The 137,807-nt window shown below is 39.1% G+C and overlaps 2 protein-coding genes across 4 annotated transcripts; both read left to right on the top strand.

Annotated features, from left to right (window-relative positions):
* The first annotated feature begins 7,762 nt into the window (after positions 1–7,762).
* ZNF367 (zinc finger protein 367) lies at positions 7,763–32,754 on the top strand. Its single transcript, XM_059924455.1, has 5 exons — positions 7,763–8,238; positions 23,344–23,494; positions 26,073–26,192; positions 27,524–27,662; positions 30,184–32,754. Exons 1-5 carry the CDS (start codon positions 7,828–7,830, stop codon positions 30,404–30,406), a joined length of 1,044 nt encoding a protein of 347 aa, XP_059780438.1. The 5' UTR covers positions 7,763–7,827; the 3' UTR covers positions 30,407–32,754.
* Positions 32,755–34,921: 2,167 nt separating this feature from the next.
* Positions 34,922–101,016, top strand: SLC35D2 (solute carrier family 35 member D2). 3 transcript variants are annotated; one of them, XM_059926308.1, is made up of 12 exons: positions 34,922–35,153; positions 51,635–51,668; positions 53,589–53,675; positions 59,819–59,886; positions 78,204–78,275; positions 79,235–79,303; positions 83,681–83,783; positions 85,081–85,173; positions 90,884–90,951; positions 98,483–98,561; positions 99,546–99,628; positions 100,359–101,016. In XM_059926308.1, exons 1-12 carry the CDS (start codon positions 35,002–35,004, stop codon positions 100,459–100,461), a joined length of 1,011 nt encoding a protein of 336 aa, XP_059782291.1. In that variant the 5' UTR covers positions 34,922–35,001; the 3' UTR covers positions 100,462–101,016. The 3 variants fall into 3 exon arrangements, with proteins under 3 accessions (XP_059782291.1, XP_059782292.1, XP_059782293.1); XM_059926309.1 differs by lacking the exon at positions 79,235–79,303; XM_059926310.1 differs by lacking the exons at positions 78,204–78,275; positions 79,235–79,303.
* Positions 101,017–137,807: the final 36,791 nt, after the last annotated feature.

A 137,807-nucleotide genomic window follows, 5' to 3' on the forward strand; every position in this document is an offset into this window, starting at 1 on the left:
CACACGACCCCTACCTAGATAACAGGGGGCTAGGAAATGTATTCCTTGGACTAAAAAGGAATCTTTGTAGAAAATGAACTTTTAGCGGTATTAAGTAACAAAAATTCAACCGAGTACATTTTAAAGATCTATTTGGCTTTATTGGATGATTCATGAATAAGGAAGCATTCCATCTAGCAGGTAGAAAGAAGCTCCAAAGGGCTATAAAAAAAGAGAAAGTTCTTTAAAGGCAACACAAAGAAGTCATAAACAGAAAAGATTATTTCAGGTTTAGGTAACCTCCCTATGGGGACAGAAGGGGTCTGTGTGGTGGACACCTCATCTTCCTTTGTAGGATGAAGAGGGCCCATGTGACAGATCACCTCATAGGTGCTGAGCAGAAAACTCCTGGGGGATGTTGAAGCTCCAGTTAGGTTAGGTATGAAGCCCTGGTTTGATGGCATGGCTTAACATAAGGGAGCCCATTTTGGGCCCATGATTTTCTTTTTAACAGTGGACAGCTATCCATCTCCCCCAGGCCTCTAACCACCAAATTTCCAAGAGCACCCTTCTTCTCATACATAGAACATAATTCCTCCAAAGATCCATCCAATTTACTACATCCAGGTAATACACAGTCCTCTTTGCAAAGCACAAAGTGGCTCCTCATGGTTTACCACCTATAAACCATAAAGTTGTCTGCTCTACAATATAATGGTGGAGCAGGGACAGGATAAAACACCCATTCGGACAAGAAAAAAATGGAGACACACAGCAGTCCTTAGTCCACAGAAATGACAAAATCCTGAAGGGCAGCCATTGAAATGGGGTGGTGGGTGGGGTTTCATTGAGTGGATTCTGGTTATGCCTCTGGAAGAAACTCCCTTTGGTTCCCTGTGACCCGTGTGGTCAAGAATTCTTTGTGACACTTGGTAGGCTTCTGATCTATTTGCATCCAGGCTGTTCAGTGTGACTATAACCACAACCTAGGCAGAATTCTGAGGCTTAATCTGTTTCTCTGCTTCTTTGCCCCCTATTGCTCTCTTAACTACATTGAAGCCCTATGAAACAATAGGTGAGAATCCTGCACTCTTGGTCTGATTGTTGCCTTAGCCATAAGTTTTGGTACCTAAACCTCTTTGGGTATTATCTCTTACTGTTTGGGGCCTGCAAACAGCTTTTGCAACACCTAGAGACCCAGTGTTTGTTTTTTCTGTATTGCATTCCATTTCTGCTCTCAGGCTGGCCAATTTTTTCCCTGAATTCCACCTCTTGCTTGTAATAACTTGCTAAAAGCCGAAAGTAAACATCAGCATATGCTATCACACCAACTCTTACCAACTACTTCCTCTGAAGCTACTCAGTAGACCTCTGGTCTTCCTTCCTACCTACCAGTTAGACAGTTTTGTCAAATGTCCTGTGGCTGCATGACATGGATCACTCTCTCTTCAGCTTTTGATATTAGTTTCTTTGCTACTTCCACCTGATAATTAACCCAGCTTTGCATATTGTTAGATTTCTGTAACATCAACATCCTACTTCTGATACTAATTTCTGTATTAATTAAGGTAATTCTGGATGCTGTAACAAATGTTCCATGATGCTCTTAATGGCTGGTAGCTTCTCTCTTTGTGGTGACAGAGGGACACCTCCTCCTTTCAGATTGTGGCTCTGCTATCTCCTAAGGACTCAAAGTCTTTGGTTTGATTCTCTGCATCCAGCTGACAGACAGGAGAAGAGACTGTGGGTTAGGCACATCTTCCTCTTAACATTGCTGGTCTGCAAATAACACATCACTTTTGCTCATATTACATTGCTGAGAACAAGTCACATGGTGACACCTAGGTGTAAGGAGTGACAAAACAGTAGTCTCTACCTGTACTGTCCTTTTATAGGAAAACTCTACACTGTGAAATGGAAGCTCATGTCTTTGGTGGATATCTAGTTGTGTGACACACCGGACCACCCTATCATTAGAGCCATTCTGTTGAAATCCAGCTTGGATATAGGTACTCTACCAGTTAGGAATGGCTTTGGGCCATTAGTGACAGATTCCAGAAATAAGAGTGACTTAAGACCAAAGTTTATTTCTCTGTCACATAAAAGATATCCAGAACTGGGCCGTCTTGGCAGGTATGGCTGTTGCATCAAGTCATCAAGGACTCAGATTCCTTCTGTTTTTCTGCTTTACCATTCTTAACACTAAGCTTCAGTTTTTCAAAATGGCTGCTAAATCTCTAGACATCACATTCACAACTCAGGCTGGAAGAGAGAAGAAGGGTGAAAAGACTAAAGAAGCTTCCTGAGATACCACCTAGTAACATTGCTTAATAGCTAATTGACAATGAACACATCTAGTTTCAAGGGAGGATGGTAGATGTAGAATTTTAGCTAGGTACAATGATGCATCAAAAATATAGGGATTTTATTATGAAGAAAGAAGGGGGGCTTCCCTGGTGGCGCAGTGGTTGAGAGTCTGCCTGCCGATGCAGGGGACACGGGTTCGAGCCCTGGTCTGGGAAGATCCCACATGCCGCGGAGCGACTGGGCCCGTGAGCCACAATTGCTGAGCCTGCGCGTCTGGAGCCTGTGCTCCGCAACAAGAGAGGCCGCGACAGTGAGAGGCCCGTGCACCGCGATGAAGAGTGGCCCCCGCTCGCCTCAATTAGAGAAAGCCCTCGCACAGAAACAAGACCCAACACAGCCATAAATAATAAAAAAATAAATAAAAAAAAAAAAAAAAAAAGAAAGAAGGGGACCATACGTAGTCAGCTAGTGCCATAGGGTCATTCTGAATACAGAAAGGAGGAACATATAGCTTCCTGCTATGTTTCAGGGTAATAATGATTCAGTGTGGCACACTGGGTACTTTATTCCCTTAACAACCATATGAACTGGGTAAATGCAAAACTAAAAATATTGTATTTTTAGAGTCTGTCCTTTTTCTGAGAATCAAATTCCAACTTATAGTCAGTCTAAATAATCACCAATTGTCATCACTATATGTGTGTTAAACTAATTTCATATACTTCAATGTGGTGTTTCCTAACCACATCACACATATTCACTTATGAAGTTGGTCAGTCAATTAACAAATATTAATTTAACCTCTGTGATATGCGCTGCAATTTGAAGGCTACTGGTGAAGATGAAAAAGAGACAAGACATAAGTGCATTGAATTCAGGGCCCATCAAATGGGATATATAAGATCAAATAATATCCTAATACATATCAAAAGACTTAAAAGTTTTGCAAACTTTTGGACCTATCAATTCTACTTAGAAAAATATAACCTGAGAAAATTATCATGAATGCAGGCAAAGATTTAACTATATGCATGGTCATTAAAGCATTAATTTTAAAAACAGAAAACTAAGAAAACTACAATTTGAAAAATAGAGGATAGTTCAAGAAGCTATGGTGCTCCCATGCAACTAAATACAATGTCACTTAGATCACTGAGAAAGAATACGTAATGACATAATACACGTTCATGATTTACTGTTAAATGGAAAACACACATCTCATTGGAAAAGATGTACTTTTTGCATTTTTAGTACTACCTACAAGCCATCTCCCTCTTCTCTGAGAACTGTTCTTCAGATCATAAAGATCCCAGCCCACTTCTTTACTACTGGATTGTGCCTGCTGATTGCACTACCTGATCCAAGCTGGACAATCAAATTCTACCTCTTAGTAATTTGAAGTTGAGCTTTGAAAATGCCAATCTGTTTCTTCTGGTGGCTTGAATACAGCATAAACAACTCAGAGGCTGGTGTATGGTTGTGTATATTTAGCCATTTACTCGGAAAAGCAAAGAAACGTGTCTACAGAGAGGAAAGAATGAAGCACACCTACAGATAGAGGAACTGAGGCCAGAAACCATGTGTCCCCAGAAGGTTCTGAAGACCAGTTTCAGGTTCTAATCCTGACTTTGAAGTCCATTTGACACCCTTGTTTCCTTTTAATAATTTTGTCTTCGTTTTCTAAACTGGTCTGAGAGGCTTACTTTTACTTACAACCGAAGTTAGATTGCCTATTTGAAAGCAAAAGAGCTATTTCTAAGAAAATTAGCAATAACATCATAATGAGATATTTGGGCATTTGTGATGGTAGATAGGCAAATCAATGTTAAAAATGTTTCCTTATACTCTTAACTTGATGAAACTCTCATTGCACAAAGTTTTTGGAAAATATTTTGGGGAAAGCTCTTTTGAATGAAAAACATACCTGGTCTATGTAGATATTTTCCTGTTGTTAGAGCTTAAAAATCCCACTGAAATACTATGGGGAACCATTTCCTCCTAGATTTCTTTCATCGTAAGAGGACTTTTTGGAACTCAAGTTTGAGTCTGCTGCTGAACAGAACATTGAGAAAATTATTTTGGAGAATTTTTATGGTAAAATATTTCCCTGTTAATCATCTCAAAACAAGTGATCAGGCATTTTAATCCCATTTCATCTACATTTATTTGCAAAGCTGTTTTATCTGCACTTTTAGCTATGAAGACAAATCACTTAAAAGGAGTTATGTTATGCTCAGTCTCCCACATTAACCAGAAGATTTTATAGCAATCAAGCAGCTTCAAATGCTCTTGTTGATATTGTTTTCAAAGTGAAAAAAATCTTGCTTTCTTTTACTCAGATTGTATCTTGAAACTTTAAAATATATTTTAAAAAGAGGGTTTGAGGTATATATCTTTATCAGAAGAGGCCTACATTTTTAACAACTGGAAAGACTACTGTAATAATATAGTAAGTATCCTTAGATGGGTTTTAGTATTCTGGGATGTTGACTCTGCCTAGGGCAGAACAAAGATATCAGAAATATGATCCACACACTTCAGACAGTTTCCTATTTGCATGGAAATGGAGCCAAACAAGCAGATCTTGCATGACCTCAGCTCTGCTCCTAGAATCACCCTCTGCCCACTTCATACATTCCTGGCATGTCTTTCATTCTCTTGTGGCAGAGAGCAAGTGGAGTTGCCAGGTTACTGTTGATGAAGAGTAATTTTTAGAAGCAGAAAGTCAGTGTCTTGGTTCTGAATGATTCATCTTGAACTCTGGGGCATGTTAAACAGTAACTATTGGTGCTTAATCTGTTGGATCTTACTCAACCCATAATTTGAAAGTCCAAGATGGGTATATCACTTTTTTCTTTTCAGTGTTTTTCAAGTATAAAATAGATGGATTATAGTTTCCTTCTAATGGACTCAGAAGTATGTGGTGCAGTCATTTGACATAAAATTATGAAAACAAAATGAGTGTTTATTAATTAAATAAAATGAGAGATGAACTTTCAACTTTCCACATCAGCTATTTATTAAAATATCAAATTGGTTTTAACCTCTAAAACCTTAAAGTTCTAGAACATGAGAAAGAGGTCTCAGAAATGTGGGGTGCCCAGTTTTCAGCCACTTCCTCCTTTTGTTCAGCAGACTCTAAGGGGTATACTCCATAGGCAGTTTTCAGAGCCATCCTTACAAAAGATTTTTACCAAGTTAGGTGACCTTGGACAAGCCTCAAATTTCCTCATCTATAAAGTAGGAATAGTAATAACTACCTCAGAATTGTTGAGAGCAGTAGAATGTAAGTGAAGCATCCAACCATATTATTGTATATCAGTAGATATATGCTCTTATTATACTAGGCCTCCAGGAGATGATAGCTACATACTATTTTGTTTGTTTATTGCAAAGATATTTTCACTTGTTTCAAGGTTCAAAAGATACAAAGAGTTATATGTTGTATCTTTTGAAATCTTTCAATTTCTGTTTCCCAGCCATATAATTCCCCTCCTTGGGGTCAACTTACGTATCAGTTTCTTGTGTATCTTGCTAGAAGTATTTTGTATATCTAAAAGCAAAAAGGTATGTTTATTTCCCCCCACCTTTTTAAAAAGGTGAATAAAATCATATTAGTACCTTAAAAAAAAAAATAAATTTGTCTGCGCCAGGTCTTAGTTGCGGCACGCGGGATCTAGTTCCCTGACCAGCCATCAAACCCAGGCGCCCTACATTGGGAGTGTGGAGTCTTAACCACTGGACCACCAGGGAAGTCCCCAATTTTTTTTTTTAATCACTTAAAAATGTATCTTAGAAGTTGTTCATATAAGTTAAACTTGTTTTTAAACACTTGTGGCATAGCTCTGTGTGTGTGTGTGTGTGTGTGTGTGTGTGTTGGGGAGAGAGAATACTCAGCTATTACGCAGGTCTGTTCTAATTACCAATCCTAACCTTTAACTACCAAATATTCACTCATTTATTCAACAAATATTTATTGAAAGTCTACCATGAGTCAGGCTCGGCCCTGGCAATAAACCAAAGAACAAAACAAAACACAGTCACTTCTTTCACATTCTAGTGAATACGAGGCTGGACATCCCATTTTGCCCCATCCCCTTCCGAGCCCACACTGGCCCTCGGTGGGTGACTGTCAGACTTGGACTCCGGTCGTTCAGGATTCCTCTGGTGCGGGGTGGGGTCCTTGAGGCGGGGGCGGGCAGAGTCGGGAATGACCCGAACCCTCCGGGGCACCCACAGCTCAACGCCCTTCCAGACGGGGGATGAAGGGCCGGCCCCGGACGGGTGAGGAACCACAGCGGGAGGGCGGGGAGTCCTCTGGCGTCTTTGGGGCATCCGTCCCGGGTGTAAGAATGGACACACGCCTGTGTTCGTGTCCCCTCCGAGCCGCGAGCAGCACACGGGGACCTCAGAGACGACTTCCTTAACTACCCCACTTTACACAGCTGCGAAACCGAGGCCCGGGGAGGCGAAGGCTGGGACTGATGCCCACCTCAGCCTTGGGGCGAGTCGGGGGTGCGGAGAGAGTCAACTCACAGCGAGTCCAAGAGCTGGGCAGATGGGAACCATTAAGAAACGACGCACCTCTTGGTGTCTACTAGAAACTGCAGTAAGAAGGCCTCGGTCCCCCTAGAGCGGGTGGCGGGAGCCACGGACAGGGGCGGGCAGCCCGGGCCCCAGCCCTTTAAATTCCCAGCCGCGCGGGAACTACAGCCCAACAGCCACGGGCGGGTGGGGCCGGCAGACGCGCGCCCCCGCTGGCCAACTACCACCCCTGGCCCGCCCCCTCTCTGATAACTTTCCAATCAGCAACTCCCTTACCGCCCGCCCCTGCCTGTCGCCCCCAGCGCGCCTCCAACCCTGACTAACCGCGCGGAAGGACAGCAGGGGCGGGGCTACTGGAGGGTGTGTCTGGGCGAGTGCAGACGTCGCGCGCTCCCCCGGAGTTTCGAACGCTGTTGGCTCTTCAGGCAGAAAAAAAATACAAGAGCCGCGGCCAATAGCGTGGCAGAAAGGACCCGCGCGCAGGTCTGGCTCCGCCCCGCTCCAGCTAGAAAGAAATCCAGGCACAGCTATTGGCTCGCATGTCCTGTCACTCGCCGCTGCGGCCAGCGGGCAGGGGACTCGCGGTGATTGGTTCCGCCCAGGCGCGAAATGTAACGCGGGAAAAACTGGAGCAGGGACCCCGGCGGCAGGTTGTTATTTTCGGGGGCTCGGCGCCGCGCGTCCTGCTTTCCTGTCATCGCAAGGCAAGGCGCCCGCTGCTTCCCGCCGCTGCAGCCTGCGTTGGGGAGCACAAAGAGTGGAGGGCGGGCTTGACCCAGGGTTGGGGTCCGGCCCTGGCAGCCTGGTGCAGGCCGAGCGGCTCTGCTCCTTCGCTGGCCGCCGCGCAGGAGGGTTCCAGGAAACGTCCGCCTGCCATGAGCCAGCGGGACTGAGAGCCGGCGACTCGGAGCAGCGCGGGCGAGCGGAGCAAAGGGCCAGACCCGGGCTCAGGGAGTGCGGCCCACGGCCGCCGGAGCTGCGGATCGGGGCCGGGCAATGATCCGGGGTGTGGAGGCGCCGATGGCTGACAACCCGCCGCAGCCGCCGCCCGTCATCTTCTGCCAGGACTCTCCGAAGCGGGTGCTGGTGTCGGTCATCAGGACGACCCCAATCAAGCCCACATGCAGCGGCGGAGGGGAGCCGGAGCCGCCGCCACCGCTTATTCCCACCAGCCCCGGCTTCAGTGACTTCATGGTGTACCCGTGGCGCTGGGGCGAGAACGCGCACAACGTGACGCTCAGCCCCGGAGCCGCCGGGGGCGCCGCCTCGGCTGCCTTGCCCGCCGCCGCCGCAGAGCACCCAGGGCTTCGGGGCCGGGGCGCGCCCCCGCCCACCGCCTCGGCCGCCGCCGCCTCAGGAGGTGAGGACGAGGAGGAAGCGAGCAGCCCGGACAGCGGGCACCTCAAGGTAAGCGGCGCGGGCGGGGCTTGGGGTAGTCGGGGCCCGTTAACGGCGCGGCCCGGGAGCCGGCAGCGCCCGCAGACGCGGCGGGCGGGGCGGGGCCGAGTTTAAAACGCGAGGTCGTTCTGGCGGGGGCGGGGGCGTTGGCGGGTGACAGGACGCTGACGTCACTGCAGCGCGCCAAAAAACTGCCCCCGGGGGCGGGGCTAGGTTTCAGTCACGTGACACCCGCCCGTGGGGTGGGGAAGCCCAGCAGACCAGAGGGCACAGGCCAGCAGGTGCAGTAGGCGGGAGCGTGGCCTTGGGGTCACGGAGGGGGACGGTCAACCCGCTCTGCCAGTCGTTCGGCCCACCGCTGAGTCTTTTTTGGCGGGAGAGGGCGGGAAGGGGCCGCAGGCCTTGAACTGTTCCTCTGGGTGCGGGCGGGGGGGGGAGCGATTGCGCAGTTTCTTCCTCACCGCAGATACCCCGACCCTGCTAAAGATGCCTTGTAGAGATAGCCGAAGAACAAGAAGGGACTTAGGGGAATCTTCCCCAGCGGGAGTTGAGCCCTCGCTGTCTTCCACGCATCCAGCGTACAACTTTGCTAGGTTCTGAGAGCTCAGAGTGGAATGGGACGCTGTTGTCACCAACCTCGAATTGCTTGGAGTCTCAGACTGTATTAGAGCTGGAAAGGATTCAAACCTACAATTTACGGATCAGGCAATTGAGGCTTAGAGGGATTGGTGAAGGGAGCTCCCCAAGGTACACAGCTAGGTAGCGGGAACGCTGGTACTGTAGTTGAGTTTTTGTGGCTCCTAGTCCTGAAGCATGTGTTGGAGGTGCCTCCATGCTGACATATACTTACCTCTATAGACTGTAAGCTCCAGGAGCGCCGGGACAATTTCTCTCTGGTAGACGTATTTGACTTTAATACCTTATACTCGGTAAATGCTGAATAAATGTGCTCAGTTAAGTATTTGTGTAATGAATGGTGCTAATATAAGGTTAATATTCAGATTCTATTTGTTAAGTGGCTATATAAGATAAGCAGTTTGCTAAAGATAAAACAAGTAAATCACCTTGTTGATAAGTACGTCTATATTGGCAAATACTATAAAAATTGAAACAGGTTTTATCATCATTTTACACTCAGTAGCAAAGATGTTGAAACACTGTGTTGAGCCCTGAGGAAATTGATACACTTTGTTACTAATGGCATTGTTATTAAAGAACTATACATTTATACAGCTATATGCCTTGACACACTTCAACTCTTGAAGCTGCACTTCAGTAAAAATTTGAAAGAAGAAGCAGTAGAAATATTTATATTAGTGCTGAGTTTGTGAAGTGAACAATCATTGTGTGCTGTCTCTAGGTAGCCCTTAGTAAGATGGCTGGGTATCCTAGATATTTTTCTGTGTTAACGTATTTACATGTTTAGTACTTAAAAAAATATATATGTAGTAGGTTATATGGTTGAGCAACATAAAGATATATATGCACAAATTACTTATAGAAGATTTTGCATCTATTATTTTATCCTTAATTATAACTGAATCTAATTTTGGATTATCCAAGAAGATTAATGTTATAATAGATAAGTGAAATCTATACTTTTTTTGGGGGTGGCTAAAACAGTTTTATCTTCACATAAACCTTTTAAAAAACATTCTTAATAATGCATAGATTTGAATTTTATTTCCACTTTATCTACCTCTTTTCAGAAGTAAAACATAACACAAGTTATGAAAAACATTTAAAAGTGAAAAGGCTTTTATATATTTCACTTTTTTTCCTCCTCACCGTCTTTCATGCCATAACTGTTTCATAAATTAGTAGACAAATTGATTTTAACGTGTCCTTTTATCAATGAAGCAATCCAAATACAGCTCCAAAAATTCATTCATTTAGTTTCTGCAACTTGAGGGGGAGCCTCAAGCCTCCATATTTTGTGCCCTCTGGAATATACTTTCATTTAAGGAAGTTACCTAGTTTGATTTGTGATCAGTACATTCTAGACTAAAGGTTGGGAGTTCCAGCCTCCTTTACTTTGTTTTGCTTCTCTAAAGTACTCGTAGTTCTTTTATCTCCATATACATCATAGGTGAATCATGCTGGCTGAGTCTGCTCACTTTTTGGGAAGACAAGTTTGTAATATAGTTGGTGCCAATAACATGCTTCTCTCTACCCCCTTCTCTCAGTGTGTGGGTTAGAGACAATAACAGCTGTGGGTTTGAGAACAACTTTTGTGTTCATTTACTGTCTATTTGATGCCACCTGTCCCAGGGGAGGTGTTAACATCTGAGTCCTACACACCTGGTGTCAGCTTTTGCTTGCTTTCTTGTTTGTTTCTGCGCCCAACACTGCCTCCCCGCCTGTGAGGAGAACATCCATCTTCTACCAACTTATTTTGGCCCCTCATCACAAGATTGTTTAGCACTATTGGGATATAGTTATATATTAGCACTGTCTCTTCCCAGGTTGTAGAATTCTGGGCAGGAAGGGAGAATGTCTAATTTTCATCCGCCAAATGATATTCCAAGCCTCCATATTTTGTGCCCTTTACTCAGACTGCATTCATGAGGTTACTTCTCCACTTTGGGACCTGTGTAGTTTGGCTTCTCTGCACATCCTCAGATACCGCTTACACTTTAGGACCCGCCAGCTGCCTATCCTGTTTCCCCTTTCTATCACCAATCACTTTAAACATCTAGACTGCACATAGCCTTACAAACAGCTGATTAGTACACAGTAGTTTTTGATCAGTACCATGTTTAAACATAACGTCATGTTAACATGTTACGTGAACATAGTAGCCACCATTTGTTATTTATTGCCTTGCAGAGCAAACCACCAGACTCTGTGTTGATTGTTTTGAATTCTTTAATTAATTTACCTTGTTTACCTGATGAAAAAGGATGAATTAGAGAAGTCCCCAAGATTAAGTTAACATCATATGATAAGTGGCAGAACTGATTGGAACTTTTTAGAGCCCTTACTCTTAATCTGTACCTGATATTGCTTCTGTGTTTATCATGTGTGTGTTGACTTTAGGGGTTTATTTATTTGTTTTTAATATTAAGAAGATGCAAGTAGGGAATTCCCTGGTGGTGGTCCAGTGGTTAGGACTCTGCGCTTCCACTGTAGGGGGCATAGGTTTGATCCCTGGTCAGGCAACTAACATTCCGCCAGGCAGCACGGCCAAAAAAAAAAAAAAAAAGAAGAAGATGCAAGTAGACTTATGAAATAATACACACTATTCATAACTACCTATATCTCGATTGAGATGCATCATGAGAATACACACAGTACAATAGATAGATACAAATTAAGACTTAGAAAGTGGTCCAGATAGGTCAAGGTGGGAGATAGAGTTAGGAAGCAGATAATGCGAGCCATAGGAAATTCGGATCTAAATCTGAATTCGAAAAGGGAAATAAGATCTATTTACATTTTCTCATGAAAGTGAGAAGGTACACATGCCTCCCTCTGAGAACTGTTTTTCTTTTCCTTCCATGTTGTATCTGTATAGTTTATTTGAATTTTACTTTGTATAAAAATGTGTTGAGGACTTTTAGTCTTTTTAGTAATCACACGAGTATCAAGTTTGAACATAACTTTTTCTAAAGCCTAGGTAAATGTGTACATTATTCTAAGTGGCTTGAGAAATAACTCAAATTTTATTAAATAACTTTAAAGTTATTGACATTGAAAACAAAACATTTACCATGAAATATTTTAGAAACACTTTCAAAATCACTATCTTCCGGAGGTACTGAGATTGTTTTAAAAATTAAACTTGCTGAAGTATGCAAACATTTTTGGTGATTTATTCATTTTTCTTCTTTCTAGTAGCTTATTTTGCAGCAGTTGCCATATAATAGCAATAGGATGTCTTAGAGTTTCTTTTTTAACTTTACTTTTTTTTTTTTGCAAATAATCAAGCAGTCTTGACAAGATTTCTCTCTTAAGCTACAGGTACACTTAGTTGCTGATGAGTCAACTCTATTATTGTCAAAATGTACATAGATACATGCTTTTCTTATTGCTAAGGCTAAAATGAAAAGGGTCCTCTTTAAGTGACACTGCTTGTTTTTGTGTATATGGTTAAAAGATGCTATTTATTCATTTATTTAGGGTATTAGATGATTACTTGCCTTGTTTAATTTTCTTAGTTGAAAGAATGCACTTAGTGAAGTCTTACCTGTATATGGCTGGGATGTTGTATTATGTTGCATTTTTCAGCTCTTTATTTCTCACTTGGAAAATGCAAGTATGATGTGTAGATGAAACAAGATCTTAGAGTTACTGGGAGGCAGCCAAATAGTTAACTTCAAAAAAAAAATCTTCCCCCACTATTAAACATGCTTGTTAATTTTTTTTTTAACTAGAAACAGAGAAAATAGTAATGGATAATCTTAAAATTTTGATACTAAATAGTATTTGATACTAAATCAGTTATTTCAAATTGTAATAGAGTCAACAATATGTTTTTATGTATTTAAAAAATATTAGGGAAATGATCCTTTCATGGCAGAGGAGTTGTATTGCTAAGGTTTTTAATTAACCTTATTTCATGTTCCATTTCTTTCTTAACAGAACAAATCATCTGCTATTTTTATGGATCATAGATGCTGTGTTTGTTTTACATTTTAAAAACTGTTTAAAACAATTATTCATAATATGATCATAACCAGCAACAATTTATACAATTATTGTGGAGAATTGATGAGATCTTTATCCCATTAACAAATATGTATTAACAATGTGCTTGAGTCAGTTAGCTTAGGCTAAACCATGCTGCAGAATGAACCTCAAAATCTCAATCTCAACCTAAACAAAGCTCGTGTTACGTATCCTGTGAGGGTTAACAGCAGGTGTGCTCTTCATCCTGTTCACTCTGGGACCCAGGAGGAACATCCCCTACCTGGGACATGCGAGTCTCAAGGCAGAGAGGAAAGAGAGATGGTAGAACCTTGTGATGGCTTTTAGAGCTTTTGCTCAGAAGTCACACATGTGATTTCTATTCACATTTTATTGGTCAAAGCAAAGTCATATGGCCAAGTTGGCTTCATTGGGGTCCACAGTGCAGAAGGAGCAGTGAATATTTTAAAAATATTATAATCTGCCACAGTGCTTTCTCACATTCTTTTCCCTTATTATTATTATTATTATTATTTTGGCTGCATCGGGTCTTAGTTGTGGCACATGGGATCTTTGTTGAGGCATGTGGGATCTTTTTTCATTAAGGCACGCGGTCTCTTTGTTTTGGTGCTCAGGCTTCTCTCTACTTGTGGCTTGCAGGTTTTTCTCTCTAGTTGTGGCGTGCGGGCTCCAGGGCATGTGGGCTCTGTAGTTTGAGGCACACAGGCTCTCTAGTTGAGGCATGCGAGCTCAATAGTTGTGGCGCCAGCTTAGTTGCCCCCCAGCATGTGGGATCTTAGTTCCCTGACCAGGGATCGAACCCGTGTGCTCTGCGTTGGAAGGCAGATTCTTTACAACTGGACCACCGGGGAAGTCCCCTCACATTTTTTTTTCTTTTTATACTTTTGTGGCAGGAAACACATAACATAAAATTTACCATCTTAACCATTTTAAAGTATTAACTATATGAACATTGTTTTAATAGAACTCCAGAACTTTTTCATCTTACTAAACCAAAACTGCACCCATCTCGAGCTCCCCCTTTCTCCCTCTCTATGGCCCCTGGCAACCACCATTCTGCTTTCTGTTTCTAAGTTTGACCATTTTAGATACCGCATATAAGTGGAATCATGTAGTATTTGTCTTTTTGTGACTGCCTTATTTTACTTAGGATAATGCCCTTAATATTCATCCACGTTGTAGCATATGGCAGAATTGCCTTTTTTAAGGCTGAATAATTTTTCATTGTATATATCACATTTTCTTTATCCATTCATCTGTCAGTGGACATTTAGGTTGTTTCCACCTCTTGGCTGTTGCAGAAATAGGTTTTAATATCTAAGAATTTTTTAGACATGACTTATCCTATAAGATAACTCATCCATGGAGATTGAGCTTTTCTTTCAAGGTGAAAATTGATTGAAGGGAATTTTGCTGGGGCTTATTATCAAGGTTTCAGGCTGATGTTTTTAAGCTTTGGGAAGGCTTTAGGTTTTTATATTGACAGCAGTAAAAACATCTTCAGTTTGGATGTAGGTGTTTTTTATGTTTTTCTTTTTTTTTCTTTCATTTATATGTTTAAAAATTTAACTTACCTGGAAAGAAAGTTTTTTTCTTCAAGGAAATGCTTATTTTAGATTAGTTTTACATACGTAGAAATGTTAAGACAGTACAGGGAGTTCCCATCAACCACATATCCAGTTTCCCCTATTGCTAACATCTTGCATTAATATGATACATTTGTTACAATTAATGAACCAAATTGGTATATTATTAACTAAAGTCCATAGTATGTTCAGAGCTCTTTAGTTTTTTTAAAAATTGAGCTGAAATTCACATAGCATAAAATTAACCATTTTGAAGTATAATTCACTGATATTTAGTAATTCACAATGTTGTGAAACCACCACCTATATCAAGTTCCAAAACATTTTCATCACTCCAAAATAAATTCCTGTATTCATTAAGTAGTCACTCCCTTTTCCCCTCTATAGGCAGTCTCTGGAAAACACCAACCTGTTTTCTGTCTGTGGTTTTACCTATTTTGGACATTTTATTACATGGAATCATAAAATATGTGGCCTTTTGTGTCTGACTTCTGTTACTTAGTATACTGTTTTTGAGGTTCATCCACCTTGTAGCATGTATCATTTCTATGGCTGAATAACATTCCATTGTATATGTACATATGTATATGACATTGTATCACACTGTCAGACTTTTCCACAGTGGCTAAACCACTTTACATTCCTACCGGCAATGTATGAAGTTTCTAGTTCCTGCACATTCTTGACAAAAAAAACCTTATTTCTACTTTTTTCCTGGTTTTTTTTTTTTTTGAGTATAACTGAGTTGGTGTGAAGTCGTATCTCACTGTGTGTGTGTGTGTGTGTGTGTGTGTGTGTGTGTTTAATTTTTTTCCCTTCAGGCTTTACTGAGATATAATTGACCTCAGTTGTAGTTTTGATTTGAATTTCCCTAATGACTAATGATGTTGAGCATCTTTTCATGGGCTTGCTGCCCATACATATAACTGCTTTGGAGATATGTCTATTCAAGTCCTTTACCCATTTTTTATTTGAGTTTTTGTTGTTGTGTTGTAAAGGTTCTTTATATATTCTGGATACTAAAACCTTATCAGACATATGATTTGCAAGTATTGTATCCCATTCTATAGGTTGTCTTTTCACTTTCTTGATAATGTCCTTTGACACAAATGTTTTTAATTTTAAGTCCAGTTTATCTATTGTTTTGTTGCTTATGCTTTTGGTGCCACATCTAAGAATCCATTGTCAAATCCAAGGTCATGAATATTTATCCCTGTTTTCTTTTAAGAGTTTTAAAGTTTCAGCTCTGACATTTTGGTGTATGATGCATTTTGAGTTAATTTTTTATATATTGTGTGAGGTACAACTTCATTCTTTTGCATGTAGAAATCCAGTTATCTCAGAACTATTTGTTGAAGAGCTATTCATTCCCCATTGCATGCTCTTGGCACCCTGTTGAAAATCAGTTGGCCATAGGATAAGGGTTAATTTCTTGATTCTCATTTTGTTTCATTGGCCTATGTCTTTCCTTATGCCAGTACCACACTGTCTTAATTGCCATTGCTTTGCAGTAAATTTTGTAATAGGGAAGTGTGAGTCCTGCTTTGTTCTTTTAAAGTATTGTTTTTTCTACTTGGAGCCTCTTGCAATTCCATGAGTAGAGGATTGCTTTTTCCATTTCTGCAAAAAAGGCCTTTGGGATTTTAATAGGGATTGCACTGAATCTGTATATCACTTTGGGTAGCAGTGGTATCTTATATTAAGCCTTCCAGTCCTAGAAAGGTATCCCATAAGTTTTGATATGTTGTGTTTTTATTTTCATTCGTGTCAAAGTATTTTCTAATTTCCTGTGTGATTTCTTCTTTGACCCATTGGCTGTTTAAGAGTGTTATTTAATTTCCACATATTTGTGAATTTTCCAGTTTTCTTTCTGTTATTTATAGTTTCATTCCAAGTATGTCAAAGAAGATGCTTTGGATGATTTCAGTCTTTTAAAATTTATTGATACTTGCTTTGGGCCCAACATATGGTCTATCTTGGGAAATGTTCCATGTGCATTTGAAAAAAATGGATATTCTGCTGTTTTTATATCTTTGTTGACCTGTCTAGTTGTCCTATCCATTAATTGAAAGTGAAAGTCTCCAGCTATATTTGAGCTGTGTCTTTATTTTCAATTCTGCCAATTTTTGCTTCGTACATCTTGGGAGCTCTGTTGTTAGGTGTGCATGTGTTTATAATTGTTATCTCTTTTTCCATCCTTTCACTTTTAAACCTATTTATGTTTTTGGCTCTAAAGTGAATTTCTTGTAGATAGCCTATAGTTGCTTCATTTAAAAAAAAAATCCATTCTGCCAATCTCTGCCTTTTGTTTGCAGAATTTAATCTATTTACATTTAAAGTGATTACTTACAAGGAAGAACTTCTCCCATTTTATTTGTTTTCTATAGTGTTATACTTATTTTGTTTATCAATTCTTCGATTACTGCCTTCTTTAGGGTTTGAATTTTTTTGTAGTGTACCATTTTCTTTCCTTTCTTGTTTCCTTTTCTGTTTTTTTTTTTGAATTAATATCACCTTAGCACCAATAGTATATAAAAGTTCTGCTCCCATATATTTCTGTCCCTCTTTCTTTTTGTTATTGTTGTCATAATTACATCTTATATTGTGTTCCCATTAACAAAGATTTATTATTTTTTAATATACTTGGCATTTGTCTTTTATATAGGAAAGAAAAGAAGGGTTATAAGCCCAAAGTGCAATACTTCTGGCTTATGTAGTTACCTGGTGTCGTTTATTTCTTTGTATGGCTTTGAGTTATTGTCTAGTGTCTTTTCATTTCTGCCTGAAGAACTAACTCCCTTTAGATTTATTGTAGGGCAGGTCTAGCAATGAACTCTCTTAGCTTTTGTTTGCCTGGGAATGCTTAATTTCTTCATTTTTGAGTGATAGTTTTGTTGAATATAAGATTATTGTTTGATTTTTTTTTCCTTTCAGCACTTTAAACATGTCATCCCACTGATTTGTATAGTTTCTCCTGAGAAATCAGCTGTTATTCCTATTGAGGACTGGTATGTGTGATAAACTGCTTCTTTCTTGCTGCTTTCAAGAGTCTCTCTTTGTCTTTGTCTTTTGATACTTTGATTATGTCTCCATGTATATCCGTCTTTGTGTTTATGCCATTATTTCTTCAAATATTCTTTCTGCCCTAGTCTCTCTTGCCTTCTGGATCTCCGATTGTGTGTGGGGGGGTATGCTTGATGCTGTGGTGTCCCCCAGAATTCGTGTGTTGGATCCTGACCCCCGAAGATGATGGTGTTAGGAGGTGGGGTCTTTGGGAGGTGATTAGGTCATGGGGGTGGAGCCCTCATGAACAGAATTAGTGCCTTTATGAAAGAGGCCCTGGAGAGCTCTCTTGCCCCTTCTGCCATGTGAGGACACAGCAAGAAGGCACTGGCTATGATCTGGGAAGTAGTCCCTAACCTGACCATGCCAGCACCTTCATCTTGGACTTTACAACTGCCAGAACTGTGAGAAATAAACTTTGGTTGTTTATAAGTTACCCAGTCTGTAGTATTTTGTTTTAGCAGCCCAAATGGACCCATAAGACACTTGATGTCCTACTGGTATCATAGGCCCTGTTCATTCTTTTCTCTTTCTGTTCCTCAGACTGGATAATTTCAGTTGACCTGTCTTTAAATTTGCTGTTTCTTTCCTCCTGACAGTTCAAATCTGCCATTAAGACTCCGTAGTGAATTTTTTTCATTTCGGTTATTGTATTTTTTAGTTTCAGAATTTCTATTTTTAAAAATAATTTGTTTCTTTTTTGACATTCTCTGTTTGTTGAAACAGTGTTCTCCTGGTTTTCTTTTGTTCTTTGTGCATTGTTTCCATTACCTCTTTCAGCATATTTAATACAGTTTAACATCTTTGTCTAGTAAGTCCAATGTCTGCTTCCTCATAGGAGAAATTAACTCCTATGTATGGGAGTTAATATTTTTGTTTCTTTGCATGCTTTGTAATATTTTGTTGAAAACTGGGTGTTTTGAATATTATAAAGTAGTAACTCTGGAAATCAGATTCTTCTCTCTCCTCAGAGTTTGTTTTAGTTGTGTGCTGTGGTTTGTAGTTGTTTGGTGACTTTTCTAAACTATTTTTGTAAACTCTATTCTTTATTGTGTTTGTTCTCTAAAGTCTGTTTCTTTAGCTTTAGTCAGCTCATATTTTGAGAGAGATCTTGAATGCCGAAAAAAAAAAAAACCCCAAAAAACCAAAACAGAAAAGAAAAGAAAGGGGGAAAAAACCCCTTCTAACTTTGCAGAATGGTCTGTGCTGTAGCTCTCCTTCTGTACTTAGCCAGACTGTTTACAAGTCTGTCTTAGCCTTCATTTCTTGCTTGTGCTGAGCCTAAAGATCAGCCAGAGGTGAAAACTTATGTTCTTTTCAGGTCTTTTCTGAGTATGCTTCCTGCGCTGGGCAGGCAAGTGTGTGGCTTCCTAAATTCCTGTCTTTAGGATATGTGGGCACTTTTCAGTGCCCTAATTTCCCGAGGAATTCTCTCCCCAGCTTTTCCTCCCAGGCTTTGGGTGTGTCTGTGTGCCTTAGTTGAAATCTTTTCCCCCAGGTGGCAGCAAGTTGTTATTGCCCTTACAAGGTTTTTGAGAGATGCCCTCTGTGTAGCCACTTTTCTGCCCAGAGAGAGTTCTAAGTTAGCAAAACAAAGACAAGCATCTTGTGTCAGACCTTCAGGTAGCCCCCAGGCTGGGCAAAACAGACAAACAAAATTCTTTCAGAGTAAAGTCTTCTCTGTTCTTTCTTAAACCAGGGACTAGATTCCTACACTGAGAATGAAGGCAGTAATCTTCAAAGACCACTGAGTGAAGGGGTGGGGCAAGGGCTGTAAAAAGCGCTGCAAAGCTTTCCTACTGTTTTACATTGCGTGTTTCTTGATTCATTGTTCTCTGAGTTGCTGTAAATTTCTCATCATTTTCTGGAGTTGTGACAAAGCTGATTCTGAACAGTTTTTGCTCGACTTCTTAGTGATCTGTGGAGGGGTGGGCCCTTGGAACTACCTACTCTGCCATTTCACTGATGTCACTCAAGAATGGTTTCAAAAAATTATTTACAGTTATACCTTTGAGATGTTATGGGTTCAGTCCCAGACTGCTAGTCACACAAGCTTTTGTTTCCCAGTGAATAAAAAGTTATGTTTACACAATACTGTTGTCTCTTAAGTGTGCAGTAGCATTATGTCTAAAAATTACTTTAAATAAAAAACACTTTAAAAACATTTTTCTAAAAAATATTGCTAAAAAATGCTAATCACCATCTGACAACACAGGGTTGCCACAAACCTTCAATTTGTAAAAAACGCAGTATCTGCAAAATGCAATAAAGTGAAGCGTAATAGAGACTCTGGGAGGGCTCACGCCAAGGAGTACTTCCCAGAACTTCTGCTGCCAGTGTCCTTGTCCCCACGGTGAGCCACAGCCACCCCCCGCCTCTGCAGGAGACCCTCCAACACGAGCAGAAAGAAGTAAGAACTTGATTATCTGGGCAACAGTCAGCTCTACCCACCACCACTGCCTCCCATCAGGGAACTTGCACAAGCCTCTTTGATAACCTCATCCACCAGAGGGCAGACAGCAGAAGCAGGAAGAACTACAATCCTGCAGCCTGTGGAACAAAAACCACATTCACAGAAAGATAGACAAGATGAAAAGGCAGAAGGTTATGTACCAGATGAAGGAACAAGATAAAACCCCAGAAAAACAACTAAATGAAGTGGAGATAGGCAACCTTCCAGAAAAAGAATTCAGAATAATGATAGTGAAGATAATCCAGGACCTCGGAATAAGAAGGGAGGCAAAGATTGAGAAGATGCAAGAAATGTTTAACAAAGACCTAGAAGAATTAAAGAACAAACAAACAGAGATGAACAATACAATAACTGAAATGAAAACTACACTAGAAGGAATCAATAGAATAACTGAGGCAGAAGAAAGGATAAGTGACCTGGAAGACAGAATGGTGGAATTCACTGCTGCAGAACAGAATAAAGAAAAAAGAATGATAAGAAATGAAGACAGCCTAAGAGACCTCTGGGGCAACATTAAATGCAAAAAAATTTGCATTATAGGGGTCCCAGAAGGAGAAGAGAGAGAGAAATGACCTGAGAAAATATTTGAAGAGATTATAGTCGAAAACTTCCCTAACATGGGAAAGGAAATAGCCACCCAAGTCCAGGAAGTGCAGAGAGTCCCATACAGGATAAACCCAAGGAGAAACACGCTGAGACACATAGTAATCAAACTGTCAAAAACTAAAGACAAAGAAAAATTATTGAAAGCAGCAAGGGAAAAACGACAAATAACATACAAGGGAACTCCCATAAGGTTAACAGCTGATTTCTCAGCAGAAACTCTACAAGCCAGAAGGGAGTGGCATGATATACTTAAAGTGATGAAAGGGAAGAACCTACAACCAAGATTACTCTACCCGGCAAGGATCTCATTTAGATTTGATGGAGAAATCAAAAGCTTTACAGATAAGCAAAAGCTAAGAGAATTCAGCACCACCAAACCAGCTCTACAACAAATGCTAAAGGAACTTCTCTAAGTGGGAAACACAGAAGAAGAAAAGGACCTACAAAAACAAACCAAAACAATTAAGAAAATGGTGATAGGAGCATACATATCAATAACTACCTTAAACGTGAGTGGATTAAATACTCCAACCAAAAGACACAGGCTTGCTGAATGGATACAAAAACAAGACCCATCTATATGCTGTCTACAAGAGACCCACTTCAGACCTAGGAATACATACAGACTGAAAGTGGGGGGATGGAAAAAGATATTCCGTGCGAATGGAAATCAAAAGAAAGCTGGAGTAGCAATACTCATATCAGATAAAATAGACTTTAAAATACAGAATGTTACAAGAGACAAGGAAGGACACTACATAATGATCAAGGGATCAATCCAAAATACAAAATTTTGATACAAAATTAATGCACAGAAATCTCTTGCATTCCTATACACTAATGATGAAAAATCTGAAAGAGAAATTATGGAAACACTCCCATTTACCATTGCAATAAAAAGAATAAAATACCTAGGAATAAACCTACCTAGGGAGACAAAAGACCTGTATGCAGAAAATTATAAGACACTGATGAAAGAAATTAAAGATGATACCAACAGATGGAGAGATATACCATGTTCTTGGATTGGAAGAATCAATATTGTGAAAATGACTATACTACCCAAAGGAATCTAGAGATTCAATGCAACCCCTATCAAATTACCAATGGCATTTTTTATGGAAGTAGAACAAAAAAATCTTAAAATTTGTATGGATACACAAAAGACCCCGAATAGCCAAAGCAGTCTTGAGGGAAAAATACGGAGCTGGAGGAATCAGACTTCCTGACTTCAGACTATACTACAAAGCTACAGTAATCAAGACAATATGGTACTGGGACAAAAACAGAAACATAGATCAATGGAACAAGATAGAAAGGTCAGAAATAAACCCATGCACCTGTGGTCAACTAATCTATGACAGAGGAAGCAAGGATATACAGTGGAGAAAAGACAGTCTCTTCAATAAGTGCTGCTGGGAAAGCTGGACAGCTACATTTAAAAGAATGAAATTAGAATACTCCCTAACACCATACACAAAAATAAACTTAAAATGGATTAGAGACCTAAATGTAAGACTGGACACTATAAAACTCTTAGAAGAAAACATAGGAAGAACACTGACGTAAACCACAGCAAGATCTTTTTTGATCCACCTCCTAGAGTAATGGAAATAAAAATAAATAAATAAACAAATGGGACCTAATGAAACTTGAAAGCTTTTGCACAGCAAAGGAAACCATAAAAAAGACGAAAAGACAACCCTCAGAATGGGAGAAAATATTTGCAAACGGACAAAGGATTAATCTCCAAAATATATAAACAGCTCATGCAGCTCAATATTAAAAAAACAAACAACCCAATCCAAAAATGGTCAGAAGACCTAAATAGAAATTTCTCCAAAGAAGACATACAGATGGCCAAGAAGCACATGAAAAGCTCAACATCACTAATTATTAGAGAAATGCAAATCAAAACTACAATGAGGTATCACCTCACACCAGTTAGAATGGGCATCATCAGACAATCTACAAACAACAAATGCTGCAGAGGGTGTGGAGAAAAGGGAACCCTCTTGCACTGTTGGTGGGAATGTAAATTGATACAGCCACTATGGAGAACAGTATGGAGGTTCCTTAAAAAACTAAAAATAGAATTACCATATGATCCAGCAATCCCACTACTGGGCATATACCCAGAGAAAAACATAATTCAAACAGACACATGCACCCCACTGTTCATTGCAGCACTATTTACAATAGCCAGGTCATGGAAGCAACCTAAATGCCCATTGACAGACTAATGGATAAAGAAGATGTGGTACATATATACAATGGAATATTACTCAGCCATAAAAAGGAACGAAATTGGGTCATTTGTAGAGATGTGGATGGATCTAGAGACTGTCATACGGAGTGAAGTAAGAAAGAGAAAAACAAATATCGTATATTAACGCATATACGTGGAACCTAGAAAAATGGTACAGATGAACCGGTTTGCAGGGTAGAAACTGAGACACAGATGTAGAGAACAAACATATGGACACCAAGGGGGGAAAGCGGTGGTGGGGGTGTGGTGGCGGTGTGATGAATTGGGCGATTGGGATTAACATGTATACACTGATGTGTATAAAATTGATGACTAATAAGGACCTGCTGTATAAAAAAAATAAATAAAATTCAAAAATTGAAAAAAAAAGTGAAGCATAATAAATAAGGTATGCCTGTATTATGATATTTTGTTTTAATGAGTGGAGTCCGAGAAATTATATTAATGTTTTTGCAAATTGTTAACAGGATGGAATCCGACGTGGTAGACCCAGAGCAGATACTGTACGGGATTTAATAAATGAAGGAGAGCATTCGTCCAGCAGAATACGTTGTAACATCTGTAATAGGGTGTTTCCACGGGAGAAATCGCTCCAGGCTCACAAAAGGACTCATACAGGTAAGCTGAGCAAATTTACGGAGTGCCAAAAGTGATACTTAACTGAAAGCTGATTTGATGTTTGGGCCTATAAATTAATTTTTAGTTATCTTACATTTCCTTATTGTAAAGTTTTTAAAACAGGCACTGTGTAGTCAGCTTCTCTTTTGGTGGGGAGGGATAGTTTTCTGAACATTGATACCATGTGATTTCTAAAGTTATCATGGTAATTAATGTAGTTGTCACAGGAATGTTATTACTAAATTTGGTTCTATCCTTCTATGTACCCGAATTTTACTTGATATGCCCTTAAGTTGTCTGTATAATTGTTAAAACTGATTTGTAGGCCAAATCCTAAATCAGTTATAGTCAAGTTTTTAATAGAATTTCTACAGTCCTCAAGGTATTTGACCTAACTATTAAATCTAAGGTGAAGTATAATTTTTCAGAATTAAGTGTATTGTAGGTAGCTATCCCAAGACTATCATATATCTTTATTTGTGTAGAGAAGTTATACTTGCATTTAAAATACCATAAAAATACCATATAGAGAGCAAAAAGATAATATAAAGAGGGGCTTGTTCTTTCCATAGAGAAAGTTGGTCCCACTCAGAAGGAGCCATGTGGTTCTAATAATGATATCAAATAATTTACAGATGAGGAAACTGAGGCACGAAAACACCCAATTACCACTGACTTACAACTTCTCATACCCTTAATTCTAGAACTACACTGGCCAGTATAGTAGCACATGTGGCTCTTGAGCACTTGAAATGTGGCTAGTCTAAACTGAGATGAGCAGGATGTTTAAAATACACTTAGTATGAAAAAAAGAGAGTAAATGATACCCTTAATAATTTTTGATAATGATTACAAATTGAAATGATAGAATTTTAGATATATTGGGTTAAATAAAGTATATTATCAATTAATTTCACCTGTTTCTTTTTACTTTGTTAATGTGGCTACCAGAAATGGTTCTCATTCTATTTCTGTTGGTCAGTATGGGTCTAGAACTTGGGCTTTTAACCCTTAGTCCCCTGTTTGTTCCAGTATGTTTATGGTCATCACCTGTTTCTTTTTTCTTTCCGTTTTTGAAAAGATATATTTTAAGGGTGTGCTAGAATACAGTTTTCTTAGCTAAATCCCTGAAAAAGGGTAAAATTTTAATTTTGAATCATTATAAACTAAGGTGGCCAAGATGTTTTGACTTTAGGTATCATTCAGTAAAACTATTATTGAATGAATATCTGATTTTGAGAATTTTTGTATTTTTTCAATCTACTTAGTCTGAAATAACCCCAAATAACTGGTACACAGCTGTAGAGTACATGTTGCCAGTGTGAAATCAGTTGTCAAGATTCAAGACCATGTGGCATAATAAAAAGGTGCCTGAGTCCCAGTCCTGATCTACCACTAACCCATTGTGTGTCACCCAGTACTTCCAGGCTTACTACACTGTATGCCAGGGAACTGAGCCGAAGATCTCCATGCTATAGTTAAGCTCTAATAGTATATGCTTCGTAAAAGGTTTTTGTCTTACTTTATCCTATGTTTATTAACTTGTGTCCAACTGTCACATTCATTTAGTACATTTCTAAATAATGAGAAATTTAGGGAAGACTCATTACTGTTCTTTGAGTCATATGGGAAGAACCAGTATATAATTGTTGACCAAAGAATGTTTATTCAAGAAATAATAAGTTTAATCATGATTGAAAAACAACCTTTTTGAGTACTTTCTTTAGCCCAGCACTGTGTTGTATATAGAAATTGAAATGGAGTACAAGGTGTTACGCATCTTTGTATAAGGAGAGTACCATGATACATAAACAACATAGACACTAAGTTAGTGAAGGGATATGTAGCTTAATATTTGGAGGCGGGGGTTGGGGGGTAGGGAGGAGCTTTACTGAGACTACAGGATTGGGAAGATTTGAATGGGCAGAAAAGATAGGGATTTCAATGAGTAGAAGATGGGGAACTGCCTCATGGCTGGAATGAATCTCCAAGAGGGAAGTAAAGATAAACCCTGCTCCCTAACCTAGTAGCTATAGTGCAGGTATTAGAGGACCATTTAAAAATCAGCAGATAATTTTCAGTTGTTCAAGAAGTATAGTAGGGTTTGGGGTAATTTTAGAGGGTAGTTGCATGGCAGCTATTCTGGAAGTGCTGTGCAGGTCAGAGACTAGAGGCCTGCCAGGGTTCATTCTAGGTGGGAGGGGCTACCAGTCTGACCAGGGGAGGTGGCAGTGGGAAGGCAGGAGTGGCAGACATGTTAAAGAATCAGCAAGAAGAGCTAGCGATTTGGATTGTGGGGCGAAAATATGGAATAAGTTGAAGATGATAACTTCAAGGATTTGAACCTGGGTACCTAAAAGCTCAACGCCTAAAGAAAATATTGTGCTTCCAAGTGGATAGATGCTTCATATCATCGAAGTGTGCCCTTAGCACTTCCACTTGCAGCTCTGCAGAGGCTGTGACATGTTTTAATTGTTGTTTGCAGTCGTAACTTACATAAAGGTTGATTCTCTCTCCCTGCCCCTTCCCCTTCTCACCTTATTGTCTCAGAAATAATATATAACATATGTCTACTTAGGTGAGAGACCCTATCTGTGTGACTATCCAGACTGTGGAAAAGCCTTTGTTCAAAGTGGACAGCTCAAAACCCATCAGCGTCTTCACACCGGAGAAAAACCTTTTGTTTGTTCAGAAAATGGTACGGTGTTAGGAGTTAAGTTTATGGAATAGCTAGTTGGGAGTTAAAATATCTTTTGCTTGAATTTTTGGGAAGCGAGATTTTTGAGAAAGATTTAATCAAACCTCATAAGTTTTCTTCCTTGTTAATTGTGATCCATGCTCGATTTCCAGGAAATGACTGATTTTTAAATAAAGTATTCTTTTTAGGTGAAAATCTTAAAGGGCAATTAAAAATGCTATATCCAGTTGTATGCTGTAGGAAAATCTATACAAGTAAATACAGCCTTTAGAGTAGGCTTTTACTTTGGTTTTAAACTTTTTAACTGTTAAACTGAAAGAAGCACATTATTGTCGAAATTTTCAGTACAGGAGGAGCGGGGGTGGGGTGGATTTTACCAGCTCAACACTGCTACTGTTGGTAATTTCATAGTTTCTTAAGCTGTTTTTCTTATGTACATTTTTACACAGTTATATTTGAAATTCAGTACAGTTTTGTTCTGTTTCTCCGTGGTTTTCTTTTTTTCTTTTTTTTAAATAGATCTTTATTGGAGTATAATTGCTTCACAATACTGTGTTTCTGTTGTACACCAAAGTGAATCACCCATATGTAAACATATGGCCCCATATCCCCACCCCCTAGAGCCTCCCTCCCACCCTCCCTATCCCACCCCTCTAGGTCATCGCAAAGCACTGAGCTGATCTCCCTGTGCTATACTGCTGCTTCCCACTAGCTAACTATTTTATATTCGGTAGTGTACATATGTCGATGCTACTCTCACTTCGCCCCAGCTTTCCCCTCCCATCCCGTGTCCTCAAGTCCATTCTCTATGTCTACATCTTTATTCCTGCCCTGCAACTAGGTTCATCAGTACCATTTTTTTTTTTTTTAGATTCCATATATATGCGTTAGCATATGAACAATGATTGCCTCAATGTTAGTTATTAAATATTTAATTTGTTTTTAAAATTTGCTTGTTACCAACAAACATGAGGGGCATGTTTTCCTACTTAAACTTTTGTTTACCTTTTGGGATTTTTTTTATGCTAGAGTCCAAGAATGAAATTCTTGGGTCAGAGATTTTGAACATTTTTATGACTTGTGCTAATAAATCACTTTCCAGTGGGGTTGAATGCATTTACATTGCGATGACCAAGGTGAAAGAACCGTCTTCACATTCCTCTCAGTGGCATTGATAATATCAGCTTAGGGTTATTTTTTTTCTCCTCAAGTTATAGAATGATAAATTTCATCATCTTAATTTACTTTTCTCGGATACCAGTGAAACTGAACATTTTCCATGTCTGCTGGATGTCCAGATTCTGATAACTGTTTCCTTCTGTGTTTTGAAGGCTGCCTAAGCAGATTCACCCATGCAAACCGCCACTGTCCGAAGCACCCTTATGCCAGGCTGAAGCGAGAGGAGCCCACAGATGCTCTCAGTAAGCCCCAGGCTGTGGACAACCAGGCTGCCGCCGAGTGGTTGGCAAAGTAAGGCTCTCTCTGGAGTCTACTGCAGAACACTGCCCAGTGTGTGGGTTGAAGTTGGGGACTTTGACAGTTCATTCAGTTTAAATAAGTCGCTTTTCTACACATTTTATAAAATAACTTGAAATGGCACTTTGTTTCCTGAAACCACAGAATTGTTAGGAGTTTTATTTGGATCTGTGTGATAGAAAACTACTATATAATATTAATTAGTCTGAGTGCTCAGACCACAATTTATTTTAAAAGCAAGAGTTTACCCCATTTGAAAAGAATGTTTTTTATGTATTGTATTTCATTTGTCATTAATGCAGTCCCTCTTCATTTTCTTTATATTGGATTTAGCTACGTGTTGATTATTAGAGGGATAGAGACTAGATGTTATTCTAAAGTAAAATTCCAAAAAGCACCCAGTTTAATTTTTTTTAATGGCAACAACGGCACCAGTATAAAAACATTTCTCTAAGGATATTTTGATTTAAGGAGTCATCTATCACATACACACTAGCAGCAGCTGACTGTGCCGCTCCCTAGCTTCACTGGCTTCCTCTGTACTGAGGATAAAGTCTAGAATCCCTAATTGTGTTGCTGTGGCTCTGCCTCCCTCTAGCAACACAGCTGTCTCCAGCCACCCGGCCTCCTTGTCTCTCAACAGCACTATTGCTGTTGTTTCCAGGCCTTTGTGCTCACTTCCCTGTTCATTTAGCCACTCTGCTCATTCTTCATTTCTTACTCAGGTTAAACATTACTTCAGGAAGTTCTTCCCTAACCTGCCCACTAACCCCCAAAACAAACAAGGTTAAATCCACTTAATAGATGCTTTTATAACACATTGTATTTTCCCTCTCAAAACCTCCTTCGCACATTTACTTGTTCAGTGGCTATCTTCCCTGCTGGATCGTAAGCTCCACAAGGACAGGGAATATATTTGTCCCGAGTACTGCATCACTTCCTTCCTCCCTCTTCCTCCTGCCTGGCCCCCACTGCCCCATTATATCTAATTGTGCCCAAGCCAGAAACTTATTAGTCATCCTTGTGTTTATTCTTTTTCTCCCATCTACTCAGTGACCAACCTATGGATTCTACTTCCTTAACAATTATCAGATTCAGCCACTTCAGTCTTCTCAATCCATTCTCCATGCTGCTGCCAGAGGAGTCTTTCTAAAATGCTAATATGATGCTCAATATTAAGTCTAAGCCCTTTATTATAGCATTCAAAGCCCTTCGTTACCCAGTCCTTGCTGACCTTGCTAAGGTATTTTGCTATTTTGCTATTTTCCTTTTTTAGTTGTCCTTCAAGTCATACTGAACTGTTTGCATTTCTCTTTTTATACTTCTGAGTATTTCCAAAACTTTTCTAGTTTGAGTAGTCTGGATTTCCTGAAATCTGGTAATTGTATTTTTTTTTATATGTAAATTTAAAAACAGCTTTATTGAGGTATAATTGGCACACAATAAATTGTACATATTTAAAGTGTATAATCTGATGCCTTCTGACATATGTAGACACCTGTGAAACCATCACCAAAATCAAGATAGTGAACTTAACCCATCACTTTCACAGGCTTCCTCATGTCTCATTGTAATCCATTGTCCCTGCATGTCCCTGCCCTCCTCCACCCCAAAGAACACTGATCTGCTTTCTGTCACTATAGTTAGTTCACATTTTCTAGAGTTTTATACAAATGGAGTCATATAGTATGTACTTGTTCGTCTGGCTTCTTTCAGTCAGCATAATTATTTTGAGAGTCATCATGTTGTTGAGTGTATCATTTCATTCCTTCTTATTGCTGTGCAGTAATCTGTTATATGGATGCACCTCCACTTATTTATTAATTCAGCTCTTGATGGGCCTTTATGTTGTTTTTGGCTATTACAAATAAAGCTGCTATGAACACGAATATACAAGTCTTTGAATGGACATTTTTGTAGGTAATGGTACTGTCATTTAAATATGCCTTTCTTTGGTTATCAAAAAAGGTGGAACATTTGCATTTTCTCTTGTGAATTATCAGTTGGCTATGTAATAGAAAATGATGGTGCTCTTAAGTTCTTGAATAAGTGCTATGTGTTACACATATTAATCCATTTGTCCTATTTTGTGGGTTTAAACTTTCTCATAGTTAACTTTGTCAGAAGCCATCATCCCTCTGTGGATAGAATAAATGGGTTTCTAATGATTATTCTACTGTTTCTATATTTTATTCTAGTCCATTTCACATATGGTCTTTAAGGCAGCTATAGTTTAATGACAAAAACACGTGACTAGAGAGTTGAGTATAAGACCCAGAACTGCCCACTTGTTGATTTTGTTATTCTGAGCAAGTCCTTCAACTTCTTGAACTTGAATTTTTTCCTCTGTTATGGAAAAACATGTGATGTATGCGAAATCACTTTATAACTTTATAAACTGAAACACATAAAATAATACTGTAGTAGAGACCCCCCTTTTTTTTTCTTTAAAGAAAAGTGAACATTTGAGAATGTTATGTATACTGTATAAGTAATACGGATGCATTTCATATAGGTACTGGGAAACACGAGAGCAGCGTACTCCCACCTTGAAAGGAAAGCTGGTTCAGAAGGCAGATCAGGAGCAGCAGGACCCTCTGGAGTACCTTCAGTCTGACGAGGAGGACGATGAGAAGAGCGGTGCCCAGCGGCGGCTGCAGGAGCAGCGGGAGCGCCTGCACGGAGCCCTCGCTCTCATCGAGCTCGCAAACTTGACGGGAGCGCCGCTCCGCCAGTAGCCAGAACACTGACTCTTTCCACTGTACAAAAGTACTGCCCAGCGTACTTAAAAAGTAGATCCTTGGGCATAAGCTAAGCACCTTATTTGCTTATCATAGGCTGCTATTCTGTAGAAATTTATGAAGAATGTCATTGCCCCAGAATATGGGGTGAGAGAGAATTGCACTTTTTTTATATGGTAATGGATTTGTTGTAAAGTTTAAAATATTTTGTAAATATGGGACTTCTAGTACAGGGTAGAAAACTACATATTGTGGGAAGCTAGATTTTGCAAGTTTAATGCATTCATTGGAAGCAGTTCTCACAGGAAGCACTTTCTGAATAAGACACTTGTATGAAAAAAAAAAAAAAGAATGGTACATGTAGCCAAAGAAGGTTTAAATAGATTATTTATAAGATCATTTTTAACAATGTATATTAGTATGTTTAACAATACTGTAAACACTGAAACAAGCAAGAAAGTATAAGATGTGTGTAAGATATATATTTTTAAATTGCAAAATAGTGTGCCTAATAAGACTAGAGAAATGGAAAACTGACTATTTCGGAAGACTTTCTAACTTACCAACTTTGGAAGAAAATAGGTATTTGAACACCTTGGTAAGATGAACAGTAGTTCAGAATTTTCAAAATTGGAGTAAAATCAGTCTTATTCTATCTTTCTGAGGCTTTACAACTCACTGTGATATTTAGGTTTGAAAGCACTTGTCACCCTTAGCTTATTAACTTGGGAACTTTTGCACATTTCATGTTTCTCATTTGCTGAAATTGAATGATTAATCTTGCAAAGTCTAGGTAACTTGGTAATTGGTATTTTTAAAAAATATTATGGGCCCTGTAATGAGATTTGGCAGTTGGATTTTTTTAATAAAAGGGACATCTACAGGGTTGTTTTGTAGTGAACTGTTTTAGATCCTTTGTTAGCAAACACTAAATTTAAATGTACTGCTTGTTTAGAATTATTAGCAAATGGAAGCCTCCTATTTATATTTTCAGTGCATAAAGCCACCTTCTTGCTTTACTTCAGAATAACATGCCAAGCTATTTTGTGTTCACTAAATTTAGCTATCAGTTAAACACTGCAGAAAATATTAGCGACTCAAATAAGTAGGCTTCTGGAATAGTTTTAACTGCAAGTGTGTTAACTTGTGTGGTGGTTTTAAATCATTTTTTCCAAAATAGATGAAGTTTTTAAACACCACTTTATGTACTGAAGCATGAATAGAAAAATCAAGAGCTGAGTAGTTCACCTCCTTTATGTAGGCATAAGCCTCCATCATTTTAACTTGTTTTAAGCAGAAATTAAATTAAATAACATCATAGCATGGTAATTTCATAGATTGCTTAATTGGAGTAAACTTCAGAATAAGAGAGGGAAATATGGGCTCTTCAGCGCCTTTTTTTTTCTTTTTTGTATTGAAGTAGTGGCCTACAGATGTAGTTTAAACATTATCTAAAATGTAGGCTTCTTTATCTCAAAATCCCAATGTGTTGCAGTACACAGATAGTTTAAAATATGTAGCCATGGGGAAGGGGAGGTATGTAAATGTCTTGAAATGGAGCAAAAGTATGAAAGATGATAGTAACAAATAATGTGTATGATGAGGACATACTTTAAAAATGTAATTCCTCTGTACAGTAAATTACAAATCTTGAGGGATTGTTTTTTTTTTTTTGTAATAAGAGAATTTATATTTGTAATGGTTTAAGAATTTTGTTTGTAATCTGGTATATAGAATTTTAACTTGGAGCACTTATGAGCAAGTAAGAGAGACTATAGCATCTGAATTTTCTTGGTTTAGGTTTCAACATTTTTCTCTAGAATTTTTCCTCTCAGATATGACTTAAATGAATTATAAAAAGCGTCGTCAGTCTTGGGAAATTTAAAATTTTAAATTTGATGAGCTTACCTAAAGAAAGAAGTGCAGTAAGAATTTAAAAAATACAAATACTTGCCAATTCACAGATAATAAAATTTAAGGCCTTCAAAAGTAAGAGTTTTTGTTTGTTTATCCTGTCAGCTTTTGCCAACTATAATAGTTATATTCACAAACTTTTTATTTGTATAATTGGAAGTTTTAAGAAATTATTACAACTATTTACTATAGAAATATTTAAAATGTTCTTTTTTTGATATAAGCTGTATACTTGGACAAAATACATTGGCATCTAAAATTTGAGGTGTGTTAACACTGCTTTTTGTTTTAAAAATGTGGTTTACATTCAAATTTTTGAAGTGTTTTATGCTTCATATGGCTAAGTGGTAGTTTGGCAGAGTTAACAGCATAAGAATAAACATGCTGTAATTTTAAAAGATGCTTTGAATAAAAACTTATTTTAATTTACAGTTTAAAGTACATGTTCATTCTTAAACCCTTTATAATTTGTTTTTCTTTTTAAAAATATAATAGCCATAATATAAAAATCTAAAGATGGAAAGAAATGTCACCTATAGCCATACATTCTCCCATCATTATTATTTTGGTGCATTTTATATTTCATTCCAGTCTCATTCCAGGCATCATTTTAGCATAGTTGGAACCATCATGTGAATTCCTTTTTCTTACTTTAAAATTATGGCCTTTCAGAATATAGATATTCATTTAACTTCCTCATCTGTTTCATTATTACAGTGTTAAAAATACTGGTGTAAAAAAGTATTAAACTATTGCCAGCTCTCTCCCAGGCTTTATATTAGGGTAATCAGCAACTGGGATTTCATTTCACTTGTATCCAGGATGTGTTGAATCTGGGGTCAAACCCATAGAATCCACTCAGGGCCTGATTACTTTTCTGAGTCAAGCAAATTTAATTTTTTTATTAGTTATTTTTGGTAGATCTTTAGTTGTTTACTTGCAATGGCAAGGTTCAGCCTGTCCAGGCTTTGTGCAAAAGAATTTCAGAAGCAACTGTTTAGTGTGAGTTGTGGTTTAAACAAAGTAAGGATGAGATTTTGACAGTAACTTAAGTTCCTGGAAGTATGTATATAGAAGCAAATTAAATGCAAATATGATTAAGGCTGTCTTTAAAAGTGACTTTAAAATAGTCCTAGACTTCCCTGGTGGTCCAGTGGTTAAGACTTTGAGCTTCCAATGCAGGGGGCTCTGGTTGATCCCTGGTCTGGGAGCTAAGATCCTGCATGCTGTGCAGCATGTGTGTGGGGGGTGGGGTGGGGTGGGGTGGGGGCGAAGCAGGACTGTTTTGCAGCCAAAACTTATTTGGAGACTCACTGGAAACATAGTTGATCTTTTTGAGGAAATTAACCAAAATGACTACCATGTTCAGATTTTTGGGTTCAACGTGAATATGAATTTATTTTCTATTTTAAACAGTCTTATGTGTGTTTGTTCCTTTCCTGTTTTGGGTAATGTAGACTCTTCCTTTCTGGCTCTTTTAGTGCTCATTATTTGTCAGAAGTTCTGCTTTAGTTCTTATCAGTACTGAAAATGTTTTTGGTTGTTCAGTGACTCCAATAGAAAACCATTGCATGGCATTGATATAGTTAGGCTCAAATATCTATTTAACTTGAAATCTTTAGCTTTTCTAAAAAGTTGAAATTTCAGATTTTTAAAATTAATTATTTAGAATGAAAACATTTAATTGAAAAAATGCTAGAGCAGGTAGACTCTGGTCAGAGTAGGCAGTTCTGGGAGGCCCTCCTTCAGTTAACATGAACAACAACCTGATGTTTAGACGCACCCATGTAGAAAAGAAATGGGCAGGGGGAGAACCTGCCTTAAAGGACCCAGAGGCAAGAACAGCCTGGAGACTTTGCACCCACTATACCCCTAGCCATTCCACTCCTAGGTATTTCCCGAAGATAAATGAAAATATACGTTCACACAAAAAACTTGTACACGAATGTTCATGGAAGCATTTTTTGGCAATAGCCCTAAACTGGAAACAACCAAACATGCCCACCACCTACCTAGTGAATGGATAAACAAATTGTGGTACTACTCAACAATGAAAAGACTCGAACATGGGTGAGTCACAAAAATAATGAAAGCGAAAAGAGCCTTGAAAGAGTACATGCTCATTTATATGAATTTTCTGAAAAGGCAAATCTAACCTAGGGTAATAGAAATCAGAATGAAATGGGGGGGGGGTCGACCAGTGGGACACAAAGGGCACTTTTTGGGGTGATTGAAATGTTCTGTGTTTTGACTTGGGTGGTTACACGGGTGTATGCATTTGTCAAAACATCGACTGTGGACTCGTAAAATTGCATTTCATTGTATGTAAATTGTAAGTTAAAAATATTGGGAAAAAAGAAAGCAAAACAAACCCTAAGTCTTAACGTTTCTCACCAAGGCAGCCGTTTGGAGGAAGGTAGGGTTTTTAAACTCTCCCAGACCCGTTTCTGTTCTCCTTTTAGACACAGACAGAGAGTGGTTCTTTTGAGGACGAAATCCAGCCGAACCCGCTCCCCCCGCGTCGGCAGCGTGGGGCGCCCGGCAGGGCTCTCGGGCTTGGAGGGTTCCCGCCGTGGCCCTTCCTGTTTCGGCCGCGCCCTCTCCCGCGCCGGCCGGGGGCGGGGACGGAACTGGGGCAGCGCGGGCCGGAGTGCGGCCGAGACTGGCAGCCGTGGGACATGACGGCAGGCCGCCAGGCCGAGGGCTCGGGTACGGACCCCGCCTCCGCGCGGCTGCCCTCCCGGGTGGCCAAGCTACTGTCGGCACTCTTCTACGGGACCTGCTCCTTCCTCCTCGTGCTGGTCAACAAGGCGCTGCTGACCACCTACCGGTGAGGCGGGCGCCAGAGGTCCGGGCGGGGTCCGCGGGGGCCCCCGGCTGCTCCGCGGCGACCTGCCCCGGGACCTTCCCGTTCCGGCGCCGCGTTGTCCGGCGGGAGCTGCCCCGACCCCCGAGGTCCCCGTGTCGGGGAGAGCGGCGGGGCTGCCCCTGCCCTCGGTGCACCTTGGCCGCGCCCTGGTCAACGGGCGGGCGGGAACAGCGAGCGGGGAGCCTCACTGCTGACTCCCGTGCCAATGTGGGCGGCTGTGTGCTTGGCACATGGACCACGTTTTCACAGGGTCGGGACCTTCGGAGTGTTCTGAAAACCAAACCACAACCTAGCAAAGTCATTCAACTCTCAGTGAGTGCGGGCACACCTCACTGCCACTTACTGCTGTAGGACATTCCTCGCAGCTGTGCTTGTAGAGCTACCTCCCAGTGCTTTCACAAGTACCGGTGAGCCGGAACAAGTGATCTGAATGTGTTCTTCAAATGTGACTATTCTTTATACAAATCAAGATGTTCAGCCATCAGAAAAGTCCTGAGTGGATAAGTTTATTCGCATTGTTTGATCATTCATTCTCAGATTATCAGCATGTTCATGGAAGAATGGGGAAAACAATTAAAAATTCATATTCTATACTTTTTTGGTTGAATGTGCAGTATACCAGCAAATTTGTAGTTCCTTGAACCTATTTGTAAAGACTAGAAAATCCTGTTTAATTCTGCTTTCGTTGTATAGGCATTGAAAGAGCTGTGCATTTAGACCCAGCTCCACCACTTAATAGCTGTGCCTCTTGGGCCAGTCTCAGAGTCGGCAGTTTTTTCAGATGCAGAAACTGGATAATTACAACTCTGTGAATTACCTCCCAGATCTCTGCGCGAGCTGTCAGAAGTGAGGGCTCCTTGTAAACTATACTGTGCTGCAAGAATGTAAAATCAGAATTTTATAAAGAGCCCAAAGAGACCTTAGAGTATCTTCTTTTTATTTTATACTTGCAAAAGCTGAGACCTACATGAGCTTGGCTGGTTCCACCTCTAACAGATATTTACCAAGCACCTACTATGTGCCAAGCCCATCACTGGCACCAGGGAAGCAGCTGTGAAAAACTCAAAGCTCCTGCTGTGGAGATTCCATATCAGCGGTAGAGACAGAAAATAAACAGGTGGGCTCATGAATAAGCAAGGTGATTTCAGGTATGCTATGAGAGTGCCTGGGGTGGAATGGTTGGGGATAGAGCATTACACACAGAAGAAAATGTGCTGAAGTGGGCACGAGCTTCGCCTGCTGGAGGAACAGAGAGAACGTCATTCTGGCTAGAATGAGCAAGTGGGAGAAGGTAGGAAAGACAACGTGGAGGTAGGCAGGGAAGGCAGGATCAGTTCCTTCATTCATTCAATAATATTTACTAAGCCCCTGTTATATGCCAGGCACTGTTCTAGGCATTTGCGATACAGAAGTGAACAAAGCAGATCAAAGTTCCATATGTCATGGAGCATCCATCCATATTCCTGGAGCATACCCGGAGCCTTCTAGTCGATCAGTAAATAAACTGGTAGAATTTATATTAAGTCAGATGCAGCTGTGTGGTCAGGAGAAAAAAATAAGGAAAGGGAGTTAGGGACTGTGGGCATGGGGAAGAGTTTTTAGTCTCAGCGTGATCAGTGAAGCCTCATTAAGGAGGTGACAGTTGAGCCAAGGCATGAGTAAGGTGAGGGAGATGGGGGAAGAACATTCCAGCATGGAAGGGTAAGGAGTTTAGGTGGGAATGGTACTAGGTAGGGTCCCAGGGTAATGGATTTCTAGATTGTGTAGGGCCTTTGTGGCCACCGCGGAAGCTCTCAGGGAGCTTCTGGAAGGTGTCAAGCAAAGGAGTAACATGATCTAACTCCCTGTAGCTGCTGTGTTGAGAGCAGATATTGGGGGACCGGGGTGGAGGTAGAGAGACCATGATAAATAGTTTTCATTTTAGTCTAAATGCAATTTGAAGTCCCTTGGAAGGTTTTAGCATGGATAGTGACACGGCATCGTTTGTATGATTAACAAGATTTCTTTGGCTCTTGGGTGGGTGAAAAACTGATGGTATTGGAGCCAGGAATCGATTGTAATATTCTAGATAATTTTTAGTGGTGGCTTGGACTGGGGTGGAGGGTAGCAGTGGATATGGAGGGAAGGGATGGATTTGGGATATTTTCTGGTGTTCCTAGGGCTATTGATATTCTTTACAAGGTCTATTAGTGTGTTGCAGCATGCTTGCTGGCGTCCATGGGGAATAGAAACCCTCCCTCAAAGAAATTAGAATGAATAGATACGTAAACGTGGATCATTTAGTATACAATGCAAGCAAATGAAAGAAAAAGAAAACTTAAACACCTACCGTAAAAAACAAGAGAATGCTATTAATAGGCTTTTTGGGAGTGTTGACAGTTATGTCAGTTGAAGTTTGAAGATAAGTCTCTACTTTCTGCTCTTGACTAAGTAGTGTGCTCACTGACCATGGCAGTCAGTGCCTCCAAAAACATGTGTCTTCTTGTTGGAAGCAGGACCAGTAAACACTGGTTAAGTGCTTGGAAGATGAAGGATAGTGTCCGACCAGAAAGAATTTATATGAGACATCTCATGCTCTAGCCTTTTCATCTTTAAAATTTTGAGTTCCATGATGGAAGGAGGAAATTGAGTTTTTGTCTCAGCAAGGCAAAGCCCCTTATAACCTTATAAGTAAATATTTCACATTTCCGTAATGTAATATACAGTTGGAGGGCCCTGTTCAAAAAACATTGTTTATTCTCTCTCTCAAAATGCTTTAGGAGCACGTTTTTGAGGGGAAGAGGGTTGGGGTGATTTGGTTATAACAATAAACTATGGAAATCTGATCCAAACATTAGCTGTTTGAGGACAGAATGTTGTGTTGTAGGATAGAAGGAAGGACCTTTCTGTAGTCACCTAATTTGCAGGATTACGGGAATGTAGCTCAGGGGATGTTTTTTTCTCTTCCAGTTTGAGTAGATTGTGTCTGGTTGGGGTACAAGACTGATGGGTGGTCTTAGTTATTGTTAGTTTTAGGTCGTTGAGATGCTAAATTTACCTGGTTGGACAGAGAGAGCCTTTGAAGGACTTGGACTGTCAGACCCTGTTGGGGTGAGAGGGAGAGGCACGAATCTGTGGCCACTTGGTGACACTAGTGGTTCTTCGGAATCACATTCATGATGGTTGTGCAGGCAGTCTGGAGTTGTTGTTTTTGTTGCTATTTTAATACTATTCTCTATGACATGCGAAGATTCACTAATGATGCTTAATAAAAAATATAAACTTAGTTGTATTCAGTTCAACAAGTATTTGCTCCATATTTGCTGTGTGTCTACTTTTATGCAATCGAAGGCTTTAGGATCATTTAATACAGTGGTTTCCAAACTTGCTTGGTAATGTGAATCACTTGGAGAGTTTTTTTTTTTTTAAAGCTATTGAATCCGAGTCTCCAGTGGTGGGTGCTGGAAGTCTATATTAAAGAACAAAAACAACTCCTAATTTTCTCTTACTCTGATGAAAACCGGCTCTCTCCTGAAGATGCTGTTCCATTTGGCCCCTGGAAAGGAGCTGGATCCTGGTCACACCCCAGGTGTGGCCAGGAGGTGGGGTTGAGTCCTCGTAGCTTCCCACTGCCCCTGCTCTGTGGAGAGTCCAGACTCAGCACTCACTTTCTGTACTCTCTGTAATGGCTCCTGAGCTTCTGTGGCTCATTTAGTGGAGTCCTGGTATTCCTCTCCACCCAGACTCGCATAAGCCTTCAGGACTTTGGGATACACACACTGAACCATCACAGCCCGCCTTGTCCCACATCCCGTGGTCACTCCTAGGGTCGTGTGCTCAGTGTGACCCTGCCAGCCACTCCAGTCCCTGTGCAGGATGTCCGCGCTCGGCGCTGCAACCCAGCTCATTTCTGCCACATCGCCCTTCAGGCATCCCTTCCCTCCTAGTCCAGCAGGAGGGCCCCTGCGCTGGAAGCCACAAGACTCCTTTCCAGCTCCCGCCTTGGCTGGTACTTGTCCTGCACAGCCTAACTTCTGCGTCCTTCCTTCAGCACTGAGCAGCTCTGACTGTCCTGGGAGAAAAAACACTTCCGGGCTGGCTGGGTTGACGTTGAATTGATGATCACAAGCCTCAACCGGCTCTAGTACCACCTGCTAGTTTCTTCTGGGGGATTGCTTTCCTTGTCACAGAAATGACTCCTTCCCACTTTCTCTTTTACCCTGAAACCTCCCACACCCCCATCCTCCACTCTCCTATGCTACTTCATTGAGGAAATTGAAACCATCAGATGATGTCCCCTTTCTGCTATGACGGACGGAGCATCTTGTTCCTGTGGAAGGTCCAGTTCCCCACTTCTGGATGTCCCCTTCTCCCGGCTCCTTTTATTATTCTCCTCTATTCTGCGTCAGCAACCTCTCTCTACTGGCTTAAAGCATGTTTAGGTTTCTCAAGCAAAAATAACCCTCCCTTGATCCACATGGGTGCTCATTTCTCTGTTCCTTTCAGAGTCAGACTTTTCAAAGAGTTGTGCACACATACTGTCTTTACTTCCTTGCATTCACTCCTAAAATAATTCAGTTAAAAAATTGGGAGTTATTTAAATACAGAAATGTACAAAGAAGACAGTAATAATATTACATATTCCCACTACCTAGAATCAATATTTTGAAATATTTTTTTAAAGAAAAGTCATTCTGTGTGATCATTATAAAGAATTCAAACAAAAGAAAAATATTAGGGTAAAATTTTAAAAATTACTATAATTGACATTAGGCAATAACTTCAGACATCTTTTTAGATGGATGGATTGGAGAAAGATTCATAGATTGAATTACTTTTTATATAAAGTATATATTATAGATGCTACTTATTTACTCATTTCTTTATAAATTGTTTTCTTTAATCCAAAAAGGAGTGGGAAATGGAGGGGGGGGGGCTTTCATTTAATTATTTAATTTTTTGAGAATCACCTAAGTCCCTCCACCACTTTTTATTATGAAAAGTTTCAAGCACACAGAAAAGTGGAAAGCAAAGTACAATGAACACCCATACACATACCACTGAGGTTCAGTAATTAACATTTTGCTATATTTGCATTTCCCCCTGAACCATTGAATATAAGCTGCATACATCATGACACTACACTCAGATATTTCAACATGCCTCTCCTGAAATATGGATATTCTCCTACATAGTATCATTTTTGTTCTTAACAAACTTAACAGTAATTTCCTAAAATAATCAAATATCAAATCTATAATCATTCCAATTATCCCCAAGACGTTTTTATGGTTGCTTTAAACATTTGAATCAAGATCCAATCAAACTTCATGCAACGCATACAGTTATGTCTTTTTAGTTTATTTTAATCTAGAAAAGTCCCCCGTTCCACCTCTTTCCCCTGATACTGACTTTGAAAAGCCTGGGCCAGGTGTGTTGTAAAGTGTCCCATATTATGTGTTGTCTGATTTATTTTTTGAAGTCTCACTTAACTTACTCTCTGTTTTTTTAACTCAAAGTTAGATCTAAAGGCTTGATTACATTCAGATTAAACATTTTTTGGCAAGACCACTTTATAGCTGACCCTGTAAACTTCAGCTTGCATCATGTGAGGGATTGTGCTACCATTAGTCATGCTGGCTGTGTTTGAAGGCTTACTTAAGGTGAGGACTGCCAGTTGCATGTACGTATGAAATGTAGTTTAACTGAACTGAATGGAGAAAAGAGAAATTAGAGTTCAACAAAAAGAATTGCTGACTTTCAAATATATATTTTTTCAATTTCTGATAGTATATATGGCTTCTCTGCTATGAATGATGACATTTGCATACTTCTTCCCATCTTTCCTCCCCTCCATGTCTTCTTTTATAGTGTAGCATCCTGTTGTGTAATTATAATCCCACAGTTGTTTGAATCTGTTCTATATTAAATGGATACAGTAGTCAGCACCCTTTTATCACAGTGTCTCCATTTCAGAGTTCATTATTTTGATTTGACTCCTAATTGGTTGATTCTGTTGTATGGTAGTATTTTTATGGAGAGTTCATGGCTGCTGTATTAATCGTGTTGAATATTCTTAACAGCTTTTTCTGCAACAAGTGTGCTTTTAGATCTGGAGAGTTTACTTATTCTCCCCATGTCAAGGAAAAAAATTTGCCTTTTATCTTCTAATCATTTTCTCTCTTTATTGAGAAAACAGCACAGCAATTAGCCCTCTCTGGTGATATCTATCTTCTATATCTGTTTATGTTTGAGAGTTTGTCTTTTCCCTGCTCATTCACTGTGATTACCTCATCTTGGTAATTCAGTTTAAAGCAGTGGCCATTTAGTTCTGTGTTGCTTCGAAATGGTTCATGTGGCAGTTATGTGTTTTTTTTTTTTTAATATCTTTATTGGAGTATGATTGCTTTACAATGTTGTGTTAGTTTCTGCTGTATAACAAAGTGAATCAGCTATATGTATACATATATCCCCATATCCCCACCCTCTTGCATCTCCCTCCCACGCTCCCTATCCCACCCATCTAGGTGGGCACAAAGCACTGAGCTGATCTCCCTGTGCTATGCGGCTGCTTCCCACTAGCTATCTATTTTACATTTCGTGGTATATATATGTCCATGCCACTCTCTCACTTTGTCCTTACTTAACCTTCCCCCTCCTCGTGTCCTTAAGTCCATTCTCTACATCAGCGTCTTTATTCCTGTCCTGCCCCTAGGTGCTTCAGAACCTTTTTTTTTTTTTTTTTAAGATTCCATATATATGTGTTAGCATACAGTATTTGTTTTTCTCTTTCTGACTTACTTCACTCTGTGTGACAGACTCTAGGTCCATCCACCTCACTACAAATAACTCAATTTTGTTTCTTTTTATGGCTGAGTAATAGTCCATTGTATATATGAGCCACATCTTCTTTATCCATTCATCTGTTGATGGACACTTAGGTTGCTTCCATGTCCTGGCTATTGTAAATACTGCTGCAATGAACATTGTGGTACATGAATCTTTTTGAATTATGGTTTTCTCAGGGTACAGGCCCAGTAGTGGGATGGCTGGTTTGTATGGTAGTTCTATTTTTAGTTTTTTAAGGAACCTCCATACTGTTCTCCATAGTGGCTGTATGAATTTACATTCCTACCAACAGTGCAGGAGGGCTCCCTTTTCTCCACACCCGCTCCAGCATTTACTTGTAGATTTTTTGATGATGGCCATTCTGACCGGTGTGAGGTGATACCTCATTGTAGTTTTGATTTACATTTCTCTAATGATTAATGATGTTGAGCATTCTTTCATGTGTCTGTTGGCAATCTGTATATCTTCTTTGGAGAAATGTCTATTTAGGTCTTCTGCCCATTTTTGGATTGGGTTTTTTGTTTTTTTGATATTGAGCTGCATGAGTTGCTTGTATGTTTTGGAGATTAATCCTTTGTCAGTTGCTTCATTTGCAAATATTTTCCCCCATTCTGAGGGGTGTCTTTTGGTCTTGTTTATGGTTTCCTTTGCTGTGCAAAAGCTTTTAAGTTTCATTAGGTCCCATTTGTTTATTTTTGTTTTTATTTCCATTTCTCTAGGAGGTGGGTCAAAAAGGATCTTGCTGTGATTTATGTCATAGAGTGTTCTGCCTATGTTTTCCTCTAAGAGTTTTATAGTGTCTGGCCTTACATTTAGGTCTTTAATCTATTTTGAGTTTATTCTTGTGCATGGTGTTAGGAGTGTTCTAATTTCATTCTTTTACAAGTAGCTGTCCAGTTTTCCCAGCACCACTTATTGAAGAGGCTGCCTTTTCTCCATTGTATATTCTTGCCTCCTTTATCAAAGATAAGGTGACCATATGTGCATGGGTTTATCTCTGGGCTTTCTATCCTGTTCCACTGATCTACATTTCTGTTTTTGTGCCAGTACCATACTGTCTTGATAACTGTAGCTTTGTAATATATTCTGAGGTCCAGGAGCCTGATTCCTCCATCTCCATTTTTCTTTCTCAAGATTGCTTTGGCTATTTGGGGTCTTTTGTGTTTCCATATAAATTGTGAAATTTTTTGTTCTAGTTCTGTGAAAAATGCCATTGGTAGTTTGATAGGGATTGCATTGAATCTGTAGATTGCTTTGGGTAGTATAGTCATTTTCACAATGTTGATTCTTCCAATCCAAGAACATGGTATATCTTTCCATCTGTATCATCTTTAATTTCTTTCATCACTGTCTTATAGTTTTCTGCATACAGGTCTTTTGTCTCCCTAAGTAGGTTTATTCCTGGGTATTTTATTCTTTTTGTTGCAATGGTAAATGGGAGTGTTTCCTTAATTTCTCTTTCAGATGTTTTCATCATTAGTGTATAGGAAGGCAAGAGATTTCTGTGCATTACTTTTGTATCCTGCTACTTTACCAAATTCATTGATTAGCTCTAGTAGTTTTCTGGTAGCATCTTTAGGATTCTCTACGTATAGTATCATGTCATCTGCAGACAGGGACAGCTTTGCTTCCTCTTTTCTGATTTGGATTCCTTTTATTTCTTTTTCTTCTCTGATTGCTGTGGCTGAAACTTCCAAAACTATGTTGAATAATAGTGGTGAGAGTGGGTAATCGTGTCTTCTTCCTGATCTTAGAGGAAGTGGTTTCACTTTTTCACCATTGAGAACGATGTTGGCTGTTGGTTTGTCATATATAGCCTTTATTATGTTGAGGTAAGTTCCCTCTATGCCTACTTTCTGGAGGGTTTTTAACCATAAATGGGTGTTGAATTTTGTCGAAAGCTTTTTCTGCATCTATTGAGATTATCATATGGTTTTTACCTTCAGTTTGTGACTATGGTGTGTATCACGTTGATTGATTTGTGTATATTGAAGAATCCTTGCATTCCTGGGTTAAACCCCAATTGATCGTTGTGTATGATCCTTTTAATGTGCTGTTGGATTCTGTTTGCTAGTATTTTGTTGAGGATTTTTTTTTTTTTTTTTTTTTTTTTTTAAGAAATTCACGTTCTTTTATTTATTTATTTATTTATTTATGGCTGTGTTGGGTCTTCGTTTCTGTGCGAGGGCTTTCTCTAGTTGCGGCAAGTGGGGACCACTCTTCATCGCGATGCGCGGGCCTCTCACCATCGCGGCCTCTCTTGTTGCGGAGCACAGGCTCCAGACGCGCAGGCTCAGTAATTGTGGCTCACGGGCCCAGTTGCTCCGTGCCATGTGGGATCTTCCCAGACCAGGGCTCGAACCCGTGTCCCCTGCATTGGCAGGCAGATTCTCAACCACTGCGCCACCAGGGAAGCCCTTGTTGAGGATTTTTGCATCCATGTTCATCAGTGATATTGGCCTGTAGTTTCCTTTCTTTGTGACATCTTTGTCTGGTTTTGGTATCAGGGTGATGGTGGCCTCATAGAATGAGTTTGGGAGTGTTCCTCCCTCTGCTATATTTTGAAAGATTTTGAGAAGGATAGGTGTTAGCTCTTCGCTAAATGTTTGATAGAATTCGTCTGGGAAGACTTCTGGTCCTGGGCTTTTGTTTGTTGGAAGTTTTTTAATCACAGTTTCAATTTCAGTGCTTGTGATTGGTCTGTTTATATTTTCTATTTCTTCCTGGTTCAGTCTCAGAAGGTTGTGCTTTTCTAAGAATTTGTCCATTTCTTCCAGGTTGTCCATTTTATTGGCATATAGTTTCTTGTAGTAATCGCTCATGATCCTTTGTATTTCTGCAGTGTCAGTTGTTACTTCTCCTTTTTCATTTCTAATTCTATTGATTTGAGTCTTCTCTCTTTTTTTCTTGATGAGTCTGGCTAATGGTTTATCAATTTTCTTTATCTTCTCAAAGAACGAGCTTGTAGTTTTATTGATCTTTGCTCTTGTTTCCTTCATTTCTTTTTCATCCATTTCTGATCTGATCTTTACGTTTTCTTTCCTTTTGCTACCTTGGGGTCTTTTTTGTTCTTCTTCTCTAATTGCTTTAGGTGTAAGATTAGGTTTATTTGAGATGTTTCTTGTCTCTTGAGGTAGGATTGTATTGCTATAAACTTCCCTCTTAGAACTGCTTTAGCTGCATCCCATTGGTTTTGTGTCACTGTGTTTTCATTGTCATTTGTTTCTAGGTGTTTTTTGATTTCCTCTTTGATTTCTTCACTGATGTCTTGGTTATTTAGTAGTGTATTGTTTAGCCTCCATGTGTTTGTATTTTTTACAGTTTTTTTTACTGTTATTGATATCTAGTCTCACAGTGTTGTGGTCAGAAAAGATACTTGATATGATTTCAGTTTTCCTAAATTTACCAAGGCTTGATTTGTGAGCCAAGATATGATCTATCCTGGAGAATGTTCCATGTGCTCTTGAAAAGAAAGTGTATTCTGTTGTTTTTGGATGGAATATCCTATAAATATCAATTAAGTCCATCGTGTTTAATGTGTCATTTAAAGCTTGTGTTTCTATTTTTATTTTCATTTTGGATGATCTGTCCATTGGTGAAAGTGGGGTATTAAAAAGTCCCCTACTATTATTGTGTTATTGTTGATTTCCCCTTTTATGGCTGTTAGCATTTGCCTTATGTATTGAGGTGCTCCTATGTTGGGTGCATAAATATTTACAATTGTTATTTATTCTCTTGGATTGATCCCTTGATCATTATGTAGTGTCCTTCCTTGTGTCTTGTAACAGTCTTTATTTTAAAGTCTATTTTGTGTGATGTGAGAATTGCTACTCCAGCTTTCTTTTGATTTCCATTTGCATGGAATATATTTTTCCATCCCCTCACTTTCAGTCTATATGTATCCCTAGGTCAGAAGTGGGTCTGTTGTAGACAGCATATATACGGATCTTGTTTTTGTTTCCATTCAGCTGGTCTATGTCTTCTGGTTAGAGCATTTAATCCATTTACATTTAAGGTAATTATCAATATGTATGTTCCTATTACCATTTTCTTAATTGTTTTGGGTTTGTTTTTGTAGGTCTTTTCCTTCTCTTGTGTTTCCTGCCTAGAAAATTTTCTTTAGCATTTGTTGTAAAGCTGGTTTGGTGGTGATGAATTCTCTTAGCTTTTGCTTGTCTGTAAAGATTTTAATTTCTCCTTCGAATCTGAATGAGATCCTTGCTCGATAGAGTAATCTTGGTTGTAGGTTTTTCCCTTTCATCACTTTAAATATGTCCTTCCAGTCCCTTCTGGCTTGCAGAGTTTCTGCTGAAAGATCAGCTGTTAACCTTATGGGGATTCCCTTGTATATTATTTGTTGCTTTTCCCTTGCTGCTTTTAATATTTTTCTTTGTATTTAATTTTTGATAGTTTGATTAATATGTGTCTTGGCATGTTTCTCCTTGGATTTATCCTGTATGGGACTCTCTGCACTTCCTGGACTTGATTCACTCTTTCCTTTCCCATATTAGGGAAGTTTTCAACTATAATCTCTTCAAAATACTTTCTCAGTCCCTTTCTTTTTCTCTTCTTCTTCTGGGGCCCCTATAATTCAAATGTTGGTGCGTTTAATGTTGTCCCCGAGGTCTCTGAGACTGTCCTCAATTCTTTTCATTCTTTTTTCTTTATTCTGCTCTGCAGTAGTTATTTCCACTATTTTTTCTTTCAGATCACTTATCCATTCTTCTGCCTCACTTATTCTGCTATTGATTCCTTTTAGAGTATTTTTAATTTCATTTATTGTGTTGTTCATATTGTTTGTTTGCTCTTTAGTTCTTCTAGGTCCTTGTGAAACATTTCTTATATTTTCTCCATTCTATTTCTAAGATTTTGGATCATCTTTACTATCATCACTCTGAATTCTTTTTCAGGTACACTGCCTATTTCCTCTTCATTTGTTTGGTCTGGTGGATTTTTACTTCAGTCCTTCATATGCTGCATATTTCTCTGCCTTCTCATTTTGCTTAACTTACTGTGTTTGGGGACTCCTTTTTGCAGGCTGCAGTTTTGTAGTTCCTGTAGTTTTTGGCATCTGCCCCCAGTGGGTAAGGTTGGTTCAGTGGCTTGTTGAGGCTTGCTGGTGGAGGGGACTGATGCCTGTGTTCTGGTGGATGAAGCTGGATCTTGTCCTTCTGGTGGGCAGGACCACGTCCAGTGGTGTGTTTTGGGGTGTCTGTGAACTTAGTATGATCTTAGGCAGCCTCTCTGCCAATGGGTGGGGTTGTGTTCATGTCTTGCTAGTTGTTTGGCATGGGGTGTGCAGCACTGGAGCTTGCTAGTCGTTGAGTGGAACTGGGTCTTTGCGTTGAGACGGAGGTCTCTGGGAGAGCTCTCACCCATTGATATTATGTGGGACCAGGAGATCTCTGGTGGTCCTATGTCCTGAACTCGGCTCTCCCACCTCCGAGGCTCAGACCTGACACCTGGCTGGAGTACCAAGTGTCAGCCAGATGGCTCAGAAGAAAAGGGAGAAAAAAAAGCAAGCAAGCAAGAAAAAAATAAATAAAGTTATTAAAATAAAAAATTATTAAAATTAAAAAGGTAAGAAAAAAAGAAAGAGATAGAAAAAAAAAAAAGAAAGAGAGCAACCAAACCAATAAACAAACCCTCCAATTATAACAAGCACTAAAAACTACATTAAGATAATCATAAAAATTAGAAACTAGTCAGTCACATACAGCAAACCCCAAGTCTACCGTTGCTCCCAAAGTCCACCACCTCAATTTTGGGATGATTCATTGTCTGTTCAGGTATTCCAGAGATGCAGGGTACATCAAGTTGATTACAGAGATTTAATCCGCTGCTCCTGAGGCTGCTGGGAGAGATTTCCCTTTCTCTTCTTTGTTCACTCAGCTCCTGGGGTTCAGCTTTGGATTTGGTCCCGCCTCTGTGTGTAGGTCGCCTGAGGGAGTCTGTTCTTCCCTCAGACAGGAGGGGGTTAAAGGAGCAGCTGATTAGGGGGCTCTGGCTCACTCAGGTTGGGGGGAGGGAGGTGTACAGAATGTGGGGTGAGCCTGCAGCCGCAGAGGCTGGCATGATGTTGTAACAGCGTGATGTTGTAACAACGTGACGTTGTAACAGCATGACGTTGTAACCACCCTGGCAGTGGTGGGCTGCACAGGTTCCTGGGAGGGGAGGTGCGGATAGTGACCTGTGCTTGCCACAGGCTTCTTGGTGGCTGCAGTAGCAGTGTTAGCGTTTCATGCCCGTCTCAGGTGTCCACACTGATAGCTGTGGCTCGTGCCTTTCTCTGGAGCTTGTTTAGGTGGTGCTCTGCCCTCTGTGGGTAGACAGGGAAGGAATCCCCTCTCCTCGTGTATCCTGAAACAATGGTCTCTTGCCTCTTAGGCAAGTCCAGACTTTTTCCCGGTCTCCTTCCTGGCTAGCTGTGATGCACTAGCCCCCTTCAGGTTTTGTTCACGCCGCCAACCCCAGTCCTCTCCCTGGGGTCTGACCTCCGAAGCCTGAGCCTCAGCTCTCAGCCCCCACCCGCCCCTGCAGGTGAGCATACAAGCCTCTCAGGCTGGTGAGTGCTTGTTGGCAATGATCCTCTGTGCAGGAATCTCTCCGCTTTGCTCTCTGCATCCCTGTTGCTGTGCTTTCCTCCATGGCTGTGAAGCTTCCCCCCCCCTCAACCCCGTCCCCACCAGTGAAAGGGCTTCCTAGTGTGTGGAAACTTTTCCTCCTTCACAGCTCCCTCCCAGAGGTGCAGGTCCCATCCCTATTCTTTTGTCTCTGTTTTTTCTTTTTTCTTTTGCCCTACCCAGGTGCGTGGGGATTTTCTTGCCTTTTGGGAAGTCTGAGGTCTTCTGCCAGCTTTCAGTAGGTGTTCTGTAGGAGTTGTTGCACGTGTAGATGTATTTTTGATGTATTTGTGGGAAGGAAGGTGATCTCCATGTCTTATTCCTCCGCCATCTTGAAGGTCCTCCCCCAGTTATGTTGTTTTGATCCTCAGTTGCCTTCCTTAGATCTGTAGGTTCCCTTTTCATCTCACTTGGTTGCTTTGTTATCTCAATTTTGAGCTCTTGTTTTATTGATATCTTCTTTTTTTTTTTTTTTTTTTTTTTTTTTTTTTTTTTTTTTTTTTTTTTTTAAAATTTTTATTTATTTATTTGGCTGTGTTGGGTCTTGGTTTCTGTGCGAGGGCTTTCTCTAGTTGCGGCAAGCGGGGGGCCACTCTTCATCGCGGTGCGCGGGCCTCTCACTATCGCAGCCTCTCTTGTTGCGGAGCACAGGCTCCAGACGCGCAGGCTCAGTAGTTGTGGCTCACGGGCCCAGTTGCTCCGCGGCATGTGGGATCTTCCCAGACCAGGGCTCGAACCAGTGTCCCCTGCATTGGCAGGCAGACTCTCAACCACTGCGCCACCAGGGAAGCCCCTATTGATATCTTCTTATTAAGGTGTTTCTTAGCTGGAAGCAATTATAAAGGGTGCCTTCTCTCCCTGTGTTATGTTCTCTTCTAGGCTGAGCTCTTTGTCTTCCTTCTGTAAGCCTTTCGTTGTTGTTGTTTTGTTGTTTGTTTATGTTGTAGTTTTATTATCTTGCTTCATGTTGCAGGTTGTATTCCTGGGTAAGGAGACTCAGATACAGGGGAAGTATACTGGGCGGAGCTCTTGGGACCCACTCCTGTTGGGGAGTGAGGGAAGCAGGATTAGGTAGAGGGAGAAGCTGGGCTGTGCTTTATCACAACAAAGCCTGATCCCAGGGCCTCTGGAGCTGGAATGGCTCTACAGAGTTGTCTTGAATTGGGGTGAAAGCCCCTGGCTTTTATACCCCTGCATAGACACACAGGCTTGGAACACAGGCTGCTCTCAGGGAGTTGGGGTGCTATTGGCAAGGCAGCTTTCTTCAGCTGAGGTTGCTCTTGAGCAACTGGGGAATGAGTGCTTCAGTCCAGAAGAGGGTGTCTGGGTGACGCATCTGGCATCCATTAGAGTTCATTTTATTCTCACGGTGGTGCTGTCCAGGCAGTCATTCGGTTTTCTCTGATAAGGTAGGTTGGTTCTTTATTCTTTTCTTACCCTATCTGAAATAGGTATGTTTCCCTTTGACATACAGATTGAGGGCTGAGGTGTTGTTGTTGTTGTTGGTGGTGGTGGTTTTTTAGGTGATATTTCCCCTTTTTTAGTGGACTGAGAGAATGACTGGGAGCCAGTGAAGGGCTGGAAAATGAGTGAGCCCGGCGAAGTGATGTGCCGCCTTATTAAGTATGGTATGAGGTAGGGGTTAAGATTCTGATTCCAGTTACCTAGGGCCATTTGTTAAAAGACCGTCCTTTCCCTACTGTTTGCATGGTCATCTTTGTCATGAATCAGGTTTCCATAAAGGTGTGTATCTGTCCCCATCTGTGTTCTCTTGCTTTGTCCTGTTAGACTATCATTGTGCAAATACCGCACTCTCTCATTTATTGTAACTTTAAAATGAATCCTGGGGACTTCCCTGGTGGTTCAGTGGTTAGGACTCCATGCTTCCACTGCGGGGCACAGGTTCAGTCCCTGGTCGGGCAACTAGGATCCCTGCATGCAGTGTGGCGCAGCCAAAAAAAAAAAAGAATCCTGGCATCCAGTAGAGTCATTCCTCCAACTTTTTTTTTCTTCAGGATTATCTTGGATCATGTTTGCTTTTTGCCTTTGCATTCAGTCTTAGGATCAGTTTGTCAGTTTCCACAAAATACCTGCTCGTGTTTTTACAGAGAGATTTGATTTTATAGGTCAGTTTGTGGATAATGGTTCACTGCAATATTGATTCTAATCCATGAAATTTATTTAGGGCTTCTTTAATTTTTAAAATATTGATTTATAGTTTTCTATGTAGAGGTATTTCTTAGAAATCTTTTATTAGATTTGTACCTGGGTATATTATTTTGAAAAAAGGAAAACCGTATAATGAATCTCCATGTAGCCATCATCCAGTTTCAACAACCTTGCTAAATTTATATCACTCCTCCTCTCAATCCCAACCTCTCCCCCAAAATTATTTTGAAGCAAATTAAAAATATATTGTCATATGCATTTCAATATGAATTTCTGAAAGATAAGAGGGACTTTTTTGTTTAAAAAAAAAAATCTACCACCCCAATATTATTTCATGCCTATAAAAGTAAAAATAATTCCTTATTACCATAAAATACCCAGTTAGTGTTATTTGATGTTTTTTGGGTGGTATTGTAAATGAATACCTTTAAAATTTTATGTTCTTTGTGTTTTTATGATATATAGACATAGAAATGATTTTTTTCATGTGTTCGTCTTGTATCCAGTAACCTTGCTAAAGTTATTTATTATTTCTAGTAATTTATCCCCAGATTACTTTAGCTTTCTACGTATACAATTTTGTTGTTTGTTAATATGACAGTCTGCCTCAAGGGGCAATAGAAGTTTGCCAAGTTTAGCAATGATCAGTTTAAAAAATGGAAAAGAAATGAACAAATGAAAAGTGAACAAATTTGACAATTTCACTAAGACTGAAAAAAAAGTCTAAGACTTTTTAATAACTCCTATCATTATGTGTTGTATATTGTCTTCAACTTTTTTTATCAGTTGCTAATATTATTTGTTATTCTATATTCTTTGTAGTTTCCCATCACCAATTGTTCTTGGAATTGGACAGGTAAGTGAAAAAAAAAAATTACCCTCTTAATTAGTTGTCAGTACACATGATGAAATTTTAAGTGCTTTTGTTTAAGACTGTGGTTTACGAATTTGTTCAGCTGGCAGAGGACTATGGTACTCTTGGTGAAACAACATGAAGTATTGACACACATCTTATTTCATTTTACCATTTAGGAACAGTTGTATTTGTAGGAAAAAACAACTAATTTTAACTTCCTTAATAGAATTTAATTACTCTAAAGCAAGGGGGCAGCAGACTGAAAGCCTCCAAGGTCTGCTGGGTAACAGATGAGTGTGCACGGTTTAAGCCACTGTGCCTGAGAAGAAAAGGGTTAGGGAGATGAGGTGAGGCCCACTAGGGATCAGGGAAATCTAATTTTTACATCAAACCCCCTAATTTGTAAATGGTGGCAACAGATTCATATTTTCATAAAACTCTCTACAGGCCAAACAAAACATGCTTGCAGTTTCCTTCCTGGAGTTTGTGATGTTTGTTCTCAAGTGTAAGGATAAACTTGGATAAACTTTCAAACTTACCCCATTTGGCTGTTTCTGAAATTTTCCGTTAATATTAATTTGTGGCTTTTTTACTTTTTTGGTCATATGCTGATGATTTCTAGTAGGCACGTGGTAACAGGCACCAAAGTTTTTTTGCTTTTGTTTTCCTTTAGTTTATAAGGAGAAAAACTTAAAATTATAAAAATTGTATCTGTTAACTAAATTTTAAATTGTGAATCTGGAATTTATATGATTAAACATTATTCTAGTTAAATGTTTTGCTAATAAGGTACTCTTTGCACATCATTTTAGGGAGAAAAAAATCACGAGGAAACAATATCTTTCCTTAAGGTCAAAAAATTTATATCTTTATGGTTCAATGTGAAAATATGTTAAAAAGTACTTTAAAAGATCAATAGTATGTGGTAATGTGCCCTTTGTAATGCCCAAGGTAAATAAATTCACTGGATTGTACTCGATTAAGGTAAAAACATTTATGATTTGCAGTTTGTGGAGGAAGAAGCCAGCAGACCAAATTTTAAAAGTCTGAATTGCAGAATATTTTAAATAAGTGTTGGTATATTTCTGTAAGAATTATAAAGTAAGTCATATATACAAACTACAATTATAATTCAGGGTGGGCTTGAGTTATATAAATCTATTATAAGTATTAACTTTGTACACTCAGGCTCAAGGTTTAGGATGATAATCATTTTGAAGGAGACCTTAAATTTTTGCATCCTAATGTGGAGAAAAGTAAGTTCTAAAATTTGTGTAGAAAGATGATATTAAAACTTTTTATTTTATAATAATAATCTGGAGTATTTCTGATATACCTGGTGTAATCCAGATTAATAGCATTTGAATGAGATATTTTTGCAACACCGGCTAGATTGGAGAGAAAAATAAATCCCTTTTAAAATTTGTTTTCCTCTTAATTTGACTTATGTGTTATAGAAATACTATACTTTACAAAATATGTTTATGTGTGGAATTTGCCTCCCTTCCCCCTTCCTTTCATCCCCACACTTACTTTCTGGGGTAAGGTGACCATATGCTCAGTACATAGGAAGGATGGTCCAGGATCAACAAGCAGCCTCACCGACTGTGGTCACTCTGGTCAGTTTTGGGGACACTGTTCCTTTTTCCCGCTGTTGTCGTTCCTTGAGCCCCTTGAGATATCGTGTGTACGTTATATTTGATGTTATACTTTTTACCTATAGTTCTGGTGCAATCTATACGGTGGCAAGAAAAACAATTTTAATATTTCAAGGAATAATAATTTTTTTAGAACCTAGAAAATGGACTTTTCAGATATATATATATTTTTGGTGAATCTCTTTTCTTTTGATGATGTGTTTGTACCTCAAATAGTCTTTCCAGATATTTTGCTGAAGTTTTTCTCTTCCCTTTTCTTTAGATGGCAGTTACCATAATGATACTATATGTGTCCAAGCTAAATAAAGTAATTCACTTCCCTGATTTTGACAAGAAAATTCCTATTAAGGTATGTGATGGAAAGTACATATAGCTATGATGGAAGATGTAGAAATGCTATAGAATTACAAATTGATCTTAGAGTACAGGTCCGTTTCTATACACACTGTGCTTCCTGCTGGCAGTGGGTAGAAACTTCTTAATAAAGATTTCATATCATTCAGTGGTCCACTAATGTAACATAATAATAGTAAAAGTATGTGCTTAGCAATGGATATTAAATAAATACTATGTGTCTTCTGAAATGGCAAAGCTTTCTAACAGGAATTGGCAAGCTTATTTGGTAAAGGACCAGATAGCAAATAATTAGGCTTTGTGGGCCAGACCATCTCTGCTGCAGCTATTCAGCTCTGTACCATGAAAGCAGCTGTAGATGATACGTATATAAATGAATCGGTGTAGTTGTGTTCTAATAAAACTTTATTTGCATAAATAAAAGATGAGTTAGATTTATCTCTTGGGCCCTCTCAATTTGTTGATCCCTGTTTTAAATTTTCATTTTTAGCTTGGATTGATAACAGTTGTGAGTAGAATGATGAATAAACACATTTTGATATACGTAGGTTTTTTTCCACGGTGGAACTAGAAACATGAGACCTGCCATTCCTTCCTGGGAATGTGGAATGGAGCTAACTTTTATTGTACAGTTGCTGGGTGACATGCATGAGGCCAGACATTTAATTCCTAGAGCAAGCCCATACGACAGGTGGTATTAAATTGATCATGGTGACATTTTTGGATTTAGGGAGGTTAAATCAGACTGCAGTTCCTTGAGAGTGAGGACCTCACATGGTTTGTTCACTGCCATGTCTCTAAGGCCTGGAAAAACACTGGCATCTAGCTCTGGATTATTCATCAGGTCGACTAAGCACATGCTTCCTGCTTCAATAATCAGGGACATCCACAAAAAGAGAAAAAAATATTGAAGTATAGGAAAGATATTAACCCAATCATCAAAAGAAAAATCAGAATATTGTTGGGCTTGCTTACACTTAGCTTATGATATAATTTTTAAATACTTTGAACAATTGTGAAATATGATCTAGACATAGGAGAAAAGGCATCATACATGACTGTGTAGTTGAATGAATAATCACCCTTGTAATCATTACCTAGGTCATGAGATGGGATCACAAATTCCTTCTTACCCACTATTCTGACTTTTGTAGTAATAATTTTCTTGCTTTCTTTGTAAGTTTTCTAAATTTTTATGTATCCTTGAATTATGTAGTTTAGGTTTGCCTATTTTTGGATGTTATATAAAGGGAATTAAACTCTATATATTCTTTTGTATCTTGCTTCTTTCACATAATATTATGTTGGTAAGATTTATCCACATTGTTGTGTGTAGCTGTATTCTTTTATTTTCATTGTATAAATATATTACAATTTATTTATCTGTTTTACAGTTGATGGTAATTGGGGTTGTTTCTAGTTTGGGCCCTAGAAAAATAAAAAGTACTGTTCTGAACATACTGATAGTTGGATCTTGGTGCACAAGTATTAGTCACCTAAGGCTCCCATAACAAAATACCACGGACTAGGTGGCTTAACAGAAATTTATTTTCTTACACTTCCGGAGGCTGGAAGTCCAAGATCAAGGTGCCAACCGGGTTGGTTTCTGATGAGAGTTTCTCCTTGGCATATAGACAGCTGCCTTCTCACTGTGACCTCACGTGGCCTTTACTCTGTGCCTATGCACTCCTGGTGTCTCTTCCTCTTCTTATAAGGACACAAGTCCTATTGGATTAGGACCCCACACTTATTACCTCATTTAACCTTAATTACCTCCTTAAAGGCCCTATCTTTGCATGCAGTCACCTGGGGGCTAGGGCTTCAAAATGTGAATTTTGAGCAGATATAATTCAGTCCAAAACAGCACATGTGCATGAGTTTTTTGGGAAGCTTATCAAGAAGTGAAACTGCTGACTCCTAGGGTGAGCATATTGTCAACTTGAGTAGATAATGGCAAACTGTTCCCCCAAGTGGTTGTACCAGTTCCCACTCCTGACAAAAGTGCATGAAGGTCCCTATTGCTCCTCATTCTTGCCAATCCTTGGTATGCCAGTCATTTTAAATTGTGCTGATCTGGTGGGTGCATAATGACATCTTCTTGGCTTTTATTTGGGTTTCCCTGTTTATTAATGAGGTTGAGTGCCTTTTCATTTTTTAGTGCCCATTTGGGTATCCTCTTTTGTGAAATACTTGTTCAAGACTTTTGCCCATTTTTCTGTTGGGTTGATGTCTTTTTCTTACTGATTTGTGTAGGAGTTTTAAAAAATATGTTAATGATAGTCCTCTTGTTAGTTATATACAGCATTACAAATATATTTTCCTGCTCTGTTTCATATCTTTTTATTTTCTTTATTATGTATTTATCTTGTATTCCTTTATCATGTATTCCCTATCATGAAAAGGAATCTTAATTTTAAAATAGTTAAATTTTATCAGTCTGTTCCTTAATAATTAATCACTATTTTTCTTATTTAGGAAATTCTTCCCTACTCTGAGGTTATGAAGATATTTTTCTAGATAAAAGATATATTGTTTTTCAGAGTTAGGTTTTTAATCTGCTTGGAGTTGATTTTTATGGATGGTGTGAGGTAATGGTACAATTTCATTTATTTTTTCATTTGTCACAGACTCAACTGAAAAGTTTATCCTTAATATTGTGCCACTTATATCATGGTACTATTGTTCACATATGTTTCTAAGCTCTCCATGCTTTTTCATTTGTCTATTTGTGTTTCTGCACCATTACCTCACAGTCGTAATTACTATTGCTTTATGCAAAGTCTTGCTATCTGGTAGAGCAAGTCTTTCCTCCTAACTTCTTGGTTCTTCACATTTTTATGTGAATATTAGAAGCAGATTGTCAAGTTTCATGAAAAATAACCTTCTGGGATTTTGACGGGAATTGCATTGAAGCTCTAAAGCACTTTGGAATGAATTGATGTCTTTAAAGTATTGAATCGTACAATCCATATACATGGTATACATACCCCTTCTTTAATTGCCCTCAGTAAAGTTTTATAATTTTCTCTATAGAGTTCTAACAGTTTTTGTTAGATTTGTTCTGAGGTACATCTTTTTTTTTTTTTTTTTTTTTGCTATTGCATGTATCTTTTAAAAACAGGGGAATTCCCTGGCCGTCCAGTGGTTAGCACTCCACGCTTCCATTGCAGGGGGCACAGGTTTGATCCCTGGTCAGGGAACTAAGATCCCGCATGCTGCGTGGCACGGCCAAAAAACCCCCAGATTATTTAGAAAGTTAGAAGTATATCAACTAAAAAATTATTCACAACGTAAAAGTTGAGAGTTATGTTTTATTCGGCGGGAATTTTTAGTACTTCAAGCCTGGGAGGCAGCATCTCAAGTAACTGTGAGAGAACTGCTCTGAGGAGGTGAGGTGAGGAGCCAGGACATATAGGAGTTTTGCAACAAAGGGCAGGTGGTCTGAACGTCAAAAGATTATTGTTAATTCAAGAAAACCGGATATGTCAACTTAAGGAATTTAGAGCTTTTCTATATATCGGAAGATGCAAGAGTCTGGGCTCATTGAAATCATTCCTTTGATATGCATCTCAGCTATCTGGGACCAGTATCCTGTGTTTTTATATCCTGAGTTTCCTCAGGGCTCACCAGCTCACCATAGGCTGTGGCTGCAAAGGTGGTGGCTGCAATGGCTGATGACTGTGACATCCTTTGTTTACTGATATGGCAGGACATATTCTACTTCTCAGGTACATATTTTTATCTTTCTTTTGTATATTGTCTTTGTATCTGCAACATTCTAGCTTTCATTTCTTTTACTTGCCTTACTGTATAGCACAGGACCTACGGTGCAATGTTGATAGAAATGGAAATACTGGGCATTTTTGTCTGATCTCAAAGGGGAAGCTTTTAATATTTCACCATTAAGTGTATTGTTTGCTGTAGGTTTTTTTGAGATGCCTTTTTTCTGTGTTCCAGTTACCTTTTGCTGTAGGGACATAGACCCTACCTCTGGATGGAAGGGAGTGTCAAAGTCACATTTTAAGAGTATGTGAGAAGAGAGATATTGCTACAGCCATTATGTCTGATTATGGATTTGTCTATTTCTTTTGGTATTTCTGCCAGGTTTTTTGTTTTGTTTTATGTATTTTGAGGCTGTATGATTAGGTGCCTAAATTTTTTTTTTTTTTGGTTACACCTCGCGGCATTCGGGATCTTAGTTTCTCAACCAGAGATAGAACCCATGCCCCTTGCAGTGGAAGTGCAGAGCCCTAACCACTGGACCACCAGGGAATTCCCATAGGTGCCTAAAATTTTAAATTAGTTAAATCTTACTGGTGAATTAAAGTGTTTAATTGTGCACGGTGGAACTCCTCTGTTTCAGTTCTTTTAGTGTTCCCCTGGAATTCAAAACAGGCATATCTAACTTATCAAATTATAAAGTTGATTAATTAATATATTAATTAATCAGCAGGGGAATTAGCACAAATAATTTAGCCCATGGTTACCAGAAACTAGAAGTCAGTACTGTCTTTATTTTGAATTGTATATGGAAATAGGGACAACTGATTCTCTTCAATACTTAAGAACCTCTAAAGTTGTAATATCACCAGCTGTGTGATTGTTGAGTCAGTTGTACACTGTTAACCAGAATGTTGTTGACTGAAAAAAAATGTGCAACGTAAAAGTTGAGAATTATGTTTTATTTTGCGGACAAAAAGAGGACTTAAGCCCAGGAGGCAGTCTCTCAGATAGCTCAGGAGGCTCTGAGGGACTGCTCCAAAGAGGTGAGGGAAGGGCCAGCATATACAGGAGTTTTTGCAACAAAGACCAGGTAGTTGGAACTTCAAAAGATTACTGTTAGTTAAAGAAAGCCAGATAGTGTCTCAAGCTAATGAATTTGGTGCTTTTCTATGTATGGGAAGATGCAAGAGTCTGGGCTCATTGAAATTATTCCTTTGATATGACCTTAGCTATCTGGGACCAGTATCCTCTTCCTTTCCATCCTGAGTCTCCTAAGGTGACTGCAGTGACTGAGGGCTTGGCAGTGGGCAGCCCGTTTGTCTCCATCCTCAGTTCCCTCAGGGCTCACTTTCAGGGGGGTTGTAGTGGCTATCAAGCCATCAGGCTGCAACATCCTTTGTTTACTGATATGGCAGGCCCAAACATTTTTCATTTACTATGTTGATGAATAAAAGGGAAGGTCCTGGATCTATTATCTTGCTTATGTTTCTTGAGCAAATTTCCTAATAAAGAAATTCTGTAACTTTTTTGCAGATGACACATAGTATTTAAAAATCTTTCAGAAGATATATGAGTTGCATGCTTAGTGTCTTTTTAGTGGAAAAAGAAATGTTGGACTCATCTTGATAGCTATGGAGTATTATATTAGTTAAAAAGTTCTTAAAAGTTATCATATGAGCTTATGAAGGGATTTTTTTTTCATAGGTGTTACATTTTGTCTCTTTTTCAGTGTGTTCTGAATAATATTTCTCTTAACAATCAGAAAATAATTCAGGAGCTCAGAGCTCGGTAAACCTAATTCAAGTACAAGCTACATTGTTTAACCTTGGTAGATATTTAATTATTCTAGGCGTTTAAAACAAATAAAGTAACTCCAAAGTAATGTGGCCAGTATACACAACTTTTTGAAAGTGTCACCAACTGTGTGACACGTCAATGGGATATAGACCTTTGCCTTTGTCCAGAAAAGTGCATATATGCATAGATAACAGAAGTTTGCACACTTTTTCAATGGCCTTCTGAATCTCATTCATAAACTATATTTATATAGTTTATAAGTGATAAACACCCATCCTCAACTCACCAACCTGGCTAGGGGTCTCCACCTAAGAGAGGTGCTTGTTCAGAGCTTTCTTTTAGGGAAATAGTCTACTAATGTGGGCAAGATCAAGATTTCCATTTCTATCCAGCCTCCACACCACCACCATGATTATGGATATCACTTCCTACCTAACTATTTTTTGATCACATGGAGAAACTCATGATGTGTTCTGGATTCTGGAAAATTTAGTCATTGCAAGGAAAGGAACTCAGAATGATTTGCTTACTGATGGGGAGTGAATGTCACCATTTTTATATATGAAAGAAAATGTTATTGGAGTACTAACCAAATATTCTTTCTTTTTTTTATTGAAGCTGTTTCCTCTGCCTCTCCTCTACGTTGGAAACCACATAAGTGGATTATTAAGCACAAGTAAATTAAGGTAAAGTGCAGGATAATGGTTGATCGGAGGTTCTTCACTCGTTTGCTTTTAGTGTCACAAAGACCAGCTTTGATTTTTCAAGATATTGCTTGGGCTACATATAGAAGACAGTAATATTCCATAGTTTAAGAAAATAAGGTAGAGTTTTGTTTTTTTTTTTAAGGTAGAGTTTTGAACTTAATTTGATAATGCTTTAGAAATGTTAAAAAGCTGATATATTTTTCTTTATATTCAAGTCTGAAGATAGAATGTGAGATCTGTAGAAATCAAGATAGAGAAGGTATGATTTATTCAGGAAGATTCATTTATACGAATATGGTTCTGTGTAACTTTTGATTTCATCACAGTTTTATAAAAGCAGGAATATTCTGTCAGATTTGGTGTAGGTCAGGCTTGGTACAAGGAAAAATAAATGACAGATGTTATTTTCAGGTATGTGATATATACTTCTGAAATCTGCATTTGCATTTATTTTATGGTCCTTTGACTACTCTGTTAAAAGTCACTGCGCAAATGAAAATAGAAGTGTACAAAGACCAAGTCATCCTATAAATTGGAAAACGTGGTGTGAAATATGTAGACTAATGAACACACATTAGGGTGACAAACCTTATGAAAAAGATGTGAATAATGAGAAAATAAAGTCTGACCAAAGTGTGACAGAAATGGAAGGAAACCTGTTTGTATAGGGAGAGAAGAAAAGTGGCAGGTAGGAGGTAGACCAGAAGGAGAACGTACATACAAAACTGAGAAATGTGAAATTAGGCCTGTTGCCTTTCACTCTTGTTTGGAAAGGACAGATTGTGGTTGTTGTGAAAAACAAAATGTCCAATACTGTTTTTAGTTACATATTTTAGTTGTTTTGTTGTTTCCTTCTGGGATTAGGACAGTCAATTTTCCTTAATTATCTTAAATTTGTATTAAAACTCCCTGTGGTAGGTGCTATTGCTGTGTTGCCACATATCCTCTTGGCCTGTCTCTGAGCCCACCTGCAGCGTGGGGATGCCTTCAGTAACCCTCAGAGCTGCCCAGCCGCACTGGGGTTCTCTGCCTCGCAGATGAGGACTTCTTGTTTTAGTGATCTTACAAACATCTTTATTACAAGTGTTCTTCAACACTTCTCTGCATGCATAGCAGAAGAGGTAAGATGAAGGCTTCTTGGGTGCCATGGGGGCTTTCAGCAAGTGAGACTGAGGAGGAAGGAAGGAAGATTGCTTATACGTGGTGTCATGTAGTATGTTTCTCTGTCTCCCCTATTTTCCATAAACTGGTAGTTGGTCCTAGAGCCTTGATCAGATTCAGATTCAATTTTTCTGGCAACATCAGTTTATTGGTGATGTTGGGTTCCTTCTACTGCATTACCTCATGGGACACATAATGTTTTATCCCACCTTTAATGATATTTAATTGATCAGTTCCACTTTTAATGATTTTAAGGGTCCCTTCATTAGAATGTTTCCCATCAATTTTTCACCTAATGGTTTTAGCATCTATTGATGATCATTGTCTAGATCCATTATTTCATTTCAAATTGAGAAATGATGATTTTCTAACTATATCACCACTTCTACATTAATTGTCTAAACTTCCTCAATAAATACAAACTTTCATTCACCATATCATACAGGAAAGGCAGGATAAAGCTTTATTTATAAATGTTCAGAGTAATAAATTAGTGTCCTGTCACCTTCAATAGTGAGTTGTTGTTTTTTGTTTGTTTTGTTTTTTACCATCATTAATTCATGCATTTTCATTTATTTGAAACAAGTCCCTCATGAGATATGCATTTTGCAAATATTTTCTCTCAGTCTATGGCTTGTCTTTTCATTCTCTTAACATTGTCTTTCAGAGCAGAAGTTTTCATTTTAATGAAGTTCCACCATCATTTTTTTCTTTCACAGATTGTGCTTTTGTATCTAAAAACTCATTGCCAAACCCAAGGCCATCTAGATTTTCTTCTGCATTATCTTCCAGAAGTTTATGTTTTACATTTAGGTGAATGATCCATTTTGAAGTTAATTTTTGTGAAAAGTATAAGGCCTGTGTCTAGATTCAGTTTTTTTTACATGTAGATGTCCAGTTGTTTGAGCACCATTTGTTGAAAAGGCTATTCTTTCTCCATTGAATTGTATTTACTCCTTTGTCAAAGATTAGTTGACTATATTTGTGTGGGTATATTTCTGGGCTCTCTATTCTGTTCTCTATTATTCTATTTGTTTCATTTACTTAATGTTTTAATTCATTATATAAATACTTCTTTTGATGCTCAAATTATATCATCTCAGGTCAGTGAGAGCCTCTTTGAGTTGGCTCCTATGTTCTAGGGCCCCAGTAGTCTTTGATTACTTCCTTGCTTCCTGGCACATGATGTCCCAGATTTATTTGGACTTTTCCTGCCATTTCTCCAAGGATCCCCTGGTTATTTTTAGTGTGAGGTTGAGGCCGTAGTCTGGGTGCTGGATATATTTGGAAGGAAGGGCTAACACAGTATCCTGATGAATAATATGCAGGGTATGAGAAAAAGAAAGACCAAGATGCCTTCATGGTTTTTGGCCTGATGAAGTGGAAGAACAGAATTGCTACTGATTAGGTCTATACCTAGGAGTAGGATTGCTGGGTCGTATGGCCATTCTGTGTTTAACATTTTGAGGAACTGCCAAGCTGTTTTCCAAAGTGGCTGTGCCATTTTACTTTCCCACCAGCAGTGTATGAATGTTACAATTTCTGTACATTCTTGCCAAATTTGTTATTGTCTATCTTTTTGATTATAGCTATCGTAGTGGTTGTGATGTCGTATCTTACTGTGGTTTTGATTTGCATTTCCCTGATGATTAATGATATTGACCATCTTTTCATGTGCTTATTGGTCATTTATGTAGCTTCTTTGGAGTAATGTCTATTCAAGTCCTTTGCCCATTTTTTAACAGGGTTATTTATCTTTTTATTATTGAGTTTTAAGTCTTTAGGTATTCTAGATACAGGTCCTTTATTATATACATGATTGCAAAATTTTCTCCTATTCTGTGGATTGTCTTTTTACTCTCTTGATGGTGTACTTTGAAGCACAAAAGTTTTAAGGTTTTAAAAATTTAATTAATAATTAAGGTAAAATATATATAACATAAAACTCACCATTTTAACTATTTTTAAGTGGACAGTTAAGTGGCATTAAATATATTCACAATCTTGAGCAACCATCACCACTATCTATTTCCAGAAATTTTTCATCATCCCAAACAGAAATTCTGTACCCATTAAACCGAATGCCCCATTCCCCCATCCCCCCGGCCCTGGTAAACTCTATTTCACTTGCTATCGCTATGAAATTGCCTATTCTAGATATTTCATACAAATGGAATCATACAATATTTGTCCTTTTATGTCCAGTTTATTTCAGTTAGCATGTTTTTGTTTCATCCATGTTGTAACATGTATCAGAATAAGACTGTATAGTATTCTATTGTATGTATCTATCACACATTTATCTATTTATAAAAGTTTTACATTTTGGTGAAGTCTGATATATTTATATTTGTTATTGTTGCTTGTGCTTTTGGTATTGTGTCTAAGAGAATTTTGCCTGACCCAGGGTCATGAAGATATAATCCTATTCTTTCATCTAAGAGTTTTATAGTTTTAGCTCCTACATTTAGGTCTTTGATATATTTTGACGTAATTTTTTGTATGTAGTGTGAGGTAGGGGTCCAAAATCATGCTTTTGCATGTGAATGTTGAGTTGTTTCAGCATTATTTATTGAAAAGACTGTTCTTTCCCCATTGTATTGTCTTGGCACCCTTGTTGAAAATTAATTGACCATAATTGGAAAGATTTATTTCTTGATTCTCAGTCTTATTGCTTTGATTAAATGTTTATCTTTAAACTAGTACTAGATAATACTGATAATTGTAGCTTTGTAATGAGTTTTTTTTTTTGTAATAACTTTTTTTTTTTTTAAACATCTTTATTGAAGTATAATTGCCTCACAATGGTGTGTTAGCTTCTGCTTTATAACAAAGTTAATCAGTTATACATATACAATATGTTCCCATATCTCTTCCCTCTTGCATCTCCCTCCCTCCCACCCTCCACATCCCACCCCTCTAGGTGGTCACAAAGCACCGAGCTGATCTCCCTGTGCTATGTGGCTGCTTCCCACTAGCTATCTATTTTACATTTGGTAGTGTATATATGTCCATGACACTCTCTCACCTTGTCACGTCTCACCCCACCCCCTCCCCATATCCTCAAGTCCATTCTCTAGTAGGTCTGTGTCTTTATTCCCGTCTTGCCACTAGGTTCTTCATGGCTTTTTTTCCCTTAGATTCCGTATATATGTGTTAGCATACTGTATTTGTTTTTCTCTTTCTGACTTACTTCACTCTGTATGACAGACTCTAACTCCATCCACCTCATTACAAATACCTCCATTTCATTTCTTTTTATGGCTGAGTAATATTCCATTGTATATATGTGCCACATCTTCTTTATCCATTCATCTGTCGATGGACATTTAGGTTGCTTCCATGTCCTGGCTATTGTAAATAGAGCTGCAATGAACATTTTGGTACATGACTCTTTTTGAACTATGGTTTTCTCAGGGTATATGCCCAGTAGTGGGATTGCTGGATCGTATGGTAGTTCTATTTGTAGTTTTTTAAGGAACCCCCATACTGTTCTCCATAGTGGCTGTATCAATTTACATTCCCACCAACAGTGCAAGAGAGTTCCCTTTCCTCCACACCCTCTCCAGCATTTATTGTTTCTAGATTTTTTGATGATGGCCATTCTGACCGGTGTGAGATGATATCTCATTGTAGTTTTGATTTGCATTTCTCTAATGATTAATGATGTTGAGCATTCTTTCATGTGTCTGTAGGCCATCTGTATATCTTCTTTGGAGAAATGTCTATTTAGGTCTTCTGCCCATTTTTGGATTGGGTTGTTCGTTTTTTTGTTATTGAGCTGCATGAGCTGCTTGTAAATCTTGGAGATTAATCCTTTGTCAGTTGCTTCATTTGCAAATATTTTCTCCCATTCTGATGGTTGTCTTTTGGTCTTGTTTATGGTTTCCTTTGCTGTGCAAAAGCTTTTAAGTTTCATTAGGTCCCATTTGTTTATTTGTGTTCCTATTTCCATTTCTCTGGGAGCTGGGTCAAAAAGAATCTTGCTGTGATGTATGTCATAGAGTGTTCTGCCTATGTTTTCCTCTAAGAGTTTGATAGTGTCTGGTCTTACACTTAGGTCTTTAATCCATTTTGAGTTTATTTTTGTGCATGGTGTCAGGGAGTGTTCTAATTTCATACTTTTACATGTATCTGTCCAATTTTCCCAGCACCACTTATTGAAGAGGCTGTCTTTTCTCCACTGTATATGCTTGCCTCCTTTATCAAAGATAAGGTGACCATAGGTGCGTGGGTTTATCTCTGGGCTTTCTATCCTGTTCCATTGATCTATATTTCTGTTTTTGTGCCAGTACCAAACTGTCTTGATTACTGTAGCTTTGTAATATAGTCTGAAGTCAGGGAGGCTGATTCCCCCAGCTCCATTTTTCGTTCTCAAGATTGCTTTGGCTATTCGGGGTCTTTTGTGTTTCCATACAAATTGTGAAATTTTTTGTTCTAGTTCTGTGAAAAATGCCAGTGGTAGTTTGACAGGGATTGCATTGAATCTGTAGATTGCTTTGGGTAGTAGAGTCATTTTCACAATGTTGATTCTTCCAATCCAGGAACATGGTATATCTTTCCATCTATTTGTATCATCTTTAATTTCTTTCATCAGTGTCTTATAATTTTCTGCATACAGGTCTTTTGTCTCCTTAGGTAGGTTTATTCCTAGATATTTTATTCTTTTTGTTGCAATGGTAAACGGGAGTGTTTTCTTAATTTCACTATCAGATTTTTCGTCATTAGTGTATAGAAATGCAAGAGATTTCTGTGCATTACTTTTGTATCCTGCTACTTTACCAAATTCATTGATTAGCTCTAGTAGTTTTCTGGTAGCATCTTTAGGATTCTCTATGTATAGTATCATGTCATCTGCAAACAGTGACAGCTTTACTTCTTCTTTTCCGATTTGGATTCCTTTTATTTCTTTTTCTTCTCTGATTGCTGTGGCTAACACTTCCAAAACTATGTTAAATAATAGTGGTGAGAGTGGGCAACCTTGTCTTGTTCCTGATCTTATTGGAAATGGTTTCAGTTTTTCACCATTGAGGACAATGTTGGCTGTGGGTTTGTCATATATGGCCTTTATTATGTTGAGGAAAGTTCCCTCTATGCCTACTTTCTGCAGGGCTTTTATCATAAATGGGTGTTGAATTTTGTCAAAAGCTTTCTCTGCATCTATTGAGATGATCATATGGTTTTTCTCCTTCAATTTGTTAATATGGTGTATCACATTGATTGATTTACGTATATTGAAGAATCCTTGCATTCCTGGGATAAACCCCACTTGATCATGGTGTATGATCCTTTTAATGTGCTGTTGGATTCTGTTTGCGAGTATTTTGTTGAGGATTTTTGCATCTATGTTCATCAGTGATATTGGCCTGTAGTTTTCTTTCTTTGTGACATCTTTGTCTGGTTTTGGTATCAGGGTGATGGTGGCCTCGTAGAATGAGTTTGGGAGTGTTCCTCCCTCTGCAATATTTTGGAAGAGTTTGAGAAGGATAGGTGTTAGCTCTTCTCTAAATGTTTGATAGAATTCACCTGTGAAGCCATCTGGTCCTGGGCTTTTGTTTGTTGGAAGGTTTTTAATCACAGTTTCAATTTCAGTGCTTGTGATTGGTCTGTTCATATTTTCTATTTCTTCCTGGTTCAGTCTCGGCAGTTTGTGCATTTCTAAGAATCTGTCCATTTCTTCCAGGTTGTCCATTTTATTGGCGTAGAGTTGCTTGTAGTAATCTCTCATGATCTTTTGTATTTCTGCAGTGTCAGTGGTTACTTCTCCTTTTTCATTTCTAATTCTATTGATTTGAGTCTTCTCCCTTTTTCTCTTGATGAGTCTGGCTAATGGTTTATCAATTTTGTTTATCTTCTCAAAGAACCAGCTTTTAGTTTTATTGATCTTTGCAATTGTTTCCTTCATTTCTTTTTCATTTATTTCTGACCTGATCTTTATGATTTCTTTCCTTCTGCTATCTTTGGGGTTTTTTTGTTCTTCTTTCTCTAATTGCTTTAGGTGCAAGGTTAGGTTGTTTATTCGAGATGTTTCCTGTTTCTTGAGGTAGGCTTGTATTGCTATAAACTTCCCTCTTAGCAGTGCTTTTGCTGCGTCCCATAGGTTTTGGGTCGTCGTATCTCCATTGTCATTTGTTTCTAGGTATTTTTTGATTTCCCCTTTGATTTCTTCAGTGATCACTTCGTTATTAAGTAGTGTATTGTGTAGCCTCCATGTATTTGTATTTTTTACACATCTTTTCCTGTAATTGATATCTAGTCTCATAGCGTTGTGGTCGGAAAAGATACTTGATACGATTTCAATTTTCTTAAATTTACCAAGGCTTGATTTGTGACCCAAGATATGATCTATCCTGGAGAATGTTCCATGCGCACTTGAGAAAAATGTGTATTCTGTTGTTTTGGGGTGGAATGTCCTATAAATATCAATTAAGTCCATCTTGTTTAATGTATCATTTAAAGCTTGTGTTTCCTTATTTATTTTCATTTTGGATGATCTGTCCATTGGTGAAAGTGGGGTGTTAAAGTCCCCTACTATGATTGTGTTGCTGTCGATTTCCCCTTTTATGGCTGTTAGTATTTCCCTTATGTATTGAGGTGCTCCTATGTTGGGTGCATAAATATTTACAATTGTTATTTATTCTCTTGGATTGATCCCTTGATCATTATGTAGTGTCCTTCCTTGTGTCTTGTAACAGTCTTTATTTTAAAGTCTATTTTGTGTGATGTGAGAATTGCTACTCCAGCTTTCTTTTGATTTCCATTTGCATGGAATATCTTTTTCCATCCCCTCACTTTCAGTCTGTATGTGTCTCTAGGTCTGAAGTGGGTCTCTTGTAGACAGCATATATATGGGTCTTGTTTTTGTATCCATTCAGCCAGTCTGTGTCTTTTGGTGGGAGCATTTAATCCATTTACATTCAAGGTAATTATCGATATGTATGTTCCTATTCCCATTTTCTTAAATGTTTTGGGTTTGTTATTGTAGGTGTTTTCCTTCTCTTGTGTTTCTTGCCTAGAGAAGTTCCTTTAGCATTTGTTGTAAAGCTGGTTTGGTGGTGCTGAACTCTCTCAGCTTTTGCTTGTCTGTAAAGGTTTTAATTTCTCCATTACATCTGAATGAGATCCTTGCTGGGTAGAGTAACCTTGGTTGTAGGTTTTTCTCCTTCATCACTTTAAGTATATCCTGCCACTCCCTTCTGGCTTGCAGAGTTTCTGCTGAAAGATCAGATGTTAACCTTATGGGGATTCCCTTGTGTGTTATTTGTTGTTTTTCCCTTGCTGCTTTTAATATGTTTTCTTTTTTTTTTTTTTTTTTTTTTTTTTACCTCCAAGATACATTTATTAATTATGTACATGAACTAATATGCTAACTTATTATGTACATTATAAAACATACAAAAACATGGAAATGAAAAATATAAGATCACGTAAATATAATGAGAAGTTTCCGCATGTGCCTGCAAAGATCGAATGTTACAATCTCTGGCTGCACGTCCCTCCACTTTAGAGCTACAGATTGTTCTCCTATCTTTTTTTTTTTTTTTTTTTTTTTTTTAAACATCTTTATTGAAGTATAATTGCCTTACAATGGTGTGTTAGCTTCTGCTTTATAACAAAGTGAATCAGTTATACCTATACAATATGTTCCCATATCTCTTCCCTCTTGCATCTCCCTCCCTCCCACCCTCCCCATCCCACCCCTCTAGGTGGTCACAAAGCACCGAGCTGATCTCCCTGTGCTATGTGGCTGCTTCCCACTAGCTACGTATTTTACATTTGGTAGTGTATATATGTCCATGACACTCTCTCACCCTATCACATCTCACCCCACCCCTTCCCCATATCCTCAAGTCCATTCTCTAGTAGGTCTGTGTCTTTATTCCCGTCTTGCCACGAGGTTCTTCATGGCTTTTTTTTCCCTTAGATTCCGTATATATGTGTTAGCATACTGTATTTGTTTTTCTCTTTCTGACTTACTTCACTCTGTATGACAGACTCTAACTCCATCCACCTCATTACAAATACCTCCAATTCATTTCTTTTTATGGCTGAGTAATATTCCATTGTATATATGTGCCACATCTTCTTTATCCATTCATCTGTCGATGGACATTTAGGTTGCTTCCATGTCCTGGCTATTGTAAATAGAGCTGCAATGAACATTTTGGTACAAGAGTCTTTTTGACCTATGGTTTTCTCAGGGTATATGCCCAGTAGTGGGATTGCTGGATCGTATGGTAGTTCTATTTGTAGTTTTTTAAAGAACCTCCATACTGTTCTCCATAGTGGCTGTATCAATTTACATTCCCACCAACAGTGCAAGAGAGTTCCCTTTCCTCCACACCCTCTCCAGCATTTATTGTTTCTAGATTTTTTGATGATGGCCATTCTGACCGGTGTGAGATGATATCTCATTGTAGTTTTGATTTGCATTTCTCTAATGATTAATGATGTTGAGCATTCTTTCATGTGTCTGTTGGCCATCTGTATATCTTCTTTGGAGAAATGTCTATTTAGGTCTTCTGCCCATTTTTGGATTGGGTTGTTCGTTTTTTTGTTATTGAGCTGCATGAGCTGCTTGTAAATCTTGGAGATTAATCCTTTGTCAGTTGCTTCATTTGCAAATATTTTCTCCCATTCTGATGGTTGTCTTTTGGTCTTGTTTATGGTTTCCTTTGCTGTGCAAAAGCTTTTAAGTTTCATTAGGTCCCATTTGTTTATTTGTGTTCTTATTTCCATTTCTCTGGGAGCTGGGTCAAAAAGAATCTTGCTGTGATGTATGTCATAGAATGTTCTGCCTATGTTTTCCTCTAAGAGTTTGATAGTGTCTGGTCTTACACTTAGGTCTTTAATCCATTTTGAGTTTACTTTTGTGCATGGTGTCAGGGAGTGTTCTAATTTCATACTTTTACATGTATCTGTCCAATTTTCCCAGCACCACTTATTGAAGAGGCTGTCTTTTCTCCACCGTATATGCTTGCCTCCTTTATCAAAGATAAGGTGACCATATGTGCGTGGGTTTATCTCTGGGCTTTCTATCCTGTTCCATTGATCAATATTTCTGTTTTTGTGCCAGTACCAAACTGTCTTGATTACTGTAGCTTTGTAATATAGTCTGAAGTCAGGGAGCCTGATTCCCCCAGCTCCATTTTTCGTTCTCAAGATTGCTTTGGCTATTCGGGGTCTTTTGTGTTTCCATACAAATTGTGAAATTTTTTGTTCTAGTTCTGTGAAAAATGCCAGTGGTAGTTTGATAGGGATTGCATTGAATCTGTAGATTGCTTTGGGTAGTAGAGTCATTTTCACAATGTTGATTCTTCCAATCCAGGAACATGGTATATCTTTCCATCTATTTGTATCATCTTTAATTTCTTTCATCAGTGTCTTATAATTTTCTGCATACAGGTCTTTTGTCTCCTTAGGTAGGTTTATTCCTAGATATTTTATTCTTTTTGTTGCAATGGTAAACGGGAGTGTTTTCTTAATTTCACTTTCAGATTTTCCGTCATTAGTGTATAGAAATGCAAGAGATTTCTGTGCATTAATTTTGTATCCTGCTACTTTACCAAATTCATTGATTAGCTCTAGGAGTTTTCTGGTAGCATCTTTAGGATTCTCTATGTATAGTATCATGTCATCTGCAAACAGTGACAGCTTTACTTCTTCTTTTCCGATTTGGATTCCTTTTATTTCTTTGTCTTCTCTGATTGCTGTGGCTAACACTTCCAAAACTATGTTGAATAATAGTGGTGAGAGTGGGCAACCTTGTCTTGTTCCTGATCTTAGTGGAAATGGTTTCAGTTTTTCACCATTGAGGACAATGTTGGCTGTGGGTTTGTCATATATGGCCTTTATTATGTTGAGGAAAGTTCCCTCTATGCCTACTTTCTGCAGGACTTTTATCATAAATGGGTGTTGAATTTTGTCGAAAGCTTTCTCTGCATCTATTGAGATGATCATATGGTTTTTCTCCTTCAATTTGTTAATATGGTGTATCACATTGATTGATTTACGTATATTGAAGAATCCTTGCATTCCTGGGATAAACCCCACTTGATCATGGTGTATGATCCTTTTAATGTGCTGTTGGATTCTGTTTGCGAGTATTTTGTTGAGGATTTTTGCATCTATGTTCATCAGTGATATTGGCCTGTAGTTTTCTTTCTTTGTGACATCTTTGTCTGGTTTTGGTATCAGGGTGATGGTGGCCTCGTAGAATGAGTTTGGGAGTGTTCCTCCCTCTGCAATATTTTGGAAGAGTTTGAGAAGGATAGGTGTTAGCTCTTCTCTAAATGTTTGATAGAATTCACCTGTGAAGCCATCTGGTCCTGGGCTTTTGTTTGTTGGAAGGTTTTTAATCACAGTTTCAATTTCAGTGCTTGTGATTGGTCTGTTCATATTTTCTATTTCTTCCTGGTTCAGTCTCGGCAGTTTGTGCATTTCTAAGAATCTGTCCATTTCTTCCAGGTTGTCCATTTTATTGGCGTAGAGTTGCTTGTAGTAATCTCTCATGATCTTTTGTATTTCTGCAGTGTCAGTGGTTACTTCTCCTTTTTCATTTCTAATTCTATTGATTTGAGTCTTCTCCCTTTTTCTCTTGATGAGTCTGGCTAATGGTTTATCAATTTTGTTTATCTTCTCAAAGAACCAGCTTTTAGTTTTATTGATTTTTGCTATTGTTTCCTTCATTTCTTTTTCATTTATTTCTGACCTGATCTTTATGATTTCTTTCCTTCTGCTAGCTTTGGGATTTTTTTGTTCTTCTTTCTCTAATTGCTTTAGGTGCAAGGTTAGGTTGTTTATTCGAGATGTTTCCTGTTTCTTGAGGTAGGCTTGTATTGCTATAAACTTCCCTCTTAGCACTGCTTTTGCTGCGTCCCATAGGTTTTGGGTCGTCGTATCTCCATTGTCATTTGTTTCTAGGTATTTTTTGATTTCCCCTTTGATTTCTTCAGTGATCACTTCATTATTAAGTAGTGTATTGTGTAGCCTCCATGTGTTTGTATTTTTTACAGATCTTTTCCTGTAATTGATATCTAGTCTCATAGCGTTGTGGTCGGAAAAGATACTTGATACGATTTCAATTTTCTTAAATTTACCAAGGCTTGATTTGTGACCCAAGATATGATCTATCCTGGAGAATGTTCCATGCGCACTTGAGAAAAATGTGTATTCTGTTGTTTTTGGGTGGAATGTCCTATAAATATCAATTAAGTCCATCTTGTTTAATGTATCATTTAAAGCTTGTGTTTCCTTATTTATTTTCATTTTGGATGATCTGTCCATTGATGAAAGTGGGGTGTTAAAGTCCCCTACTATGATTGTGTTGCTGTCAATTTCCCCTTTTAGGGCTGTTAGTATTTGCCTTATGTATTGAGGTGCTCCTATGTTGGGTGCATAAATATTTACAATTGTTATACCTTCCTCTTGGATCGATCCCTTGATCATTATATAGTGTCCTTCTTTGTCTCTTATAATATTCTTTATTTTAAAGTCTATTTTGTCTGATATGAGAATTGCTACTCCAGCTTTCTTTTGATTTCCATTTGCATGGAATATCTTTTTCCATCCCCTCACTTTCAGTCTGTATGTGTCTCTAGGTCTGAAGTGGGTCTCTTGTAGACAGCATATATATGGGTCTTGTTTTTGTATCCATTCAACCAGTCTGTGTCTTTTGGTGGGAGCATTTAATCCATTTACATTCAAGGTAATTATTGATATGTATGTTCCCATTCCCATTTTCTTAAATGTTTTGGGTTTGTTATTGTAGGTGTTTTCCTTCTCTTGTGTTTCTTGCCTAGAGAAGTTCCTTTAGCATTTGTTGTAAAGCTGGTTTGGTGGTGCTGAACTCTCTCAGCTTTTGCTTGTCTGTAAAGGTTTTAATTTCTCCATTACATCTGAATGAGATCCTTGCTGGGTAGAGTAACCTTGGTTGTAGGTTTTTCTCCTTCATCACTTTAAGTATATCCTGCCACTCCCTTCTGGCTTGCAGAGTTTCTGCTGAAAGATCAGATGTTAACCTTATGGGGATTCCCTTGTGTGTTATTTGTTGTTTTTCCCTTGCTGCTTTTAATATGTTTTCTTTATATTTAATTTTTGACAGTTTGATTAATATGTGTCTTGGCGTGTTTCTCCTTGGGTTTATCCTGTATGGGACTCTCTGTGCTTCCTGGACTTGATTAACTATTTCCTTTCCCATATTAGGGAAGTTTTCAACTATAATCTCTTCAAATATTTTCTCAGTCCCTTTCTTTTTCTCTTCTTCTTCTGGGACCCCTATAATTCGAATGTTGGTGCGTTTAATGTTGTCCCAGAGGTCTCTGAGACTGTCCTCAGTTCTTTTCATTCTTTTTTCTTTATCCTGCTCTGCAGTAGTTATTTCCACCATTTTATCTTCCAGGTCACTTATCCTTTCTTCTGCCTCAGTTATTCTGCTATTGATCCCATCTAGAGTATTTTTAATTTCATTTATTGTGTTTTTCATCGTTGCTTGGTTCCTCTTTAGTTCTTCTATGTCCTTGTTAAATGTTTCTTGCATTTTGTCTATTCTATTTCCAAGATTTTGGATCATCCTTACTATCATTATTCTGAATTCTTTTTCAGGTAGACTACCTATTTCCTCTTCATTTGTTAGGTCTGGTGTGTTTTGACCCTGCTCCTTCATCTGCTGTGTGTTTTTCTGTCGTCTCATTTTGCTTATCTTACTGTGTTTGGGGTCTCCTTTTCACAGGCTGCAGGTTCGTAGTTCCCGTTGTTTTTGGTATCTGTCCCCAGTGGGTAAGGTTGGTTCAGTGGGTTGTGTAGGCTTCCTGGTGGAGGGGACTAGTGCCTGTGTTCTGGTAGATGAGGTTGAATCTTGTCTTTCTGGTGGGCACGTCCACGTCTGGTGGTGTGTTTTGGGGTGTCTGTGGCCTTATCATTTTAGGCAGCCTCCCTGCTAATGGATGGGGCAGTGTTCCTGTCTTGCTAGTTGTTTGGCATAGGGTGTCCAGCCCTGTAGCCTGCTGGTCGTTGAGTGAAGCTGGGTCTTGATGTTGAGATGGAGATCTCTGAGAGATTTTTGCCGTTTGGTATTACATGGAGCTGGTAGGTCTCTTGTGGACCAGTGTCCTGAAGTTGGCTCTCCCACCTCAGAGGCACAGCCCTGATGCCTGGCTGGAGCACCAAGAGCCTTTCATCCACACAGCTCAGAATATAAGGGAGAAAAAAATAGAAAGATAAAAAGAGGATAAAATAAAATAAAATAAAGCTATTATAATAAAAAATAAGAAAAAAATTATTAAAAGTAAATGTATTCAGAAAAAAATTTTTTTTTAATTTTTAAAAATAGATTTATTTTTTATAGTAAAAAATAAGAAAAAAATTTTTAAGAAAAAAAATTATTAAGAAAAAAATTTTTAATTTTTTAAAATAAAAAATAAGAAAAAACTTAATAAAAAATTTTTTTAATTTCTAAAAATAGAAAATACGGAAAAAACTATTAAGAAAGCATATATTAGGAAAAAAAATTTGTTTAAGTAAAAAAAAAAAAAAAAAAAAAAATGGACGGACTTAACCCTAGGACTGATGGTGAAAGCAAAGCTATACAGACAAAATCTCACCCAGAAGCATACACATATACACTCACAAAAAAAAGAAAAGGGGAAATTAATATATCCTGCTCCTAAAGTCCACCTTTTGAATTTGGGATGATTCGTTGTCTATTCAGGTATTCAACAGATGCAGGCACATCAAGTTGTTTGTGGAGCTTTAATCCGCTGCTTCTCAGGCTGCTGGGGGAGATTTCCCTTTCTCTTCTTTGTTCGTACAGCTCCCAGCGTTCAGCTTTGGATTTGGACCCGCCTCTGCGTGTACGTCGCCTGAGGGCGTCCGTTCCCCGCCCAGACAGAACGGGGTTAAAGGAGCAGCTGCTTTGGGGGCTCTGGCTCACTCAGGCCGGGGGAGGGAGCGGTACGGAGGAGGCGGGGCGAGCCTGTGGCGTCAGAGGCGTCGTGACGTTGCAGCAGCCTGAGGCGCGCCGTGTGTTCTCCCGGGGAAGTTGTCCCCAGATCACGGGAGACTGGCAGTGGCGAGCTGCACCGGCTCCCGGGAGGGGCAGTGTGGAGAGTGACCTGTGCTCGCACACAGGCTTCTTGGTGGCGGCAGCAGCAGCCTTAGCGTTTCCTACCAGTCTCTGGGGTCCGCGCTGTTAGCCGCGGCTCGCGCCCGCCTCTGGAGCTCGTCTAGGCGGCGCTCTGAATCCCCTCTCCTTGTGCGCCGCGAAACAAAGAGGCAAGAAAAAGTCTCTTGCCTCTTCGGCGGCTGCAGACCTCCTCTCCGGCTCCCTCCCAGCTCGCCGCGGCACGCCAACCCCTTCAGGCTGTGTTCACGCGCCAACCCCAGTCCTCTCCCTGCGATCCGACAGAAGCCCGCGCCTCAGCTCCCAGCCCCGCCTGCCCCAGCGGGTGAGCAGACAAGCCTCTTGGGATGGTGAGCGCTGCTTGGCGCTGAGCCTCTGTGCGGGAATCTCTCCGTTTTTCCCTCTGCGCCCCTGTTGCTGTGGGATCCGCGCTGATAGCCGCGGCTCGCACCCGTCTCTGGATTTCATTTAGGCAGCGCTCTGAATCCCCTCTCCTTGCGCGCCGCGAAACAAAGAGGCAAGAAAAAGTCTCTTGCCTCTTCGGCAGCTGCAGACTTTTTCCCAGACTCCCTCCCGGCTAGCACCAAAGCCCGAGCCTCAGCTCCCAGCCCCCGCCCGCCCCGGCGAGTGAGCAGACAAGCCTCTCGGGCTGGTGAGTGCTGGTTGGTGCCGAGCCTCTGTGCGGGAGTCTCTCCGCTTTGCCCTCCGCACCCCTGTGGCTGCGCTCTCCTCCGCGGCTCCGAAGCTTCCCCCCTCTGCCACCCGCAGTCTCTGCCCGCAAAGGGGCTTCCTAGTGCCTGGAAACCTTTCCTCCTTCACGGCTCCCTCCCACTGGCGCAGGTCCCGTCCCTATTCTTTTGTCTCTGTTATTTCTTTTTTCTTTTACCCTACCCAAGTACGTGGGGATTTTCTTGCCTTTTGGGAGGTCTGACGTCTTCTGCCAGCGTTCAGTGGGTGTTCTGTAGGAGCAGTTCCACGTGTAGATGTATTTCTACTGTATCTGTGGGAAGGAAGGTGATCTCCGCGTCTTACTCTTCCGCCATCTTGCCCCTACTCCTGTTGTAATGAGTTTTGAAATTGGTTCCACCAGGTTTGTTCTTCTTTTTCAAGATTGTTTTGGCTTTCTGGTTTTCTTGCATTTCCACATTGATTATAGAATTAGTTTGTCAATTTCTGGAGGAAAAAAAAAGCCAGCTGAAATTTTGATAGGACTGTGTTGAATCTATAGATTTATTTGGGAAGTATTTCCATTTTAACAACATTAAGCCTCTGATCCATAACATGGAGTGTCTTTCCATTTAATCTTCTTTCACCTTTTAACAATATTTGGTAGTTTGTAGTGTATTACCATTCTTACACTGCTTTTATTATGTTATTCCCAAGAATTTTGTTTTTTTTGATGCTATCATAAATGGAATTGTTAATTTCCTTTTTGGATTGCTCATTGCTAGTGTATGGAAGTACAATTGATTTTTGTATATTCATTTTGTTTCCTGCACACTTACTTCATTTGTTCTAATAATAATTTTTTAATGGATTTCTTAGGATTTTCTCCATATATATCATCTGAAAATAGAGGCAACTTTATTTCTTTTCTTTTTTCCAAGCTGTATACTTTTTTTTTTTGGCCTAATTGTCCCATCTAGAACCTCAAGTACAATGTGGAATTGATGTAGCGGTGAGAGTGAACATCCTGGTCTTATTCCTGATCTTAGGGGGAAGAACATTCAGCTTTTCACCATTAAGTATCCTTATCTGCTTTTATTTTTTTCTTCTTGGCTGTGCTGCATGGCTTACGGGATCTTAGTTCCCCGACCAGGGATTGAACTCAGGCCCTCGGCACTGAGAGCACAGAGTCCTAACCACTGTACTGCCAGGGAATTCCCCTTATCTGCTTTTAAAAGGCATCATCTAAAAATACTTTTTGAATTTAATTGAAAATAATAAGACCTTTTTTTTTTTTTTTTGTCTTGCTTTGAAAAAGGCAGTTCACACCAGTCTCATAAGACATTTTTAAGTGAAGTTCTTGAAAATTCTTTCTGCACTGCTCTCTGGTTGTAGTGTGAAACCCCTCCTCAGGTCTGGTCAGGAGGGGCTGCCCACCCCACCCCCCAAACGCTGTGGTTCTGGCTTTCCTTTCTTTGGTCACCATCTTCTCAGGGTCACATTGGAAGCAGATGGAGGTGGGTTTTTCCAGCCTTGGCAGTCTGTAGCTGTGCATTGAGCTGTGTCCTGGAATCTCTGAGTTTTGAGAGTGGGTGAAAGGTTCATAAGTATTTTTGAAAGGCAGTGAATGTGGCCTCATTACATAAAGTTTTAGGGAAAAATTACCCATAATTTTATCCTCTAACATACTATTTTACATATTCATTTTCAGTCTTTTTCCATATACAGAATGTATTTTATTACAGTTGTAGACTCTACATAGTTTTGTCACCTCCTTGATTTATTTAACGTTCGTTTTCCAAGAGTGGTAAAGTTTTATATTATAGAATTAATGTATAATGTTCCCTCAAGTGGATTTATCATAATTTATTTAATCATTGCTTTGTCTGATATTCAGGTTGCTTCTGATGTTTTTCCCAAAGACATTACTGCAGTGAACATGTTTGTGCACATGATTTTTTTTCTTTCCTTTGGGTTATTATCTTAGGGTAAGTTTCCCAGCAAGAAGTAATTAGGTCCTAGGTTAGGACCATTTAATGACTGTCCATACATAGTCCCAACTTGATTTGTCAAAGGCTGTATTGGTTCACATTGCATATAATCTTTTAGCACAGACTTTGTAGTAGTTGGATAGTATGATGTTTTGAATTGCTAGTAAGTAAAAGTGGCATGAAATTATTAAATCTCCTTTTCTTTTTATTATTTAATATGACTTGTTAGTAACATATGCGATAATTAAGGTTAATTCCTTATATTTAATTTGGAAAATTAATGGGCTTAATTAAAAATGTAAGGCATTAAAAAAATACTTGGTATCTGATGATATTATACTTGAATCTTTTCCTGACAGCTTGCCGATGTTCACCGTGCTCAGGAAATTTACCATTCCACTTACTTTACTCCTGGAAACCATCATACTCGGGTGATTTTTGTTTTTCTTCTTTTCCTCTGGTGTCCTCTCCCCACACCCCCACATTATTTTTACCTAGCAAATTCTCAACATCTAGTCATCTTTTCAAATCGTTGATTTGAAGTGCTAGTAGCAATAACTTAAGGGCAAATGGTTTGTTCACTTAAAAGCAGTCTCCTATTTCCATGATTCCCTAAGAATGTAATGAGTGTTTTTTTTAAAAAATTATAATTTTACATTAGATAAATAAAATGTGTGTGTGATCGAAAATTATAAAAAAAACAACAACCCCAAAACAGATGTAAATCTGTTTCCTGAGCCAGATGGAATATACACTGATTTTGCAATGTAGAGGAAAAGTTGTCCACATATATAGTATAGGATAGGAGTGCAGAAAATCAGGGAAATTCATTCTGATGCAGTAATTATGATGTAACATCAGAATAAATTAATTTTTATAATGTTGGTTTAAAAATTTCTCATAAAGATACTCAGGCTGACATCTAAAAAGGTGATTCTTGATTTTGCTGTGGAGATTATTTAATGATGAAATTTGGATGATGGCCCAATGTTTTAAGTTCTACTACTGAATTTTATCTTAATCTTTGGATGCTTGATAAAAGTACATACCAACTAGACCCACCAGCAGGAGCTCTTCTGCATTTTGTCGTAGCGTCTTTCTAGTGAGGACAGAGAAATACATTTGTAATTAGATTAAGACAACTACTTAAGAAATAAAGTAAATTTGGTCTGATTTCCTAATCCATTGAAGGTACCTTTAGTACTCTTTTTACATAAAGCATTGTCCATTAGATTTTAGCTATAAAACTGTTAACAGTGTCTATTTTCAGTTTATTTAAAAAATATAATCTATATATTTTCCTCTCTTCCTCCTTTCCTTATCTATCTATCTATCTATCTATCCATCTGTCTGCCTACCTATCTATCCATCCACTATTTATTTATTACAGGAAACAGTATTCCTTGAACATCATTGTCAGTGTCTTTGCCATCATTCTCGGTGCTTTCATAGCAGCTGGGTAAGACTTTGGACTATTTCTGCTCAATAACTCCTTTGTGTCTTTGACAATAGGCCTGGCCCCCTCCTCATTTTTCATTTTCCATCTGGCTGCAGTTGAATTGAGCAGCCAAGAGACAAATCTGTTGATGTTAGTGGAATCCCCATGTGTTCCTGTGAAAGTCAAACTGGGTTCCAAGTTGGCCAGAACATTTCTGAGAAATATGTAGAGTGAGCATTACAAGATATTAATACAGCTTTTCTTCATAAAAAGGAGTAAACTGTATACTTTTATTACTGAATGTTTGTCTTCAATATAAAAATTTTACAAAGAATTTTGAAAAGTTCTTAGGCATTTGACTAAGAAGAATAACAGATTTATAAAGCCCTTGTATGCTGATTTGTTTTATCATCCTGTGATGCCTTATTGGTCAATATTTCCATTATACTCTCATTAAATGTTTGGGACATGAGCCAATACCAGTGCATGACTACTATCTTATTCATTAATATACCTGACCAGGAATAAGGACTCCAAGTTTGCATTTGAAAGCAGGCACTCGGACTCCTTTTATAGCATAGTGGTTAAAGCATGTATGCAGTTACCTTCCTTGGTTTGAAACTTAACTTCTGTCAGCTATTTCTTAGCCTCTCTGTGCCTCAGTTTCCTCATTTATAAGGTATAAATGATACAATTGGCCCTCTGTGTCCAAGGCTTCTGCATCTGTGGATTCAACCAACCATGGATCGAAAATATTTTTTTAAAATTCCAGAACATTCCCCGAAGCAAAACTTGGATTTGCTGTGCGCTGGCAACTATTTACATAGCATTTACATTGTATTAGGTGTTATAAGTAATCTAGAGATGATTTAAAGTATATGGGAGGATGTATGTAGGTTATATGCAGACACTGCACATCATTTTATATAAGGGACTTGAGCATCCGTCGATTTTGGTACCTGCATGTGGAGGGCATGGTGGTGTGGGGTCCTGGAACCGGTCCCCCATGGATATGGAGGGACGACTGTAATAGAAAAGAAAAACCTATATGAATAAAGGGAAGAAAGAAAAAATTGGAGGAATTTCAGTTAAACCAGTTTCATTAACTCATTTAGAAACAAGAGTTCTGGATCATTAATTGCAAATTAAATAAGGTGTGGGCTACAGATCCAGGATGTCTGGAACCTTATTCTAGTCTCCTCACTTACTGGCTATATAACCAAGGACAAGCTATTTAAACTCTCTGTGCCCCAGTTATTTTGACTATGAAGTGCAGATTAGAATATCATCCACCTAATAGCATCACTGTGAGAATTAAATGAGATAATAATAAACCAGGATTTACACTAGTTCGTGGCCAAGTTCAACAAAAACATGTTGAAGCATTTACTATATGCCAGGCATCATTCTATGTGTTGAGGAATCCAGCAGTTAACAAGACCGAGAACAATCCTTGCCTTCATGGAGCTTTCATTCAGGTTGGTGGAAACAGATAATAAGCAAAAGAAATTGATTAAAAATACAGCATGCCAGCTGGTGACAGATATTAGCAATAATAATGATGTTTATTATTGTTATAAATGTGTTTAGTCCCTTGCCTAGACCAGGGTTTATTATTTGCGTTTTTATCTGTAACGTCCTCTTCTCCAATTCTAGCTGTGGCTGAGCTCAGCCCCCTTAAAGCTGGCCTGTTTGGTTTCAGTGCTGTGTTTCATGCCTGGTATGGTGCTGGTACAGACATTAAGCAGCCACACTGAGAGCCTGTTTTGGTCATGAAGACTTTTGTTCAAACAAAACATATGCATGCAGTAGCTAAAAAAAGGGAGGTGCTCTGTTGAAAGTGCCTTCCTCCCACAGGGCTGAGGTCTCCCCTGGGCCTCCTCTCTCTTCTAGGTTTCTTGGAGCTCAGTTTGAAAACCACTAACTTAGAGCCAGTTGAAGACTTTTACAAAAATTGGTTTATAAAAATGTAAGTCTTTGATGAGGAATGGCACTTCAGACACTGTGTATGAAAGCACATCTCCAGAAACAGTTAGTAGGAATTCAGCTCATAGGTGATACTCTAGTGAGCTGAAAGGGTAAATAGTGTTTCCCAAAACATCTAACTTTTACCTGAGAGCCAGCTTGGAATAGTAATTCTCGGCTTTCCCCTTCCCCAGCACCCACAGAATGGATAATATCCCTGTGGGTAACAAGCACAGTTCTTAGCTGCAGCCCAGCAGTAACCGCACCCTTCTCTGCTCTCACTCAAATTAACTCATCAAATGCAGGTAACAGATGAGCCAGTTTAGGCAGCTGTAACAAATAGCCCCTACATCGTGGTTGTTTAACATACCAAATATATTCTGCTCACACTCCAGATGCATACTAACATCAGTGAATGCTGTGGGAGCGCTCTGCCCATTGTAGCTAGTTAGGGACCCAGGGTGATGGAACCTCTGCCTTAAAGGGGGTTTCCTTGCTCATCCAGAAGGGAAGAAGGCATGTGGGGAATTATCTGCTGGCTCTCCAAGCTTTTCCCCAGAAGTGACGTGTGTTACTTCTTCTTACATTGTATTTGCCAAAGCAAGTCACATGGCCGGCAAAAGTTGAAATAGAATGTCTGCGAACAGCCCTAAATGACAATCACACGGGTTAACCATGAATCTGCTCCCATTTATAACACAAGTAAATTCTTATCAAACTTCTGTGCTTTCACTACTGGCCTAAACAAATGATGTTAGGAATTCCTGGCCCCCTCAAGTAGGAGACCTGAAAACTCCAAGAATTCCCCTTAGGCTCTCTGAGGAAGTGAGTAACACTTCCTTTCCATTCCTCTGGAATCCTAACTTTTTTGCTCATTCATCTCTTTGCCATCTTAGGGAATGGCAGACTCTTCTTAACACTGAGCTGAATGTGGGTAGGAAAGATCTGGAAAACCCTTATTTTCAGAGATTCTATTGTGATTGAGCCAGAGAATTATGATTTATGATGATCTAAAATTAATTTATATTCTCACAAATATACTTGTAGGTAAATAATGCCAGTGGAAGCCTCAAGCAAAATCTGGTTTAATTTGCATTCAAATTTTGATGCAATTTTTGCCTATTTCCTTCTTTTTGGTTAGAAATAATCTTATTTTGATACTGAAGGGGAAAAGGATATTGCCACTCCAATATATGCCGCTTTGGCATAAACATTATTTTGAGTTGAAGGCAATTGAGAATCAACAGATATGGGAAGAGTTCTCTGCCCTCCCTTTTCTGCCTAAAAGTAGACCATAAATTTGCCTTTGTGAAGGTGTCCCTTGGTCCTGTACTTGGAATAGGAAAGCAATTCTTATCACCAGAGACAGAGAGTCAGCATCAAGATGAATCTGCATAAACAAACCTTATTAAAATAACCCTTATCTTCCATTAGTTTCCCCTATGTATTTCCTAGTCCCTTTCCCACTATTTATTTGTTCCTTAACACCCAAACCCTCTTTTTTGTTAAAATGGTATCTAAGCCCCAGAGTCTGACCACTTCTTTGAGTTTCATTTCTTTTCTGTGAACTCCTGTGCGTGTAAAATATTTAATACAATTTGTATTTTTTTCCCCGTTACTCTGTCTGTTGTCAGTTAAATTCGCAGGCCCCCAGACAGTGACCCAAAGAGGGTAAAGGAAACCTTCTTGACAATATATACTTATGAATTCGGACATGGGTGTGGTACTGTTTGCAAGGTCAAGTGCAGGTGAATGCATCACATCTGGGCTTAGCTGTTGTTCACTCTCTCCTCCCTTTGCCATATTCCCCCCAAACATTTTTATACTAGTGTTATTTATTTAAAATGGAAATTGAAGAGAAGATGCTTCAAAGAATGGGAAGAAAGGGGCCTTAGAGGAGTTGCAGAGAAGGAATGGATCCCTGCCTTGCCTTTTTGATGGACAGGATAGTGGGGGTGCTAGTGGATGAAGTGACTGGGGACCAGATGGAGGTGTCAGTTCCTCATTTGACCCCTTTACCATGTCACTGCTCAGCTGTCCCCAGAGGGCTGTACTCTGGGGAAGGCCCTGTTTACTACAATAAGGAAAGCCACAGGTGGGTTGAACAAATCACTTCTCTTAGAAAAGCAGGGCTCATGCCGATTTATCAGTTAGCAAAAGAATGGCTTTGCAGTCAAAGGAAGATGGTTAATGTCCCTCTGGTTTTAAGCGGTTGTGATTAAGTTTAAGCCTCCTGAAGGCCTGGTTTTGTTTTTGTCTGAGGGCAGGGCAGAAGAATTAACCATTCATCACCATACAGGGGGAAAATATGCCCGAGAAAAGGTAGTTACTAGCATCACAAATGGATTTGATTAGGAAAGATAAAACAGAGAGTGTCTGAAGCCAGATTGTGAGTTTCTGAATAATCATACTTCTCTGTGTTCTCCCTCCCAGTTCTGACCTTGCTTTTAACTTGGAAGGCTATATTTTTGTATTCCTGAATGATATCTTCACAGCAGCGAATGGTGTTTATACCAAACAGAAAATGGACCCAAAGGTACCAGATCTTCACTCCTTTAGCTTTTAGGCTTTGTCATCTGGCCACTGAAATTACATGAAAAAATGAATTTGTAAAGCTGGCATGTAATTTAATTTACATGTTATGATCTACAGATTACTAATTTCTTTTTAATTATCTTGTCTGCATAGGTTCTTGTTACTCCTTGTCTTGCAAAGTTTGGGTGAAAATTAGGTAGGAAGGGAAAAATGGGCACTATTTTAGATGCAAAGTCAGAATACTATATAGAAAGGGGATTATTTTGAAAGGCAAATTAAAATTAGAAGAAGTTTTTTTACCATCATCATCAGTGACCAATGTGAAGTCAGGAGTATTCTGAAAGCAGCTGTAGTTTGAGAGTCTGGTGATGTGGGTTACAGATACAAGTTTTGCCGCTGACTGGTTATTGTGACCTGGAACCTTCACTTCTCCAAACCTCAGTTTCCTCATCTGTGGAATGAGATGATTGGAATGGATAATTTATAAGGTCCTGTCACGAGGGGCGGGTGGGCAGATGAGCTTTCCTTCCGTGTGGCTGCCCTCAGGTCAGAGCTCCCAGCCCTCACCCCCACCCCAGCTGTGCAGGAAGCTCTGGAGGATGGGCCAGGCATATGTTTCTTTGTTCCAAGTTCTTTGTGTTGAGTGAGGGTGTTCTCTCTGATGGACAGGCTTATTCCTATGAGCTGTTTTTTATCTGCACTGTATTTTTCTGCACTACCATTTGTTTTTTTAATGGTGGCAGTTTTACAAAACTGGTTTTGCTGTCTTTTGAGAATCACAGTATGTCACCCTGTATGGAAAGTGGTGGATATAGCCTCTAACGAAAATTAAATTTATGCAAGATTGGAAAACAAGATACCTGGTGTTTTAACCCTGCTGTTCCTTAATAGAAAGAGCACATGTTTTTAAGGAGTTCTGTTTATATTAACATTGTTAATGCTGTTTACTTTGTTCCAGATTTCCCATTTTGAATAGCATGCTTTTAAAAAAAGAACAATTAGAATGTTAGAGATGGATAGAACCTCGGAGTCCATCCATCTCCATCCGTTTCATCTGTCATTTTTTGGATAAAACAAATTTTTTTTGGAAATCACAGTATACTTGAAATGAAACATTTTACATCAGAAATTTGCTGAAAATATTCCAATACAGAGCTGGTCAGAATGCATGTTCTAACTCTGCATAAGTACATGGTTGTATAATTAGCTTCAGGGGAAAATAAAATAAAATAAATGGCTCCAGGAAATCTGATGCTTCATATTTCTAAAATTGAGTGGAGTTTTCTTGGTTTTTGCAGGAGTTAGGGAAATATGGAGTGCTTTTCTACAATGCCTGCTTCATGATTATCCCAACTCTTATCATTAGTGTCTCTACTGGAGACCTTCGACAGGTGAGCTGATGACAGTCATTCATTCTTACTTAGCAGTATTTAAAATTTTAATATTTAACCTGTGGTGCTTACTGACATAAAAAGTGTATAAAGGTAACTAGGATTTCCGAAAGCAAGATGTTTGGTATCCCCAGTAATACCTTTGGCACTTTCCCTTTTTTGGCATTTATCTTTAGAACTGTGGGGAGTAGCAGGAAGTAGTCAAAAAAACTCTGGTCTTGAAGCTTTTTGCAAAACAACAACAAAAATCTGAATTTGAGTCTCACTTTCCCCTTTGTTGGCATGGGGATCCTGGGAAAGCTAGTTAACTTTGAAGGGGATTTTGATTTTAAACATTTAAAAAATGTTTTAAAAATGTTTAAAAAAAAGTTTAAAAAATGGATTTACTTATTTATTACCCTTGTTATGGACATTTGGAAAAATACACACAAAATAGAATAATTTAATGAACTCTCATGTACCCATCACACAGCTTCAACACTTTTTGGCATTTCACCATTCTTATTTCATCTCTCCTCATCTGCTCTCACTTTTTTCTCCCCGGAATATTTTAAAGTAAATCCCAGACATCATGGCATTTGCCTCTAAATATTCCAGGATCTTCGTTTGAATTTTGAAAAGGTTTTGTTCTTTTGGTATTTGCCCTGTTCACCTTATCTGCTGTACACCTGTCAGAGACAAATAAAATGATAAATTAGTAGAAGGATGGAGGCCCAGTTGGCGGGTGGGTATCTCTTAGGAAGAGTGAATGTTCACCCCATAACATCTGCATGGCTACCTTGAAATGTGCGGGCTCAGAAAGTTGCCAGACAAATCACTTTAAGTTCATGTGAGAAACGAGGTGTGCTGGGCAAAATCCTGGTCTAGTGTGGCCTCTGGCCTCTCCCACAGACGTCCCCCTCCACACCATGGGCTGGACATTAACCTTCATTAACCCTGTTGTTGTTGCTGGGCCGGGGGTGGGGTTCACAGCCCCCCACCTTCGCCCCCATCCCAGTGGCAGACGTTGACGGCACTTCTGTATTTAACAGGCAGCATGGTTGTGTGGTGCACACGGGTTGAGCGTCAATCCCATTTGTCACCATTTAGGGGTTTGAATGACTTTAGAAGGTTTCAGATTCCGGGGACTCCTGGGGTGAATGTCAGGGCTTGTTGTTCTTTCTCAGAACTATACTTTCTCCCTTGTACAGTTCCTTTCTCAGAACAAGGGAAAGGTTGACCGGCTTAGCAGCAATGTCCCCAGGGGTAAACATCCATTTCCATATGTTTATATTGAAAACTACCAAGAAACCCCAGTTTTGATTAAAGGGGTCTCAGTGTGTGAACCTGGGCCTCACTGTTAATTCAGAATATTGGAAGTTAAAGCAAGCACCCCGTATACCTCTAGCAATGATGAACAGGGCAGAATATCTAAAAACACATTATTTATTTTTCAGCTACCATCAATTAAACCAATTTAGTGTCAGCAGCATTACATAAACAAGGTGAAATTACAAGCCCTTAATGTCCTACCAGTTTGTCTCTTTTCATTATCATAAAAATGAGTTTTTCTTTTGAGTCTCTGGAGTTTATCTGTTCTGAGATTCTGGTACTTTATAGCCTTTCAGATATATATTTATTTCTAGAAATAGAAATCTAGAAACTTCTAGGAACTCTTAGAACACCTGATTGAAACTAAAAGCACATTTCCCTATGGGAACAATGTTATAAATGGCGTAGTGACCAGAAACTGAATTTTAGGTACCTTTTGAAAATAGACTAGATGTATTATGTTAATAATTTATAACAGCATTTCAATAAGAATATGTATTTCCACATTTAAATAGTTGACTTACAAACTTATAGCATGGTGCTTTCAGAAGTTGCCACCTGCTTGTAATGATTACCATGCAGAATTATTATACTTTCTCAAGTAATAGTAAAAATCGTTAATAATTATTGAGGAATTATTCTATCAGACATTGTTTGAAGCATTCTACATGAACTGTCTCGTTGCATTCCCACAGTAGCTTGAGGAGAAGGCACTATTATTATCCCCATTTTATAAACAAGGAATCTAGGGCACAGTGTTTAAAAAACCTTCCAAGGACAGTAAGTGATAGATCCAGGAGGCTATCTGGCTCTAGAAACATATCATCTGCTGTAATCTCAATATTTAAAAAAATAATTAATTTATTTATTTTTGGCTGCGTTGGGTCTTTGTTGCTGCGCACAGGCTTTCTCTAGTTGCGGTGAGCGGGGGCTATTCTTCCTTGCAGTGTGCAGGCTTCTCATTGCGGTGGCTTCTCTTGTTGCGGAGCACGGGCTCTTGGCTCATGGGCTTCAGTAGCTGTGGTACGCAGGCTTCAGTAGTTGTGGCTCACAGGCTCCAGAGCACAGGCTCAGTAGTTGTGGTGCACGGGCTTAGTTGCTCTGCGGCATGTGGGCTCTCCCCGGACCAGGGCTCGAACCTGTGTCCCCTGCACTGGCAGGCAGATTCCCAACCACTGCACCACCAGGGAAGCCCCTCAATTTTAAAATTTGTATCAGTATATGAAAAGTGTTTGTTTCTTTCCTTCACATATGATAAAAACTATAACCTATCACTTATAGCTTAGAAAGTATAAGAGGCCTAACATTTACCTTAACTTATTCGATCCTGGTGTTCTAGGAGAATATTATGCTCCTATTCTGGCTTTCGATGCTGGAATATCTCAGTATTTACCTGTGTAGCCTCTTCCATTTGATCAGTCTCTTAAGATTTCAAACAGAAGTTACTATAGTTACCTTAGAGCCCCAGCAATGATAACTATTCACTGAAATTCCAGATGGATCAGAGCTAAATATATAGATTTAATTTAAAGGTTTATAAGAAAAATTATAATCAGAGAAAAATATTTTTTTTTTCTGTAAGAGACTGTAAAAGAAGGCCTTCTATAAGATGACAAAGATACGAAAGTCATAAAGTTAAAAATTTGGCTCTAATTTAAAATTATTATATGATAAGAGATGCCAAAAGATATAACACTGTAATCAGTAATTTTAAAAACTCTGTAGGAAAAAATAGTAAGATTTTTCACTACTAATGTTGTTTTGCTCTGTGTTCATTGAATCACCATGAATTTCTTCCAGTTGGTCACTTTTAACCATGGCTGAATCCATTTTAGACTGTGAACCAAATACAAAAAAGTAGTGAACTTACATAATTAGGTGTGTTAGTCTGCAATATAAAATCGCATTTTATTTGCCAAGTTTGGTTTGATTGTATTGAAAGTTAATTGAGGAATTCGAGTGAAAGGTTAACTTCTCTTGTTAATGGAAGGAGTACTTTGATGAGTCATTTTTCCCGGTTGACTGGAGAGGGTCAGAGATTGTGTTAAGACTCGTGTATGTGACTCACTGTACTGGGGGTTCACTCTTGGACCTTGGACTTACACAGTCAGCAACTTACACAGTCAGCAGATCTGGTAATAGCACCTTGATTCTATCTGTGATTGACAAAGTCAGTAATGCCAGCTCCTCTTGTTAACAAATTAGGCCCCTGGAAAATAGTGGGTGAACTTTCTTTAGTTATTTGAATCATTGCAATAAGTTCAAGGTACATTTAGTGTGTTGCAGTTGATGAATAGGGATAAATAATAGGACTTTTTTTCTGATTAAAAAACACATAATGAAAAATGAAAAAGATTCACACTCCAACATATTTTCATAGCAATAGTGAGTCTAAAGGAAGTACTTAATATTTTTACTCATCTTTAATTATTTTCTGTGTTTTCAAATAAATGTCATGCTACATGACTTTTTAAAATGCCACTAGCACAGCCTCATCATTATTAAAGAAACAAAATAAAACTAAAATCTATCAAAATTTAGGTTGGCAATGAATCCAAGTATTTTATGAAAATTACTACATAGCTCTCAATGGTTTATGTGGTATCAAGAATATATAGTTTTTGTATATACAAAAGTTTTGTATATATATATATATATTTGTTTTCATAAATACTCACAGTTCTTTGAGTAAATAAGTGTTTTCCTACCTTTGGTTTGAAGTTTGGGGCATATGCTTTTCTCTTATTCCCAATCTTATTTAATTTTTCAGACACAGAATGCTTTTCATAAGTTTCTGTTTGGTTTTGATCTTTGACTGTCTTGGTATAAACTGTCCTGGATGTTTTATGACCCTTTGATCAGCTTGGGGCTTGCCAGTAAGACAGATTTATATTTATTATATTTTTTATTTCACAAGTAAGTGTTAAAAAGTTTTATTATGAAAACTTTCAAACCTGTTCAGAAGGAAAGAGAATAGTATAACAAATCCCATGTACCCATCAACCAGGTTTGGCAGTTATCAACATTTAATATGTATTTTTTCATAAGAGGTGGGCAAAGTGTTACTAATGAAACAGTGGCAGTAAAGTGTAACAAGGTTGTACTAATCAGAGAAGAGAATTCCATTTTAATTGGTTTTAAAATTTGAATTATAAACTTAAGAAAGATTTAAATAGTTTTAAATCTACAAAGTTACTAAAACTTGGCTAACAAAGTATTGCTTAATAGAAAGTGAATAGAACTTATATTTAATCATGTTATTCAGCATGTACTTACATATAGTCTTGAGTCACTGTAAAACCATTTTTGGATGCAGGCAAGGGACAAGTCATGAATAAAATACTCCTTTTTATGTACTTGTCTTTTCAAAAGGGTTAATTTTATTTTCTCACCTAGGGACTAAGAGCAGAAGCTGTCTTAAACTTCTCTGTCTACCAGCTCCTCCACCCCAATTACTTGATTGCTTTGTAAATAGCAAACAGTAGTTTATTTGTTCATGATACTTCCTAAGCATTTGCAAATTCTTTTTTTTTTTTTTTTTTTTGGCTGCTCTTAGTTCCCCAACCAGGGATGGAACCGGGCCCTGGCAGTGAAAGCTCTGTGTCCTAACCACTGGACCGCCAGGGAATTCCCTTTTTTTTTCCTCTTGTGCAAATTCTTGAAAACAGTTTATGAACTTTAAGTTTTCTTAGTCTTGCCAACATTATTAAATTTATAATAAACTTTCTTTTAATATTATTTATTAAAAACACAATGCTGATTTTATGACTACAAATTAGTAAAGATTTAATGATAGCCACAGCAATAATAGCTATCACTTTGTTCTTGCCACCTGTAAGTTTCTAAACAATTTCATTAAATCCTCACATTGACCTTTTGAGGAAGTTTTTAAAAAAATAATCCGCATTTGTAAAATGAGCCTGAGGTTCAGGGAGGAAAAATAATTAGCCCAATGTCACACAGCTGGTATTACCCAGGATTTTTTTTTTAAATAAATTTTATTTTTATTTATTTTTGGCTGTGTTTGGTCTTCGTTTCTGTGTGAGGGCTTTCTCTAGTTGTGGGGAGCGGGGGCCACTCTTCATCACGGTGCGCGGGCCTTTCACTGTCGCGGCCTCTCTTGTTGTGGAGCACAGGCTCCAGACGCGCAGGCTCAGTAGTTGTGGCTCACGGGCCTAGTTGCTCCGTGGAACGTGGGATCTTCCCAGACAAGGGCTCGAACCCGTGTCCCCTGCATTGGCAGACAGATTCTCAACCACTGTGCCACCAGGGAAGCCCTACCCAGGATTTTTGAAACTGTATTTTCTGTTTGCGAAACTGGAATTTGCACTAGAGTGTACACACTGGTAAAACCAGTATTATTAATCTAACCATTAGTTTTCTTTCTTTTTGATAATAGGCTACTGAATTCAACCAATGGAAGAATGTTCTATTTATCACACAGTTTCTTCTTTCCTGTTTTTTGGGGTAAGAAGCCGTAGATAAGAAGCAGCTTTGGTCTGTGGTATCTCTTAACAAGTCAAATCAAAATATACATTCTGTCTACTCTGTCAGAATCCCTTTGTGCTTCTCCAACTTCTACTGAAAAGTAGCACTGCAGCAGAGGAGTGGATTGGGACCCATGCTAAATGTGGCCTCCAAAATATGATGTTGCATATTGATTTCTGAAAGTTAATTTGAAATAAAATCAGCTGCCCTATCAAATTCAAATGTGTTTTTTGTCTTTGTCACAATGTCCCAAGTTTCCCAAGGTTCTCACGTCACATAAATATTTAGAAATAACCATTTTCTGTAGTGTTGTACCTGTTATATTCAGGGTGTTTTCTGAGGAGATGCCCAGGCCATTATATTGCCCAATAATTTTAGGCTTTTGTTCTTAAAATTTTCTTTAGGTATAGCTTCCTGTTGAGTGACCATGCAGTTTGTCTTTTTATATGTTCCCCAAACTTGAAAATTCATTTTCATGAATAAATAATACATACAACTAGTAAATAATCCAAAAGCTGCAAAAGGATGCATAGGGAACATAAGGCACCTCCCTTCTTCCCTGCCTTGTGGCACTGCAGTTTTCCTCTCCAGAAGCAACTGCTGTTTGAAGTCTTTGGAGTATCCTTCCTGGGCCGGGCTCCATGTATACACAAGCACCTGTGTCTTATCCCATAAGAAAGGGTCTTTGAATGACTGTCTTGGAATTATTTGTCAAAAGATTTTTCCTGTGAAGAAAGATGAATTCCCCCTTACTTTTTAATATTACTAGCACTGTAATTTTCATTGTGTGTAAATGAACTAAGATAATTCATGAGTCTTTGATCAACAGTCTTCAATTCTTAAACTTGATCTTAGTTGCAGTAACGTAATCACATCAGTAAAAATATTCATGTATATCCTCCAGTTCAGTAATTCTCTCTTTAGCTGTGTCTGATTTAATGTTTAATCTGTTTTTTGGAGGTTTTTTTAAAATTTATTTTTTATTGAGGTATAGCTGATGTACAGTATTATGTGTTTCAGGTATACCACATAGTGATTCATAGTTTTTAAAGGTTATATTCCATTTAGAGTTATTATAAAATATTGGTTATATTCCGTGTTGTACTATATATCCTTGTACCTTATTTATTTTATACATAGTACTTTGTACCTCTTAATCCCCTATCCCTATCTTGCCCCTCCCTGCTGGAGTTTTTGATTTTAACAATTTTATACTTTATTTGTAAAAGTTCCACAGTTTATTTTCAAACTTATCTGTTCATTCTTAACATTCTTTTGTTGGTCATCTTTGGGACTGTACCTTTTATTTCTTTAAATATTACACACATAGCTATTCTGTATTCTGCATCTGATGATTCTAATGTCTGCAATTCTTGAGAATCTAAATATGTAGTTGGTTGACTAAATACGTAGTTTGTGAGTGTCATTATGGTTTGCTTTCTTGTGTATTTGGTGACCTGTGATTTGTGAGCATATTATTTAATCTTAATCAGTCCTGTGGAGTGAAAATAGGAATTTGAGAAACTTTCCTGCAGTGACAAATTGTTTTTAGTCTAGTTGGTAGCCAGGTGTGCCACTGACCTGCCCTTTTTGAGGGTCTGGCCTCCGTGGGCTCTAGTGTCCCTTCTCACTTGGGGTTTGGCCCAGGGCTCAGTTTACAGACAGTGCTGTTTTGCAATGGCCTCTGCCCTGAAGCACCCTGATCCTGTACCTATTGTCTGCTGCTCTGATGCCTGCCTGGCTCAAATCCCTTATCACTCTGTACCCAGTTTCTCCCTTTTCCAAAGGGGGGATATTAGGCAATCTCTTGTGCCCCTTTCAAAACCAACAGTCTCGCAAATAATGTGTTCTTTCAGGCATTGGTTGTTTGGCAGTGGGTGAGTACTAAGTGCTCTCAGTACTTAGGCAGCCATTGTTGGATGCCTAAGTGTAGTAAGATATTTGTAGTTTTCGCAGTTGTTGACTGAGAACATATAACTTTGAAAAAAATCTACTAAGCTGTGTTTGTGAGTTACCCTTTGTGAAATCATCCTTTTCCCCCCATTACAATGAAAAAAAGTCAACCCATATCACACAAACTCAGACCAGCACGTTTCCTTGCCTAAGCCCATGTTCACCTGTGAACAGCAGAGCCAAGTTTTAGTTTTATCTCATGTCATTATAAACTTGATGAGATAATATTTTTGTTTTGTTTTGTCTTTTTTTTTTCACTTGCACTTTACTATTTAGCCATTCCATGAAGGAAATCAAGAAGTAATCCCTTTTTTTTTTTCTTTTAATTTTTAAAAATTTTATTTTTGGCTGCGTTGGGTCTTCGTTGCTGTGCACGGGCTTTCTCTAGTTGTGGTGAGTGGGGGCTACTCTTCATTGTGGTGCACGGACTTCGCATTGTGGTAGCTTCTCTGGTTGCAGAGCATGGGCTCTAGGCACATGCGTTTCAGTAGTTGCAGCACACGGGCCCTAGAGCATGCGGACCTCAGTAGTTGTGGCACGCAGGCTCAGTAGTTGTGGCGCATGGGCTTAGTTGCTCCACGGCATGTGAGATCTTCCTGGACCAGGGGTCGAACCCATGTCCCCTGCATTGGCAGGCGGATTCTTAACTACTGTGCCACCAGGGAAGTCCCAAGAAGTAAACCCTTTGACGTCAGCTGTCTGCAGTGAGTGGTGGGGTGGACAGTGCCTGAGCTGGCACTTCTGGGGCTTCTTTGTCAGAATCTTGACCCTATTTATCTACAACTACATGCCTTTTTTTCCAATGAATAATGTGCTTCCTAGAAAACAAATACTCTCTTGATAAAAGTTCTTAATCAGTGTTTTATCAGTAGTCATTTTGCATGTAAAAATGTCATAAAGGCATAGTAATTAAAAATAAATCAGTAAATGATGAAAACATTAATATTTCAGAGTCTACAACTTTAAGGGTAAAAACTAGGTAGGTCTCAATTTTTAAGTGGGTCTTTTGAGGACACTAAAATCATGGCATCATTCTAACAGTTAGGTGTCTGTACTCTGGAATCAGATGGCCTAGATTTGAATCCTGGCTTTGCCACTTTTTAGCTCTGGGTCCTTGGACAAGTTATTTACCCTCTCTGAGCCTCAATTTCCTTATCTTTAAAATGGGAACAGTGAGGTAATGTAGCTGATTTATAAGGTTATGTGGACTGAATGAGTAAAGAGCACTTAGTGTAGACATATAGAAAATGTTCAGTAAGTGTTAACTACTGTTGTTGTTGTTAATATTTCTATTTCTTGAGTCCAGCCTGTTCAGTTTGGCTGTCCTTTTTCACCCCAGACAGATTTGGTTCTGCCTATAGCCCATGACTTCAGTAGTTTTTCTTCTGTTATGTCTACTTCATCTTCAACCACCAAGTTTTAATTCTGAAACTGCTCTAGAAGGAAACTTCCATTTTGGCATGGTGCATTTTTCAGAATCCTGCTTTCTTACAGTTTCTCACTCAGAGGACACTATGATCAGGTCACTTGCTTCTTCGCAGTAATAGAAACCATTGTAAGCTTCTGAGCACATCCTTGCTTTTCAGAACAACTGGAACTGGCTGTCGCTTCTCTTCGGTTCATGCTCAAGGAGCCTCGGGACTAACATGTGCGCGTTCCAACCCTTGACTCCAGAGAACTCTCTCTCAGCTTCTTTCTTATTTTCACTGCTTTCAAATTTGCATTTCAAACTTGCTTTCTCTGACTACCAACCCTCTATTCGGAGTTGAAAATATAATTTAAAAATTATAACACTTTAAAACTGTATGTTAAGAAGCCAATGGAATGGTGAAAAGAGCAGACTTTTCTTCTGAGTTATGGTGAATGATTCAGCTTTAAGAAATGCTATTTGTAATCAAGAGTTTGTAAATAAAGCATATGATGAAGTGAAATTGCATCAGGCAGGTAAACTGGATTGTGGGAGCCACGATAATTTAATGCAGGTAGAGGTAAAATAAGACTGAAATTTAAGTTGACAAACTAGATTTTAAAAAGCTAGCTCTGCTGTTCTTTTTAATCTTGCAGAGAAGTGACAGGTTCTGGTTCATTCACACCAGCATCTGGCACCAGCCCCTAAGCCCTGGAGGCAATTATCCTAATCTGTTTCTGCCCTAGTAGCAGCCTCTTTGATCTCACTGAAGCAGTAATATATTCCTTAATAGAAACACAAATGTATCAATTTTCCCTACTCACAGCATAAAAAATGTTCTATTCTTTGAACCTTCACTGATCCTGCCAAGATGTAGGGTCCAAGAGAAAATAGGATTCTGCTGATTGCTTGGGCACAGGAGTGACAGAACCTTCAAAGAGTGTAGATATTTCCATCATTTCCCAACAAACCAAATTGTAGTGTAAAATCGATGCTCCAGGAAAATAGATCATATTTATCCCATGACTTTGGCTTCCCTGGCACACCACTGAGGTCTGGGGTAGGAGCGAGTTCTTACCAGAGATGGGCAAGATGAGATTACTTGAAATTCTTTGAAATCTGAAATAAGAGAGTAATGTGCTTGGGTACAATTGTGGTTGGTGGAAGGAGTGTAAAAGTAGCATTTTATTATTTGAACATTTGTGTTGGATTTCTATGTATGTTTGTACATGGAATGGTAACCAGCAACAAGTTGTAAACAAGGCCATTTGAGTTCTGCTTGTGACTCCCACGAGTGTGCCGTCCAACTTTGGGTTAATCAGTTATTTTTTGTGTTATTTTTCAGAAACAGGAAGAAACCTTTGAGCAAGGGTTCTGGTTCAGGGGTTTTCACATGGGCATCTCCATCCCTTGGGGCCCTGTAAGCCAAAACACCAGCTGGTATCTGTTGTCTGAATAAATGTGTATCTTTTGTATGTGCCATTATTTTTCAAATGTACACAGATGATAAGTATGATTTTATAAGTACGTAATGGCAGAAATCTACTGAGAATTCAGCAGTGCTTTTAAATATCTTTACATTTTATTAATTCACAGATGCTAAAATCAAAACTGTCATGTGAAGGTTGACATTTTTGGTGTTAAAAGTGGTTTCCTTTGCACTGAGTTAATGGAGGGTCTTTTGATTCAGAACCTTGGTCTTAGCCAAAGGACTGTGTAGGTACATATTTGCATATAGAAATAAATCATGTTTCTTAGAAAAAGTTTTAATACACTCCTTTGATCCTCGTCATTTTATAGTTACATGTCTCTGGGGACACCCAGGTGGTATACTAAGAAGTGCAGCCTTTCTGTCTGCAGAAAGTGGCTGTTCCTGTATCAGATGCCATCTGTCACTCAGGAGGACTGCTGCTAATGCAGACTCCCCGAGGAGGCTGGAGACAGGGACTCCTCCCCTCGCTCAGCCCAGCTGGTGGGTGAGTGTCCTAGTGGCCCACACTCATGCTAGATGGATATTGGCCAAGGTGGTGTCACTAAAATGTGGAATGAAGAAAACATTGCATGATTGAAACCCTGGAGTAGGAAATTTTAAGCAAAAATAGGACATAAAGGACATTCATGACTGTCCTGGGTTTAAGGCTGCACTCCAGTTTAGGAAGCCTGCAGGAAGCTTTTCTGTGTCCTGGAAATTGGGTTGGGGCCCTCCTGGGAGTTGTGATCTCTGTTATTTTATTAGACTCTTAGCTCCTCCAGGGCAGATGCTGTGGGTTATATACTCTTACTACCCAGGCCCAGCAGAGCAGGCGCCAAGTAACACCAGGTTGAGTTTTTTAATCTTTTCATTTTATGCATAAGTTGGATTATTTATAGTTCCCTAGGACTCTAAATTAATGTTGAATTTATTAAAATTGTAAAAATTTAAAAAAAACTTAGATTTTCTTAAGCCAATTTATAAATATTCTTGCTCTATTTTTAAAGCTAGTAATTTTTATATTAACATAAGAATATTTACTTTCATTATTTGATTAATGGTTTGTTAACCCAAGTTTAACTGATTGAAATCTCCTAAATAATTTACTGTAAATCAGTCTTATTTACAACTTAGTGAATTAAAAAAAAATAAACATTTAAAATGTGATTTACAAATGTAATTTACCTGATTTTTCCAGCAATTCCAAGCCTTAATAAGGCCCTAGAGAAGCTGATGGGCCAGGATGCTTTACAAGCCTAGCAACTCTTTGAAATCTAATAAACCAAACTTGGCAATGTGGTAAATCAGCTTCTTTTAAACATTTGAATACTGTGTACAGATTTAGATTTTCTTATTCCATTCAAGTGAAAATTGAAAATTTAATATCAATTGCACATTTTAAATACAAACCACAAAGGCCAAGATGTTGGATTCTCTAACTTGCCAGATTATTGTAATTACCTTAATAACAAAGACATACATTATTTTGAAGATTACAGAATTTGTTTGTAGTTGAGTTTATTCCTCAACTTAATGTAAAAGCTTGATGTACGTTATCTCTAATATTTTTTTCTCTATCATCCCTGGTAATGAACATACTCAGGACAAAAACGGTTACTGTGTTTGTGATCTAGATTCTGTTATTAACAATCAGAAGTTTGGTCCTGGACCTGCGACTGGGTGCTAAATTGCCCCAGGGGGAGTCTCCCTAATGCTTAGGGGCTGAGCCCTTTCTTAGAGTACAATTCCCAAGCTCATGCCTTCTAACTGGTGTTTAGCTTTAAAATCCAATACATCTTATACTCTCTCAGTATCTTTCCAGTTTCATTCTCAACCAGTTTTTATTGTAACCTCTTTCAACATTTAATCACCTGATTCCAGTGGATGAAATTTTACACCCCACTTAGGTTACAGCTAATTTTCATTACTACTTGAGTGAAATGAATATATTTCTTTACCTCTGATTGAATTCTACATTCCTGTGTATATGTATATTTTCTTGTCTGGTGTTTGGTCATGATTCTGTAGTCATTTTGTTGACAAGTGTCAATATACTGGTCAGTGTTGAATGCCTGTCGAATTAACTTTAGTAATAAGGTACAGGAGTACCATTGGCATGTGGAATCCATTATTTAAATCTTTGTCCAAAGCTAGCAATCATTCAGCTGGTTTTCCTTGCTAACACCAGTGGTTCTCAGAACTGGCTGCACATTAGAATCATCCATAGAGCTTTGATATGGCATATGGCTGGGTCCCCACCTCAAACCAGTTGGAGACCCTCTGCCGGGCATCATGGTGTTAAAAGTGCACCAGGTGATTCTGATGCACAGAGAGGATTGAAACCCACTGTTGTGACATCTGTTAAATGCAAGATTTCAGATCATTTAAAAAATCTCATTGTCCTTATCCCCTTTTTGTGGAAACACTGATGGGAAATGCACAGACAAAATGAAAAGGACACCTAAGGTAGAAAGTTTGGCGAATGCACGACTGGACCATTTTCCTGAAAATGTCGAATTATTGAGATGTTTTAAGATGTAGGTATTCTTAAATCTTTATGGTATGTTTTTCTTTTTTATTTGTTTAAAATACCTGTGTGGGTCACTTACTGGCTCTTCTTAATCTGTTTATTACCCAGACCAGTAAGGCACACTCAAGTGTTTTCTTCCTTGCCCCAGGTTTCTGTTGATGTACTCCACACTTTTGTGCAGCTATTACAATTCGGCCCTGACGACGGCGGTGGTTGGAGCCATCAAGGTAAGTGGTTGAAGCCTTGAAATGCACAACCAAATTGGGGAATTGACTGTTTGATTTTATTGTTGTTATTATCCGTGCTGTAGTAAGAATGGAGGCTTGTGATATTTTCATCTGTGCCTGGGTAATCCCTCCTTACGTCTTCTAATCTCCTAATCCACAAAACAGAGGGAAGACTTGCTAATTTCAAAGGAAGAGACAAATTATGACTTAAATTGGGAATGGTGGGAAGGGATGGTCTGGGAAAACCAAGTGAAATAGCTGAAAAAAATTCCAAATTTCTGCGCTAAGATACCTTGTGATCTACAGTTTGGTTTTCTGGGAGAACCTTGCTGACTAAGAAAGGGAATTCTTGTGAAGAACTGTTTTCAGTCTAGATCTATGCTCAATTATAAGGTGATTAACTCTGGGATTGGTGTGTATGCTGCGTGTGTGTACATGCATTTGAACACACACTAATGAATAGGAGGGCGGAGGTGTTCTAAATTCTGTTCTTCAGTTGCTTTGTGTTTCTGTTCATGTGAACTCCTACCGTGAGTGAGTGCTTCAACAGTAGACTTCTCTGTTGGCTGCCCAAGGGCCTCTGAGAATACACTGGACAGAGTACTGCTTGTAATTTATCAGATGTCTTAGTTTGTTCAAGTTTAGGACTAATATGATTAAAATTCACTACCCAGTGATGGTAAAGAGATGAAATCTGGAAAGCTGATTACAACCCAACTCTTACATCTTTTTCCTATGTATTAACTGGAAGAGGGTATGGATAATGCAGTTTCTGTGATTATGGTGCTGTAGTTTATTTCATTTTCTTTATAAAGCCATATGTAACGGTTTTTATCCACTTATTCAATATTCCCATGAACCCCTACTATATGCGAGTCTTTTTGAAAAGTAACTAAAATATTTAGTTTCAGGTTTCACTATATATATGAGGTTTCCCCCTAAAGCCTTTACTTTTAAATTCACTAATCCTCTCTTTTTCTGCAGAATGTATCCATTGCCTACATTGGAATGTTAGTAGGTGGAGACTACATTTTCTCTGTATTAAACTTTGTAGGGTTAAATATTTGGTAAGTGGGATTTTTAAATGAACTCATTTTAGTAAAATACGAATTTTTAAAAGTCTGATTAATATGTTATAAGTGAAAGAGCAGGAGGTGTTTTGACTTTACAATTTCTAGGATAAAATTTACTTAAATCATTCAGTTCATCTCTTTTTATGACATACTCTTTCATGTGGACCATGGGGACATGTAATGAAAATTCAAAGGGTTGAGATCTAATTTTCTGTTTCCTCCTCTCAGAAAAGCCCTTAAGTTGTGTGTCTTCCTTTTGAATGGGCCTCACTAAATCTGTGCTCCATTGAAGTGCCATGTGCTAAGGATATTGGGAGGAGTGACTAAGATACTTTTGAAAGGCATTTTGGGGTCTCAGAGGTGGGACACCATTTTAGGATAATACTGTATAGTTTATTCAAGTAATAACCAAGTGCTTATTTTTTCTCCAAGTTTCTATATTAGACTTGATCTGCTCTTTTTCTGCCCCCAAAGATTTGTAAATAAAAGGGTTAATTCTCATCGATTAATACACAAATTTGAGGAAGTAAAACAGGGGCCTCAATAATTCCCTTCAAATTAAGCTGACTGCATTGTAAATCACCTATACTTCAATAAAATAAAGAAAAAGAAACAAACAGCCAAGTTTTCAAAAAAATTAAGTTGACTGTATTTATAAAGATGTCAGTAACTGTTGGTTGTACCATCTATGGAATTTATTTTCACTCTTTTATTCTCCTTTCAGCATGGCAGGGGGCTTGAGATACTCCTTTTTAACTTTAAACAGCCAGTTAAAACCTAAACAACCTGTGGACGAAGAAAACATCCCTCAAGATTTGAAGGGCTAGAACCTGGGGCAGAATTGCAGACTGGCTTGCAGACTGACTTGCAGACTGGGGGGAATGAGGGAATATTCCCAGCTGTTTTGGTTGTGGCACTCACCCCTGGTTAAGGCACAACAGGAATGTCTGCAAAATGCAAAGAGAATCTACATCATGTGCTGCATGAGGAGCCATCATCAGCCCTGAGAAATGTATCCGGGCAAAGCCTTACCAACTGAAAGTGAATCTTCTCAAAATAAACCACTGGTGAAAGGGATTGTTTCCAAGGCACTTGCGTGGACCACACATCTGTGTGCTGTTCCAGGTACTGCGAGTGCTTCAAAGGAGGTAAAAGGCCGATGCCGTGAGGGTGCTTATCAGCACCTTGGCCTTAATTTCAAAGGTCCCAGCCAAAGCAAAGTGCCAGTGAGAACATTTTTTCTGGTTTAAACAGACATGTCTTTATTTTAATAAAATCAGCCACTTAACTGCCAGTAGAGTTATTTGTTAGCTTTGATTTGATCTTATATGTTGGTATCTTTTCCCAATCATCAGAGTAAAATAAAAAATAATTTATATGCATACCTCATACTGTGATATTATTGTAGACAGGCAGAAAAACAGTAGGTCATTTATTCAGTCTGCCTTGAAGGGTAATATTCCTTTTAAGGCTCATGTTGGAAAAATTACAGAATAACTCAATGGAAAAAACAATATTCAGTGTGCCCTGTCAACATTTAAGTTGGTCATATTTCTCTCCTCTTCTCCTTCCAGGGTTGTTCAGGGGCTTTGAAATTCAGATCATATGGACTTTAACCAAGGTACATGTTTTTCCTGGGCTTGCCTGACCCCCCAGACCAGTGGTGTGTGGGAAGGAACCCCGGTTTGGATGAGAGTTATTATCATCTCCATCAAGAAATGGACTGTCCCCGTCGGGGTCGTGGTGCAGGGTAGGGCCCCAGTCTGGAGGGGGCCAGTCAGGAGCTCTTCTTTCTAGTCTTGTCTTCACTGCTAACCTACCGAGACCTTCACAGGTCACCTTGCCACTGTTGCCTCCATTTTTTAATCTTTAAAATGGAACTATGTCTCCAAATCCCTGCCAGCTCTGACTTTCTAAGTTTATAGAAGCTGAACCAGATGGACAGGGCAGCAAATGAAGGAATGATTGTGTTGACATGTTTCAATTTACTTTAAAATTTAAAAAAATTTTAATTGTAAAATACACACAACATAAAATTTACCACCCTAACCATTTCTAAGTGTACAGTTCAGTAGTGTTAAGTATATTCACATTGTTGTGTAGCCAATCTCTGGAACTTTTTCATGTTGCAAAACTGAAACTCTATACCCATTAAACAATAACTCCCCATTCCTCCCTTTCCCCAGCTCCTGGCAACCACCATGCTACTTTCTTTCTCTATGAATGTGACTACTGTAGGTACCTCATAAAAGTAGAATCACACAATATTTATCTTTCAGTAGCTGGCTTATTTCGCTTAGGATAATATCGTCAAGTTTCATCCATGTTGCAGCATATGTCCGAATTTCTTTCCTTTTTAAGACTAAATAATATTCCATCATATGGATATACCACATTTTGTTTATCCATTCGTCTGTCAGTGGACACTTGGATTGCTTCTACCTCTTGGCTGTTTGTGTATAATCCTGCTATGAACATGGGTGTACAAATATGTCTTTGAGACCCTGCTTTCAGTTCTTTCGGATAGTAAAAGGAAACTTGTTTCCTCTATACACAGAGCACTTCTGACGCCAAATGTGTGGGATCTTTCCCTCACATTAAGCAATTCTCCAACTCTTTGGACACCAACTAGGGGTCCTACAATTAAATGCAGACTCTAACTACCTGGAGTTAGCACAGACCCCACAGGTTAAGGGCTCAGTTCCCCAAGACTGCTCCCTACTTAAGATGCCAAACCCAAGTCCCAGGTTGTGACTGGTGCTTCTGACCAACTGACCATCAGTCTGGGGTCTCCACACCCCCTTCCTCAGGTTTAATAATTTGCTAGAATGGCTCACAGAACTCAGGGAAGTGCTTTACTCTCTATTGCCAGTTTATTATGAAGCATACAACTCAGGAACAGCGAAAGGGAAGAAATGCATAGGACAAGGTATGTGGGAAATGGTTTGGCACTTCCACAACTCCTCCAGGTGTGCCCCACTCCCAGCACATCAATGTGTTCATCAACTGGAAGCTCTCCAAACCCCATCATTTGTTTTTCACGGTAACACATGACCACAGCCGCACCATTTTATATTCCCACCAACAGTGCACGGGGATTCCAGTTTCTCCACATCCTCACCACTTGTTGTGGTGAGGATGTGGAGAAATCCCTTTTTTTTTTTTTTTGGTAGTAGTAGTAGTAGGTGTGCTAATGGGTGTGAAGTGATATCTCATTGTAGTTTTGATTTACATTTCACTGATGGTTAGTGATGTTGAGCATCTTCTCATGTGCTTGTTGGCCATTTGTACATATTCTTTGGAGAAATGTCTATTCAAATCCTTTGCCCATTTTTGAATTGGGTTGTTTGTTCTTTTGTTGTTGAGTTGTAGGAGTTCTTTATTTTTTCAGTTTATTTTAAAATTGGGGTATAATTGCTTTACAATGTTGTGTTAGTTTCTGTTGTACAGCAAAGTAAATCAGCTATATGTATACATATATCCCCTCCTTTTTGGATTTCCTTCCCATTAGGTCACCACAGAGCACTGAGTAGATTTCCCTGTGCTATACAGCAGGCTCTCATTAGTTATCTACTTTATACATAGTAGTGTATATATGTCAATCCCAATTTCCCAATTCATCCCACTCCTCCTTTCTCCCCTTGATGTCTATACGTTTGTTCTCTACATCTGTGTCTCTATTTCTGCTTTGCTGATACGTTCATCTGTACCATTTTTCTAGATTCCACATATATGCATTAATATACAATATTTGTTTTTTTCTTTCTGACTTATTTCACTCTGTATGACAGTCTCTAGGTCCATACACATCTCTACAAATGACCCAATTTCATTCCTTTTTATGGCTGAGTAATAGTCTGTTGTATATATGTACCATATCTTCTTTATCCATTCATCTGTCGATGGATATTTCGGTTGCTTCCAAGTCCTGGCTGTTGTAAATAGTGCTCCAGTGAACACTGGGGTGCATGTGTCTTCTTGAATTATGGTTTTCTTAGGATATGCCCAGTAGGGGGATTGCTGGGTCATATGGTAGTTCTATTTTTAGTTTCTTAAGGAACCTCCATACTGTTCTCCATAGTGGCTGTATCAATTTACATTCCCACCAACAGTGCAAGAGGGTTCCCTTTTCTCCACACCCTCTCCAGCATTTATTGTTTGTAGATTTTTTGATGATGGCCACTCTGACTGGTGTGAGGAGATACCTCATTGTAGTTTTGATTTGCATCTCTCTAATAATTAGTGATGTTGAGCACCTTTTCATGTGCCTCTTGGCCAACTGTATGTCTTCTTTGGTGAAATGTCTATTTAGGTCTTCCACCCATTTTTTGATTGGGTTGTTTGTTTTTTTGATATTGAGCTGCATGAGCTGTTTGTATATTCTGGAGATTAATCCCTTGTCATTTGCTTTGTTTGCAAATATTTTCTCCCATTCTGAGTATTGTCTTTTCCTCTTGTTTATGGTTTCCTTTGCTGTGCAAAAGCTTTTCAGTTTCATTAGGTCCCCTTTGTTTATTTATTTTTTTATTTTCATTACTCTAGGAGTTGGGTCAAAAAAGATCTTGCTGTGATTTATGTCATCGAGTGTTCTTCCTATGTTTTCCTCTAAGAGTTTTATATAGTGTCTGGTCTTACATTTAGGTCTTTAATCCATTTTGAGTTTATTTTTGTGTATGGTGTTAGGTAGTGTTCTAATTTCATTCTTTTACATGTAGCTATCCAGTTTTCCCAGCACCACTTATTGAAGAGGCTGTTTTTTCTCCATTGTATTTTCTTGCCTCCTTTGTCATAGATTAGGTGACCATAGGTATGTGGGTTTAACTCTGGGCTTTCTATCCTGTTCCATTGATCTATACTTCTTGTGCCAGTACCATACTGTCTTTCTTTTCTTTTCTTTTTTTTGTAAATTTATTTATTTATTTATTTTTGGCTGAATTGGGTCTTCGTTGCTGCATGTGGGCTTTCTCTAGTTGCAGCAAGTGGGGGTTACTCTTTGTTGTGGTGCGCGGGCTTCTCATTGTGGTGGCTTCTCTTGTTGTGGAGCATGGGCTCTAGGCACACAGGCTTCAGTAGTTGTGACCACTCGGGCTCAGTAGTTGTGCCGCACTGGCTTAGCTGCTCCGTGGCATGTGGGATCTTCCCGGACCAGGGATCAAACCCGTGTCCCCTGCATTGGCAGGCAGATTCTCAACCACTGCACCACCAGGGAAGTCACTACCACTGTAGGGATTTTGATCACTGTAGCTTTGTAGTATAGTCTGAAGTCAGAGAGCCTGATATTCCTCCAGCTCTGTTTTTCTTTCTCAAGGTGGCTTTGACTATTTGGGGTCTTTTGTGTTTCCATACAAATCGTAAAATTTTTTGTTCTAATTCTGTGAAAAATGCTATTGGTAATTTGATAGGGATTACATTGAATCTGTAGATTGCTTTGGGTAGGGTACTCATTTTCACAATATTGATACTTCCAATCCAAGAACACGGTATATCTCTCCATCTGTTTGTGTCATCTTTGATTTCTTTCATCGGTATTTTGTAGTTTTCTCAGTACAGGTCTTTTGCTTCCTTAGGTAGCTTTATTCCTAGGTATTTTATTCTTTTTGTTGCAATGGTAAATGGTAAATGGAATTGTCCTTAATTTCTCTTTCTGATCTTTTGTTGTCAGTGTATAGGAATGCAAGAGATTTCTGTGCATTAATTTTGTATCCTGCAACTTTACCAAATTCATTGATTAGCTCTAGTAGTTTTCTGGTAGCATCTTCAGGATTTTCTATGTATAGTATCATGTCATCTGCGAACAGTGACAGTTTTGCTTCTTTTCCAATTTGGATTCCTTTTATTTATTTTTCTTCTCTGATTGCCATGGCTAGGACTTCCAAAACTATGTTTAATAATATTGGTGAGAATGGACATCCTTGTCTTGCTCCTGACCTTAGTGGAAATGCTTTCAGGTTTTCACAATTGAGAATGATGTTTGTTTGCTGTGGGTTTGTCATATATGGCCTTTATTATGTTGAGGTAGGTTCCCTCTATGCCTACTTTCTGGAGAGTTTTTATCATAAATGGTGTTGAATTTTGTCAAAAACTTTTTCTGCATCTATTGAGAGGATCACATGGTTTTTACTCTTCAATTTGTTAATATGGTGTATCACACTGATTGATTCACGTGTATTGAAGAATCCTTGCATCCCAGGGATGAATCCCACTTGATCATGGTGTATGATCTTTTTAATGTGTTGCTGGATTCTGTTTGCTAGTATTTTGTTGAGGATTTTTGTGTATATGTTCATCAGTGATATTGGTCTGTAATTTTCTTTTTTTGTGATATCTTTGTCTGGTTTTGGTATCAGGGTGACGGTGACCATGTAGAATGAGGTTGGGAGTGTTCCTTCCTCTGCAATTTTTTGGAAGAGTTTGAGAAGGATGGGTGTTAGCTCTTCTCTAAATGTTTGATAGAATTCACCTGTGAAGCCATCTGGTCCTGGACTTTTGTTTGTTGGAAGATTTTTCATCACAGTTTCAATTTCATTACTTGTGATTGGTCTGTTCATATTTTCTGTTTCTTCCTGGTTCAGTCTTGGAAGGTTATACCTTTCTAAGAATTTGTCCATTTCTTCCAGGTTGTCCATTTTATTGGCATAGAGTTGCTTGTAGTAGTCTCTTAGGATGCTTTGTATTTCTGCGGTGTCTGTTGTAACTTCCCCTTTTTCATTTCTAATTTTATTGATTTGAGTCCTCTCCCTCTTTTTCTTGATGAGCCTGGCTAATGGTTTATCAATTTTGTTTATCTTCTCAAAGAACCAGCTTTTAGTTTTATTGATCTTTGCTATTGTTTTCTTTGTTTCTATTACATTTATTTCTGCTCTGATCTTTATGATTTCTTTCCTTCTACTAACTCTGGGTTTTGTATGTTCTTCTTTCTCTAGTTCCTTTAGGTGTAAGGTTAGATTGTTTATTTGAGATTTTTCTTGTTTCTTGAGGTAGGCTTGTATTGCTATAAAATTCCCTCTTAAAACTGCTTTTGCTGCATGCCATAGGTTTTGGGTCATCGTGTTTTCATTGTCATTTATTTCTAGGTAATTTTTGATTTCCTTTTTGATTTCTTCAGTGATCTCTTGGTTATTTAGTAGTGTATTGTTTAGCCTCCATGTGTTTGTATTTTTTGCAGTTGTTTTCCTTTTTTTTTTTTTTTTAGTTATTTATTTTTTATTTTTGGTGTGTTGCATCTTTGTTGCTGCATGCGGGCCTTCTCTAGTTGCAGCAAGTGGGGGCTACTCTTCGATGTGGTGCGTGGGCTTCTCCTTGTGATAGCTTCTCTTGTTGTGGAGCATGGGCTCTAGGGCACACAGGCTTCAGTAGTTGTTGCATGCAGGCTCAGTAGTCGTGGCTTGCAAATTCTAGAACACAGGCTCAGTAGTTGTGGTGCATGGGCTTAGTTGCTCCGCGGTATGTGGGATCTTCCCAGACCAGGGATAGAACCCATGTCTCCTGCATTGGCAGGTAGATTCTTAACCACTGCACCACCAGGGAAGTCCACACCTGTCATTGATTTCTAATCTCATAGTGTTGTGGTTGGAAAAGATGCTTGATATGATTTCAATTTTCTTAAATTTACCAAGGCTTGAGTTGTGACCCAAGATGTGATCTATCCTAGAGAATGTTCCATGTGTGCTTTAGAAGAAAGTGTATTCTCCTGCTTTCGGATGTCCTATAAGTATCAATTAAGTCTGTCTGGTCTATTGTGTCATTTAAAGCTTGTGTTTCCTTATTAATTTCATGTCTGAATAATCTGTCCATTGGTGAAAGTAGGGTGTTAAAGTCCCCTACTATTATTGTGTTACTGTTGATTTCCCCTTTTATGGCTGTTAGCATTTGCCTTATGTATTGAGGTGCTCCTATGTTGGGTGCATATATATTTATAATTCTTATATCTTCTTCTTGGAATGATCCCTTGATCATTATGTAGTGTCCTTCCTTGTGTCTTGTAACAGTCTTTATTTTAAAGTCTATTTTATCTGATTTGAGTATTGCTACTTCAGCTTTCTTTTGATTTCCATTTGCATGGAATATCTTTTTCCATCCCCTCACTTTCAGTCTGTATGTGTCCCTAGGTCTGAAGTCGGTCTCTTGTAGACAGCATATATGTGGATCTTGTTTTTGTATCCATTCAGCCAGTCTTTGCCTTTTGGTTGGAGCATTTAATCCGTTCACATTTACAGTAATTATCAATGTGTGTTTTCCCATTACCATTTTCTTAATTGTTTTGTGTTTGTTCTTGTAGATCTTTTCCTTCTCTTGTGTTTCCACCTAGAGAAGTTCTTTTAGCATTTGTTGTAAAGCTGGTTTGGTGGTGCTGAACTCTCTTAACTTTTGCTTGTCTGTATAGCTTTTGATTTCTCCATCGAATCTGAATGAGATCCTTGCTGGGTAGAGTAATCTTGGTTATAGGTTTTCCCCTTTCAACACTCTAAATATATCCTGCCACTCCCTTGCCTGCAGAGTTTCTGCTGAAAAGTCAGCTGATTATCTTATGGGGATTCCCTTGTATGTTATTTTTTGGTTTTTCCCTTGCTGCTTTTAATAATTTTTCTTTGAGTTTAGAGTTTAATTTTTGTTAGTTTGGTTAATATGTGTCTCAGTGTGTTTCTCTTTGGGTTTGACCAGTATGGGACTCTTTGCGCTTCCTGGACTCGGGTGGTTATTTCCTTTCCCATGTTAGGGAAGTTTTCGACTATAATCTCTTCAAATATTTTCTCAGACCCTTTCTCTTTCTCTTATTTTTCTGGGACCCCTATAATTCGAATGTTGGTGCATTCAATGTCCCAGAGGTCTCTTAGACTGTCCTCATTTCTTTTCATTCTTTTTTCTTTATTCTGCTCCTTGGCAGTTATTTTCACCATTCTATCTTCCAGCTCAGTTATTCATTCTTCTGCCTCAGTTATTCTGCTATTGATTCCTTCTATTGTATTTTTCATTTCAGTTATTGTGTTGCTCATCACTGATTGTTTGTTCTTTAGTTCTTCTAGGTCCTTGTTAAACATTTCTTGTATCTTCTCGATCTGTGCCTCCATTCTATTTCCGAGATTCTGGATCATCTTTATTATCATTGCTCTGAATTCTTTTTCAGGTAGATTGCCTATTTCCTCTTCATTTATTTGGTCTTGTAGGTTTTTACCTTGCTCTTCATGTAGAACATATTTTTTTTGTCATTTCACTTTTTTTTGATGAGTGGGGCTGTGTTCCTGTCTTGCTGGTTGTTTGGCCTGAGATGTCCAGCACTGGAGTTTGCAGGCAGTTGGGTTGAGCTGGGTCTTGGTGCTGATATGAGGACCTCCGGGAGACCTCACACTGATTAATATTCCCTGGGGCCTTAAGTTCGCTGTTAGTCCAGTGGCTTGGACTCAGTACTCCCACCACAGGAGCTCAGGCCCAACCCCCAGCCTGGGAGCCAAGACCCTGCAAGCTGCGTGGCACAGCAAAAAACAAAAAATAAAACAACAAACAAAAAAGAGCAGAACAATAACAAAGAATAAAAAATAAAGTAAGAAAGATAAAAAATATATTAGAAAAAATAGAAATGAAAATGAAATAACAAGAAGGCAAAACAGAACCACAACAGCAAAAAATAAAATAAAAAATTAAAAGATAAGAATAAAAAAATAAAAAACACACTCCCTGATGCCTCTGCTCTCAGTGTCCTTGCCCCCACAGTGAGCCACAGCCAGCCCCCGCCACCCCAGTAGGCCCTTAAAGACCTCTAGTTAGGCCTCTGGACCCGGCACGTCAACCCCACCTCTGTGCGCATTCCTTTCACCAGCATCTGCTCCTGAAGCTGGCCTGGAGCACACGTGCCTGCGCGGGCCAGCTAGGGTGCAGGCCTCCACAGGCATGCCCACAGGGGCCAGCACAGCAGGAGGAGCCTTGGAAGGGGGGCAGTGCTTGGCCCTCCTGGACCTGTAGAGCCAGAGGAGGCCTTGGTGGGGGTGGAGCTCAGGCCTGGGACCTGCTCTGCCAGAGGGGGCTTTGTGGGGGACTCAGGCCCAGGACACGTGTGGCTGGAGTGGGCCTTGGGGACGCCCAGGCCTTGAGCCCAGCAGGCTCGCTGGGGCCCAAGCACGCAGGGGAGATCCTGGCCGCTTTCCCCTCTGATCCCGTGATCCCTCAAAAGTCCCTCTCCATCCCCGCTGATCCCCTCACTGTGAGTGGGCCCCTCTGAGTGTAGGAATATCTCTTCTCCCGCAGCCCCCCTGTCAGGGGCGCTGGTCCAATCCTGCCTCCACCCTTCTTCCCCCACCTCCTTCCCTTCCACATCCTACCTGGTTGCGTGGGGACTCCTCCCGTCCCTTTAGGTGTCTGAAGTCTCCCACAAGTGCCCAGTAGGTGCTCCCTCGGAAGGCTGCCTGTGAGGAGATACAAACTCCATGTCCTCCTACTCTGCCGTCTTGACTCTGCCCCCTGTTTCAGTTTACTTTTAAAAGGCTTCTAGAGTATTACCTTGGGGCTCCCAAACTGTGTAACCACCTTCTCTTGCATCATCAACATCATTTCTGAAACCCAGGGACCAAAAGTGGTAAGACTTGAAAAATGTAAACATCAACTCCTCATTTTTTTCAGTGACAAAACAAACAAAAACAGGGACTTCCCTGGTGGTCCAGTGGTTAAGACTCCACACTCCAAATGCAGGGGGCCTGGGTTCATTCCCTGGTCAGGGAACTAGAACCCTCATGCCCAACTAAAGATCCCTCATGCCTCAGCAAAGATCCCGCATGCCGCAGCTAAGACCCGGCGCAGCCAAATAAATAAATATTAAACAAACAAAAACAAGATTTGCTTTCTTCCAAAATTTATTTTTCTAATTTTCGTTTTTAGAATTCTTAAGGGAAGATGCTTTTGTGTTTTTCTAAAGTCTTAATATGGTCAGTCTTTTGTTTTAATAGCCAGAATGCCTTGGAATGGGATTCTTATTTAAATGTTTTTCTTTTGCAGTCACCTCAAATACTTGGCCTTAAATGACCCTTTCTTTTTACCAGTGTGGAAAGACTTCTGCTTCCATGTGTGGCCAGCAGAGGGCACCCTAAGAACAGTCCAGCAGTCCTTGCAGCTGGGTTGAAACTTGCGATTTCTGCTCTTCCTCTACAGAACCAGATTCCCGTGGTGGGAGGTTTATGGTAGTGCCAATCTGGCTTTTGAATTAAGGTTAGCTGAGAATGCTGGATGCAGAGAGGTGGTGCGAAAGGGATCCATGAGTTCCAAGGAGGCTAAAGAAGAAATGTAGCCCCGTGCCCCAGGTCTCTGGATTTCTTTAAAAATAAATAAATAAATAAATAAAAACCATTCTGGATGGAACAAGGAAAATTAGTTTAATATTCTTGATATTTTGCTTACGTCTGGCTATTTTACTGCTAAAAACAGTGACATTTGTTAACTTGGACTTTTTCTTGCTGTTTTAATATTTTTCTATATATTAGATATGTAAGTACAAGTACAGGGGCACTGGAGTTTTGTGACAGCTGAGTTTGCCTAAAGAATGAAACCTAGTTTAGAGAAGAGTTATATATTTTATATATTATTATTATTGTATATTTATATATTACATATTATTTTAATTTATATATATTTTCTGTGCTCTCAGGAAAATGGCAAAGGTACATATGTCAATACTTTCAGAGACTTTAGTGACGTTTTTCCTTTTGCATCATCGTGTCAACTTTTCAGTCTTGGTGAGTCATTTTTATGACTTGTGAGTAATTTCTGTTTTCTTTGAATGGATATGTGTACCTGTGCATACATTTTGAGTGCTGGGACTTGCCAAGGGTCAGCAATTTAGCTGACCAGTAGCTGCTACTCCGTGGTAGCTTTGGGAAACTGAGGGCACCCAGCGCTCAGAATGTCCAAGTTCTCTTTCTGTCATTAGATGCCGAAGCACATGGTAAAACAAAGCATGCCTCTTTAGGATGAAACCAGAAACCCCAAGCCATTCCTGGGGACTCTCACAGTCAGGGAATACCATCTGTGTGCCTCTGACTCTCACCTCCACTCCAGGTTGAGGTCCCCCATGATAAGCCTCAGAACCTTTTCTCTCCAATGTGACCTGGACCAGAACATCGCATTACCTGGGGCTTGTTACAAATGCAGAATATCAGGGTGCACACACTGAATAGGAATCTGCATTTTAACCCAGGTGATTTGAGAAGCACTACCCCAGACTTTTGGCCCAGACCATATTTTTAGTACCAAGGGTTCATAACCTGGGGTTCACAGAATTTAGTGGACTGGTGAACTTGGATGGGGAAAGAATACATCTTGATTTTCCCTAACCAAAATTTAGCATTTCTTTTCATTTGAATGTAGGCAAGACCACAGTAATATTGGCTGTGCTTATGACTTTGTTATCAATAGAAATTGAAATACTTTCATATCACTTTATAGTTTTTGTAGAAAATCATTTATGTGCTGCTCAGTATTCTGGTAGTTATTAGTGCCTCCACTAGTTCTTGTTATTTAATATGTTCATAAAGAAGAATATTTTTAGTACATCATATTTAGAAAATATTGCAGTAACTTTTTATGGTAACTGGTTTCTTTATAATTTTATGTATTTTATTTCATGTATTTAAAAACATTATTTGGAGAAGGAGGCTGTAGCCATCCCTAGACTGCTGTTGTAGTTTATGGCACTGAAAATAGTAAGGACCCCTGCCTTAGAGAGAAAGAAAAAATTCCAAATTAATATGTTTCCTCAAGAAGTTGTTCCATTTTTGGCCTTAGTACCAGCGGAGGCTTGCTCCTAGATGGGTATAGATAAGCCCGGGGAAATTTTTACATCTGCTACCTGGTGGGAAGGCATCATCCTCCACCCGGTGTGGTCAACTGTCTGCAGCTAGAGGGAGAAAGAGGGAGAGGGAAAGGAAGGAGAGGAGAGGGGAGGGGAAGGGGAGGAAAAGGGAGGGAAAAGGAAGGGAAGGGAGAGACAATGGGACAGGATAGCTAGGCTTCACTGCCACATCCTCTTCATTCAAAGATCAGAACAGAGATGTGCCTCGTCAATTGTGTCACAGTACTCAACCTTGTTCTTCAAATTCTGCTTACCTGAAACGTGATGTTAAGTTTATGGAAAGGTGGGACGGCAGCATGAGATGCTCTGTGGGCCCACTCTCCGGTGAGACAAGGGAAAGTAGAAAAAACTATAAAAACCGTTTAAGGTATCTGGAAATTGTCCTAAGGACAATTAGAGATTAGAGATATGTTTTATTTAGGTCTATGCAGTGTTAAAATGTTTTTTGAGTTTGTTGCTTTATATTCCAGCTCTGTCATTTAAATAAAATTTTTTATAAAAATTGAGAAATTTCACATTAGAAACTGGATTTCTAGCATCACTTGAAAGAAATCACAACTTGCCAGCTGGGCCAGAATTTCCACAGGACAACAGTCTGCTGGCACTGAGTTCGAGGGGGCAGTTTTAATTTTGTCATGTTCTCCACCATTCTCTGTGTTGCCAGTGGTGTGGCCATGTTGGCCTTCCATCAGTGTGCTTGTAGTATTGTTTCCTTAAAACAGAGTTGAGAGGATAGGAGGAAAATGATAGCTGAATCAAGAGAGACAACGTTTGTATTTGTTTGTGGAAATAGAAATTATACCTACACTGTGCCTGTGTTGAAAGAATACAGATTAAGGTGCCTGGCCTACTTCATTAATTTATGTTACTTCTCTGCCTTGACTGTAGGCATTTGAGTTTTTGATTTCAGCTCTAGAGGCCTAGTTCTCAAACTATTTTATCTCCATACCATGTAGAGTTGCTAGACATGTATGGCAAGGAAAATTTTTTGTTACTATTTATTGAACTATAAAAATAATGTATTTACAGCCAACATATTGGTGGTTGCCAAGGCGGTGGGATGGGGGTGGGTGAAATGGGGTCAAAAGGTATAAAAACATCCAGTTATAAAATAAATAAGTTCTGGAGATGTAATGCACAGCATGGTGATTATAGTTAATAATACTGCACTGCATATTTGGAAGTTGCTAAGAGGCTAGATCTCACATAAGAAAAAAATTTTTGAAAATTTTGTAACTTATGTATGGTGATGGATTATTTTGCAATGTGTACAAACACTGAATCATTATGTTGTATACCTGAAACTAATATAATGTTATATGTCAATTATACCTCAATTAAAAAAATCAAACATTAAAAAAATTTGCTGACGTAAGTATACTTATGATGGCTTTCCAGCTTATACACTTGTTTTTAAAATATAAAAAGTGTAATAAAAAATTTTAAAAGACAAAAAAAGTATTTAAAAGCTTTACATTGGAGTAAATGTTTATTGCTATAATAACATAACACATTCAGTTACATTTCTTCAGTGGGAAGAAAACAACAGCTAACAGACTGGAGAAAATAACAGGTCTCCACATTGAAGAATTTAATTTTCAAATACATTGAGGTACTCTTGTGAGTAGTGAAATACGAATTTATTTGAAATCTTTTCTGAATTCATAGTCAGATATTGACAGGTAATTTCTCAATCTATTAAGTGGAGTTGAATACATTTTTTGATGTTGAAAAATAAAGGTGGGGGACCAGAGCCTCCCATCAAGCCTCTTAGATAGCCTCAACCACCAGAGGGCAGACAGCAGAAGCAAAAAAAACTACAATCCTGCAGCCTGTGGACCAAAAACCACAGTTACAGAAAGATAGAGAAGATGAAAAGGCAGAGGGCTATGTACCAGATGAAGGAACAAGAAAAAACCCCAGAAAAACAACTAAATGAAGTGGAGATAGGCAACCTTCCAGAAAAAGAATTCAGAATAATGATAGTGAAGATGATCCAGGACCTCGGAATAAGAATGGAGGCAAAGATTGAGAAGATGCAAGAAATGATTAACAAAGACCTAGAAGAATTAAAGAACAAACAAACAGAGATGACCAATACAATAACTGAAATGAAAACTACACTAGAAGGAATCAATAGCAGAATAACTGAGGCAGAAGAACGGATAAGTGACCTGGAAGACAGAATGGTGGAATTCACTGCTGCGGAACAGACTAAAGAAAAAAGAATGAAAAGAAATGAAGACAGCCTAAGAGACCTCTGGGACAACATTAAACGCAACAACATTCGCATTATAGGGGTCCCAGAAGGAGAAGAGAGAGAGAAAGGACCAGAGAAAATATTTGAAGAGATTATAGTCGAAAACTTCCCTAACATGGGAAAGGAAATAGCCACCCAAGTCCAGGAAGCGCAGAGAGTCCCATACAGAATAAACCCAAGGAGAAACACGCCGAGACACATAGTAATCAAAGTGGCAAAAATTAAAGACAAAGAAAAATTATTGAAAGCAGCAAGGGAAAAATGACAAATAACATACAAGGGAACTCCCATAAGGTTAACAGCTGATTTCTCAGCAGAAACTCTACAAGCCAGAAGGGAGTGGCATGATATACTTAAAGTGATGAAAGGGAAGAACCTACAACCAAGATTACTCTACCCGGCAAGGATCTCATTTAGATTTGATGGAGAAATCAAAAGCTTTACAGACAAGAAAAAGCTAAGAGAATTCAGCACCACCAAACCACCTCTACAACAAATGCTAAAGGAACTTCTCTAAGTGGGAAACACAAGAGAAGAAAAGGATCTACAAAAACAAACCCAAAACAATTAAGAAAATGGTCATAGGAACATACATATCAATAATTACCTTAAACGTGAATGGATTAAATGCCCCAACCAAAAGACATAGTCTGGCTGAATGGATACAAAAACAAGACCCATATATATGCTGTCTACAAGAGACCCACTTTAGACCTAGGGACACATACAGACTGAAAGTGAGGGGATGGAAAAAGATATTCCATGCAAATGGAAATCAAAAGAAAGCTGGAGTAGCTATACTCATATCAGATAAAATAGACTTTAAAATAAAGAATGTTACAAGAGACAAGGAAGGACACTACATAATGATCCAGGGATCAATCCATGAAGAAGATATAACAATTATAAATATATATGCACCCAACATAGGAGCACCTCAATACATAAGGCAACTGCTAACAGCTATAAAAGAGGAAATTGACAGTAACACAATAATAGTGGGGGACTTTAACACTCCACTTACACCAATGGACAGATCATCCAAAATGAAAATAAATAAGGAGACAGAAGCTTTAAATGACACAATAGACCAGATAGATTTAATTGATATATATAGGACATTCCATCCAAAAACAGCAGATTACACGTTCTTCTCAAGTGCGCACGGAACATTCTCCAGGATAGATCACATCTTGGGTCACAAAGCAAGCCTCAGTAAATTTAAGAAAATTGAAATCATATCAAGCATCTTTTCTGACCACAACGCTATGAGATTAGAAATGAATTACAGGGGAAAAAACGTAAAAAGACAAACACATGGAGGCTAAACAATACGTTACTAAATAACCAAGAGATCACTGAAGAAATCAAAGAGGAAATCAAAAAATACCTAGAGACAAATGACAATGAAAACACAACAACCCAAAACCTATGGGATGCAGCAAAAGCGGTTCTAAGAGGGAAGTTTATAGCTATACAAGCCTACCTAAAGAAACAAGAAAAATCTCAAGTAAACAATCTAAGCTTACACCTAAAGAAACTAGAGAAAGAAGAACAAACAAAACCCAAAGTTAGCAGAAGGAAAGAAATCATAAAGATCAGAGCAGAAATAAATGAAATAGAAACAAAGAAAACAATAGCAAAGATCAATAAAACTAAAAGTTGGTTCTTTGAGAAGATAAACAAAATTGATAAGCCATTAGCCAGACTCATCAAGAAAAAGAGGGAGAGGACTCAAATCAATAAAATCAGAAATGAAAAAGGAGAAGTTACAACAGACACCGCAGAAATACAGAGCATCCTAAGAGACTACTACAAGCAACTTTATGCCAATAAAATGGACAACCTGGAAGAAATGGACAAATTCTTAGAAAGGTATAACCTTCCAAGACTGAATCAGGAAGAAACAGAAAATATGAACAGACCAATCACAAGTAATGAAATTGAAACTGTGATTAAAAATCTTCCAACAAACAAAAGTCCAGGACCAGATGGCTTCACAGGTGAATTCTATCAAACATTTAGAGAAGAGCTAACACCCATCCTTCTCAAACTCTTCCAAAAAATTGCAGAGGAAGGAACACTCCCAAACTCATTCTATGAGGCCACCATCACCCTGATACCAAAACCGGACAAAGACACTACAAAAAAAGAAAATTACAGACCAATATCACTGATGAATATAGATGCAAAAATCCTCAACAAAATACTAGCAAACAGAATCCAACAACACATTAAAAGGATCATACACCACGATCAAGTGGGATTTATCCCAGGGATGCAAGGATTCTTCAATATACGCAAATCAATCAATGTGATACACCATATTAACAAATTGAAGAATAAAAACCATATGATCATCTCAATAGATGCAGAAAAAGCTTTTGACAAAATTCAACACCCATTCATGATAAAAACTCTCCAGAAAGTGGGCATAGAGGGAACCTACCTCAACATAATAAAGGCCATATATGACAAACCCACAGCAAAAAAAAAAAAAAAAGAAAAAAGAAAAAAGAAAAATAAAGGTGGGGGAATTCCCTGGTGGTCCAGTGGTTAGGACTCCGTGCTTCCACTGCAAGGGGCACGGGTTCCATCCCTGGTTGGGAAACTAAGATCTGGCCCAGCACAGCAAAAAAAAAAAAAATAGTAAAGGTGGGAACTTTGGTTTAAAAGCAAGCACACAAGTGAACTACTACATACTTCCATTTCTGGTAATATGGAAGACTAAGTTATCCACCCTTTAAAAAAAAAACTGTAGGGGCTTCCCTGGTGGCGCAGTGGTTGAGGGTCTGCTTGCTAATGCGGGGGACACGGGTTCGAGCCCTGGGCTGGGAAGATCCCACATGCCGCGGAGCGGCTGGGCCCGTGGGCCACAACTACTGAGCCTGCGTGTCTGGAGCCGGTGCTCTGCAACAAGAGAGGCTGCGATAGTGAGAGGCCCGTGCACCGTGATGAACAGTGGCCCCCGCTTACCACAACTAGAGAAAGCCCTTGCACAGAAACGAAGACCCAACACAGCCAAAAATAAATAAACAAATGTGGGGTTTAAAAAAAAAAAAAAAGAATGTGGAGCCTTTCAATGATTTTAAAAAAACAAAAAACAAAAAACAAACTGTAGGATAAAATTTGCTTAAACTGAGGTACAATTTACATTCAATAAATTACACAGACCTTAAGTGTACTGTACATGAGTTTTGATAAAGTTGTACTCCCACGAACACACATACTTATCAAAATACAGAACATCCGCATCACCATGGAAAAGTTCCTTATGACCCTAACCAATCAATCACTGCACTTCTACCAAGAAACCAGTGTTTGGATTTATTTTACTGAAGATTAGGTTTGCCTCTAAATGGCATCATATAGTATGTATATGTGGTAGGTAGCTTCTGAAATGGATCACAATGCCCGCCTCTTTATATTCACTTCCTTGTATAATCTCCTCCCTTTGAATGTGGGCTGCACCTAGAATGTGAGCTAGCTTCTCATGTATAGAATACAGCAAAAGTAATGGGTGGGTCCTTCTAAGATTAGGTTATAAAAGAGTGTGGCTTCTCTCTTTCTCTATTGCTCTGACTCTTCTCATTTGCTTGATCTGATGAAGCAAGCTGCCATTTTCTGAGCTGTTTTATTAAGAGGCCCACATGTCAAGGAACAGCTGTGTGTGTGTGTGGTGGGGATGGAATTAATCCAGCAACAAACATGTGAGTGAGCTTGGAATGCATCTTTCCTAGCTGAGCCTTGATTCGGCCAATGGGAAGATCAGGAAAGTTTTAATAAAAGAGCTATCATCAGGGTCTGGGCAAGATGGCGGAAGAGTAAGACGTGGAGATCACCTTCCTTCCCACAGATACATTAGAAATACATCTACACGTGGAACTGCTCCTACAGGACACCCACTGAACGCTGGCAGAAGACATCAGACCTCCCAAAAGGCAAGAAACTCCCCACGTACTTGGGTAGGGCAAAAGAAAAAAGAAATAACAGAGACAAAAGAATAGGGACGGGACCTGCACCAGTGGGAGGGAGCTGTGAAGGAGGAAAGGTTTCCACACACTAGGAAGCCCCTTCGTGGGCGGAGACTGCGTGTGGCGTAGGGGGGAAGCTTCAGAGCCACGGAGGAGAGCGCAGCCACAGGGGTGCAGAGGGCAAAGCGGAGAGATTCCCGCACAGAGGATCGGTGCCGAGCAGCACTCACCAGCCCGAGAGGCTTGTCTGCTCACCTGCTGGGGCGGGTGGGGGCTGGGAGCTGAGGCTCGGGCTTCAGTGGGATCACAAGGAGAGGACTGGGGTTGGCTGCGTGAACACAGCCTGAAGGGGTTAGCGCACCACAGCTAGTTGGGAGGGAGTCCGGGGAAGAGTCTGCAGCTGCCGAAGAGGCAAGAGACTTTTTCTTCCCTCTTTGTTTCCTGGTGCACGAGGAGAGGGGATTCAGAGCGCCACCTAAACGAGCTCCAGAGACGGGCGCGAGCCACAGCTATCAGCGCGGACCCCAGAGACGGGCATGAGACGCTAAGGCTGCTGCAGCCGCCACCAAGAAGCCTGTGTGCGAGCACAGGTCACTCTCCACACCGCCCCTCCTGGGAGTCGGTGCAGCCTGCCACTGCCAGGCTCCTGTGATCCAGGGACAACTTCCTGGGGAGAACGCATGGCGCGCCTCAGGCTGCTGCAACGTCACGCTGGCCTTGGCCGCCGCAGGCTCGCCCAGCACTCCATACCCCTCCCTCCCACTGTCCTGAGTGAGCCAGAGCCCCCAAAGCAGCTGCTCCTTTAACCCTGTCCTGTGTGAGCGAAGAACAGACGCCCTCAGGCGACCTACATGGAGAGACGGGTCCAAATCCAAAGCTGAACCCTGGGAGCTGTGCAAACAAAGACGAGAAAGGTAAATTTCTCCCAGCAGCCTCAGAAGCAGCGGATTAAAGCTCCACAAACAACTTGATGTACCTGCATCTGTTGAATACCTGAATAGACAACGAATCACCTCAAATTCAGGAGGTGGACTTTGGGAGCAGGATATATTAATTTTTCCCCTTTTCCTCTTTTTGTGAGTGTATATGTGTATGCTTCTGGGTGAGATTTTTGTCTGTATAGCTTTGCTTTCACCATTTGTCCTAGGGTTCGGTCCATCCGTTTTTTTTTTTTTTTTTTACATAAAAAATTCTTTTTCTTAATAAATTTTTTCTTAATAATTGTTTCTTTATTTTTTATTTTTAAAAAATTAAAAAATTTTTTTTCTTAATAATTTTATTTTAAAAAATTAAAAAAATTTTTTTCTTAAAGTTTTTCTTAATAATTTTTTTCTTATTTTTTATTTTTAAAAATAAAAAATTTTCTTCTTAATGAATACTTTCTTAATAATTTTTTTCTTATTTTTTATTATAATAGCTTTATTTTATTTTATTTTATTTTATCCTCTTTTTTTCTTTCTTTCTTTTTTTCTCCCTTTTATTCTGAGCCGTGTGGATGAAAGGCTCTTGGTGCTCCAGCCAGGCATCAGGGCTGTGCCTCTGAGGTGGGAGAGCCAACTTCAGGACACTAGTCCACAAGTGACCTCCCAGCTCCACGTAATACCAAACAGCGAAAATCTCTCAGAGATCTCCGTCTCAACATCAAGACCCAGCTTCACTCAATGGCCAGCAAGTTACAGTGCTGGACACCCTATGCCAAACAACTAGCAAGACAGGAACACAGCCCCATCCATTAGCAGAGAGGCTGCCTAAAATCATAATAAGGCCACAGATACCCCCAAAACACACCACCAGACGTGGACGTGTGCACCAGAAAGACAAGATCCAGCCTCATCCACCAGAACACAGGCACTAGTTCCCTCCACCAGGAAGCCTACACAACCCACTGAACCAACCTTAGCCACTGGGGACAGATACCAAAAACAACAGGAACTATGAACCTGCAGCCTGTGAAAAGGAGACCCCAAACACAGTAAGATAAGCAAAATGAGAAGACAGAAAAACACACAGCAGATGAAGGGGCAGGGTCAAAACACACCAGACCTAACAAATGAAGAGGAAATAGGCAGTCTAACTGAAAAATAATTCAGAATAATGATAGTAAAGATGATCCAAAATGTTGGAAATAGAATAGACAAAATGCAAGAAACATTTAACAAGGATGTAGAAGAACTAAAGAGGAACCAAGCAACAATGAAAAACACAATAAATGAAATTAAAAATACTCTAGAAGGGATCAATAGCAGAATAACTGAGGCAGAAGAATGGATAAGTGACCTGGAAGATAAAATAGTGGCAATAACTACTGCAGAGCAGAATAAAGAAAAAAGAATGAAAAGAACTGAGGACAGTCTCAGAGACCTCTGGGACAACATTAAACGCACCAACATTCGAATTATAGGGGTCCCAGAAGAAGAAGAGAAAAAGAAAGGGACTGAGAAAATATTTGAAGAGATTATAGTTGAAAACTTCCCTAATATGGGAAAGGAAATAGTTAATCAAGTCCAGGAAGCACAGAGAATCCCATACAGGATAAATCCACTGATAAAAGGACTGAAATTGAAACTGTGATTAAAAATCTTCCAACAAACAAAAGCCCAGGACCAGATGGCTTAACGGGCGAATTCTATCAAACATTTAGAGAAGAGCTAACACCTATCCTTCTCAAACTCTTCCAAAATATTGCAGAGGGAGGAACACTCCCCAAATCATTCTATGAGGCCACCATCACCCTGATACCAAAACCAGACAAAGATGTCACAAAGAAAGAAAACTACAGGCCAATATCACTGACGAACATGGATACAAAAATCCTCAACAAAATACTAGCAAACAGAATCCAACAGCACATTAAAAGGATCATACACCATGATCAAGTGGGGTTTATCCCCGGAATGCAAGGATTCTTCAATATACGCAAATCAATCAACGTGATACACCATATTAACAAACTGAAGGAGAAAAACCATATGATCATCTCAATAGATGCAGAGAAAGCTTTTGACAAAATTCAACACCCATTTATGATAAAAGCCTTGCAGAAAGTAGGCATAGAGGGAACTTTCCTCAACATAATAAAGGCCATATATGACAAACCCACAGCCAACATCATCCTCAATGGTGAAAAACTGAAACCATTTCCACTAAGATCAGGAGCAAGACCAGGTTGCCCACTCTCACCACTATTGTTCAACATAGTTTTGGAAGTGTTAGCCACAGCAATCAGAAAAGACAAAGAAATAAAAGGAATACAAATCGGAAAAGAAGAAGTAAAGCTGTCACTATTTGCAGATGACATGATACTATACATAGAGAATCCTAAAGAGGCTACCAGAAAACTCCTAGAGCTAATCAATGAATTTGGTAAAGTAGCAGGATACAAAATTAATGCACAGAAATCTCTTGCATTCCTATACACTAATGATGAAAAATCTGAAAGTGAAATTAAGAAAACACTCCCGTTTACCATTGCAACAAAAAGAATAAAATGTCTAGGAATAAACCTACCGAAGGAGACAAAAGACCTGTATGCAGAAAATTATAAGACAGTGATGAAAGAAATTAAAGATGATACAAATAGATGGAGAGATATACCATGTTCTTGGATTGGAAGAATCCACATTGTGAAAATGAGTCTACTACCCAAAGCAATCCACAGATTCAATGCAATCCCTATCATACTACCACTGGCATTTTTCACAGAACTAGAAAAAAATTTTCACAATTTGTATGGAAACACAAAAGACCCCGAATAGCCAAAGCAATCTTGAGAACGAAAAATGGAGCTGGAGGAATCAGGCTCCCTGACTTCAGACTATATTACAAAGCTACAGTAATCAAGACAGTTTGGTACTGGCACAAAAACAGAAATATAGATCAATGGAACAGGATAGAAAGCCCAGAGATAAACCCATGCACATATGGTCACCTTATCTCTGATAAAGGAGGCAAGCATATACAATGGAGAAAAGACAGCCTCTTCAATAAGTGGTGCTGGGAAAACTGGACAGGTACATGTAAAAGTATGAAATTAGAACACTCCGTAACACCATACACAAAAATAAAGTCAAAATGGATTAGAGACCTAACTGTAAGGCCAGACACTATCAAAGTCTTAGAGGAAAACATAGGCAGAACACTCTATGACATAAATCACAGCAAGATCCTTTTTGACCCAGCTCCTAGAGAAATGGAAATAAAAACACAAATAAACAAATGGGACCTAATGAAACTTAAAAGCTTTTGCACAGCAAAGGAAACCATAAACAAGACCAAAAGACAACCCTCAGAATGGGAGAAAATATTTGCAAATGAAGCAACTGACAAAGGATTAATCTCCAAGATTTACAAGCAGCTCATGCAGTTCAATACCAAAAAAAGCAAACAACCCAATCCAAAAATGGGCAGAAGACCTAAATAGACATTTCTCCAAAGAAGATATACAGATTGCCAACAGACACATGAAAGAATGCTCAACATCATTAATCATTAGAGAAATGCAAATCAAAACTACAATGAGATATCATCTCACACCGGTCAGAATGGCCATCATCAAAAAATCTACCAATAAATGCTGGAGAGGGTGTGGAGAAGAGGGAACCCTCTTGCACTTTTGGTGGGAATGTAAACTGATACAGCCACTGTGGAGAACAGTATGGAGGTTCCTTAAAAAGCTAAAAATAGAACTACCATACGACCCAACAATCCCACTACTGGGCATATACCCTGAGAAAACCATAATTCAAAAAGAGACATGTACCACAATGTTCATTGCAGCACTATTTACAATAGCCAGGACATAGAGGCAACCTAAATGTCCACTCACAGATGAATGGATAAAGAAGATGTAGCACATATATACAATGGTATATTACTCAGCCATAAAAAGAAATGAAATGGAGGTATTTGTAGTGAGGTGGATGGACCTAGAGTCTGTCATACAGAGTGAAGTAAGTCAGAAAGAGAAAAACAAATACCGTATGCTAACACATATATATGGAATCTAAGAAAAAAAAAAAAAAGGTCATGAAGAACCTAGTGGCAAGACGGGAAAAAAGACACAGACCTACTAGAGAATGGACTTGAGGATATGGGGAGGGGGAAGTGTAAGGTGTGACAGGGTGAGAGAGTGGCATGGACATATATACACTACCAAATGTAAAATAGATAGCTAGTGGGAAGCAGCCACATAGCACAGGGAGATCAGCTCTGTGCTTTGTGACCACCTAGAGGGGTGGGACAGGGAGGGTGAGAGGGAGGGAGACGCAAGAGGGAAGAGGTATGGGAACATATGTATATGTGTAACTGATTCACTTTGTTATAAAGCAGAAACTAACACACCATTGTAAAGCAATTATACTCCAATAAAGATGTTAAAAAAAAAAAAAGAGTTATCATCTCACTGGTTCTTCAAGTTTTGGTGGACTTTAATTCATATTTATGATTTTTAGTTACAAAAGTAATACATGTTCATTGTGGAAATTTTAAAAATATAGAAAAGCACAAAGATGCAAGTTTAAAAAAAAACGAACTCATAAGCTCCACCACCTCAATATAAAAACATTATTAATATTTTGGTGCACATGCTTATAAACATTTTTCTTCTAATCATCACATCTAAAAGAACAATTGGGACCATGCTGTTTAGTCATCTTCATTTTTAAAATTAATTCATATTTATTTATTTATTCATTTATTTAACACCTTTTTTGGAGTATAATTGCTTTACAATGTTATGTTAGTTTCTGCTATATAACAAAGTGAATCAGCTCTACAGATACATATATCCCCATATCTCCCCCCTCTTGCTCCTCCCTCCCACCCCACCATCCCACCCCTCTAGATGGTCACAAAGCACCGAGATGATCTCCCTGTGCTATGCGGCTGCTTCCCACTAGCTATCTATTTTACATTTGGTAGTGTATGTATGTCAATGCTACTCTCTCAGTTCGTCCCAGCTTACCCTCCCCACCCACCATGTCCTCAAGTCCCTCCTCTACATCTGCGTCTTTATTCCTGTCCCCCTAGGTTCATCAGAACCATTTTTTTTTTTTTTTTAAATTTTTAATTAATTAATTAATTAATTATTTAATTTTTGGCTGTGTTGGGTCTTCATTTCTGTGCGAGGGCTTTCTCTAGTTGCGGCAAGCGGGGGCCACTCTTCATCGCGGTGCGCGGGCCTCTCATTATCGCGGCCTCTCTTGTTGCGGAGCACAGGCTCCAGACGCGCAGGCTCAGTAGTTGTGGCTCACGGGCCCAGTTGCTCCGCGGCATGTGGGATCTTCCCAGACCAGGGCTCGAACCCGCGTCCCCTGCATTGGCAGGCAGACTCTCAACCACTGCGCCACCAGGGAAGCCCAGAACCATTTTTTTTTGTTTTTGTTTTTAGATTCCATATATATGTGTTAGCATACGGTATTTGTTTTTCTCTTTCTGACTTACTTCACTCTGTATGACAGACTCTAGGTCCATCCACCTCACTACAAATAACACAATTTCATTTCTTTTTATGACTGAGTAATATTCCATTGTATACATGTGCAACATCTTCTTCATCCATTCATCTGTTGATGGACACTTAGGTTGCTTCCATGTCCTGGCTATTGTAAATAGTGCTGCAATGAACATTGTGATATATGTCTCTTTTTGAATTATAGTTTTCTCAGGGTATATGCCCAGCAGTGGGATTGCTGGGTCGTATGGTAGTTCTATTTTTATTTTTTTTAAGGAACCTCCATACTGTTGTCCATAGTGCCTGTATCAATTTACATTGCCACCAACAGTGCAAGAGGGTTCCTTTTTCTCCATACCCTCTCCAGCATTTATTGGTAGATTTTTTGGTGATGGCCATTCTGACCGGTGTGAGGTTATACCTCAGTGGGGTTTTGATTTGCATTTCTTTAATGATTAGTGATGTTGAGCATCCTTTCATGTGTTTGTTGGCAATCTGTATATCTTCTTTGGAGAAATGTCTATTTAAGTCTTCTGCCCATTTTTGGATTGAGTTGTTTGTTTTTTGATATTGAGCTGCATGAGCTGCTTGTGTATTTTGGAGATTAATCCTTTGTCAGTTGCTTCATTTGCAAATATTTTCTCCCATTCTGAGGGTTGTCTTTTGGTCTTGTTTATGGTTTCCTTTGCTGTGCAAAAGCTTTTAAGTTTCATTAGGTCCCATTTGTTTATTTTTGTTTTTATTTCCATTTCTCTAGGAGGTGGGTCAAAAAGGATCTTACTGTGATTTATGTCATTGAGTGTTCTTCCTTTGTTTTCCTCTAAGAGTTTGATAGCCTTACATTTAGGTCTTTTATCCATTTTGAGTTTATTTTTGTGTATGGTGTTAGGAAGTGTTCTAATTTCATTCTTTTACATGTAGCTGTCCAGTTTTCCCAGCACTACTTATTGAAGAGGCTGTCTTTTCTGCGTTGTATATTCTTGCCTCCTTTATCAAAAATAAGGTGACCATATGTGTGTGGGTTTATCTCTGGGATTTCTATCCTGTTTCATTGATCTATGTTTCTGTTTTTGTGCCAGTACCATATCATCTTGATTACTGTAGCTTTGCAGTATAGTCTGAAGTCAGGGAGCCTGATTCCTCCAGCTCCATTTTTCTTTCTCAAGATTGCTTTCGCTATTTGGGGTCTTTTTTGTTTCCATACAAATTGTGAAATTTTTTGTTCTAGTTCTGTAAAAAATGCCAGTGGTAGTTTGATAGGGATTGCATTGAATCTGTAGATTGCTTTGGGTAGTACAGTCATTTTCACAATGTTGATTCTTCCAATCCAAGAACATGGTATATCTCTCCATCTGTTGGTATCATATTTAATTTCTTTCATCACTGTCTTATAGTTTTCTGCCTACAGGTCTTTTGTCTCCTTAGGTCGGTTTATTCCTAGGTATTTTATTTCAATGGTAAATGGGAGTGTTTCCTTAATTTCTGTTTCAGATTTTTTGCTGTTAGTGTATAGGAATGCAAGAGATTTCTGTGCATTAATTTTGTATCCTGCTACTTTACCAGATTCATTGATAGCTTTGTTTAGGATTCTCTATGTATAGTATCATGTCATCTGCAAACAATGACAGTTTTACTTCTTCTTTTCTGATTTGGATTTCTTTGACTTCTTTTTCTTCTCTGATTGCTGTGGCTAAAACTGCCAAAACTATGTTGAATAATAGTGGTGAGAGTGGGCAACCTTTTCTTGCTCCTGGTCTTAGAGCAAATGCTTTCAGTTTTTCACCATTGAGAATGATGTTGGCTGTGGGTTTGTCATATATGGCTTTTATTATGCTGAGGTAGGTTCCCTCTATACCCACTTTTTGGAGAGTTTTTATCATAAATGGGTGTTGAAGTTTGTTGAAAGGTTTTTCTGCATCTGTTGAGATTATCATATGGTTTTTATCCTTCAGTTTGTTAATATGGTGTATCACATTGATTGTTTTGCATATATTGAAGAATCCTTGCATTCCTGGGATAAACCCAAATTGATCATGTGTATGATCCTTTTAATGTGCTGTTGGAATCTGTTTGCTGGTATTTTGTTGAGGATTTTTGCATCTATATTCATCAGTGATATTGGCCTGTAGTTTTCTTTTTTTGTGACATCTTTGTCTGGTTTTGGTATTGGGTGATGGTGGCCTTGTAGAATGAGTTGGGGAGTGTTCCTCCCTCTGCAATATTTTGGAAGAGTTTGAGAAGGATAGGTGTTAGCTCTTCTCTAAATGTTTGATAGAATTCACCTGTGAAGCCATCTGGTCCTGGGCTTTTGTTTGTTGGAAGATTTTTAATCACAGTTTCAATTTCAGTGCTTGTGATTGGTCTGTTTATCTTTTCTATTTCTTCCTGGTTCAGTCCTGGAAGGTTGTACTGTTCTAAGAATTTGTCCATTTCTTCCAGGTTGTCTATTTTGTTGGCATAGAGTTGCTTGTAGTAATCTCTCATGATCCTTTGTATTTCTGCAGTGTCAGTTGTTACTTCTCCTTTTTCATTTCTAATTCTGTTGATTTGAGTCTTTTCCCTTTTTTTCTTCATGAGTCTGGCTAATGGTTTATCAATTTTGTTTATCTTCTCAAAGAACCAGCTTTTAGTGTTATTGATCTTTGCTATTGTGTCCTTCACTTCTTTTTCATTTGTTTCTCATCTGATATTTATGACTTGTTCTGCTACCTTTGGGTTTGTTTTGTTCTTCTTTCTCTAGTTGCTTTAGCTGTAAGGTTAGGTTGACTATTTGAGATTTTTCTTGTTTCTTGAGGTAGGATTGTATTTTTATAACCTTCCCTCTTAGAACTCCTTTTGCTGCATCCCATAGGTTTTGGGTCGTCGGGTTTTCATTGTCATTTGTTTCTAGGTATTTTTTGATTTCCTCTTTGATTTCTTCAGTGATCTTTTGGTTATTTAATAGCTTTTTTTTAGCCTCAATGTGTTTGTGTTTTGTACAGTTTTTTTCCTGTAATTGATATGTAGTCTCAGAGCATTGTGTTCGGAAAAGATACTTGATACAATTTCAATTTTCTTAAATTTACCAAGGCTTGATATGTGATCCAAGATATGATCTATCCTGGAGAATGTTCCATGTGCACTTTAGAAGAAAGTGTATTCTGTTGTTTTTGAATGGAATGTCCTATAAATATCAATTAAGTCCATCTGGTCTAATGTGTCATTTAAAGCTTGTGTTCCCTTATTTATTTTCATTTTGGATGATCTGTCCATTGGTGAAAGTGGTGTGTTAAAGTCCCCAGATTGTGTTACTGTCAATTTCCCCTTTTATGGCTGTTAGCCTTTGCCTTATGTATTGAGGTGCTCTTATGTTGGGTGCATAAATATTTACATTGTTATATCTTCTTCTTGGATTGATCCCTTGATCATTATGTAGTGTCCTTCTTAATCTCTTGTAATAGTCTTTATTTTCAAGTCTATTTTGTCTGATATGACTATTGCTACTCCAAGTTTCTTTTGATTTCCATTTGCATGGAGTATCTTTTTCCATCTCCTCACTTTCAGTCTGTATGTATCCCTAGGTCTGAAGTGGTTCTCTTGTAGACAGCATATATATGGGTCTTGTTTTTGTATTCATTCAGCCAGTCTGTGTCTTTTAGTTGGAGCATTTAATCCATTTACATTTATCAGTTATCAATATGTATGTTCCTATTACCATTTTCTTAATTGTTTTGGGTTTGTTTTTGTAGGTCTTTTCCTTCTCTTGTGTTTCCTGCCTAGAGAAGGTCCTTTAACATTTGTTGTAAAGCTGGTTTGGTGGTGGTGAATTCTCTTAACTTTTGCTTGTCTGTAAAGGTTTTAATTTCTCTGTGAAATCTGATTGAGATCCTTGCTTGGTAGAGTAATCTTGGTTGTAGGTTATTCCCTTTCATCACTTTAAGTATGTCCTGCCACTCCCTTTTGGCTTGCAGAGTTTTGTTGTTGTTGTTGTTGTTAACATCTTTATTGGAGTATAATTGCTTTACAATGGTGTGTTAGTTTCTGCTTTATAACAAATTGAATCAGCTGTACATATATATATCCCCATATCTCCTCCCTCTTGCATCTCCCTCCCCCCCTCCCTAACCCACCCCTCTAGGTGGTCACAAAGCACCAAGCTGATCTCCTTGTGTTATGCGACTGCTTCCCACTAGCTATCTATTTCACATTTGGTAGTATATATAAAAGTCCATGCCACTTTCTCACTTTGTCCAAGCTTATCCTTCCCCCTCCCCATGTCCTCAAGTCCATTCTCTACTTCTACGTCTTTATTCGTCCTGCCCCTAGGTTCTTCAGAATTTTTTTTTTTTTTTAGATTCTATATATATGTGTTAGCATACGGTATTTGTTTTTCTCTTTCTGACTTACTTCACTCTGTATGACAGACTTTAGGTCCATCCACCTCACTACAAATAACTCAATTTCGTTTCTTTTTATGGCTAAGTAATATTCCATTGTATATATGTGTCTCATCTTCTTTATCCATTCATCTGTCAATGGACACTTAGGTTGCTTCCATGTCCTGGCTATTGTAAATAGAGGAGACTTGCAGAGTTTCTGCTGAAAGATCAGCTGTTAACTTTATGGTGATTCCCTTGTATGTTGTTTGTTGCTTTTCCCTTGCTGCTTTTAATATTTTTTCTATTTATTTAATTTTTGATAGTTTGAGTAATATGTGTCTTGGCATGTTTCTCCTTGGATTTATCCTGTATGGGACTCTCTGTGCTTCCTGGACTCGGGTGGTTATTTCCTTTCCCATGTTAGAGAAGTTTTTGACTATAATCTCTTCAAATATTTTCTCAGTCCCTTTCTTTTTCTCTTCTTCTTCTGGGACCCCTATAATTAGAATGTTGGTACATTTAATGTTGTCCCAGAGGTCCCTGAGACTGTCCTCAATTCTTTTATTTCTTTTTTCTTTATTCTGCTCTCTGGTAGTTATTTCCACTATTTTGTCTTCCAGGTCACTTATCTGTTCTTCTGCCTCAGTTATTCTGCTACTGATTCCTTCTATTGTATTTTTAATTTCATTTATTGTGTTGCTCATCATTGTTTGTTTGCTCTTTAGTTCTTCTAGGTCCTTGTTAAACATTTCTTGTATTTTCTCCATTCTATTTCTGAGATTTGGATCATCTTTACTATCATTACTCTGAATTCTTTTTCAGGTAGACTGCCTCTTTCCTCTTCATTTGTTTGGTCTGGTGGGTTTTTACCTTGCTCCTTTATCTCCTGCATATTTCTCTGTCTTCTCATGTTGTTTTACTTATTGTGTTTGGGGTCTCCTTTTCACAGGCTGCAGCTTCGTTGTTCCCGTTATTTATGGTGTCTGCTCACAGTGGGTGAAGTTGGTTCAGTGGCTTGTGTAGGCTTTCTGGTGGAGGGGACTGGTGCCTGTGTTCTGGTGGGTGGGGCTGTTTTGTGTCCTGTTGGTGGGCAGGGCTGAGTCCGGTGGTGTGTTTTTGGGTGTCTGTGAACTTAGTATGGCTTTAGGCAGCCTCTCTGCTAATGGGTGGGGCTGTGTTCCTGTCTTGCCAGTTGTTTGGCATGGGACATCCAGCACGGGAGCTTGCTGGCCATTGTGTGGGTCTGGGTGTTAGTGTTGAGACGGACATCTCTGGGAGAGCTCTCACCGAGTGATATTACGTGGGGCTCTGAGGTTTCTGGTGGTCCAATGTCCTGGACTCAGCTCTCCCACCTCAGAGGCGCAGGCCTGACACATGGCTGCAGCACCAAGGCCTTGCCAGCCACACGGCTCGGAAGAAAAGAAAAAAAAAACCGAACAGATAGGACCCCAAAATAAATAGTAAAAGCAAAACTAAACAGACAAAATCACACAAAGAAACATACACACACACTCATAAAAAAAAAAAACAACAAAAATAACAACAACAAAAACTAAACAAAGAAAAAAACCCCAAACAGACAGAACCCTAGGGCAAATGGTAAAAGCAAACCTAAACAGACAAAATCACAGTAAGAAACACACACACTCACAAAAAGAGAAAAAAGGAAATAATAATAATAATAATAAAATTTTTAAAAAGGGAAGATAACAACCATACCAATAAACAAATCCACCAATGATAAGAAGCACTAAAAACTAAACTAAGATAAACATAAAACCAAAAACATATCAGACACAGAAAGCAAACCGCAAGTCTGCAGTTGCTCCCAAAGCCCACTGCCTCAATTTTGGGAACATCTGTTGTCTCTTCAGGTATTCCATAGATGCAGGGTTTATCAAGTTGATTGTGAGGATTTAATCCACTGCTCCCGAGGCAACACGGAGAATTTCCCCTTTCTCTTCTTTGTTTGCACAGCTCCTGGGGTTCCGCTTTGGTTTGGGCCTCACCTCTGCATGTAGGCCACCCCCAGGCATCTCTTCCCCACCCAGACAAGAGGGGGTTAAAACAGCGGCTGATTAGGGCTCTTTTGCTCACTCAGGCCGGGGAGAGGGAGGGGTATGGTAGTCACAATTGGAATGCGGGGGAGCCTGTGGCAGCAGAGGCCAGCATGACATTGCAACAGCCTGAGGTGCACCGAGTGTTCTCCTGGGGAAGTTGTCCCTGGATCACGGGACTCTGGCAGTGACGGGCTGCACAGGCTCCCAGGGGGGGTGTGGGTAGGGACTTGCGCTTGCACACAGCATTCTTGGTGGCAGCAACAGCAGTGTTAGTTGTCCATGTCCTTCTCTATGGTCCGAGATGATAGCCGCAGCTTGCGCCTGTCTCTGGAGCTCGCTTAGGCGGTACTCTGCCATCTGTGGGCACACGGAGTAGGAATCCCCTCTCTTTGTGCACCCTGAGACAATGGTCTCTTTCCTCTCCGGCAGGTCCAGAATTTTTCCCAGACTCCCTCCCAGCTAGCTGTGGCGCACTAGCCCCCTTCAGGCTGTGTTCACTCAGCCAACCCCAGTCCTCTCCCTGGGATCTGACCTCTGAAGCCCGAGCCTCAGCTCCCAGCCCCAACCTGTCCCGGTGGGTGAGCAGACAAGCCTCTCGGGCTGGTGAGTGCTGGTCGGCACCGATCCTCTGTGCGGGAATCTCTCTGCTTTTCCCTCTGCACCCCTGTTGCTGCGCTCTCCTCCGTGGCTCCAAAGCTTCTCCCCCCACCCATCTCCTCATCCCCACCAGTGAAGGGGCTTCCTAGTGTTTGGAAACTTTTCCTCCTTCACAGCTCCCTCCCAGAGGTGCAAGTCCTGTCCCTACTCTTTTGTCTCTGTTTTTTCTTTATTCTTTTGCCCTACCCAGGTACGTGGGGATTTTCTTGCCTTTTGGGAAGTCTGAGGTTTTCTGCCAGTGTTCAGTAGGTGTTCTGTAGGAGTTGTTCCACATGTAGATGTATTTTTGATGTATTTGTGAAGAGGAAGGTAAGCTCCACATCTTACTCCTCTGCCATCTTGAAGGTCTCCCCTTATCTGCACTTATCTGCACTTTTATAAATATTATTTCATTTAATCTTCACAATAGCCCTGCAAAGTAAGAAGTATTTTCAATCCCATTTTATAATAATAACTTGAGGGACAGAAAGTTTAGCTTGTCCAAGTCACACGACAAAGCCAGCATGTACATCTGGAATGTCTTTCTCCAGAGCCCATGCTCACCTTCCTCCCAGCTGCATCCCAGACGATGGGTGGTGCTTGGAGATGTCAGGGCATGGAAAGGAAAGGAATCACTCAGAGGGGTTGTTTGTAATGTTGGATTTGGTGACCACTTCTATCTACAACATAAAGGAAAGGGAGAAATTTAAAAAAACTAATTTTCCCAGCCTGGGAAAAGATGATGTCACAAATGATACCAATTTCATAATCTGTTCAATAGTACATGTGATTTCTACTAGTCAAAAAGTATTCCTTCAATTCAGCCTTGCCTCAACCTCAGACACAGGGCTCTATGCACTGTGTGATGCAGTGAGGTCTTATCAAATCTGCAGTCCAGTCTCTCTGTGCTAAGGAGATCTGGCCCTGGCTGAAAATCTTCTGGCTGATCTGGGAGCCAGCGTGGGAGCTGGAGCACCTCGTTTGTGCAAGCCTGGGCCGACCCACACTGCTTTCCCATGGGGAGGAGTCTTTGTAACCAGGGGGCATCCAGAACAGGCACCAGGCTAAACTGCCATCAAGCAGAATGGCCCCTTTCCACTCCACACTAAGAGCACTTTATATCTGCCCTGGCAGGGACGGGAACAACAAGTTTTTGACAAAAGGAAAGAAGAAATCAAAACATAAAATATACTTCTCTGGGTTGCATGTTTCTGGCTTGACTTATGTCACTTACACAACAATGGTTATTGTTTGTTTGAACGACACAGAGGGTTTTAGGCAAGGCCAGAAACGCTAGCCCAGGATTTGGTCCCCCAGAGTTCTGACACCTAAAGAAGGGGAAGGAACAGTGGGTGTGTGGGGTCAGGAATGTCTTTTCTGATTCCAGCCTTCAGCTGCCTGAGCCTCCCAAGCTGCATCCTGCCCCATAGACAAGAAAATGTAGCCACAGACAACAGTGGAAGAGGGGCTTTGAAACAAAGAAGGAAGAGTGGGCACATGTTTCCTGGGACTCTTGGGATCCTCGAACTCTTTGAAGGTCTGTTTGACAAGTTCAGCTTTGACAGGAAAAACTGATTCACTGGACAAAGAGTTCTGGTTCAACACTGGCTGAATACACAGCACCCAGCTCCACCATCCATAGCCCCCAAGCCCAGGATAATTTGTTTTGTTTCTATTTTTCTCTCAGGTTTTCTAAACCTTGCCACTTTCAAGAAATCTACTCTCAGGGAGCTAATTTTTACGTAATTATTAGCTCTGTTTTTCCTTTGTGAAAGCCACTCTCCATTTTTGGATGACATTTGATGACCTGCATCAGCAGAAAACGTTAGTTTTGTCCTCTTTTACTGGAAACTTGGTGACAAAGTCAATTTCTCTTCAGGTCTCTCTAGTGTGAAACTTCTTGTAATCCTTTCCCCTAATACATACCACAGCTCACTTACACAGATGCTTCAGGGAGAAGGCCAGGCCCTTATGAACATCTTAGAGAGCCTTCTTCAGGCCTCTTTCTTCCTCTGAATTTCTCCAGTTTGCCAACCCCTTTGCTCCCTCTTCTGCATCTTACCACATTGTGTCCAACCATTCTGTCCTCTATTGAGTGCTGGGACAGATAAACACCAAACAAATATTTGATAAATGGGGCAATTGTGAAGGAATCCCTTCCCATCTTTGTCTTTTTCAGTTTTTTTTTATTTCCTCTTCATTAACTCCATATGCTATAGGCTTCCAGTTGAGATCTATCCCTGCTCCCTGAGACCCTGCAACTTGCCCCTTACCTGTACCAGTGTCTATCACCTCTTTACCAAAAACTTCTTTAACAGGAAGTTAACTTCATTGCTTCCACACCAATAAAGGCTCGTTTCCCTTTTTCATTAAAGAGTAAATATTTATTGACTACTTACTTTTGCTCTAACAAAACAAAGTCCCAATCCAAAGGAGTTTACATTGTAGTGGCAGGAGACCCAACCACAAGCAACAAATAAGATAAGCCAATAAATAATATGCTCAGAAGAAAAATAAAGCAGAGGCATAGGACTGCAGGATGGGCATTGGCCTGGCCTTTTCCAGGCATTAGTGAAAACGGTAATTGTTGTTTTCATATTTATCAAACGCCTCAGTCTCTCACTCCTTTGGGGACAGATGTGGATGCACTGAGATGGCTGATCCACAATATCTGCTTCTGCCAACCAACCCTCAATGGGAAGAGTAATAATTAAACAAGACAGGTAATCCTTGTAAAGTGCTTAATGCAGAGTCTGATACAAAAAACACAGTAAATAAGGAGCAGCTGGAGAAAATGGGAAGGAGTGGGGAACCACCATTGGCAAAGGCCATCTTATTTGCTTTAATTTTAGTTTAGTCTCCACATTACTTACAGTTTCTTCAGGCAGTCCATAGCTTTATGAACAATTGACCCTTGGAACTGAGAAGCTGGTCCAGATAAAGACCTTAGTTGAAAGTGCCATGGTAAATAAAATGGCATGGTTTAGAGAGGAATGCAGGCGGAACTTGACAGTAGCTGCTGTCTCTCAGGGAGCTGGGGCTCCTCTTAGCCCACAGGAACTCGCTCATCTCCCGACATACAGGCAAACCTGGAATTGAGGGAGGTAATACCCCACAGGGCAACCTTGATCACGGAGCCGGGAGACAACAGATAAACTACTGTACTTTTTTACTTAAGGCAGAAGAATCTGAGGTGCATGCTACATTTTCTCAGAGGCTTTTCCAGCAGATGGAGCCTCAGTCACTCACAGCAGTGACCAGCTCAATGACATATTCGTGTCTTTCTGTCTTTTCCTGTTCAGTCTCCTGGTCCCAACCCAACTCCTGCTCATTGGAATTACTTCCCAAAAGAACTATCTTCACAAGGTCCTCATATCAGAAAGAACCCAGGCTAAGACAGTCACACTATCTGTGCTTTGGTCTTTCCTTTTAGATTCTATCTCCCAATATTATATATTCCACATATATATGAAATTATCTATAGTCTCTTTTCTTTTTCATAGCTCCTTCAAGTTAGGAAGTTTCAGTCATCAGGTAACTCCACAGTTTCCCTACCAAAGATCTCTCAGATTGTTCTTTCAGTATATATTTGGCTAAGTTGATCATTACTGTTTCTGTATATGCAAACAAAACCCAGGAATCACATCAGTTGTTACAGAAATCCTCTTTGATCCACAGTGTTTACATTGCCTCCTCTATAGCTGGTGGAGACACGATCTTAAATATTTCCAAGTTGAAAAACTATCATTTGGAGGATTGCAATGAACTTCTGTATTTTAGGGAGCAGACTGTCCTTTAATTTTGGAGGCAACACTTTGATGACTCTTTTAGTGATGCTAATACACCTACCATTACCCCTCCCCATCATGTATATGAAAATGCTTTAGGCTGAGACATTACCTATTCTGTTTGGGCATATAGATTGAGTATAACTAGCAGAATTATTGACCTGCAATATTAGATTTTTCCCCCTAAATCTAGATTAAGTTGTCTTATAACTAAATGTTTTTATTTTCCCTTAGAAAGAAGAAGAAAGATAGCAGCCTGGAAAAGGAGCAAGATGGCAAGGGGTGACCAGCAGAAGTGGAGCACTGTCCCAGAGCCAGAGACCAGATTTGCTTGGCTAGAATGGGAGGATTTGGGCAACAGGTTCCTTAATGGTTCCCTAAAATTACATGAGAAGGAAAACCTAATAAAATACTGAACTCTTTGATGGCAGTAGAATAGAGACTTAGACTATTGTCATTTGGGTATTAATAATCTCTGAAGACTGGAGAAGATGGGAACATCTTAATTACCCATGGTTCCCAATACTCCTGTACATATTTCTCCCTAACCCCCTCCCTTTTAAAAAATTCAATCTATTTAAACCAAAAACAAAAAGACAAACACAAAAAGTGCACCATTTCTCCCACCCCCACCCCTTGGCTTTGGCAACCACAAATCTGTGCTCTCTAACTATGAGCTTATTTATATATACATATCATATATATATATATATATATATATATATATATATATATATATACACACACACACACACACATTTTTAAAGGACTCCACATATAAGAGAGATCATATAGTATTTATCTTTCTTCTCTGACTTACTTCACTTAGCATAATGCCCTTGAGGTCTATCCTATCCATAGAGTTGTCATTTAAGTACTTATGACTGCTTTTGTACTACAATGGCCAGGGTCTTTTTTGCAACAGAGACCGTATGGCCCACTAAGCCTAAAATAAAATCTTTACTATCTGGTCCTTTAAAGTGAAAGTTTGCTGACCTCTGTTCTAGATCTAAATAGTTTAGAAGAAATATAGGGGACAAAGGAACATGTTAAGCAACACTATGGAGATGCAATCAGCAAATTCAAAATGTGGAAAATTCTATAAGATTAACAACTTAATTTCTTAAACAAATAAATGGTAGTAAACATTTTTTAAAGGGTGGGAGAGAAAACCTATACCACTTATGAGACATATGAATTTAATGCAACGTGTAGTCCTTTAAGAAAAAAAATGATTCAAAAGTCAACTTAAAAATATATATGTAACAATCAGGGAAATTTAAATACTGACTGTATTTTGATGGAATTACTACTAATTGTTAAATTGTAATAACAGCATTATTTTTATGTTATTCTTTTAAAGAGTCCTTCCCACTATAGGGGTTTGGGAGTAGGGAAAATGGGTATATACAAAGTAAAAATGGACATAAAATGATAGTTAATTTTGTTATTAACTGTCATTATAGTTACCTATACCTATGGGTAAGTGAAGGTTCATTAAATTAGTCTCTCTACTTTTGCATATTTTTGATATTTTTCTTATTATAAATTTCTATAAGAGCAAGAATTTTTAAAGAAATTATAAAAGTTATTGAGAGACATTAAGAAGACCTAAAAGGAGAGATATGCCAGTTTGTAGTTCAAAGACTCAATGTTGTAAAAATAAATGTCAGTTTTTCCCAGTTGAGCCCCAGTAGGGCTCACCCCAGGGAGTTCAACCACCCCACCCCACCCCCAGTAGCTTTCCAGCAAGTTTTGTCAGCTTCCCAGGGGATTTCTGGTCCCAGGCAGCGGTTCCCTGCTAACCAGACTTA

The sequence above is a fragment of the Balaenoptera ricei genome, chromosome 6, assembly GCF_028023285.1.
Source record: "Balaenoptera ricei isolate mBalRic1 chromosome 6, mBalRic1.hap2, whole genome shotgun sequence".
Taxonomy (NCBI): Eukaryota; Metazoa; Chordata; class Mammalia; order Artiodactyla; family Balaenopteridae; genus Balaenoptera; species Balaenoptera ricei.

Bases quoted from the DNA above. Each gene is read 5' to 3' on its own strand.
- ZNF367 (XM_059924455.1), top strand. From the start codon at position 7,828: ATGATCCGGGGTGTGGAGGCGCCGATGGCTGACAACCCGCCGCAGCCG. The intron at 8,239-23,343 runs GTAAGCGGCGCG...AATTGTTAACAG, and splicing joins CGGACAGCGGGCACCTCAAG to GATGGAATCCGACGTGGTAG. The intron at 27,663-30,183 runs GTAAGGCTCTCT...CATTTCATATAG, and splicing joins GCCGCCGAGTGGTTGGCAAA to GTACTGGGAAACACGAGAGC.
- SLC35D2 (XM_059926308.1), top strand. From the start codon at position 35,002: ATGACGGCAGGCCGCCAGGCCGAGGGCTCGGGTACGGACCCCGCCTCC. The intron at 83,784-85,080 runs GTACCAGATCTT...TGGTTTTTGCAG, and splicing joins AACAGAAAATGGACCCAAAG to GAGTTAGGGAAATATGGAGT. The intron at 90,952-98,482 runs GTAAGAAGCCGT...TCCTTGCCCCAG, and splicing joins CTTCTTTCCTGTTTTTTGGG to GTTTCTGTTGATGTACTCCA.